Source organism: Electrona antarctica (assembly GCF_951216825.1).
Source record: "Electrona antarctica genome assembly, chromosome: 10".
In the NCBI taxonomy this organism is placed as follows: Eukaryota; Metazoa; Chordata; class Actinopteri; order Myctophiformes; family Myctophidae; genus Electrona; species Electrona antarctica.
The window spans coordinates 20284550-20405089 of record NC_136791.1 but is presented as its reverse complement, the minus strand read 5'-3'; the positions used below and the strand labels follow the sequence as shown (position 1 = coordinate 20405089).

The following is a 120540-nucleotide window of genomic DNA, read 5'->3' as shown; positions in this document are numbered from 1 at the left end:
TAACAGGTCTCTCCAGACTTCTACGAAAAGGCAATTACATCACAATGTTATATTGGGCCATTTCATGCTTTTCTTAAGAATTGACATCGTGTCAACGCCTTTTTCCGGTATGCCGTTTTTGTCGTATAGTGTGAGGGCATTTTGAAGTATAAATTAGCCTATTATAATAGCTATAGCGCTTCTCGGAGGTGTGTTCATCGCATGCTTTTCCCAGAAGCATTGTGTTGTGTGCTGCTCATAACAGATAGACATGGTTCATGTTTCCTTCATCGATTCCTCCTTTAAGCAGCAGCCAAAGCTACCACCCCAGAGGGATCACTGATGCTCATGTGATCTCCCCTCTCTGTCTGCGAGCGTTCAGCACGGCCTGAATAAGCACTAGTACTCCCCAGAGAGGAACAGTCATCAATGCCCAGTTGGATCTATTTGCAGGCAAATAGCAGGGTGTCTGGCTGACTGTGCAACATGAAGTGATCATCAATAGTGCCGTTTATATCTTCATTTGGGGTGAAAATGGCAAGAGCTAATTGTAGGCCATGCTGATGTGAAAAGGAAATTCAGTTGAGTGCGGCAGCAGCCTTGTATTGCTGTTAAAAATATAGGAAGTATATATTGGGGGATGTGACTTCAAATCGATGTCATGATTATTTCAAACTTCTGCCTCGATTACGATTAATGAACTGAATACCACAGACGAATAACAGTCTAAGTCCACACTATTGATCCATAATGTATAAATGATAGATAAGGGGTCAGGACAACGAGGCCTTTTCGTGGAGGGGTCAGTCTGGACACACAAGCTTGTAAATTGGCTACTTTAGCTATTTTTGTACAACAAAACACACAACACACAGAAAGCCAGACAAAAGCAAGCAGAACATGTCAAATGCTGTGTGTTCATTCATGACCAAATGTGTTCCGTTATTTGAATCCCATTCTGAATAAAAAAACATCACTCCTCACCCTTACACTTTTTCCTCACCAGGGGGCACACAGACCCTGGGGGATAACAGGAGAGGACAGACGGTGTGAGTTAATGTGTCCAGACGTGCCCATTCCCACAATCCCCACAATCCCAGAGTCAGCTGTGCGCGCAGGTGAAGAGGCTGGGACAGTTAACTCGTGACCCTGACCAGAGCCTGTCTGCTCTCATGCCTGTCACCCAGCCACTCACCTGGAAAGGAACACACTGTCCAGCCTGCCTCACAGGGACTGTTTAGTACCATGTTGTGTGTGTGCGCACACACACACACACACACACACACACACACACACACACACACACACACACACACTTCCCAATCACTTACACTCCAGGAGTATAGTAATTCCATAAAGTAGAGTGGCAGGAAGGACAAAGAGGATATTGTGGACAGTGTGAAGGCTATATTGCTAAACATTGATTGATTTTAGTGATGTGATGGATGGGGAGTCTGAAATGCATTTCTTCTTTAAAAAGGACAATGAGACTTATTTGTGCACAAGGCCATCACTAGGCCTAGTGCGAATAATATGACGTTTTGTCAACCGAGAGTCTTCAGTGCATGCAACAAAAACAAGCCCAAACATGTTTTTATTTTTTGTGGCTTTCGCCTTTATTTATTTTTTTATGGAGGGACAGACAGTAGGCTGACAGGAAATGGGGAGAGAGATGGGGGGAAGACATGCAGTAAAGGCCGTCGGGATCGGAAGTCGAACCCGCAGCACACTGCCAGACTGGATTACCAGCCAAGGTGCCTGGACCACTGAGCCATGGCCCAGGCCAAACACTGTTCTCTTAGGTGGTATACACACGAGGACGATTTCGGTGTTTCTCGGGCAAGTAATTAGCCGATCTGCCCTTTTTGTCACACGGAGACGGCGTTTTGGGGGACTTAAACGGCTAATTTTGAAACTACCTTCCAGAGTGGGAAAGTTTGGAGACGCGACTTTCACGTCTCCGTGTGTACAGCGAATGCCGCCTAATTTGCTAAACGGTGATGTCATAGTCCCCTCGCCCCCTCCAAACTAACTAGTGTTAATGGTTTATTTCACCATAACCACTTACATATAAGTATCACAGGTATTTTATATTTGCACATAATGTCTATAAATCTCTTCTCCAAAAATAGCCGATCTGCAGCCCGCATGCACAAGCTTGTAGAGGAGCTATTTTTGGAGAACAGATCGCCTATCGCAAAGAGGTTATACATAGATTAATATACCGTACGTAGACTTTTATGGAAATAATATTTTTTTTATCTTTTGAATTATTTGGAACGTTTTTGACGATGACATTCCCAAAATAGGGATGTTGAAAGTGGTTAAAATGTCAAAACATTACTACAGTATGCTCATTATCTGTGATAGCCCATAAGCTGTCACTTTTTCAATTGCAAATAAAACAGAATGTCATTTAAGTATAACCTTCAACAGCAGCAAGTTACTTTAACTAATGGCCACTACTGAATGAGTTACATTTTGAGTTACATTTCATTGGATAATATGTCTGCGATAATTGCCAACCTCAACTGTAATTATAGGTCTGAGAGGCGGTGTGAAGCAATCTTCTCAGGGACCTTTTTGCCTTGTCTTGTCATTCTAGAAGCTTCTAATGATCTGTCTTGGATTGTGATGGATGAAGCACTTAGCACAGAATCAAAACCCAAGCAGCAAATGTTAGCTGCTCGCTTGCTAAGGCTGTTTGCAAACCAACAGCTGCTGTAATTGTGCGATACAAGTCTATTACGGTGATTGTCCTTGATGTGGATTAATGACCTCCATGTCAATATTAGGAGTGATATACTAATGCAAATAAACAATCAGCTGACATGCCTCAATAGGCACTCGGAGGTCGGGGGGAGGGGCAGTATGACCCAATGGGAACCCGAGAGTCACTTTGTCTTTGTTCACATTATCGGCGTTTGATTAAATTGATGAAAGCTTATGCCTCTCGAGAGAAACAAGCAACAACCAGTTCTATGAAAACAAGGCCAGAAGAAGGGACTATAGTCCACATGAGCACTTGGACCCTACCGTATATACTTTGGGTATTTGAAAATAAATGGCTAGATCTACAAGCTCAAAACGGGTCGAGATGCAATGCTATTTTCAAAAAGATCTACCGTATTTGGAATAGTTTTGACAACACTAATCTTTATGGGGGTCCATCCATCCATCAACCACTTATCCGGAGACCAGAGTAAGGGCAATAGGTGTTCCCTACTCCCTGGCATAAAATGTTTTCAGATGGGGGCCAGGAGACAACTACATACATTAATTTGATGGTCCTTGACATGTTTGAGAACCGCTGGGTTAAAGAACACTAAGAAGCAAGCCCAAATAAGCAATAACACTTTAGAAACAAGCCCCCCAAAAATGCAACCTGGCTGAAATAGTGTGTTAGGAGCTGGCGTAGTGGGGTTCCAGTATTTCTACCATAACCATATCACATTAACAACTACAAGGTGTGCTGTGGCAGGTCAACGAGGAGAAGAGAATAATATGTGAATTAAACATTTCAACACGTTTCTGAGTGAGCATATGACTGTAATGTCACGGTCACATTTATAGTTTTTTGTTTTTTTTTAACCTTTATTTAACCAGTAAAATCACATTGAGACCATAGTCTCTTTTACAAGTGCGCACTGGCCAAGAGAAGAGGCAAATAAATGTTACACAGCTCTGCCAGTAACAACAAATACAGGACATGACAAGACAAACATATGACATCCGTAATACCAAAAACCTACTACCAGGGAGACTCAGAGAGAGTCTAAATAGCTAACCACTAAACCAGTACAGACTAAAAGAGACTAATAAGAACAATACATTAAGAAACTACTAAGCTAATATAAAACTAAGAACACCGCAAATTACTACTCATCAAAGCAGGAGCAATGGCTGGAGAGTATGCCAGAGGCAAGCATCTTAAAAGTCACTAGGGGGATCAAGGAAGCCAATTTTAATCTGGTCTGTAGATCGTTCCAAGCCCAGGGCCCAAAAAACGCAAGGTTTTTTTTCCCTGCCTCAGATTTGGTGTTGGGTACGACATAGCGCATCCAGGCCTTTGATCTGAGGATCTGAGTTGAGGAGGATCTGAGTTGAGTCAGTGATAGGATATTTGATAGTGTTGTTGTGGTGTTTTGGATAGATAGTGTGACCCTTCAATCAGGACCCTAGCTGCTACCAACTGTGTTGCAGTAGAGGTGCTCAGGACTTGTCACTGCATACCAGAGGATCCAGGTCAGGTGCGCACAGACAGGTATGGCACTGGGTTCCCCAGCACACACAGACACAGACAGGTGAGGTACTGGGTTCCCCAGCACACACAGACACAGACAGGTGAGGTACTGCCATGAGTTCTTTCACCATCACACAGACAGGTGCAGGTGGGGTGCAGGGTTCAAACTTTCTGCTTCACTCATCTTGGGAAACTGGTTGCAGCCGTAACTGTGTGGGTACAGACAAAATACTTTCCTTGAGGATTTCAAATGAGCTCCAACAAACATGGCAACAGAATGTGTACATTAGTACCAATAGTTTAATTAAAACCCAAATGTATTATATGTGATTTTGGTCCAGTGTGACAAATGTTAAAGGAATGATTCACATGTTTGTGGAATATAGCTTTACATTACATTTAATTTTTGTTCATGTTTGATAGTAATGTGATTCATGTGGTGAAAACAGGGTGGTGACGTGGTCACAAGAAGCATGCACACGCCATGCATTCCGTTAAGCCTCATGCAGAGCTGTCCAACCTCCACGCCACTGCTGTGGAGCCTAGCTCTCATGATGAGTCACACACACACCTACACACCGCTTGTTTCACCATCAATGGATAATATAAATTGGGAATAAGGGTGTGTGTGTGTGTGTGTGTGTGTGTGTGTGTGTGTGTGTGTGTGTGTGTGTGTGTGTGTGTGTGTGTGTGTGTGTGTGTGTGTGTGTGTGTGTGTGTGTGTGTGTGTGTGTGTGTGTGTGTGTGTGTGTGTGTGTGTGTGTGTGTGTGTGTGTGTGAGAACACGTGGCGGTTGTTGATCTGTAGCTGCATGGTTTAACTGCTTAAGGAAATCTGAGACTCCTTCCACCATGCCATTCTCTCATCTCTCCATCGCAGCTTATTGCTCTCAGGTCAGGAGAACATGCTGGCCAGCCTCCAGCAGAGTTGTGCCCAGTCCAGGAGTCAAGAAGACACCCACTCAAGGAGAACTTACAGTGTCTAACTGACAGCTCATTGTCTGATGTGACTTTACTGCTGAAATGAAAATGAATGTATGTTAATGTGCAATTTCTTCAATCTAAAATAGCCCAATAGATGGGGTCCAATTAGCGTCCTCTTGCTAATTGTATTGCCATAAACCTTGTAGAATTAAGATGAAGAGTGAAAACATTCCTAATAGTGAACCCTGACCATGGATGTACAGATTCAGTCATTCTGTCTGGGATAGTGTTGTGTGCTGTACATCTATTTAAAATATGTTTTGTTTTGTGTAGTTAAAGTAAACCATGGTCATTCATTTTCTGTTGACAATGTTTGATCATAGGGGGAGCTGTGGGAAAAAGCATGTTAGCAATAGTTCCAGGAAGTGAGGTACCAGGAACAGCTATAAAAGTACAGGAAGTGAGGCGGCCAGCCGTTCCATTTTAGGTATCAAAAGGAGTGTTTGGTGGTGGTTTGTCAAAGAGACTCTTTTAAGGCCAATACTAAACTATAATCAGAAATTGATAAACCACAGAGTAGAGGGGTCGGAAAACTTTGAGATCTGAAGAAGAAAAGTTTGGTCAAGGAACATTTAGAGGGTTTAGCTCTGAATCAATTCAGAGCTTTTGGACAAAGGGGAACCTGCTGTGGCCTGACTTGAAGGTTGGGTGAGGAATACCTTTATTTATTTATTTTCCATTTTGAGGAATTATGCATTGTGTTTTTATTTGATGACTTTACGAATTAGGCCTACTAGATTTTTGGAAAAATAGAAGATCTACAATTTCTGGTTTGATTACTGTTACTGTTACCTTTGGGATTATGGTTTTAGCTTTTAGGCGGTGCTCAAAACACGTCATATCGTGATGCATTTTGAGCCCTTAATTGAATCAGCTATTTTCACTACTTTTTTTTAATGTTTGAAAATATTAAACGATAATTATGATTATATCCCCTCAAATAAGTATTGTGATTATCTAAAATACTTAATTGTACTTACTGTATGTAATAATTGTGACTGGCCTAATTTTTCCTTGCTTGATGCTACAAACTGCCGTTTGTGTTGGATAGATGCTGCTTGTGGTGTATGCTATTTGTGTTGAATGCTGATTAATGGTCAAGTTAAGTCAATTTTATTTATAAAGCACATTTAAAAACAGCCGACCGCTGACCAAAGTGCTGTACACCAAGAGAAAACAAAATTCTACACATTGCACAATATATAAACTCGTTGTGCAAAAACATCACATACTGTATTACACAACACATCACGATTATAAAAAAACATCAGAAAACACAGAGTAGGGGCAGCAAGTACAGTAAAATAAAGGCATCAAATACAATACATTTTAAGGCATCGGGTAAAAAAGGCTTTTCACCAATTTCAAGGTGAGGATTTAAAAGGCCTAGCTGGGAGAATTAGATGTGTTTTCAGTCTGCTTTTAAAATGTCCAGGAGGGAGCAGACCTAATATTTAGGGGGTAGATTGTTCCACAGGTTTGGAGCGGCGACCGAAAAGGCTCGGTCACCTTTTGACTTAAGCTTGGTGTGTGGAACCTTGAGGATAGCCCCTGATCAGTTGACCTAATTAAGGCGCCCTTCACACCTGAGAGACAGCTGTCTCCCTCTGTCTCCTGTCTCTGCTGTGTGTCGCACGACTCGCACGGCTCGCAATGCATTTTCAATGGGAGTCACGTGGTATGACGAGACAAGCTTGCTCCCTGGCTGTCTTCTGCCCTCCTCCTCCCCCCATGGAACTCGTCAAACGTTGTCTCGTCAAACCACGTATAAGGTTATCTCGTCAAACCATGTGACTCCCATTGAAAATGCATTGCGAGCCGGAGCCGTGCGACACACAGAAGAGACGGGAAACACAGAGGAGACGGCTGTCTCTCAGGTGTGAACGGTGCCTAGGGTTGTGGTGTAGGCTATGCTGTTTGTGTTGGATGCTGCTTGTGGTGTACTGTATGCTGTGTGTGTTGGATGCTGCTTGTGGTGTATGCTGTTTGTGTTGGATGCTGCTTGTGGTGTACTGTATGCTGTTTGTGTTGGATGCTGCTTGTGGTGTACTGTATGCTGTGTGTGTTGGATGCTGCTTGTGGTGTATGCTGTTTGTGTTGGATGCTGCTTGTGGTGTACTGTATGCTGTTTGTGTTGGATGCTGCTTGTTGTGTACTGTATGCTGTTTGTGTTGGATGCTGCTTGTGCTGTACTGTATGCTGTTTGTGTTGGATGCTGCTTGTGGTGTATGCTGTTTGTGTTGGATGCTGCTTGTGGTGTATGCTGTTTGTGTTGGATGCTGCTTGTGGTGTACTGTATGCTGCTTGTGTTGGATGCTGTTTGTGTTGGATGCTGCTTGTGGTGTACTGTATGCTGCTTGTGTTGGATGCTGCTTGTGCTGTACTGTATGCTGTTTGTGTTGGATGCTGCTTGTGGTGTACTGTATGCTGTTTGTGTTGAATGCTGCTTGTGTTGGATGCTGCTTGTGTTGGATGCTGCTTGTGTTGGATGCTGCTATGCTATGTGTAGAAATGTGCATGCTCAAGTAAAATGTGACGCATGATTTCACGATGAATATTACATATATATGCGTACAGGTGTGCACCATCTGCACCAATGCTTAATTTACACTCATATGGTGCATACAATGAAGTATAAAGTAGGCTTTATAGTCTTTGGAGATTATATCAATATGCAGCTGATTCAAGAAGATGCCTTTATTCTCCCTTTTGCTAGATGAATCAGTTCGCTTCATGCTTCACAACAATGACATAGCTGGAGGCAATGTGGAGTTATTTGTTGAGGGTTTAGGTTGAAAATGCAAGTAGCCTACAGGGAGCGATGTGCAGTGTTGCAGGCAACAATGCCTAACATAAAAAACAGCCCCACGCAGGCCTTCTTAACACGCTGCTTGGTCGACAAATGAACAATGGGTACCATTGTAATGAGATCAGGGACCGACAACCTACACAGCTCCCCAAAATACACCTTGTATAGCGGCAGACACAAAAGGCTCCAGAATATTGGAACGATAATGATTAGCATGTTGGTGATGTGGTAGATAGATGGTGGTACATATTTTAAGGAGCCCGTAGCTCTTGGTGCATGATTATTTATTCATTCGTTTGTTGATTTATATTTAATTGCCGTTGGGTGCAGAGGGCATGTGTTTGATGTGTTCCCGTGGTGCTCTTTACAAAGGGGGGGAGGAAGCTGCTGCTGTTTGCAGGTCAAAGGGACGGGAAAAAGACTTGGCTATGTTTCATTTAACCTTGCAACAGAAAAGCTAGGCCTGATTAACCCAATTGTCAATGATAAAAAAGGATTAGGAGCAGGGGTCACCAACATGTCCGTACACGGACAAATGTGTCCGTGGCAAAGACGAGGCCTGGTCCGTGACAAATTTTACATTCTGTTTTACACACCATTATAATGTTCTAATTTTTATCATAACACCAACTTACTGAATGTCAATCTCCAGGTTTTCTCCACAAAGTATGGCAATGATTTACCACGGCACAATAGGAGTCCAACTAGTACTAGTGGTTCTCAAATGTTTTATTTGCAAAGACCCCTGTAACTCTTAGAGTGTTCAAATGGAACCAAACGGACCCTTACGGGTCTGCTTGGTTGTTCCATTTGAACACTCAGAGTTACAGACCTGTTATTCAGGGCTATCTATTTATGTGTTTCAGGTATTATTATTGTCCAGTCATTTTGTATGTCTGTGGCAAAAACATTATGTCGACAAAAATGTCCACCACAAGCCAACATGGCGATGACCCGTGATTAGGACAACAACAAAGTATGGTGTGTGTGTGTGTGTGTGTGTGTGTGTGTGTGTGTGTGTGTGTGTGTGTGTGTGTGTGTGTGTGTGTGTGTGTGTGTGTGTGTGTGTGTGTGTGTGTGTGTGTGTGTGTGTGTGTGTGTGTGTGTGTGTGTGTGTGTGTGTGTGTGTGTGTGTGTGTGTGTGTGTGTGTCTGTCTCACATGAACGTAGAAAACAAACAAACGAAACCAAAAAGATTCTGGCCTGCCATGCACGCTGTGCGGGCGAGATGATGTAACTGGGAGTGAGGGAACTTGACAGGTGGCCCAATGTGTGGGAGTGTGTGTTTTACCTTGTGTTGTGGCAGACCCATGAAAGTGTGTGTTTTACCTTGTGTTGTGGCAGACCCATGAAAGTGTGTGTTTTACCTTGTGTTGTGGCAGACCCATGAAAGTGTGTGTTTTACCTTGTGTTGTGGCAGACCCATGGAAGGAGTGTGTGTTTTACCTAGTGTTGTGGCAGACCCATGAAAGTGTGTGTTTTACCTTGTGTTGTGGCAGACCCATGAAAGTGTGTGTTTTACCTTGTGTTGTGGCAGACCCATGAAAGTGTGTGTTTTACCTTGTGTTGTGGCAGACCCATGAAAGTGTGTGTTTTACCTTGTGTTGTGGCAGACCCATGAAAGTGTGTGTTTTACCTTGTGTTGTGGCAGACCCATGAAAGTGTGTGTTTTACCTTGTGTTGTGGCAGACCCATGAAAGTGTGTGTTTTACCTTGTGTTGTGGCAGACCCATGAAAGTGTGTGTTTTACCTTGTGTTGTGGCAGACCCATGGAAGTGTGTGTTTTACCTTGTGTTGTGGCAGACCCATGGAAGTGTGTGTTTTACCTTGTGTTGTGGCAGACCCATGAAAGTGTGTGTTTTACCTTGTGTTGTGGCAGACCCATGGAAGTGTGTGTTTTACCTTGTGTTGTGGCAGACCCATGGAAGTGTGTGTTTTACCTTGTGTTGTGGCAGACCCATGGAAGTGTGTGTTTTACCTTAGTGTTGTGGCAGACCCATGAAAGTGTGTGTTTTACCTTGTGTTGTGGCAGACCCATGGAAGTGTGTGTTTTACCTTGTGTTGTGGCAGACCCATGGAAGTGTGTGTTTTACCTTGTGTTGTGGCAGACCCATGAAAGTGTGTGTTTTACCTTGTGTTGTGGCAGACCCATGGAAGTGTGTGTTTTACCTTGTGTTGTGGCAGACCCATGGAAGTGTGTGTTTTACCTTGTGTTGTGGCAGACCCATGAAAGTGTGTGTTTTACCTTGTGTTGTGGCAGACCCATGGAAGTGTGTGTTTTACCTTGTGTTGTGGCAGACCCATGAAAGTGTGTGTTTTACCTTGTGTTGTGGCAGACCCATGAAAGTGTGTGTTTTACCTTGTGTTGTGGCAGACCCATGAAAGTGTGTGTTTTACCTTGTGTTGTGGCAGACCCATGAAAGTGTGTGTTTTACCTTGTGTTGTGGCAGACCCATGGAAGTGTGTGTTTTACCTTGTGTTGTGGCAGACCCATGGAAGTGTGTGTTTTACCTTGTGTTGTGGCAGACCCATGAAAGTGTGTGTTTTACCTTGTGTTGTGGCAGACCCATGGAAGTGTGTGTTTTACCTTGTGTTGTGGCAGACCCATGGAAGTGTGTGTTTTACCTTGTGTTGTGGCAGACCCATGGAAGTGTGTGTTTTACCTTAGTGTTGTGGCAGACCCATGAAAGTGTGTGTTTTACCTTGTGTTGTGGCAGACCCATGGAAGTGTGTGTTTTACCTTGTGTTGTGGCAGACCCATGGAAGTGTGTGTTTTACCTTGTGTTGTGGCAGACCCATGAAAGTGTGTGTTTTACCTTGTGTTGTGGCAGACCCATGGAAGTGTGTGTTTTACCTTGTGTTGTGGCAGACCCATGGAAGTGTGTGTTTTACCTTGTGTTGTGGCAGACCCATGAAAGTGTGTGTTTTACCTTGTGTTGTGGCAGACCCATGGAAGTGTGTGTTTTACCTTGTGTTGTGGCAGACCCATGAAAGTGTGTGTTTTACCTTGTGTTGTGGCAGACCCATGAAAGTGTGTGTTTTACCTTGTGTTGTGGCAGACCCATGAAAGTGTGTGTTTTACCTTGTGTTGTGGCAGACGGTCAGACCCATGGAAGTGTAGGACTTTCACATGGTGTTTGGCTCCTCATGAGCCACTGATTGTTGCCCTCTTACCAGTCTGTGCTGGAGGAGACAGAATGTCAATAGAAGAAAAAGCAGCAACATTGGGCATGCACTATTCCACAGCAGCGCCTCTCTCAGCACAACCATTTACCACCAATTTTCTCTTCCTAACAACTAACAAGCTTGTTTACTTTAATATAGTCTGAACCTACACATTAAAAGACGCGTGCGCGCGTACACACACACACACACACACACACACACACACACACACACACACACACACACACACACACACACAAGCACAACCTTAAATGCTCAGAACCGTAAACAAGCCAATAACTCAGGTTTTCAGACTACTTGCCGTCACACCCCTGGCATAAAAGCATATAAACAATCCCTACAAACCCATCTGAGTGTTCGGGTTTGACCTCAGGAGACACAGGCCATGCCACTTCACACTTGTGCGGGTAGACAGACTTTATGCTTATTATTATTCAAGTTCCAGTCACTTCTCTCTCCCCTCCCACTTTCATCCCACAATCCTAGCCAGCAGCGCTTGTCTATTTAAATCACAAGTTGGCGGAACAGTGCCGGGAGGCATTTCACTCCAGAATATGAAATCTATTCTCCTCTGGGCGTATACAGTAACGCGCCCTGAGTCCCTGCTCTGATTCCTCCCATGCCAAACAACAACACTCGGGATGCATGGCAGACATCCTTGCATGTCACTGCTAACGTAGCTATAGCAGCCATGCAGCCTGCAGGGCCCACAGGAGCAAAGTATCACACATTGATATTTCCAACCGTGGCAGCTGAATTGGGCTTGGGGGAGCAGACTAAAGAATGAGCTAGGGTCCCTCTCTCTCTCACTCGGCTCTCCTGAAGTCTGTCTGTTTTGTTCGCCTCTCCCAATTGACTAGGAGCTCAGCTCAGCACCGAGCTTGTTAGGATCGCTCTTGTTCATTTATCATCTCCTGTTTCCCTTTTCTGTACTTTCTTTTTTTGTTTTATTATGGATGCTGTGCTGAGGTGTTACGGGGGGAAGTAGCCATTTTGATTCTAATCATTTGTCGATGTCATGGCTGATCATCGTCTCGCTTATTCAAGCGCATTGTGGCGCAGCGGAATGAATGAATACACATAGGCCATGTCCTCTTTTTTTTTTCCATAATTTCTTTCCGTAATGTAATTTTTGTTGCACTAATTAAGCGCGCTCCACCGGTGAGTCAGACACCTTGCTCTCGCTATGATTTGCTACAAAAGGAGCTCTGGCTTGTTGTTCCAGTTCCAGCTAGCGGAGTGGAGAGATATTCTTATGAAGATAAAGATAGATCAAAGGAATAGCAGAGACTTCAGAGGTTGTGATACCATCATTCAGCCCCCAGGCCCGCTGCGGACTCAACCGGCCGTTCGCCCCTTCTGGGCAGGATGTAGATCTGCTTACATACAAGTTAATGAGTCAAACAAATGCATATTATCCACTGCAGTGTTGGTTTTGACAGCAAATTTAGATTTTAGTTAGTCTCTTGAAGCTTGTAGATCTGCTATTTTCAGCATGCAACCAAGTGTAAAATGACTAATACTAATCATAGCTTAGTTTTAATTTAGTTTCCACTTAGTTTTCGTCAGTGAAAAAAGGTAGTCGACAACCATAGATGGTATAGTCATAGTATTAGTCGACGAAATCAACACTGATCCACCGTGGAGGATATTATTTCACTTTACGAGTAGATCTGCTCATGTAGCGCTACCAGCTGGTTTAACTTTCGGTATAGTGTGCACTGATTTTTCAAACAGCATGTAGTGACAGAAAATACGGCAGGAAGTAATGATAAACTGAGTGGTGGAGTGATGGTTGTACGCACGCACACACGCACACACACACGCACACGCACACGCACACGCACACGCACCCCCCCCCCCCCCCCCTGCTATGGTTTGAATTATGTTGTTATGCACCTAGTAGTGTATAAAACATCTCAACTGTAGCCACTTGAGGTACACAAATGAAATGCAAGAGAGCCATAAATGTGCAGACATGCGTGCCCAAGGTCAATGATGACATTAACCACGTACTGTAGATCAACGGAGAGAGAGACGTTCTGTAAGCAAAGATCATAAATTTCATTCTAACTTTCATGGGAAGAAGAAGAAGGAATCATGATCATAAAGCATCACGTTTGGCATGCTATCTAAAGAATCCTTACCCTCTGGAATGTACATGAAATAATTTACTATTTCTGTTATTAATCTCTGCGGGTCATTTAACTCAGCATGAATCAAGGTTTGCCTACCTGGATATACTTTACTTATTGATGTGCTGAATTTGATACAAATAAAAACAGTAGTCTATAATTGTGCTCTTGAAGCAAGCTGTCACTAACATCTGTGTACATTTGTTAAAATGTAGCCCCAATATCTCCCTCGCTGTTATACAATTGTATTAACTGTATAATTGTATAATTGTTGTATAATTATTGTATAACAGCAATGACAATGGATCTACAGTACCACCACATACAGTATATTATATTATGTATTGTATATGTAACCTTTTGTTCTGAGTTGGCTGATTCAGAAATGCTAGATTTCTTTCCTTTGTATTCTTGTGACACTTAACAGTTCCCGTGCGTGCGTGCGTGCGTGCGTGCGTGCGTGCGTGCGTGCGTGCGTGCGTGCGTGCGTGCGTGCGTAAATCGTCAGTGCTGATTTATCTATTTGCAACTTGGAGAGTGAGACAGAGAGAGCTCAGTGATGCATGGATATCCGTATTGCTGAGGGAGTGTGGGGGAGTTGTGTGGTCAACCTGCGCAGCATGACCTTGTAAAAACTCAATTAAAAAAGAAACAAAAGAACAAGAGGAAAACGATAGTTTCTTCCCACAGCTGGGTTTTTTTAGACAGACAATAGGCCTCAGTGAAATATATATGACATCATCATTATTAACAGGCCAACGCAGGCTGTTAAATTAAAAAGAAACCTCAGACCTTTCATGTTAAACTGAACATCATATCCAGTTGTCAGTTTATCATTTCGAATCACCACAGTCAATTCACAGTGAATGAAAGTTTAGATACCAAAAAGTAGTATGTATTATACTTTTCATACTTGGACTCACTCTAGTCCTCTGCTGCATTTAAACCTTCCAAATGTCTTTGGCCCGCTGTTTGTGACCCCCTGGCGCTGACATTCTGATAGAGCCAAGGGACGGCTGCCATCAACGGCTGCCTGGCTTGGCTGTAAATTGCCCGGGCTGTGGATATTGCCAGGATAGCGAGGGGTGGATTACGTGCCTCTATATGGGCGCAGAGGGGACTGGGGAAACCATTTTGTTTATCACGTACACCACTGATCCGATGATCCGTACGTGCCGTGCCGTGCCGTGCCCTATCGTCAGGGTTATAGCCTCTGAGCTAACTCTGTTTTGCTGCTTTGATGAGACTGGACAGTTAAGAGTCTGCCCATCTAATGCTGAGCCAGCTTCACAAGACCGCTGAGTGCTGTTAATTTAGCATGCCAAAACACCCCTTACTGTGGATGTCAGGCCTGCGGTCAGTCCACTCCATTGGCTAGGAAGTGGGTTATATGAAAGAAAGATTATATCAAAAATATTAAATTATTTAAAAAGAGGGGAAAAGAGAAAAACAAGGTTGTCCAATCCAGCTTTTTGAAAGTGACTGACAGTGAAAGTCATTAGAAACGTGGTATCTGTAAGCATTCTTAACCACTGACATCACAATTCCAGGCATAGTCTCAAGATATGCGGAGTACAGACGGACGGACACGCAGAGATTCCATCATAGAGGGATCATGTGAAAAGTATTCACAGGCAAGAGAAAGTGTTAAGTATTAAGAGAAAATATATTCTGGTGTTTACTTCCTTATGCCTACTGGCAACAGTCACAAGAAATTGACCCCGGATCATAGTCCAGTGGTTTGCAAACCGTGAGTAAAACATTGGAATTCGAATCTCATCAGGTTTGGAAGAGTCTCAGTCTAGAATAGATCAGTGCATCTCAAACACCCACTTGGAAATACTTTGTGCCAAGGACCCCATAAGATAAGATTTGTCAAGATATTTACATTTTCTGGGGGGCTTTTTAGGGCTTAAATTTGCTGGGGCCCCCCTGGAACCCCCCCGAAGGACCCCTGGGGGTCCCCAGAGCTCACTTTGAGAAGCAGTGATCTCTAGAGAGCGATGCTTTATGGTTCCGTGCACACGGTGTCACTAAGACTTCAGCAGCTATATTGCCTGGAAAAATGGAGTTTTGCTCAGGTGTGAGATTGCGCATCGTACAGTAGTTTGTGCCAATTCCAATCTTATACACCTCAGTGAAGACGGGTTGATAAACATGTCCCTCCTCCGAACAACTCACACCACCATCGCCCATGTGTTCCAACGCATACATGGCTGTGTGTGTTTCGCGTGTATGTTGGCATGCTTCCAATCGCATTATGGGGTGTGTGTGTGTGTGTGCGTGTTGCGTGCGTGCGTGTGCGCGTGCGTGCGTGTGCATATTTGTTTGTTGTGAATGTTCCTGGTGACAGTCCCAGTAACACCTGGCCACCCAGCAGGAACTGCTGTACCTAATAATGAGAGCGGGTGTCAGGGACACACAGGGGGCGTCCCGTCCCACAGTGGGGGGCATTAGGCATCACCGCCGTGGACTTAAGCATCACCGTGGTGGACTTAATTCATACGTATAAGTACTGTCTGCACCAACAACAGCCGATCTGCAAGCTCACGACACGACACGTCACGAGCGAGCGAACCATGCGACAGGTTGCGAGCTTGTCTGTGCGTCTGTCTGACTATACTGCTATTTTTGGCACGCCACAGCGAGAGCACAAATCAAGCTTTATACCTGCAGGGGCTGCTAACAAACTACACATAAATCCATGGTGGCTCGCGTCCCATATCTCCCTCCGTCGGCTGCCATAAACTACACAGTGGAAAGAGGGAGAGAGAGAGAGAGAGGGAGAGAGAGAGATATAATCATATTTCCTGTCAAAGTGTATGGTAGATGGAAGGTAGGGTGAAAAAAATAAAAAGACTCATGCAAATTATGCCTCTTTGTTTTTTTTTCCTCCGTCACCCTCGGCTGTCATTCCAGCTCAGCTTTCAGAGAGAAAATAATTCTGTCCTTTCTCTGGAAGCTATAATAGACGGAAAATCAAATGCTGGTCATTTGATTGACAGCTCATTACCCTCGCCTTAACACAGACAACAACCTTGGAAAGTGGAGGAGAGAGACCGCGCAAGGAATCGGGCACGCAGGCAGGCACGCAGGCGCACACGCACACACACACACACACACACACACACACACACACACACACACACACACACACACACACACACACACACACACACACACACAGAGACACAGAGACAGCATCCTCTGACCTACATCCTCTCTAAGCAACACAGAATGTATGGCTTCAAGGTGGAATACACGCCACGCCATGCACACAGCGGTGGGCTGTGTGCATGGGGGCGAGAGGTGGCGAACAACTAGTTGCAGAAACTCTAGTTACTGCTCCCAAAGAAGGCTTTTTACAGTTTGTCCTGAGCACTTGTCAAAGCCCCTGCATGCTTTCGCACAGCAGTTGGCAGTGCTGTATAATACTGTACCCCCATATCCGCCCTACCATAATAACAGTACTGTATATACTGTACCCCCCATATCCGCCCTACCATAACTCTGTCTATATACTCTCGTCAGTTTGGCTTAATATAGGAAGCATCATCAAACTCTGGGCGGATGGATGCATGACTGATGACCCAAATAAGTAATTCAGAATCTTTCATAACATTCATGAAATGTTAATTGGATTCAGTTCTCATAAACAAACTTTGATTTAGTAAATATTTCCATTTTAAGGAACTGCATTTCTGAACGAAACGTTGCAGCGCTCTCTCTCTCTCCGAGCGAGCGAGGTGGCACGGTGCTGAGTCATCGTGGCCTTACACGGCGGTCCGCTTTTGAGCGTATAGGTCGTCCTGACCTAGTACGTTTTAGGATTTGACCTTCATCGGTTGTTGCACGCTGCAATGTTCCATTAGCACAAATCTCCTTAAGGGCATGCAGTTTCTGGTTGGATGGGCATGTTAATGTATTTTTGGGGAGCGCATATTCAATAAAGGAACTTATTTTTTTAGACAGGTCGAGTGATTCATACCTTTGCATGTCTTCATATGGGTCCACGCACACACACACACACACACACGTTCACACACACACACAGGCCGACGCCATCCTCTGACCTTCATCCTCTGTGCAACACAGTATCAGTGGACTCTGAGAACTCCCTGTTCCCAGGAGAAGGTCCGGCAGCCGCCCACCTTATCTCTGTCCTCCCTTCGAGGTTCCCACCATGCACCAGGAGAAAAGGAAGGTCTTTCATTTGGCTTCTTATCATCACTGGGATGGAAGGGGAGTGTAGAGGCTTGGGGTGGGTGGGTGGGGGGGGGGGGGGGGGGGGGGGGGGTGAGAAGAACCCCCCCCCCGCCGCTGCACCTTCCCCTTCATCCTAGCCGTTTCCCATGTCTAGGTCTGATGATCTTGTCTGCCAGAGCGCACAGGGATCCCACCTCGCTCCGGGTGAGGGGAATCAAAGAGAGGTATGAGAGAGAAGAGAAAAGTAATGACTAGATAAATGTCAAAAAAACCAAAGAGAGAGACGGAGACGAGAAACGGCTCAATTATACCCTCAGCCCTGGCACAGCGAGTAGGGATAGAATCTCATGTATGTGTAATATGTATAGATGTATGCAAACCAGTGACAAATGAAAGATAAGACCAAAACAAAATGTCTTTCAAACCACAGCAGTTGCAACTCCTTAATTGGGACAAAGGCGTGCTTTGGGCTTTAGGCCATCAAAAGCTTCCAGAACCGCTTCAATGCTCTACGTCTCTGGAACTATAAAGGAACGCCATTCTAACAAAAATATATTCCACCTGTATTCCTACCAAAATCATTCTTTAAAGGATAAGATCAATATTTTTCTACTTTTTATATGGAATAAAACTAACCCACACATGAAAAAGCCTACGTCGAAGATGGGGAGGGGGTGCTTTTTACTCTTTTTACTGCTTTTTACTAATTTCTTACTGGATTACTACTTTTTCTAATAAAGACGGCCCAGTTTGGTCACATTTGGAGCTCCAGAACGACCTTCCCATCTCCCCTATTTCGCTGTTGACTGCCTCTTAATAATAATACCAATTTAGATCCCATTTTGGTCTCAAAACAAGCCAATATTTTTCTTCTGATAACATATATAATATAAACATCTCTTTATACCATCACAAATTGATCGAGCCTTTAAGTTTTGTCACAGAAACGGTCTTATTGACATTCCTGGTCTATTCACCAACGACAATTTTGTCACATTCAACGGCATGTGCAATAAGAATAACATCCTGATTCATAATCGCAATCAACTGGACCTGTTCCACATGTTTTATACTTGCATGGCACAGAGCATGACAGGCTAGTTAATTGCTTGTGTCATGTAGTTGTCCACCTGTATGGCAGATGCATTAGTTGTTTCTCCACTCAGTTATTCAGGTTAAATTTCTATTTGGAATGGAGCATTACAAGTTTTCGAGTGGGTGCTTGTTTGGATGTGCGTGCGTGTGTGTGTGCGTGCGTGTGCGTGTGCGCGCGCGCGTGCGTGTGCGCAGCGTGCGTGCGGGCGAGTGTTTGTATAAGGTAGAAGAGAAAGAGAGAGTAAACAAAGGGTGCACTAGGGGTGCACGATTATGAAATTATGACCGATATCCAATCTCCGATTATTTGCAGGGTCATATCTGCCGATACCGATTCTGACAGATTCCGATATTATACAGAGGACGACAATGTAAACAAGCCTAGTATAGGCCCTATAGGGGCTTGGCCCAAGTATTCAATCAATCAATAGGGACTTTAAGCAACGACTGTTTTCAGGAGGGCTCCGCCAGGCGGAAGTACGGCGGCTATGACGCAATCACCGTAGCTGTCAAAATCGTTAAGCAAACAGCCGTCGACGACGGAGACATTGGTTCCCATGGTGACGCGTCTATACAGCATGTGTCAAACACCTTTTTCTTATTTTTTTTAAAAAACACCCCGTCGCGCGTCAGCTAACTTGCCGATATTGCTTAATTCTTACATGCGCTGGACAAAGGTGCTGGAGCAATCTGTGTTATTCTAAAAACGTTTTAATAAACATGGTTAATATGACATGGTATTAGTGTTATTTCTTCATTCAGAGCATGCCAACACATACACAGCATAAGAGAGGTGATGGAGCAATCGGTGTAAATGTATGACAGCTATAATTTCAATAAACATGGTTATGACATGGCGTTGTAGACACTACGTGTAAGTGTAGGTTCTGCCGTAGTAGGAATGGCTGTGACGGCAAGCAGGTTTATATATCGAGCACTGATCCATTTCCGGTTGCCGGAGCCGACTGCCATAGCCGTCGTTTCTTAAAGTCCCTAATAAATAGCCGATACCGATATGCCCTTTTTATGACCGATATGGCCGATTCCGATTATGCTACTATAGCGTGCATCCCTACTAGCCACACTACAAATGCAGCACAGCTCAGTCATGGCATTCAGAAGCACAGCAGACTCAGAGATATAATTGTAATTGATGTAGAAACGTTGAATATTTCATTAACCACGGTTTGATCTTTAATTGGTGTATTACAGCGCCATTAGCCAAGATCAAACCTGCCTGTCCCATTCAAACATCAATGCATTGTGCACTCTGTGCAGGCATTTCAGAGACACTGTCACTCTCATCGTCTTCACTCTATCTCTTCTTCACGCTTTGCGGTCCGCTCTGCTAGCTGCACGGCTTAATACAACACTCCCTCAAACCATACTTTGAGAGGAGCTCGATTGTGAGAGAGAGAGATAGTCATCATTCTTTTTCACCACACGAAACAAAATGCACCGAATGGAGCAACGGCGCAGTCATTCATTTCTGTGACACCAAACTTCTCGCTACATCAGGACAGCCTACAGCACTGTCTGTCTGTCACAACTTCAAATGAGATACATTTTATATTGTGTCAGCTGAAGAGCATGTGAGGCCTCAGTGCCTTATAATGGCCAAGAGCGGCTCAGCGGGATAGAACGTATGATGATGTGTATACGCATCTGTGACACTGCAGGTGTTGAACCTGTGACCTCTAGCTCGGTGGTTCTCAAAGTGGGGTCCGGGGGCCCCCAGGGGTCCTTCAGAGAGTTCCAGGGGGGACCCCAGCTAAATGATAGATAGTTAAGATAGGAACCAATGGACCCTTATGGGTCTGTAACTCTGAGAGTGTACTGTACACATGGAAAGTTAAATTAATGAGCATTTGTGCCTGTCGTAGACATGCGCAGAGCAAGTTCAGTCAGGGAACCTCAGTGCAGTTGCTGCCGGCCGTTAATTGGGCCGCCTCAGCATCACGCTCTCATTCACATGATTCACTAAGCCAATCACACACTCACTCCATCTTCATACCGGCTACTTTAGCTGATTTACAATATAAATTGGGGGTCCCAGAGATAGAAATGCCATTAAATGAGAGTCCGAGGCCTAATGCATGTCACACTGGGGGCCCTTGAAATTAAAAAAAAAAGTGCCCTTCTGGGCACAGGTCTCCACCAGGAGGATAGGACTGTGTGAGATGTTTGGCAAAATGTTTAGGAGTAATATAAACATGTTTTTTTGTTTGTTAGTTTTTTGCAACAATTTTCTTCATTTTGTTGAGGAAATGCAGAGTGCCTGGTGGCACTATAATAGGCCAATGTGAAAAGGGTGCCATTTCTTCATACGCCTTTAATGGCAATTGGATGATTTGAGGCATTTTGTTCCAAAAATGTGTTTTGCAAAAATCAACCTGTTGGTGGCGCTATAACAGGCCAATGTGAAAAGGGTTCCTCAGCCTAGTAAGAAAACGCACACACGGACGGAGTGCAAAACATCTCTCCCCATGCCTTCGGCCTGGTGGAGACAATTATTATGATGGTCGGCTTGGCCATGTGTTGCCCTACTCACGGTGCGTATTGCGTGTATACGTAGCGACGGCACTGGGAGAGGTGAGCCGCAGCCGTGCCACGCTCGGGAATCTTTTCTAGTTGATCTATAACCGCCTAACATCAGCATCAAGGGTTTGATGCTGAGTGCCAAGCAGGGAGGCTTTGGGTCCCATTTTTACACAGTCTTTCGTATGACCCGACCAGGGATCGAACCCCCGACCTCCCGGTTTCAGGGCGGACACTCTAACCTCAAGGTCACTCAGGCCCGGTTCTTCCTACAGGCCGACGAAGCAACGGCTTCGAGCGCCAACTCTGTCCCAACTCTGTCTGCACCGTGTCCCCCCAGTGCCCCCCCAGTGCCTCCCCAGTGCCCCCCCAGTGCCTCCCCAGTGTCTCCCCAGTGCCAGTGTCCTGCCAGTGCCTCCACAGAGCCTCCCCAGTGTCCCCACAGTGCCTCCCCAATGGACCCCCAGTGCCTCCACAGTGTCCCCACTGTCCCCCCAGTGCCTCCACAGTGTCTCCTCAATTTTTGGGACAGAGACTGGGGGGGGGGGGGGGGGGGGGGCGCCGCGAAAAATCCTGCTTGGGGCGCCAGATTGCTCAGGACCGGCCCTGAGGTCACTGCATGAGCTGGTGATTTTGTACAAGGAAGGTCACACTGCATGCACAAAACATTTGTGTTGCAAACCAAATAGACCAGCTCATAATCATCAGTGTTCTGTCAACATCCAATAAGCTATTCTAGCAGTTCTTTCCCATTTCCTATGGTAAAAAAAAAAAAGAAGCTACGAGCATAATTCCGCCCGGCACAAATTAAGACGTTACGCTATTCATGCAGCATAATGAAGTGAGCTGTTGTTTAGTATGGAGGGACAAGCATGCTCAAGGGTACCTCATCAGCATTGCTGAACAGTAGATGGGGAGGTCTATAGTGTCCCTACAGTCCCTCTGGGATAAACCTGGGGACCCACACAGCCTTTGAAGTGGTAATTTGCCCGAGCACTAGGGAGGGCAGCTAAATTGAAATGTCTTTGATAACGACAGACAGCCGCTGTTGTCAACTGATTGAGCCATGCACAGGGGTGGGAGAGAGGAAGAGAGAGAGACCAAGAGATAGAAAGGTGGAACAGAAAGGTGTGTGTATGTGTGTGTGTGTGGGGGGCGGTTAGGTTATCCTTACATATTTTCTTGCGCAGAAGCAAGTGTATGCATTTATTTAATTATTTGTTTTCTTTTGCGGTGTATGTATTTAATTTATTTCTACGTTTTACATTTGATTGCAAAGCTGCAACCTCTGTTTACTAATTTCTTTATAATATTTGAAATGATGTGTATAGCCTGCGAGCTAGTTCAGGCACTCGAGAGGTTTCATGCATGGTTTCATTATACTAACTATGGGCTCTATTTTCGTCCATGCTAAACCCCTTATCCCTAAAGTACTTTGCCTTTTTTATATTTTGAAAAACTTTTTTCTTTTTGCCGAATCTACAACCTCACAACGTGTCGATGTAGATCGGCTAGTTGAACTATTCAAAAAATATTTTAAAAATAGTAAAAAAAAGGCAAAGAAGTTTAGGGATAAGGGGTTTAGCACTGACGAAAATGGGGCCCATAATACGCCATAGTGTCTGGTGCTGTCTACATCACAAGTACTTAGCCGATCTGCCCTTTCTGCCACACAGAGATGGCGTTTTGGGGGACTTAACCAGCTTTTTTTTAAACCGCCTCCCAGAGTGACAAACTTCGGAGATACTACTTTGTCGTCTCCGTGTGTACAGCGAATGCCGCCTATTTGCTGAAACGGTGACACCATATTCCCCTCGCCCCCTCCAAACTATAACCTCACGTCACCAGGCTTTCCACCTCCAAAACAACTGATGGCTGGCTTTTTATATGATAGCCTACGTTCCTTTTTACTTAAAATGATGCAGGTTTATGACAAGCCTTTCATAACCGCCTGCTTAATGGTTATTTATTAATGTGTATATTGTATGTGAATGAATGCGGTTAGCTGTAAAGGGATGCCTTGGCTTTAATATTGTTTGTGCATTTGTTCATGATGTGCTAATGGTTTATTTCACCATAACCACTTACATAAGTATCACAGCTATTTTATATTTGCACATAATGTCTATAAATCTCTTCTCCGAAAATAGCAGCCTGTGAGCTATTTTCGGAGAACAGATAAAAAATTATCGTCGGTTTAATAATAGTCGGTTTGCACCCACACACAAAATAAATGTAATAATAATGAACATGGGCCATGAGATATGTCTGCAGATTTTCACTATGTAGGCATGTCACGTCATCTTCGCGTGGAAGGGGTCTGGAAGGGGTCTGTCCCTGGACTGTTGGTATGTGTCTGCTTGCAACTGTACCACCGCCTCCCCAGCACCTCCAGGGGGATCTGCTGTAATAGGTCTGCTCCCCCATGCGGGTTGTTAGTTATACTGCTGTATAAGCTGTATACTTATAATGGTTAATGATGGTTGTCTTAGAATGTGCTGAGCAGGGACAAAACATTTAGCGGAGCCTGAACGCCAAGATAAAAATACAATATTCACTTGTACTACTTACATTTTATAAATACAATGTTGGTTTCAATCTGTTTATGAGTCATCGGACTGAAATAAATGCACGTACATTTAATTGTCTTTATTGGTTTTGTTTCTCACTTGCTACGTGTGATTCCCATGCCAATAAATGAAGAGAGAGAGAGAGAGAGAGAGAGAGAGGGGGGAAGAGAGAAGAGACCAAGGGGGCCATTGGAGAGAGACCGCTAAAATGGGGAAGTAACCAGGTGTGTCAAACTGGCGGCCCTTGGGCCACATACGGATGATTTGTTTGTTAGATAGAGGATAGAGAATGAGATGGGGGGGGGGGGGGGGGGTAAAGGAGGAAAGAGACAGAGGTAAGGCTCCCGTTTTTAGAGAGAGGGCTGTCTGCTCAACAGACGGAGGGAGACAGACAGAGTGGCTGAAAGAGTGAGAAGAGCGGGGGGGGGAACGGGAAAAACGTGTTTTATCTGCCACCAAACTGACTACAGTAGAGGAAATGGGATCATTGCTGCTGCAAACAACAGGTTTACTGGTCTAATCCTGTTATGCCCTTAAATCCCAGGGTCATATATTGTGATGACCTGAGGCACAATCAGTGAAGGTCTCCTCACGGATGGGAGCCCTAGGCTATATCTTTGAATGGTATGAATATTTCATGCCCTGTACTGTATTCAACAACCTTGAGCACAGGACCAAAATGCATATCAATAAAAGATTGAAGAAGGAAAAGGGAAAATGTTGGCAAGATGCTGCTTGTAATTTATCGGTTATCCAATAGCAAAGCATACACGTCTGCCCTTTGTTGTTACACGGTGTGAACTGCTTTAGTAATAAAATAAATAGTTGCATGCAGTATATGCTTAAACTCCAATAATGTGCATTAAAGAGACATTCTGAACATCGAACAGTGATATACGAGCACCTGGCTTGTGAGATAGCTATATGGTTTATATATACAGCGCTTGCTTTAAACTTCAACCTGCTTTGAGCTGCAAATAGAACACACCACAGGGCAAAGTGCAGATGAGGAGCATTTATGCACATCCGAGCAGCGAAATTAAATCTGCGGCATTCATTTGAATGCAAAATGAGGTTACTCGTGGTTCACTCCACGAGCCCTGGCTACATGGAAGTGGTGGTAATGCAACACATTGCCATGCAGCCATCACTTCACGTTGGCTCCATTTTATATCGCAGAAAGAGAACTTGAGGCAAGGAGTCAGAGAGTAATCTGGCCTGCCATAATCAGTGCTTTGTTCAACCATTTTCCTGCTTTTCATTCTCCACTTGCTCCTGTGATCTTAACACTCTGTCTGACTCTGTCTCACATACTCAGATTCTCATGCACACACGTTTGCACACACGCACGAAAGTGCACACACACACATGCACGCACACATGCAGGCACGTACAGTCACACCCAGAGTCCCAGACACATTATTTTCCTTCTTTTTTATGTCTGCTACAATGTATGGCAGAACAAAATAATTGTACTTTTATACTTGTACACAAGTCACAAGATGTAACAATAAAGAAACCTTGAACTCTAGGCTAGAACATACCGCAACCGCTTGTACAGCCTCAGTCACAGACAATTCCACCCACCCACGCAAGCACGCACGCACACACACACACACACATGCCTCTGTAGATGAACAGATGAACGGAAGCAGGCTCGCTGTGTAGGGCAAGGAGCACCTTTAACCTCTGCATGCTGCAGGTGGACTCGGAGACCTCCTGGAGGGAGCCAGGTGACTGACAGCTTGGTGGCTCAGCTCCTCGGAGGGGAGGGACCATGCTGTTACTTGAAGTGTGTGCATCATCACCCGCCCCAGTGTGGCCTTATTCTGTCCTGAAGCAGATGAGGCCTACGTGAGGGGCCCAGGGAGGCCCCGTCCCCATCTGTCCCACCACGTCTCACTGCATCGCAGGATGACATGCAGGCAGCACAACACAGACAGAAGCAAGGGGAATAGACCTGAGAACCTGATTCTACAATGTCATATAAATCATGACAGTTTTCAGAAAAACCTCTGTTTCTATGTCAGTGGTGCTCAACCTTTTTCATGTCAATGACCAAGAATTATCTGTATTTGGCCACCGACCCCCATCTGAAAATATGTTGTTCCAGGGACCCACCCCAGAAGCAAAGATTTGAGTTAAAAATGTTCACTCTGAAAGAATATATTCAAAGATTTGTACCATTTATGATTTTTCAAAAATAGCAGACCTACAAGCTCGTAGCGCGGCACTCAGAGCCGTGCTATGAGCTTGTAGATCTGATATTTCTCAATAGCTAAAGTATAACATAATGCTTAAAACACCAAAAGGGGTTCCCGCCCAGAATGGGTTAAAATGCACTAAATGCTGGTGGAGGAAGAGTAGACATTTTCTCTCGCACGCTACATTGAATGCTGCATGGCCAAATTCTGCTTGCAGAACATAGGTTGTAACCACATGAACCCTAGCGTCCCTATTATGTGGCGAATATCCATTGCAAATAGCAGATCTACAAGCTTTAGATTGGCTATTGTATGAAGAGATTTGGTGTAGATGGTCTACTCTAAAAGTCAGTCTCCAGTCAACTAAGTATAGTAGTACTTAAGTTGCCAGGCTTAATTGTTGCTTATTGGAGTTTAAGTATATATAAGAACAATAAATCTCTTGATGAAAGTTATGGCATGTTTCTGTTGTCTTGCAATCAGGAAATGTCACACCCTTGTTCTGTCACACTGTGGCCTCATAAAGCATTTTGCCAGTGAATCAGTGCCTTCTGCTCAGTGGCACTTCTGTTTAGATGAACAAGCAGCTTTTGTTGCCTAGTTCTGAGGTGGGGAGACATTTCTGCTTAACTCTGCAAATTCAGCTCAGTTCAAATATAAAACTCTGCAAAAAAATACAAAAAAATAAAACAAACAAGGGGGCATGTAAGAAGCTGCGTTTAAAAAAAGTGTGCCCAATTAAAAGCGTGTCTCTTGTGGGATGGAGGTAAAATTAGTCAGGGATTTTTATTGCTGCAACATCCTCAATCAGTCTGCAGGTGCAGCTGCAACTCTCCTCAACGTGGGGCGGTTGTGTTTGGGGTAGGTCGGGGGGGGGGGGGGGGGGGTGACTCGGAGGGAGAGAGACAGAGTATAGCCATATACTATACCAGTGACACGACAACACTACCGATACCGAGTGGAAAAGTGAGTTTAACGTTGTTTAATGCAATCAGATTTTCTGTTTGGATGTATGGGCTGTCAAGGCCAGAAAGTTTTTGCCACTCTGTAGGCGTTCCCGCATAACTTCCGGGTGTGATTATGATGTCACGTGCACACCAATTCAATATGAAATTGTATTTTAATGCTGTTGTGCTTCCAGTAAGTAAGCCTTGCCGAGGCATGACATGAGCCTAACTCCTGTTTCTCTAGTGTGAGACATGAATGGACATGATGTACAAGCACACCCCCCTGGACATGACACTAGTATGTCGCAGGGACTGACCCCCAATCCAACCATGCTGAGTGCCAAGCAGGGAGGCACTGGGTCTTTGGTATGACCCGGCCAGAGATCAAACTCCGACCTCACAGTTTCAGGGCGGACACTCTAACCACAAGGCCACCGAGCTGGTCTTCCTGTGCTATGATGATATCATATTATTGCTCCCCAATGCTCCACAGAGATTGGTCGAATTATTTTTAGGTATGTATACTGACTCTGCTTTGCTTGCCTGCAATCCCAGAGAGGTGTGGTTTACTAGCTCCGGGTAATTCAGGACAAGGTTTAACAGTCTCAGAAATGTTGAATAAAGAAAAAACAACAGTCAAAATATTACTTTCTTATATGATTACCCCCCCCCCCCCCCCCAATCTAATTAGTACGCAAATAGGTTAAAGCAAACACTATAGTAGAAGTAAAATACAAAACCTCACTCACTCAGGGTTATTCCTAGCCTGTGCTTGAAACTGCTGCCACCAAGTGGTCATTCAGACCTGTAATGAAAACATCCCATGAACATATAGAAAATGAATAAAATCCGCACATCCAGGCGAGTAAGAGTCTTTGTTTAATGATCAAAGTGCTCCGCAGCAGCAGTCATACCAGACAGACAAACGCGTTTCGGCGCGCAGGCCTTCGTCAGTGTCAAAATTGGCAAGCAACGGAAATGACATAGCTATAGCTATGTCTAAGCTATAGCTTTTTGTTCAATTAAAAGGGACTGTACAGCCGTGTCTCATTATTAAAGACATACATAGTAGTGAACATACATATTATTATAAGAAATCAATGTCTCATTTCAGAATCCACATTACAAAAAAAGTTATTCATAGAAAAGAATCACTGAACATAAAAGCAACATCAGGACAAAAGAAGAAAAGTCCCCCATAGCTAGACTTCAACAGCACTGGACATGACATGTGTACCCTGAGGTTTCAAGGCATTGAATATATCAACCCTTTAAAGAGAGGTTATTATTGCAACGTGAAGCATTTTGGATCCATTTCTTAAACACTGTATTTCCTAAAGGTCTAAATGAAGAATTGGTGTTAAACTGTTTTCTATGAATAACTTGTTTTGTAATGTGGATTCTGAAATGAGACATTGATTTCTTATATTAATATGTATGTTCACTACTATGTATGTCTTTAATAATGAGACACGGCTGTACAGTCCCTTTTAATTGAACAAAACATTCTATATAGCTATGTCATTTCTGTTGCTTGCCAATTTTGACACTGACGAAGGCCTGCGCGCCGAAACGCGTTTGTCTGTCTGGTATGACTGCTGCTGCGGAGCACTTTGATCATTAAACAAAGACTCTTACTCGACTGGATGTGCGGATTTTGTTCATTTTCTATATGTTCATTTTGAATCTGCACCCAGCACACGCCTGAAACTATATGAAACTGAGTAGAGCGGGCCTTTTCCCTTGAAAGAAACATCCCATGAACACAATACAGTAGCCTACAGTCAGTGCATTAATCAGAATTCTATAATAATTTCCCATATATATTTTTTTAAACAAATCTGCATATATACCGGTAGTTCCCTTTCACGACAAATGATAATAAAAATGATAACTTTTGTTTGGTCAGGATTCAGGAATAATATAGTGAAAAAAACACATGATACTGTAAATACCTACTGTGTAATTAAGTACCAAATACGCATGTTGCACATTTGAGGCAAGGCGCACACGCACACACACACACACACACCACTATTGTTGGGAGTTTTGCTTTAATCGTTTGTCTTTGTATAGCAAACTCCCAAACCATAACAGGCAACGATACCATATAGGATTTCATTGCAATGGTGGTGCGATGACCTCATCTAGGACAACATGCTCATCCCTGACAGGTCTTCCTATACCGGGCCTTATGATGATATATGACTGCTGCCCTTAGCGGTGCAAACTCAGAGGTTCCGAGAATCGAGCACAGTTTCATCTTTGGCTGGTTGCGTTGGCCTTGACATACCCATGCTCACTCCCTTGGTTACACGGTGCAGTGTGTGTGCGTTTGCGTGTGTGCGTGCGTGCATGTGCGTCTCTCACCCCGACCCGAGAGTCCTTGTCTGGAGACCTTGAGTGCAACAAAGTACAGGGCCTCTCTTGTGGGAGAGGAGGAGGAGGCGAAGACCCTGAGCAGATAAGAAAACGTTTTCAGCCCAACAGAGAACGAGGCGTCCCACATCTCTCCCTCCTTCCTCGCTCTCTCCGCTGTTGACGTCTGTGGGATAGATAGATAGATAGGAGATAATAACTTGTAGCGAGTTCACCACTGACTGGCCACAATGATTTAGACACAGCAGCCAATGAACCTTTACACACACACAGACAAAGACTCTTTACATATCTCTGGATAATTAAAAAGTGTCTGTCTGACAGGACCGGGGCCCCCGCAGGTGCCATGTGCTCCATCGCCCAAAAAAACGAGGGGGTGGGGGGGGGGCACATGCTGACGGAGCACACAGAAAACAGCTACTATGTCTTTCTCAAACATCTTCAAGGTCCCCGTGGAGGGATAAATGGCCGACTGGAGTTGGTGTGCCGAGGGAGAGAGCTCTGGAGCTTTACCGGGGTAAGTCAGTCCGCTCGCTTCCTGCCTCATTGGGTTTTATGTGGCCTTTGGGGGTCTATATGCCTAATCGTCTCTATTTCAGTACCATATGAGACTCTTCTAGACATTACTATTGAACCGTTTTATTTATTTATTTTACTTTGTGATTATAGGAATGTTTTTCTTTTAATTTGTTATATATATATATATATTTTTTAATTTTGTTTGTTTGTTTAAATTAGTTATGAAAAAATAAAGGGAGGCTCCACACACTAAAATCTGTGCACAGTCAATGTATTGCTGCAGTCTACTCTACTGCCGTTCTTCAGGCAGTAGACTGCAATTAATTGATTGTGCACAGATTTGAGTGTGTGGAGCTTCCCTTTTTTTTTAATAGCTACATTTGTGTGACTCCAGCACCAGCAAGTCTTTTTTTTTGTTTGCATTTTCGTTTCGTTTACATTCCTTCGTCTATATATGTCACTGTGTCTGTTGCATAGCCACTGATTGTCTCTCTTTTTTGGGGGGGGGTCTCTTCTACAGGTGCCAACACCGCAGAGAGAGCAGCATGGCTTCCAGGACCTCCAGGACTTTCGTTCACTCGCTGTTTCTTTTTCCTATGCATATACCTCTTTGAGATGTAACGTTAAAGAGGCATACGGCATGGGAAAATGGGGCTGCAGAGGTATTTCACCGTGAAAAGTTGGACGTTTCGTCGTCGTCTGCTGCCGAGTGCCGACCCTCCCGGCAGCTGACCCCTCGGTCGGCGACAGGTTGGCCCCCAAACTCGATCACCACCCTGCATGCATGCTGGGACACAGTACAGTACGGAAACTGGAGGAAGCGTGCAATCTGCAAAACAATGTTTGTATAATATAATTTAATGCTGTCAGTTACCATAATTCCTTTTTGAGTAAATCACCTGCTGTTTGTTCTTTCGTGAATATATATATAGGCCTGTAACATGTAGATAATTTACCAAAATTATCATATTTGACAAATCCTTCTGTTGGGATGACCATGCCGGTTTTTAAAGGTTATTTTATGAAATAAAGACATTCAACATCATAAACAAGTTATTTTTTTCACTACTAAATGTGAATTACTGAATTGAATTATATTATATATTAATGCTAAAAAAAATATTTAGGGTGGTGATACACTAGGCAATATCTTTGGGCATCTCAGATGGGCAACAGTGCCCAAGAAATTGCCTCCGTATTGCTGCTTTATAATCTCATAGCAATATTTTTGTCATCCATGTACTGTACACGGTAAAGTATTGTGTACATTTTACTTTGAGAGTGTGCTTAAATGTTTAACTTTTAAATGTTTGGACAAAACATACACTCTCAGAGTTAAATTACATTTACTGTGTATACTTTCTCTTCTCTCACTAATGGCATGGCAGTGTTGTCCAATTGCCTAAAAGGGCTCAGTGTTTCATCACACGGGCATTCTTTGCAGTTAGATAATAGTGTGGTTGGAGTAGATGGTTTTAAATGCACTTTTGTGCAAAATGGTATTGCAACGAAAAGCCCAGTAAAACTGTGCAGCAGGTTAATTATGAAAACATTTTCAGCCAACCTGGAAATGTTCCTTTATACCAGTGTGTGTAGGAGAGCCAGAGTGCTTTTTATTGTCCATAACGTTTGTACAAATTTTGACTTTATAGTTGCTACTTTAAGACATAATAATGCAATCAAAGGGGGTAAAAATAAATGCCTAGACGCTTTCTCTACTGGCTCCAGTCGGTCTAGCCAGCAACCATCTCACATACAGTAGCTTCTTAGCATAGCAAGGTAGGCCTACTTAGCGTCCTTACCTGAGCGATAGCCCACTCATCTGATCTGAATGAAATGGTTCAAGTATCAATGAAATGCAACTGGTCTCCGCCCTTACCTTTGTAAAGGCTTATCAATGTTGATGTGACCATTAGGCTCAGTCCCAGGTCATGAATTACAATTGGGCTCAGGGAAGTGTGCGACATGCAGTTTTACTGTTTTATAAGGACTGTGATGATAACAATAAGCCTAAATAAAAAAAATGTGTTGAAGGTGTGTAGTTATGCGTGAATTATATCCTTACCTTTCGATGATTAGGCCACTTGGTGGGAAACATGCAGACAAATATGTCTGCATGATTGAGTATAGCCTATAGCTGCAGCTTATAGGAACATGTCAAGCATACAAATTAGATTTGTTTTTGCATTGGGTGTTTGATTATCATCTGGGTTTAATATTATGTTGGCGTTTGAAAGAGTGCACTGCAGTCACTAGATAGGTATTGCCTTTAAAATGGATTTACAAATCCATCCGTGGAGGAGACTATAGTAGGCTTTATGACAGCCAGGAGTGACTCAATCAGCCACCTCTTTAACTGCTGCCAACTAATGACTTTAACGTGAGACAATATAGCCTACACATTTTGGCAGACTTGCGGGCGCCGTGTCTCGGAGTCTTTCAAGTAAGTGCGAAAAGTTCAATTTAGAGACAATGGGGCTCAATGGATCTAAATGATCTGGCAGTTACCTCGTGCTTTGATGTCCCTTTGAAGATGCAAATCTACCAAAAGATCACGACGTAATGACGGCTCTGAGACATGCATGCACGCCCACCGGTCATCAACCTGTAGCCTATCCAGACCAGAGGCTGCTGAGAGCAGTGTTACCATGTCCGCTTATTATAAGCGACTTTGGGCTACCTTTTTCCTGTACAGTTCAGTAGCTTGTAAACATTGGTGGTTGCACGTTGCGGTTTTTTGGCTTGTTCCTAAAGTGTGTATATAGTTGTTTATTTGTTTCCTAATGTCGTTTAAACCATGCAGTGATTCTCACATTTTCATGTGAAGGACCTCCAGATTAATGTAGACTATTTGTCCAACTAAGGACCCTATACATCTAAATAAATATTCTGTGCCACAGTGCCAGGAACCCCCATACAAGAAATGTTTCAAAGAATATTCAACATTTTGTTTTCATGATTGTTTTTAAAATGTTCAATAGTCAGGCTTCTTTTGGGCTTGTTTTCATAGACCTGGTTGCTTGTTTCTGTCACACAATCTGGCAACACTGGCCTGGCATAGACCGTAAAAAAAATGAAGGAGTCGACTCATTCATTCACATTCAGTTATAAACCCATATAATGCTGCACGAATGGATATTCCAGCCAAACCAGTAGACCTATAGGCCTCTAAGCACACTAGCACAGCAGGCATACTCTTTGAAAGTACCTGTACCAAGTAGACCGCTAGACTACTGCAAGACTAGGCTACTGCAACAGAGCTGCTCCCTTTAGTTTAAACACATCTTAAATCTGAGTTTTCACATAGCTCTGTTTACAAAATGCTGTACCCCCTCCAACAACTGTAGCCTATACACTTTTCCCATTTCAACTGTTTTTTTTGTCGTATTTGCCAATAAAGCTCCTTTACATTCAATTGAAATAGAAAGTATTGTCAGTTTATGCATGTTATGCTGAAGGCTTTCGTCTGTCTATACATGACCATGCATGACCATTATACAGCTTGTGACGCTTGTCTGTGCTCACCGGTGTTGACAAAATGTGAAACAATACGGAGAGGGTCACAGTATTGTGTCAAATTACCGGCCTATATGCTGGAACCTAAGCCTACACCATTTGTTTCTTTGCAGCTCCCACAGCACAGTCACAGCCAAAAACTGGTGTCAAACATGCACTGTCTATCATTATTTAACTATATACAGTGGTGGAAAGTAAATTTACTTAAGTTTTGTAGCCTACTTATGGGTATACAATTCTGAGGTATTTGTATTTTACTTGAGATAATTCCAATTTCCAATAGGCTATACTTTTACTTTCTACCCCACTACATCCCCATTCCCCAAGACAAATATTGTACTTTCACTCCATTACAATTATTTTAAAACTTTAGTTAGTTACTTTGTAGATTGTGATTATTATTACAAAACACATACATTAACCACATATACTACATTTCGGCCATTTGAAAATAGCAGATCTACAAGCTCACAATGCATCTGTTTTTGCATGTGATTGTAGATTTTCAATAGATGTTTTTGTATAGATTTTGAAAACGTGGGACCTTATAATTGATACTTTTACTTTGGGTACTTTAACTTGGGACCTTGATACTTTTACTTTGGGTACATTCTGAATTCTGGATTTTTCAGTCAGTATTTCAGGCAGTATTGATACTTTTCCCACCACTGGCTATACATACTAACAACATTAATTGTTATCTATCATTGAACTTCCTCATGCTGTTCATTTGGAAGGCCCTTTCACAAATCTAATACCCCCGAATAGTTTTCAGCAACCATTTCAAGCAAGAAATTCAAGATGCATTTGTTGAATAGAAACAATTTTATTTGTTGCACATGACATAAGCCATAATAAAAAATATGTGTCTGTATAAATATCTTATTTACATCTTTTAACATACAATACATATTGTATACATTTTTGAGTGCTTCACTGAATATAACATCTTAAACCCCCTCTTACAAAGAGAGGAAAGAGAAGGAGAAAAACAAACATCTAGATTCTAGATATTATGAAATTCATCCACGACGACGATTAATTAAACGTCAGTTCCACATGAGAAACATAATATAGCTTTTTGAATCTAGAAAACGATAAGCTTTAGTAGTAGTGAGGATGCAGCATCATTGGAGCGAGATGTTGTTGCTGGACTGTGAGGTGCTGCGTGGGGAACGCGGGCCTCTGGACCGGCGGCGGGCAGAAGGAGCTGTGGCTGTAAGCGGCTGCAGGGAGCTGTCCGGTAAACGGGTGGTGCTGGAACGACGGCGGCGCCGCGAACAGGAAAGGCGGCAGCAGACTTGACTGTGCGCCGTGGAAGAACTCGGGCCGCGAGTCTTGGACCTCTCGCTTCAGTTTCATCCTTCGGTTCTGGAACCAGGTTTTTATCTGAGTTTCAGAAAGGTTGAGTTTCTCGGAGATCTTCCTCCTCTGCGTAGCGCCGAGGTACTTGTGCTTGCCGAATGTGTTCTCTAGTTTGCTGATCTGCTCCGTGGTGAACTTGGTCCTCAGCCTGCGGTTCTGGGCCGATTCCCCCTCGCTGTCTTCTCCAATCTCACTCTCTGAGCCCGACGTGTATCCACAGCTGTTTGGTGAGCTCGGAGAAAGTCGGTTTCTTGGTTCCTTTGCAAGCTCCTCGATCTCAGTTTGTAGAAACAATCCGCTGTGTACTTTAGGTTGGAGCGAAGCAGTCTTGCATTGCGAGGTTTGGATGACAACATCCTCCTCACAGTCTTGCGTGGCATAATAACTTTTGGAAAGCCATTCCACGGAGAAGTTGGAGTAAGCCATAGTATTTGTGTTGATATTCCGAGTCGACGGCTGCAGTCTAGCTGTGACTGAAGGCTCAAGGTGTGTGTGTCGCACTGTCGTTGTCCACTGACCTGCTCTTGGCCCACTATATATAGGAGGGGCACACGTCTTTATTTGCATATGCAAAGGGATCTCAACGGAACGATAAAACCCTGATGGCCGTTGTAATTGAGGCTAATAGATACCGCAATTGTGTTCCTTTTCTCACGTTCAAGATTGGATGGCGTGTCCAGGCGCCTCCGAGTCTGAGTATCATGTAGATGGTAGGCCTATAGGGGGAGTGGATGAAATGCCAATAACTGATGTTAGCTAGCCATACATAATATAAAACAAAGCATGAATGTTTATATAGCTTTTAGTCATAGTCACATTTCACCAACATTTGACCTGATTAATGGGTTGGTTAATTGTGGCACTTTTTACGGCCTGAATTCCTCATCACTGACTTTACAATATAAAGACAGCACATTCCTATATAAAAGGTACACTTCTGAATATCTTGGGTTGGCATTGTTCCCCTTCATATATTAACTAACTAACTTATTTTAACAGCAAGTATACTTATCCAACTATATCTAATTACCAAGGGACAGGCCTGACCTTCAACACAGAACTGCAGACACAATTCAGAGGGCTTTGACCTCTTGCCACATAATCTGCACCTTGTTTCTGCTATATAAAGTGCCATACATGTACAGTACATCCACTGTACATCCTCATTTATGTATAGCCTATTACTATGTGATTGTATAACCTCATTGTATGTATTTGATAAATGTAATACGCAGAACAGACAGGGGAGTTTATTTGCACATAGTGTATAGTAGAATACCATTTAGCCTATAAGCACAATCTCGCCTTTGTTTTTAAATTGGTTTAATTACATCACGTATCAATGTCGCAGGGATGCACAAAGTAGTTAACAATGAAGTTATTATAATCTTCTGTTCTCTTGTTAGAGAGTCGGAGGAAAATGAAATAAAACGTGCAAGTTAACACTGTATTTAAATGCATTATGCATATTGTGACAGTCTTATTCTTGCAGATGACATTATTTGGCCCCATGCATGCATGGTGAATGATTGGAGGCGCAGACAGAAACAGAAGCGCCTGGCTGTCTGTCTGCTCCGCTGCGTTGTCAACAGCCTGTTGATGAGCTCTGTGTGAGCGTAGCGTCTGAGTGGGTGGCTGTGACGCCATCATAACAATGTATCGACAGAAAGTGAGAAAGGTCCCTTTGATCTTCGCCAACATGCTAATTTCAAATGACATTTGCTGCTGCTGTTGGTTGGACCTCGATCCTCGCTGCTGCGAACTCCCTTTGCAGCTATGCTGGTGGTGCTCTTGTCTCTATACACATTGAGTGACAGGATTATATATTAGCCTACTTGTCTTATAATGGCAATTATAATCAGAAGTTTTTTTTTACTATGTTTTTGTATTATTATTTTAAGCATGTATACGTGTGCAGCTATGCTGGTGGTGCTCTTGTCTCTATACTCATTGAGTGACAGGATTATATATTAGCCTACTTGTCTTATAATGGCAATTATAATCAGAAGTTGTTTTTTTTTACTATGTTTTTGTATTATTATTTTAAGCATGTATACGTGTATTCTCACATTTGACAAAGTGTGAGTAAATATAAAGTAATTCGTCAATAACTTGGGCTAGCGACATAGACTTTTCTCATTGCGCTTTTATTGATGTTCCCTTAATTTATTTACAGTTGTGTGCATAGACAAAGGTGTGCTATCATTATAGGGCCTTACAATCTCATCACTAGGCTATAGTCAGTCTATAATACCTCAGGCCCGACTTCAAACCCAGGGATCAGACTCAAAGGCACACAAAACCCCAGACTCTCTGGAGCCAGGGCCCTGGAGGGCTCCGGTGAGAAGTGTAAACTCATCAATGACCGGCTTAATCTGAACTAATTGTTGACCATGATCCCCCCGTTAGCATGGCGTTTGAAGTGCAGCGGTGGGGACAAACAGAGGTAGTTGACTCGCATTTGAAAGCGCAACGTGGGGTCTCACTGTCCCTCAACTGTCTCGGATGACAGGTGGGACTGCTGCATGGGAAGAGAAACCGGCTCCACCCTCTCTCGGAGTCGCCCATAAACAAATAAATATGGTTCATTTTTGTCGTTTACTTACCCCCCCCCCCCCCCCCCCTCTATATCTCTGAGTACGAAATGCTCATTGCATGCAGGCCACTCTGTGATTTAATTGTATGATTTGTTTTAGGCCAAGCGTCTGCAGCCATATCGCTGCTCGACAGTCACGAGGGGATCAAATCGAGGAAGCCATACAATGGACTGTGATAAGAAACTTCTGCTATAATGGACTGATCCCCAACCCAACCCCATGTCTTTGATTGAGCACTGCAAAGATAACATACCCATCTGTTGCCTGTATGCTTATTGAAACAAGACTTAATGGTCTATTCATGTTCAGCTAATCCTTCTGTCAACCATCTGAGAATATATATAGTTCCATATATAGAGCTTCACCCACTGAATATAATAGGCCCAATAATAATTCTACTATACTAATAATAATAGCTTAAAGAAACGAGTACAGAAACAAGTATTTCAATAAAAAATATATATATTTTATTCAATGATACATAGATATTTGTATTTCTGTACAGCTTTACATATAAAAAACATATAATATATGTAACATAACAAAAAACAGGAATTGCACTTTATAACTCTTGGAATTCTTAAGTGTTTGAGTCGCTAATATGCAGGATTACGCATGGGCCATGTCTTTAGTAGAAAAGGGGGCTATGCATCATAGCATGCGTGGGATGGTGATGATGTGAAACCATATGTTGTTGGTGCATTGGGAATTGGGGGACCATGGCAGGGTAGAACGCCTGGTATTGGAGTCGCTGTCCGCCGAGGCCGGGGTACTGAATCTGGGGCACGGCCTGGAAGTTCTGGAACATGGCGGGAGCAAGGAAGTCAGCTCGTAAATCCTGCACCTCCCGTTTCAGCTTCATCCTTCTGTTCTGGAACCACGTTCTGACCTGTGTTTCAGATAGCTTCAGCTTCTCTGCAGTCTTTATTCTTTCCCCGGCGTCCAGGTATTTGTGCTTGTTGAAGATCCTCTCTAGCCGGTTGATCTGCTCCGCGGAGAACTTTGTGCGCACACGCCGCTGGGCCGCATCGTCGTCTCTGTCCAGCTCCTCGGTGCCCTGTACCTCTTCCACGGAGGGACACTCCGAGCCCGAGGACGCCGCTTCGCTCTCGTAGCCGGACCCGGACGAGTAGCCGCTGCTGATTTCTGAAACTGATGGCGAGTTCATGTCAGATTCCCGATGATGACTGCTGCTATAGTGTCCTCGCGATGTTTTCGGCTTCAGCTGCAGGTAGCCCTTTTCGTAAGAAGTAGGGGGACTAGGCTGCACCATGCATGGGACGTGGGGTCTGCTGCTTTCGGGTTGGATGTTATCAATTGCTCCTGCTAGTTGGTCCTCTTTCTGCGTGCTGTTGTTGTTGTTGTTGTTGGAGTGGCTCTGCGCCATCCACTCGACGGAGAACATTTTCACCATTATTGCGGCTGTGATGACACTGATGAGTGCGTGTAGTGCTGCTGGTTGGTCGGTGACCTCTGTATCCAGTGAGTGTCAGAGAGTGAGTGTGATGCTACCCCTATCCCAGGGCCGCTTTTATATAGGCCTGGCCCTCTCTGAGATTTGCAATTGTAAAGAAGTGTTAAAACGTCTGATCGATTCCCCTGATTAGGGGGCTAATGGCTCGTTATTGCAGGATTTACATATCCTGTGATGTGTGTGTGAGAGAGACGGACCATGGCGCCACTCGGTCTGTGAGAATGTCTTGAGCTCATACATTTTGTCCGCCGCTTGAAACCGTATCGTGCACGGCTCCGACTTTCATGTATGACAGTATATCCTACACTTTCGCCGAAGGAAATGTGTATTAAACGCAAATGGTCTGACTATTAAGAGCTCCAATTTGTGTCAAATTCTAACGCACGGTTAAATGCCATCTGAGCTAACCTTTTTCACAAGTATAAAGAGCTGAGTTCTGAAGAATGAAGTCTGTGTCTGTGCATAAGTTGTTGGGTTGGGTGTAGCTCAGATGCTAAAAATGCCCCTCAACGCAGACGACATGGACACACCAATTAATATGAAATGGACGGTATAAAGGCATAGCTATACACGTTGGAGAAAGTTTGCACAATAAATCAATGATACCCAGACGTTTTTTTTCCAGGGCTACTTTGTGCATTCCCATATGCCTATACTTGTCTGCACGGTTATCTTTACATTTTGAGGAAATCGTTAATGAGATTGCATGTTTTTATAGTGTGGGTGACCGATCGCAGAGACAAACCTGGCAATACAAAATAATGAATTATTCTGATTCTAATCAAACCAAGTTTAACCCGAAACGCTGGCCTCCTTCAGAATGCGAAGATATAAGGACTAATTTATGCTCGGTCATAAAGTCTGAATCAGGCTTAACCGTCTCTTCCTAAACCAACACATTCTGTTTCCCATGCGACACTTGTGCAATCAAATGGAGAATAAAGTAGTAAGGGCACAATGTAGTTCCTGTTATTTAGTATTGACACGTCTTCAATGCCCCGGTGGGCACTGGCGCCAGTTACCCAACAAACATGCAGCCATCATTTGGAACAGTGAAAGATCAAAGGTAAATTACAGTAGCAGCAGCAACAACATTATAGGGTTGATTGTCGGCCAGTTCAAATGTAAATATATGCAAAGACAATGATAATTCGAAAACCTATGCGCACAATGGCGCATATGCGTCGCAGTTTTACGCACGGCTTCATAAAGTCTATAAGTAGGCCTATTCACATAATAAAAATGTTCCGTGGCCGCCCCTCTTAAAGAAACGAAAGCCACTGAAGATTAGATGACACCATAGCAAACTACAAGGGCTTGAGAGCCTTTGGTTAGCTGTGCACCCCGCAGCCCAGGGACAATGGGAGGACTAAACTGATGCTTAGCTATGACAATGTGGCGATAAGGCTGCGTTGAATCTCTCCCCTTTATCGCGGTGATCTGTTGTTGTTGTAAGAGAGGGCCCTTGGTCCTTTTGCGGCCTTTATCTCAGGGATGCTTTGAAGATGGGCTCTGATCCCGCGAGATAATAATAATATAATCGAGACGAGGAGAGGAGGACTCCAGGGAAGTCGCCTCCGCCTCCACGCAGCGCCAATTTCCTCACCTCTCCGTGCCTGCATGGATTGGTTTCTGTCTGCATGGAAGCAGGCAGACTGGAGAGAGGGGGCACACACACACACGCGCGCACGCACGCGCGCACACACACACACACACACACACACACACACACACACACACACACACACACACACACACACACACACACACACACACACACACACACACAGAGATAGACACAAACACACACACACGTGCACACACACACGTGCACACACACACGCACATATCTTTGAAGGTCAGGCCACCATTGAAACAAGAATGAACAGATAAACGCCGCTTGTACGAAATGTAATTTATTTTACTAAATCCAGAACACTTCCATTGATAGCATAAGGTATCACATGCCATGTTTCATGGGAGGAGGAGAGCTGTATATAGACTATAGAAGAAAAATAGACCAGAAATAGAAAAATAGACTTAACACAGTATACTGTACTTACTCAAATAACATTATGCACACTGATACCTCATGTTAAAGCAAAACCTCTGAAATGCTAGTATTTACACAATAGATATAAAGCTTGTCAAGCGTTTGCCCTTTGTGTCACTATTATCCACACAATAAATATATCTAACATCTTCTGTTAGTCGTGTTTAAACAGAATGCTAGCGTCTGCTTTAAAAATCTCTTCATATGGATGTATTGTTAACATAACTAAGAGTTGTGCGCAGAGTAAGAATAAGACGGAGAAGAGTTGTGTGCAGAGTAAGGATAAGACGGAGAAGGCGCACAAGCTATCTAGTGAATAAAGTCCTGAATTTGAATTTCCATGTTTCTGTCGGACATCAAAGCAACATCCAATAATACTTGTGCAAAGGTTTAAAAGTGAAAGCTTGTCTATATATATATTTAAGAATGCAGACAGGTTAAGCCCAGGTATCGCTATATGAAGATCTTATTTAGGATTTATTTGATCCACGTATATAAAGAAAATCACTGGGCCAGGCCACACATAATTATCACATTGTCAGAATGACAATTAGGTATGATGATCTCAAATGACCCCGCAAGCAGTGCCTTTTCCACGTAATTAAATGAACTAGAGAGGTGCCAATGGGGCCTCTACGGCGGTGCCCGTTGGGCACTGGCCTACTTATTGGAATGATGCAAATTGGAAATGGATGCCCCACCCAGATATTATGTCTGTGTCGTCAGAATGATGTCAGATTTCTGTATGTGTCTCTCTGAGTCCCTTTATTCCTATATATGGAGTTCTGTGTCAGCCATGCCCAAATATGGAGTGTTGGGATGTCAGAACAGGCCAGCTTATATGGAGTTCTGTGTCAGGCATGCCCAAATATGGAGTGTTGTGAGGTCAGAACAGGCCAGCTCCATATATGGACCCTGGGCAGGGGCCCTGTCCAGAGCCCGGGCAGAGGCCTTTTTGGGGGCGGTTTTGGACAACCGTGGGTCCGACCGACTCGACACCGGGCACTGTACTGTACTGCCTGTGGTGGTGTGGAACGCGTGTGTCGAATTTGAAGTCGGTGCGGGCTAATGGTTCTCCAGTTACGTGGATTACACTCGTACAAGACTTGGTGCATTTATAGTTAGATGAAATGTTTTAACCACTTGAGCCCTGTATTCAAAAGCTTTCCGCATTAGTCGATTTACAAGCTCACAAATCCCGACATGCGAGCCTTTGCCTTTTTCATTTGTAAATAAGACTTTGGGCAAAGATCACTTTGGGCATGTTTTCTAGGTGAAAAATGTCTAAACATTTCAAAAAGCTCACGTGTCGCATCGTGACACATTGTGAGCTTCTATAGATCTGCTATTTAAAGAACATGTTTTTCCTATTATATAATGATAGGGAAGCCAGGTTTAATGTAAAAAATACTTTTATACGTAAGTCAGTGGTTCCCAAACGTTTTAGTCTGTGACTCAAAATAAGAGATCTAGATTAGACTCTCTTTTTGTCCGGGGAAATAGCAGATCTACAAGCACACAACGCGTCGCTTCGCGCCACGTTGTGAGTTTGTAGATCAGCTATTTTCACTACTTCTTAAACTTTTGGTTTCTAATTTATGGAATTTCTTAGATTTTTCTTTGATTTTAGTTTAGTTTTAAACTTAACCTACATTTTTGCTTTTGAAAATGTTTCGAAATAATATTAAAACCAAAATGCATAGGAAACCAAAATTAAAGGGACCCAAAAATGTGTCCGCGACTCACAGATGTATCACGACCCAGTGTGTGGGTACCACTGCTGTACACCAGGGGTGCCTGCACTTTTTTGACTTGAGATCTACTTTCAAACTGACCACCTCAACAAGATCTATACCCACCCAAAAAATATGATCCCATTGCTGAAAATAGTTGACCTGAAAGGGCTTTGGAATAGCGGCGCTGGCGTTACATAATAAGACCTAACGCACTCGGAATGGGAAATAGGAAGGAAAGGAATTGGTATACTGTTTTGTTTTGTAGAACTTTGAAATGCAACTGACGTTTGTGAACAGCCACACTTGCATTGTGGGTTTGAGCTGACTGGCCCTATTTAATCAATGAATTCCTATTGTTAATGTAATTCCACAGAGGAGGCGTGAACGATGATCCCCTCATCAACTATACACTGACTGAAGGTGAACACAGGTCGTCCATGTTTATGCAAAGCAGCCACAGACAATAGATGCTACAGTCAGTGGTTCCCAAACGTTTTAGTCTGTGACTCAAAATAAGAGATCTAGATTAGACTCTCTTTTTGCCCGGGGAAATAGCAGATCTACAAGCACACAACGCGTCGCTTCGCGCCACGTTGTGAGTTTGTAGATCAGCTATTTTCACTACTTCTTAAACTTTTGGTTTCTAATTTATGGAATTTCTTAGATTTTTCTTTGATTTTAGTTTAGTTTTAAACTTAACCTACATTTTTGCTTTTGAAAATGTTTCGAAAATGTTTCGAAATAATATTGAAGTCAATGAAGTCACCTTAATTCAAGTGGCCTTTTTTCCTTTAAAAAAATATTAGGGCCATGTCATGTGATCTACCTGAACAGCCTTTGTGATCTACTGGTATATCACAATCTACCTTTTGGGCACCCCTGCCTGTAGACTGTAATAAGGGTCTTTGCCTGCATGGCTTTGGAGCTCCAAACGACTGCCTGGGAGGGGAGGGTTCATGGCTCACTGGAAGGTAGCCTTGACCCTCCTCAATGTGTCCTGGATCCTCCGCGCGTGCCTTTCCGTGGTGGACTGCTGGAAGTTGGCATCGTTGTCCGCTGCCAGGAGGTGAACGTCGCGGGCGCTGAGGCTGGCGATGCGGTGCCGTAGGTAGGCCTGCAGCTCGCCGTCAGGGCTGTAGGGGTACGCGGCGACCTGGAACGCGTGCACTTGACTCACCACCTTCGCTATGCTCCTTGAACACACAGGGACGAATGACACGAGAGATAGCGATTAACAAAGAGGCGTGCAGGGCACGCAGACGCAAACGAAGAAGAGAAGAGGGAGAGAAACAAAAGGAGAATTTGTTGTTTTAAGTCTCGTTGCTATGATGTCGAGAAGGCAAAATCATCAAATACTTTTACTCCTGCATTTATGTAACAAATAGATTCTCGAATCTTCCGTGTTAATGTATTCATGCATCATAACTGAGTGTGCAAAAAATACCGAGTCCGACCCAAAGCGGACCCACGTACTGTACATACACGGATCCATGCCAAGAGCTTCACTAGGTACCTTGACCACTAGGACTATTAGGTTCAGGTTCACACATTCAGAGAACGTGCAAATGAATACCGAGTATTGTGTCAGAAAGAGAAGCCATGATAAAACACAGAACAAGGGATGAAGCAAAACTCCCGTCTGATATCACTTCAGTGTCACCCCCCCCCCCCCTCCCCCCCCCCCCTCTTCCTCCTCCACCCCCCCACACACGTAGGAGTGTGCCATCCAACGCGGGCTTTAGCAATAACCAGCTGTGTCTCTGTGCCCCCGCTACCAGCTATGTCCCCTGACCCTGGCATCTGGAGAAAACTATATGCCTCGCAGCATCTGGCCTTGCAATCTCTTTTTACCAATCCCACCCCCATCATCACGAGCGAACGCCATCTGGAGCCGCGCTGGACGCCACTATCCCATTACCACACCGCCGCCACGTGCCACGACCCTCAGCATCTGGTCAGACATATTGGAGTGAGCGAGAAGGACACAGTGGAGCATGTCCTCGCGGCTACTTGGCCTGACTTTGTTTCAGTTGGACGTGCGTGTGTGTGTGTGTGTCTGTGCATGTGTGTGTGTGTGTGTGTGTGTAAGGAGAAAGTTGATCTTCAGTTTATGTCATCTTGAGTTATTACTGGATTGACATTTTGTGTCAGTACTAGGACGCAGGGCATGTTTATCAGCACACATGAACTGATATGACTATCCTTTTATACTGTTTAAACTGGGGAGAGTGCATAGAACACTAGCAGCTTTCAACGGTTTCAATGATGGTTCATGGATGATTCCACCAGTATCGTTATTGCAAGGACGTTGTTACAATATTACTTTCTGTGCTAAGTACGGACAGACAGACAGACAATCAGATAGACATAACATTACATGGCAGAGGCTAGGCTGAATGGCACAATAAGATTACAATGCCATGTCATGTTGACACACAAAAACCTCAGAGGCAGCAGCACCCTCTATTGGTGCAGGGAATATTACTGCCAAAAATGTAATTGAAGTACCACTGTAATGGTAGACAGTGGTGCAGTGGGGATTTTAATGTGTATGTGCATGCATTTGCACATAGCCGCTCAGGTTAGTATCACTGTTTTTGAGGTTTTATAAATGATGTAATCATATTTATATTCAGTTAGTTTTGCATTGTTCATTTGAGTTAATGAAATGATTTCTTCCCTTTCTGTTTTTGTCTTAGTTAAAGCTGCACTGTGTAACCTTCCTGTTCGACCCCAGATATCCTAAAGTACTGACAATTGTATTGCCGTGTGGGCTGAGAACTTGAGTTTTTTGACCTTCAGAAATAGGATCATGTCAAAGTTCAAAGTAGTTGATGCAGGGATCATCAGGAAGGGATCATCGTTCCTTCATCCCTCCTCGGTGGAATAAATTACATGAACAATGGAACTGCCCTTTGTTCCTGTGATTGGCAGGAGATAATCCGCCATTCATCTGTCTCCTTCAGTCTGCTGTTTGTGTTTGGAATCATGTTGAGTCACAATTATTGGTTCACAATTTTAATTTTAACCTTCGGAAATAGGATGTGTAGGACACGACCTTTGACATGATCCTATTTCCGAAGGTTAAAACAATACAAAAATAAATCTAGGTTGGCTAGACACATAATGCAAAATGTCTCAATAGAAGAGCAGGGACACCAAATTCAACCAGCCCTATTATATTACTGTAGTTAGTTGTATTGTATTTTGTATTTAAAAAAATAAATAATCTGACAACTTTGTGTTTACTTGAACAATTGTATTTTAAAAAAGCTACTGGTGTTGTGGGTGTTTATAAAGTCATTTGGTGTATCATACAGGAGGATGGCTTCATTAGCGTATCATAGCTTAATTTAGCACATCATACATGAGGGCTAAATCTAACAAAAGAGAGTGACTCCAAATTGATTCCAAACACAAACAGCAGACAAGAGACACGTTCTGTGCAAAAAGAACTGACCTGGAAACTAAGGATTATCTGCCCTCAATCAGAGCACAAAGGGGCCAGTCGTTTACCTTCCTATTGTTAATGTAATTCCACAGAGGAGGCGTGAACGATGATCCCCTCATCAACTATACACTGACTGAAGGTGAACACAGGTCGTCCATGTTTATGCAAAGCAGCCACAGTTCAAACGACAGTAGATGCTACTGTCGTTTGAACGCAATTCTCGCTGTCATGCGCGTCATTCTGCTCAAACAGCTGTGTGGGGCAGACAAACTGCATTGTCATTAGTGCGCATGAAAATAATATTTTAACTGTAATAATTGTGAAAATGGAAAATGGAAGTTTTTGAATTAACTGATTTCAAAGCGCTCTATGATGGCAACACCGGGGCACTCTGAAATCTGGATAAGATTCCAGCATAATGTACGAATGCACCCGCATATTACATGTGTATGGCGCCACTCTATTGCGTTACCATTGGTATGTTTTGTTTATTAATATTTAAGCAGAGGAATGTAAGAAGACACTGTAATGATATTTAATGATATGAGGAGAGGAGACAAAAATGGTAATTCATGCTATTTCGACGCATGATGACGCACGCACACACTGCGGATCTAAAATAGACGTGGCTTTCCACTCACCTGAGCTTGGTCCACTTGTATGCTCCAGTGGTGAGGGTGTACGCTCCTATCTCCAACTGCTGGATGTGCATGGCCAAGATATGTGCCGAGGGCAGCGTGGGTCTTCTCCTCGCCTGCTCTCCTCCCATCAGACACAGGTCATCGCTCTTCAGAAACACCTAAAGAGAGCAAGGATTGTATTAGCCGGTTACGTTTTGGATCAAATTTTCAGTCTACAATTAGTGCTGAATTGGATGAATTAACGCTGAGGATTTTAATGTGTACAGAGCACAATTTGGATCTTAAAAGAGTCATTTGTACACACTTGAGTTATGAGGAAGGAGGAGAGACCCGCACACTGCCACTTGCTGGTTCAAGAACTTTATTTTAAAGAGTCATATAGCAACGTTTCGGCCTTTCGGCCTTCTTCAGGCATGAATCGCACCTGCTATAAAACTGAACCAGGTGTGCGGAAGTCATCCCTCAAATATACACACTTGAGTTACAAAGGGATAAATTAACACAAAAATACCTGGATTGGTTAAGCGCAGTCTCTTTTCTCTCCCCTCTCACTTCTACAACTCCCGTCAGCATGTGATGCTGTAATATGTTTGTTTATTCAACTGTTTGTTGACTCATGGCAAATAGTTGCACAAAAAATGTGGGGTGCAAGTGTGGTAAAATCAACAAACTGGCAGTGAAATGCAATATTTGCATCAAGTTCCTCTCAACAAAGCAATCTCAACAAAGCAAACACCATGTTTAAACATGTAGTTTCGCAAGCATCAAATAAAAGCATCAAATAAAAGCATCAACTTGAAGTCGAGAGGATCGTTCTTTTAACCTGCCAGTGTGTGAGTGCAGCTGAAGATACTCGGGTTGTGTCTTTCAATTCATATTATTCCTAATTGGAAAGTATGTAATCCACGTTGTAAAGTGCTTTGGGTAAATGTACCTTATCGCTTGCCTCATACATACTATGCTCTGCCTGAGATCCCATCTTGAAGTTTGTATTTACATGTTTTGTGCAAGCTTTGGGACTGGGAGCTGCAGCATAGACAAAGTTTCATTACATTTTGAACAGTGTTTGTATTATGGACATGCTTAGCATTGCAGAGTGCAGACAAATTGATATAAGGTGATTACAACATTAGCTTGGGGAGGGAGCTATGGGAGGGTAGAGATAGAAGAAGTGTTAAGGTGGTTGCACACTGGATGCGTTTTTCGTAAAACCAATAAAAATCGCTAAAGATCTGAAAAACACGCTCAGTGTGCAGGGACCTTTAATGTAACTATTAATTTTTAAATGCAATTTTATTGTGTAACACAGTAATTATAGAAAATCTAATTTAAAACACTGTTTTGGGCCATTTATGGTTATAGCATATTAGGGCTTAGATAGCATTTTATGTAGACATTGCACTATATAGTATATAATGCATAGTTTCATTATATACAGTAGATGCCACTGTTAAGTTCTTAGCTTGCGTATGATTCATGATGACTATTTTTTATGTATCACCACGTTTTTGTTTTTGCTTACTGCTCTGGATTCAGAGAGTCTGCTAAATGCCTAAATTGTAAATTGTAGGGCAAGACAGAAAAACAAATGGACAGAGAAGTAATGGCCTGAATATTGACGTTCCAGGCAGCTCAAATGTGATGTGGGTAATCATGCCATTTTGGAAGGGCAAGTCGATCTCGATGGGCTATTGAGTTGGTCTCAGAGAGAACTCATACAAAAACAAGTTTGCCGTCCATTCACACATGCTTGCTGATTTTAATGTGAACCCTAGAGAATCATATGAAGGGAGCAGCGCACAAGCTACATTAGCATAGGAATGTCCCTTTCAGCATATCAATGGTTCGGGTGTGCTATGATTAGTACTTTTGAGTTCCTGAAGAGATGTCAAGGGACAGAAGAAATATTTCCCATGTAGAACTATCTGACAAATTACAAATCCTTTTCCAGCCGACAGTGAGCTGAGAAAGAGAAACATGAAGAATTTGAAATCTCAGGCATTGGTAGTGAGAGATGGAGTCCAGAGAGCAGACTGTTTTCACAAAGCCAACTGGTCAAATCAACCCTACTGCAACCTCCTATCGTGTTTGTCACATTTACGCCAAACATAAGGAATCATTTCAGGATGCTGCGATATTCAAGGAGACGTTGCTTTCAGGGACTGGTTTAGCTTTGGGTCTGTACTCTGTAGCACAGTGAGAACACTCATAGCTGTTTTTGATTTGATTGTCTGCCCTCCAGCTCAGCGGAACAGTATGTGCCAAGTCCAGCCTATCTAGAGAAAAACACAAGCAAGTGTGCACACACGCACGTACGCTCACACACACACACACACACACACACACACACACACACACACACACACACACACACACACACACACACACACACACACACACACAGTCACACACACACACACACACACACACACACACACACACACACACACACACACACACACACACACACACACACACACACACACAGACCTGCACAGCTCGCAGCTCCTCCAGGATCTCACACACTTTGCTAGGCAGATGTTTCCAAGCCTGCAAGGGAGACAGAAGGAAGTTTAATTTAGTAATTTCATTTAGCCACAAAATGGAAACTAATTATGAATATAAGCAGCCTTCAGATAGAAATATGGAAATGTCCCTTATTCGGTTTAGATGGTTGTCTTTTCATTGTAGGTTATTTGATATTATACCCTTCTTTACAGGACACAAACCTACAAGCTCAGAGGAATACCAGACGACTCGCCCCTTTACCAACTCACCCCGGGCGTACAGCCGGCGGAACTGGTATTCCTAAAGTAACCAAAGAAAATTATGCTTAAACGGTTAAACCTAACCCTATTCCTAACATTAACCTCAGTGAAACTATGCCTAAGCCTAACCTTATACCTAAACTTAACCCCAGTAAAACTATGCTGACCCTAAACTTATTCCTAAACTTATTCCCATTAAAACAAAATAAAGAATACAAGAACCGAGCGGTCGGCCGAAAAAAATCGAGGGGCGAGATGGTTTAGAGGTGACCGCACCTGAGACCACTCGGAGTCTGTGCCCATGCATGTTCTACATAACCTGACTTCGCCAGATTGCGGCAGTATTGAGTTCACAAGTTCCCTCCTCCTGCCTGCATCTGGGCGCTCTCAAGCAGAAACGATGAACAGGAAGCAGCGGGACAAAAATCTGATATCTCCATAATAATTTTGAGTTGTAGTCTTGTTAGGTTGTGTTTACATTTGCGCTGTGGCACAGCTTCGATATGTCACCAGTCTCGCGTTTCGGAGTACATCGTCTCTGCCCGAGAGACACAAGACTCTCCCTTCTGGCAGAATTACATTTTTGTCCAGCAGGGGGAGTGGTTTCACCAGGCTATGTTCTACATCAGGAGTGTCCAAATCATTTTAGGCTGGCCGGACCGTGTAAAATGTGACTTCATTCGAGCGGGACCATTGTGCACACGTGAGAACTCATATGCATGTTGCCTTATTATTAATTTTTTTAACGTTTTTTTGTGGCTTTCGCCTTTTATTTTATATGTTTTTATAGAGGGACAGACAGTAGGCTGACAGGAAATGGGGGAGAGAGATGGGGGGGGGGGTGACATGCAGTAAAGACCGTTGGGATCGGGAGTCAAACCCGCGGCACACTGCCAGACTGGATTACCAGCCAAGGTGTCGGGACCGCTGAGCCACGGCCCAGGCCATCATTTATTTTTTATTTTTTTACCTGTTTGCATGTTTCCCCTCCAACATATTTCACTTTACGCAATATAGTTTCTTATGAAGAAACATTTCTACATGACTCTTATGATCGGTATTAACTTGCAACTTATATATCGGAGACAAATAACAAAACATTTTTTTAAATGCAAGGCGACACAATATAGCATTTCATTCTTTACAAAGCTAAAGAGCAGATGAGTAACAAAACGGACCACTAGCACCCACAGATCCATCACCTTCCATTTGTGTTTAATTTATATCATGATAGATTGAAAGGCATGCATTTTGTCAGAGTATTCTGTAACAAGTTTCTTACGGCCTTGCATGTTGACATTAACATTATGTAAACCTCATCAAGGCCCTGCGCAGACTGAAGCTTGATGAATAACATGCAACAAGCACAGTGTCAAGAGAGCAACTGCCATACAGCTAAAGACAGATATGACATGGGAGACTGCGCATGCGTCGGCGTCGGCTGCGTTGAATTTCCAGTGGCCAGTATTACCGTCAGTTTTAACTCATTTTAAACGTTTATAGGCCTTAGTTTTACTTTTTACTCTGGGCCACGACAGTTTTATTTGTCTTTTGTAAAATCAGAAGAAGCGAATTCACTGGGCTGCACCTGGCCTGCAGGCAAGGGTGTCTGCTGTCCGGCCCGTGAACACCCGTGCTGAATCAGCGCTTGTTATTAATGTTAATATGGATCTCATTTGAGGAGGACATTAACAGTACACCTTGAGGGCCCAGGACGGAGGTCTCCGCCTTATTAATTAATTACGTCGGATGCCCAGGACAGAGATTAATCAAAAGACGGATCATTAATCATTCCATAACCAAGCGCACCGCTCCACAGGCTGGGAGCGCCTATTGAGCAACATTCGATGTCATTTCCGGTTGGGACGTCATCCAAAGTGGTCCCCCTCCATTTGAATGGATGGGAGGAAAAATCTTAAAACGTGAATAACTCTTGATCTAAATCAATGCTTCCAATTCTAATCAAAGATTATGTGATAGACGGCCCATCGTGGTTCCGCCGCTAGTCGCGTTAGAAGTATTCATACCTCCCGTTGTTGTCGATCCCCTCAGGGTGTTTTGGCTACATCTAGCTACTTCAGCTACATCCAAGATGGCGCCTTGTGCACCTTGAAATGGGCTCCGAAGCTGCAAATCGCTGGGCACGCTGATTTACTGGTTCCAACTACATCCAGGCATTCAAGGTGTTTAAATATGGTCTCATCATCACATACAAATTCAACAGGTAGCTTGAGGGCACCGAATTCATGACGTGATGTGCAGTTAAGTTATTCCAGAATGTTTCGTGAGAAAGCATTCTATTATCTGCAGCCTTACTGGTAACTGCCTGACAATCACATTCTCCAGGCCTCCGAGGATCTGCATGGCCGTGGCGAAGTTCCTCCACTCATAGCAGTGTTTGCCAATCAACAGAAACTTGCTCAGCAACGCCACTTGTGTCTGAAAAAAACAAAACAGAGGACACATGACCAAAGACAGCATATAGAACCTTGCAGTGTTGTTTTTGGCAGCAAATTTAGATTTACATTTTAGTCATAGTCTCTTCAATAGTTTTCATTTAGTTTCAGTCACATTTTATTCACCTGGAATGTATTACTGTTAGTTAGCTAGTTTTAGTCGACTAAATAGCATACGATTTTAGTCGACTAAATCAACTGTAGATTAAAATGTATTTTGGCGGGCCTTGATGCCGTCGTAATGACTGATTTTACACTTTACGCTGAAAATAGCCGATCTACAAGTTCACAACGCGTCACAGCGTGACCCGTTGTGAACTTGTAGATATGCTATTTTCAGCATGCAACCAAGTGTAAAATGACTTATAATGGATCTCTTGTTCACTAGTCCCTTCCTAACATTTTAGTCTAGTTTTTATTTGTTGACGAAAATTGTCAGTATATTTAGTCTTAGTTTTAGTTATCATAGCTTAGTTTTCATTTAGTTTCCATTTAGTTTTCCATCAGTGAAAAAAGGTAGTCGACGAACATTTTTCGTCTTACTTTTAGTCGACGAAAACAACACTGGAACCTTGTGCGTACTATACACAGTATAATGCCCAGAATCCCATTCTGATGTGAAGAGACCAGGCATATTGTGTGGCAACCTTACCCTGGCTATGAATTGTGTGTAGTGATGATATCAAGCACATCACACGTTGCAGGGAATGTAATTTCCCATTTGTATCTCTGCGATTGTGCAAATGTAACCAAATAAGACCCGCAAACAAGGGTCCTGTTTTGGTTACATTTGTACAATCTCCGAATACAAATGAAAACCGAAGATTGTATTGTATTGTGTGTGTGACCATTACCACCAGACACAGCATTGCTTGTGGACCCGTGCAGCTCTGAGCTCTCATCTGGCAGAGAGATTTGATCTCACCTTGAGCGTGTCACAGATGACTATCTCTGCAGAGATCCAGTTGGTGACACTGTCTGCATATGTGAGCAGCCGCTGGAGGTGGCTGTCCCCTCTCTGTGTCCCCTCGCACACCAGCAGATTGTTTCCCTCTGCTGGTGAGACGTGCTGCTGAGACACATTCCTGATGGTGGTGGGAATGAAGCCAGGATGCAATATACTGTAGTTTAGCCACTTAAACTCTCGTGCAATATACAGTTTATACCCACTTAAACTCTCAATATTTACTTATTTAGTCAAACTTGACCATATATAAATAGGCTCTGTACTTGGCCTGCTCTTTTTCCCCCTCTACACCAAACATTTTTGTCAAAGATTTGAGGCGAAGTGATTAAGTCAGTGGTTCTCCAAAATGTTCATGTCAAAAAATTGGAAGTGGAATTGAAACAGTGTACTGGTACCGTTCGCATCGCTCTAGAGCCTTGGAGCGCTTGTTGCCCATTCCGATGACGTGTCAAAAAGTGACACGTCATCGAAAATGTCCCCTGCCTGTTAAGCTGACGAAAACGAAAATCTTAAAACAATCATAACTCCCGATCTAAATCATCCCGTCTAATTCTGAAAAAAGATCCTGTGTTTGACGGCCTTCCGCAGTCCAGTCGCTAGTCGCGATAGATTTATTATTACCTCCCGTTGTTGTCGATCGACTCTAGAGTGGTGTGGCACACCAGCTTCCGGTGCGCCGGTAAAAGTGGTCCGTGCGCTATAAATTATGGGCACATGGATGAAATGGATTAAATAGTTCCGGGCCTCCAAGGTGTTAAACAACTAGTCGACTAGTTGACTTAACTTGACTAGTAAACTAGGCAACTAGTCAACTAGTAAAAAAAGCCCTAGTGTGTGTGTGTGTGTGTGTGGGGGGGGGATCGGTTTGGGAGGCCCCCAATTGTGCGCTCGATCTGCTCCCCGCCCCGGCCTGGTATTGACTTGTCACCTGGTATTGACTTGCCACTGCCACACTTTGAGAACCATTGGTTTAATCTTTCGTCATGAAGGCGGCGACACCCAGACCCAGGTCATAAACGTGAGTTCATTTTGATACACATAATCGGAATCAATTTAATAACCAAATACAATAACATGCAGGACCTTGACAGACAAGCTTAACAGAATCTCCCACATTGTTAAAACTAGGGTGTGTGTGTGTGTGTGTGTGTGTGTGTGTGTGTGTGTGTGTGTGTGTGTGTGTGTGTGTGTGTCTGTACTCACTTGTTTATACTCAAAACCTTTTCGTTGACTCCTTGAGTTCTGGAGTTGAGGAAGTGAACTGGGTGACAGCCATGGAAAACGTCCTGTTAGACATAATTATTTTAGTAGTAACGTCACGCCGTGTCATTCAAGTGCACAGGAGAGCAACATGCCAGTTATTAATGGTCACTCACTTCAATGATAATTTACTTCTTCATAGAGGTATGTCTCCCTCCAGTGCTGAACACAAGCAACAGCACTTTAACCCATTTAGACCTAAGGCCGATTCTAAAAAAAAAAGTTTTCTAAATGATAACAGTTTTCTGAAAAATCTATGTTTCTATGTCAGTGGTGCTCAACCCTTTTCATGTCATGGACCCCCAGAATTATCTGTATTTGGCCAACCGACCCCAATCTGAAAATATGTTGTTCCAAGGACCCCACAGAAGCAAAGATATGAGTTAAAAACGTTCGCTCTGAAAGAATATATATTCAAAGATTTGCGCCACATTTTCACGATTTTTTCAAAAAATAGCAGATCTACAATCTATGAGCTTGTAGATCTGCTAGTTTTCAATGGCTAAAGTATAACATAATCCTTAAAACACCAAAAGGGGTTCCCGTCCTGAATGGGTAAAATGTGAGTATGAGAAAGGGGATTTGCGTGAATATATCCCATCGTAACGCATGTTCGTCTCATTGTATGTGTATGTGTAAGCATGTGGGTCCTTATGTGGCCTGCATACCAGCATGTGTATTATTGTCTCTACGATGAATTGAAAATAATCATTTCCAGTTTCCACAATTAATAAAACACAAAACACACTGAACCATTCCATTGAATCTATAATACTTGCAGTATAGTTGGAAATATGGAAATTAACATGTGGATCAGGATTAACTGTGACCATTGTGCAATAAACTGGATTATCAGTTTAGTTGTAATTGAAACATATAACATCCTGGTCTGGCCTATGTTTGTGCAAGATACAAGTAGGGGGGAGTAGGCTAAATATTAATTTCTTAGCAATTACTCTATTGATGGCATTTGTTTTTTAATTAATCAAATCGGGAACCGAAATAATCATGTAACCATTTAAACATTATGTTATACTTTATCGCGCAACAGTGTAGTGCGAAAATCCGACAAGTTGTGGAGCTTCATCAGCTATTTTCAATATCTTCGCTAATACTTTAAAGGACAACTTTAGTTTTTTTCAACCACGGTTCATGTTTTAGGTTATAGCGATTTATTTTTTTATTATTTACTATAGTCCTACTAGACCCCAGGAAATTACATCTGGCCACAAAATATCACAGGATCTACTGAATGTGAAGGTAGCCTACTGGGGGGATGCCATACTGTGTGTAGTAGGCTCAATATGTCAGTTTGACACATTCAGTAGATCCTGTGATCTTTTGTGGCCAGATGTAATTTCTTGGGGTCTAGTAGGACTATAGTAAATAATAAAAAAAGAAATCGCTATAAAATGTTGTGAAAAAATACATATTTAGCCCCATGTTCAAATGCCCCCCACCCCCTGTCAAAAACAGCTAAAATCCCTAAAACGAAAGAAAGCAGCAAATGAAAAACAAAAATGAACACTCATCTTTTACTTTCTCCAATAACAACCTAAAACATGAACCTTGGTTTTAAAAAACTAAATTTGTCCTTTAACATTTTCGCTTGTAGTAATAATAACATGCTCACAATAGGGATATAAGTATTAATCCATGACTTTATGCCAGTGGTTTTCAACCAGTGGTCCTTGAGAGGGTTCCAGGTGGTCCCCAGATGGAGCTGGTAACTAAATGGACCCTTATATCTGTAACTTTTAGAGTGTAAAATGTAACCAAATGGACCCGTACACTCTCAAAAGTTACATTATTGTTAAACATCTGCATTGCTTAATTTACAAGAAGTCTACATAATTAGAGAATGTAGAATTGTTATTTTGATCAACATTTGCCAGTTATCTCTCCTAATGGGGATATTCTAGGTTTTGGGTCTGAGAGGCAAAATGTCATCAAATAGTGGTCCGTGGCTCAAATGCCCAATAAATAATGGGCCTTGATATGAAAAAGGGTTGAAAACCTTTATACAATGATTTGAAGAAAAAAAAGATCAATTCAAGGGATGGATGAAGTGTTGTATTAACCTGCTGCAACAGTGTGAGCTGCTGTGCCGTCCGCTGTGCGCTGTATTCACTCTGGCCAAAGGGGCGGCGCTCATCGGCACGGTGGCGCCATCCGCTGGTCAGGTGGTCGTCCGCCAGGGAGCCGTAGGCAGGCACGGGCAGAATCGCGGCGATGGAGAAGGCCTTCTCTTTGGGCTCCACCACCCGAGAGATCTTCCACTGAAACGTCTACAAAGATACATGACAATTAGTGTGAAGAAGGCTAATGTGTTCTTGTTTTTTTTCTTGTTTTCTTTTAAAGGAAATGTCTGAATATACTTTAAGTGGAGTCTGATATGGGAGAGAAGGCCTCGCATTTCTGATTTAACAGGATAAGTGCCATACCCGTAAAGACGAGTTTACCGTAACTTTGTCCAGGTTGCCATAGCCGTAAATGCGAGCTTTGTTTAATCCACGTTAATCAGCGATTCATTAGCATCGGGTTAGCATGTTTGTGGCATTTTTAGCTAGCTACAGACCCGGACGATGTAAAAACGGCCAAAATTCCCGCGTGCAAACCCGTGAACGCACGCAAGCCGTGCGTTCGCCCTATTACACTGGTCTGAGATCAGAGTAATGATGAGTTCCGGTTCAAACTGGTGTAAACATCCGCTACTTTTTGGGACAGGTTATACAAAAAACATCTGGCACCCAGCACCACCCCATCTAGTGTCCACCCAGCAGAACATCATTTAAGGTTAAAAAAGGCTGCATGATGTAAAAGGAAAAAAAAAAAATGTCAGCCACAAGAGATCTTACAATAAGGTCGTCAACAGCAATGAGAAAAAAGGATAGACCACTGATCACTGATTACTGGTATCTTATATACAGAATACAACTATAAAAAGAATAACTAACTAACTAAAGAACATTTCACAATAAACAACTATATATATATACTTTTCAATAGATCTGGGCTTTTGGTCAAACGGATGGATATATTGGTTCAGGCTGTAGTTTTCATATATTACGGACCATTATATTACACTGACTTTTCTTCCCGGGTCCTCGACGGACGATTTGCCGCATAGCAGCTGGACAGACAGGGAGTCATCGGCCTCATCTGGGCTGATCAGGCTTTCACCTCCATGATGGCTCCTCCACGTCTTACTGGGAGAGCTGTGGAGGCTGGTGAGAAGGACCCCTCCTCGGCTGTCTAGCGGAGCCACCTGTACAGGGCAGTGTTGTTTTTGGCAGCAAATTTAGATTTTAGTTTGTCATTAGTCTCTTGAATAGTTTGCATTTAGTTTTAGTCGCATTTTAGTCAACTGGAATGTTTAATGTTAGTCTAGTTCTAGTCGACTAAATGTCATAAGATTTTAGTCTACTAAATCTACAGTTAATTTAGTCGACTAAAATGTATTTTTGCAAATGCCCAACAAGCAAGTTTACATACAAAGTTGTATGTCAACGAGTATAAAATAAACATAGGCGTTTGGCTGTTTCTGAGAATTTTCAATCCATAATGAATGATCGATGTGCCCAAAATAGGAATGCCAGGGTCAATGTGGCCAATGTTCTGCTCCTATGTGTGGTTACCTGAGTGATGAGAACGTTCTGCTCCTATGTGTGGTTACCTGAGTGATGAGAACGTTCTGCTCCTATGTGTGGTTACCTGAGTGATGAGAACGTTCTGCTCCTATGTGTGGTTACCTGACTGATGAGGAAGTTCTGCTCTTATGTGTGGTTACCTGAGTGATGAGGAAGTTCTGCTCCTATGTGTGGTTACCTGACTGATGAGGAAGTTCTGCTCCTATGTGTGGTTACCTGAGTGATGAGGAAGTTCTGCTCCTATGTGTGGTTACCTGAGTGACGAGAACGTTCTGTTCCTATGTGTGGTTACCTGAGTGATGAGAACGTTCTGTTCCTATGTGTGGTTACCTGAGTGATGAGGAAGTTCTGCTCCTATGTGTGGTTACCTGACTGATGAGGAAGTTCTGCTCCTATGTGTGGTTACCTGACTGATGAGGAAGTTCTGTTCCTATGTGTGGTTACCTGAGTGATGAGGAAGTTCTCCAGTGTTGTCAGAAGGCCAGACGGCTGTGTGAAGTCCACCAGCCTGCAGTCCATCACCCAGGCCTCCAGCAGAGCCAAGCTGCGATGGAACACCTTTGCATCGTCTCCTGACAGCTCTGGACCAGCTCTGGCACAGAAGAATGATTGCATTGAGGTTAAGCCTGATGCATACTTCATTCTCCCCTAGAGATAGGGTGAGAAGTTCAGTCACAGCGAGAGACTCGAAGTAGAGTCGCTGCTTCTTTGCTTGGAAAGGAGCCAGCTAAGGTGGTTCGGGCATCTGGTTAGGATGCCTCTCAATTGAGCGTCTCACTAGGGAGGTCCTCGATGCACGTCCCGCTGGAAGAAGACCCCAGGGCAAACCAAGGATGAGTTGGAAGGCTTATATCTCCAAATCTGCCGGAAACGCCTTGGGATCCCCCAGAATGAAGTTACTAATTTTGCTGTCGAGAGGGATGTCTGGAGCTCTCTGGTGGAGCTGTTGCCTCCGCGACCCGACTGATAAGCAGTTGAAGATGGATGGATGGATGCATCCTAAACTCACAATATATCGCGGATGATGGCTTTACAAAACTTAACGGATACACAATTTAAGCAAACACAAACCACACACCAGAAGTAGAGTGCTCAGCCAGAGGTAGGAGCAACACTAATATGGCATTCAATAAAAATGGGGTGTTTTCATGAGAGATATACAGTATATATATACCTTGAGGAACTGATGAATCTGTCCATTAGGAATTGAAGAAGCTCCTCTGGAGTACAGAAGTGGCGATACGTGTACAGGAAGTGTTGGACGTAACCTTCCAGAGCTGCATTTCTACAACAAGATGGAACATTATAATATCAACACACTTGAGAACATTGTGATATCAAATTCATGTCAGGAGTCACTGAAATGTATTAAATAAGATTGTCTTGCTAAAATGTTATGAGATCCTTCAGAATATTCAGGAATATAGAAGCTTATGATATTGTAATATACTGTATGGCCAACAGGGAATCGGGTCATAATCATATTGCGCCTAGTTGTGAGTTTGTAGATTGGCTACATTTGCGGAACGTTCACCTTAGTATGATTAAGGATAGATTTTACGTATGTCGCACTCATATGTTTGAAGCTATTTGCTTTTAACTGGAGTGGAGTTCACTCGCATAATCTTTGTATTTAGTAGTGGAGTGGGATGTATGGAGCTCTCTGCTGGAACTGTTTCCCCTGCGACTCGACTACGGATAAGCGGTTGAAGATGGATGGACACTGTTCCCATCTGAATCTATAATTGATCTAATTTATCATGTCTCATTCTCTCCATCTCTGCTACAGTAGGTAGGTACACAAGTACACATATTTAGGGGAATTTCAATGATGGTGTATTGGTAGGAGGGATCTGGCCGATTGTAATGGTCTGGTCTGGGCCAAAAATCTGGTTATCTACCTAGGTTTGTCTGTCTGTCTGTCATCACGAACGTAGACTGATCATAGCTCACGTCACTTTGTGCATGAGTTCTCCAAGCCAATGACCAAACCAGAGTCCTGTTGACAAACAGATTACTCAGATTTCGGGAGGTGTATAGTTCCAGACTGCTATATAGAGCGTCGCAGTCCTGCCTCCTACCCTGGACCAGGAAATGAAACCCAATGCATTATTCTCATAGACATTTCTTAAAGTATTTATTTAAAGACGGTTACGCCGCGGACAAAGCCAACTCGAGTCGTGACAACTCATGACAACACAAACAATATTTTGGACCAAACAAATAATTAGAAAGAAGAAAAAAACGGCAGGTTACAACACTTTTTTTGTTGTTTTTCTTCTTTGTAATTATTTGTTTGGTCCAAAATATTGTTTGTGTTGTCATGAGTTGTCACGACTCGAGTTGGCTTTGTCCGCGGCGTAACCGTCTTTAAATAAATACTTTAAGAAATGTCTATGAGAATAATGCATTGGGTTTCATTTCCTGGTCCAGGGTAGGAGGCGGGACTGCGACGCTCTATAGCATTCGGAGATTGTGGAATAGTTGTCTGGCTATACGCGAGACTAGTTTCCTACAATGCGTTTCCAGTCAAAGTGTATAATGAGTAATACCTAGCATAGAGGTACGCCATGAGACCCAGCGGAGACCCGGCCTGCAGTGTCCTCTTCCCTTTGTGGGTTCCAAAGCTCAGCACGGCAGGGTCTTCAGAGGATCGCAGTTCCAGAGAACCAGGACCACACGCTGCCAAGGACGACAGCTGGGACACGTCTAAACCCCACTGTTCCACCGTCAACATCTGGACATAAACACACCAGTCACGTCAGATCAATTGTTAGGAAGTGCGTGAACTGAAGCAGCCCATTCAGGTGGATGAACTAGTTTGTTAGTGGATTCGAATGTTATCAACCAGTAGGTTACTCATCAAGACCATGCAATGGAGCCAGTAGGCTCTATGGGAGTGGAGACGTTGTCGGTCGCATTGTCCGACTGCTAACCCAATTACTAAACCTAACTATAACCCTAACCTGCAGTCTTTACCGGCCACGTAAGTAAACATAAAGCAAAGTTGTTGTATAGCGTCAGGTTCACGATGTTTTCGCTTCGGCAGCAGTAATTTCACTCAGTCCCTATGCGCATTCTGTAGCTCCGAGATGAGGTCCCACTGTCTTAGCCTTGAAACCACGTTTCAGTGTGTAGTGTAATGCTTAATTGGGTCGTCCACTCACAGTTAACAGCCTTTGTATTGAGTTTGTGCTTGAAATGTACTGTAATTCTGCAAACTGTTAATAAATATTTCAATCAATCAATCAATCAGAACCGGCACGTGGTTTCAACTAGGAACATTTCTCACCCTTTTCTGCACATCGTATCCAAATAATAAAGGTCCGATAATGAGCTAAACTAATTTGACTTTATTCCCGGACAAGAAAATCCAAGTTTAAACGAGTGTTTAAATGACTTATTTAGCCATGTTTTGCAAGGAGGAGAGACAGCATTATAGCGCCTCCCCTGGTCGAATGTCGAGTGAACTAAAGTCAGTTGGAAAATCTAATTGCGACATTCGAGGTGGTGGGTGAAATCAACCCTCAACGGCTTCTGACAGACATATGGGAGGGGATGGGGGAGGGAAGCCGCAGGGGCGCTAATGCTGCCTCTCCGGCTGCAACTTCCTTGCAAAACATGGCAAAATAAGCGATTTAAACGCTCGTTTCAACCAGTAACTTGGATTTTCTTGTCCGGGAATAAAGTAAAATGAGTTTTATTTAGCTCATTATCGGACCTTTACTTTTTGGATACGATGTGCATTGTGCAGAAAAGTTTAAGAAATGTTCCTAGTTGAAACCACGTGCCGGTTCTGAAACGCGGTAGAAGGCTAAAACAGTGGGAGCTAATCTCGGAGCTCCAGAATGAGCGTAGGGACTGAGGGACCATATGGGGCTAGAGCTTGATGGTGAATATGGGTTGGTAACATTGGAAGCGGGTGGGTTTGTGTTGCACCTCAAGGTATTTCTTCACAGACTCCAGGAAGTCCACTCTGGATATCAGCTCTTCCAGTTGGGCCTTGAGCTTGGACGACATCAGTTTGCTCTCACAACCTTTTGGGATTAATAACATTATGTTAACGTTATTTGTTTTCGTAAATACTTTGCCATGCTGCAACTGAATGTTAACATTTCATTTTAATTTAAGCCATCATGTAGCACCATGCAATAGTCACCTTTGTTTTTTCTGTCTTGTTGGATCAGCTTCTGGTAGAAGTTTCTAGTCTTCCTCAGATTCCTCGTCTCAATGGTCAGTTGCTGTTGTAGCTCCTGTGTAGAAGAGGTGAATTCAAACTCAAGCAATTAACCAAAATCTTGTGAATTTGTTGTCATTGAAAGGAGCCACATGCTGTACACCTGTACCAGTGTGTTGATTTCTTTGACTAAAACTATGACGAAAAAATGTTTGTCGACTACCTTTTTTTCACTCAATCAAAACTAAATATACGTTACCATACTGTACCGTACTGTACGTTACGTACTGTGCTGTACTGTACCGTAGCATACTGTGCTGTACCGTATTGCTGCGCCATGTGTGTGCGTGTGTGTGTGTGTGTGCGCGCATGCGTGCGTGTATGTAGTGAAAAGGGCAATTTGGCAATTTCACATTGCCAAATGTAGGGAACAAGGTATCCTGACAAATTATACTCTGGGAAAATATTCTTGTTTGACAGTGCTGGCGGGCTGTGTTTAATTAGGAATGATGAAGCCGTGGGCCGTATAAAATGTGTCCTCGCGCCGCATTTGGCCCGCGGGCTGAACTTTGGACACCCCTGGTCAGTAAAGGGTCAGGGTTGACGTCATTCCTGGCCCTCTCCAGTGTGACGGGCTGTGGTGGAGCTCATAACAACAGCCCTATCCAAGTGTGCGCACAGTCGCGCATACACACACACACAGACTTCATTAATATTCTATTATAAATCATAACAACCTCTGCTGCCACAGGCTAAGTTCAACACATTACCATTCAATCAAGTTGAGGGAAAATAATGTGCAAATTACCTTAAATCCCCTCAAACCCACATCTCTCGTTCCTATTTACCCCAAAGCCTGACCATGGCCTACTTTATACCAGATTTGAATATCATTCTTGTAAAGGGTAAAAATAAACTAAGAAGTGGACTTAATTTGAATATCTAATTGTTCCTCCTGTAGTAAATAACATTGTGATAATAAAGAAAATATGCCAAATTCCCAACAACTGCATATTTCCAACCAGCCATGGGGAATTCAAGTAACTTCAAAATGACAACAACAATAATAGTGTTGCTTCAATTATCAGTTACGTTGAATAGCTGTAGAAACAAAACTTATGTGTATTGCTTGTTACCAAATTGACCTGTATCTGTCCATTTGGTTTCATTCTACGTGTTTAAAATAAATAAATGTTAATTATTTAGTTAAATTATTGTTAAACATCTCATTACTTAATTTACAAAAAGTCTACACAATTAGATAATGTAAAAGAATTGTTATTTTTGATCGTTTGCCTGTTATCTCCTACGGTAACAATTAAAGGACAACTTTAGTTTTTTTCAAACAAGGTTCATGTTCTAGGTTGTTATTAAAAGATGAGTGTTAATTGTTTTTCATTTGCTGCTTTCTTTAGTTTTTATTGAAAAATACATATTTAGCCCATGTTCGAATGCCCCCGCCCCCTGTCAAAAACAGCTAAAATCCCTAAAACGAAAGAAAGCATCAAATGAAAAACAAACTAGAAAAAGTGCCCTTCTGGGCACAGGTCTCCACCAGGAGGATGTTGTGTGTGTGTGTGTGTGTGTGTGTGTGTGTGTGTGTGTGTGTGTGTGTGTGTGTGTGTGTGTGTGTGTGTGTGTGTGTGTGTGTGTGTGTGTGTGTGTGTGTGTGTGTGTGTGTGTGTGTGTGTGTGTGTGTGTGTGTGTGAGACGCGGCTTGGCCTGTTGTAGCGCCACCATGAGGCTGATTTGAAAACTGTCAAGTGGCATTTCTTCCTCAGCCTAGTGGGAATATGCATGCACAGTTTCACCGCAATCGGACGCTGCGTTGAGTAATTGTGGCAATTTGTACAAAACGGGTACAAAGCGGGCTACTCCTGAAAGGTTTAGAAGCCAATCGTAGGCAATGAAGGTGGATTATGAGAAATCAAACAAACGCGTCTTGATCACATGACTATGGAGAGCATGTGTACCGATTTGCGTGAAATTTGGATATAATCTGAAGTAATATCTGAAGTAATATTAGAAAATGTGTTTTACATATGTCGGCCTCCTGGTGGCGCTATAAAGAGCAGATGTGAAAAATTCCAGGCAAAGGTTTTCCCTTGGCCTCTAGGGAGTTGGCATACAAAGTTATCCACAGATCCGTGCAGTTAGAGGTAAAAACACTTTTCGGCGAGTTATAGCGCCACCATGAGGGTGAGTTGAAAATGTTCACGTGGCATTTCTTCCTCGCCCTAGTGGGAATGTGCGTGCACAATTTCACAGAAAGCACACGATGTGTCCATGATTTGCAGCATTTTGTTGAAACTGAGCACTCCTGCAAACTTTGGAAGCCAATCTTAGCCAATCAGGATGGAGTCTGAGAAATCTGAAAGACCTGTTTTGTTGAATGGCTCTAGAGAGACTGTGTACTAATTTGCGTGATGTTTGGACAAAATCTGTAGGTGTACTGTCCAAAAACTTGTTTTGCACAAAGCGGCCTCCTGGTGGCGCTATAACAGGCCGTTCTGGAAATTCTGGGGCAGAGGTTCATCGTTGGCATCCAGGGAGTATGTGTGCAAAATTTGACATCGACCGGGTTAACGGTGCCGGAGATTAGCTGTTCACAGACGGACGGACGGACACACACACGGACACACACACGGACGGAGTGCAAAACATACTCTCTCCCCATGCCTTCGGCCTGGTGGAGACAATAACACTCATCTTTTACTTTCTCTAATAACAAACCTAAAACATGAACCTTGGTTGGAAAAAACTAAAGTTGTCCTTTAACATCAAATACAGCATGGAATTGCTGTAGGCCAAAATATTAACAACATATTCTATAAGTCTTCCAGGCTAAATCAATCTTATCAAACGGTGGTTCCGTGGCTCAAATGCCGAATGAATAATGGACCTCGACATAAAAAGGGTTGAAAACCACTGACCCTACCTGCATCTTCAGGTCCAGGCAGGGCGTTTCCGAGTGCTGGCCCAGATTCAGAGCGTACTGAATCACCTCCGCACTGAAGCAGTCTTCTCCATAGAAGGCCAGGGTCCATGAACGCGGGCTGCCGCCGCCGAAGCCCATGGCGGATTCTCCCGGTGATCGGGATCCGGGGGATGTTAGGAGTCTCTCTGAGACCAAAGAGTCGCTATCCTCCATGTCCTCCGAGCGGTCAGAAGAGCTCATCTGACCCTCGTTGTGGCTCCCCCTCCTCGGGCCTCCCCTCCTCCTCTCTGTTCCCAACAGCGAGTCATCGGCTTCAGAGGGGCTTTCATCGTCGACCCCCGCAGGGCGATCCATGATGACCCCGCCACTACCTGAGAGCTCACCACTGGCAGCCCGCCTCACCCCTAGAGACCACAGGACAGGGAGAGCAACGGAGAGAGAATTAATGAGAGAGAGAGAGAGAGAGAGAGAGACTGAAGTGGGTGCATGAGGAAAAGCAAATATTGCTGAGGAGGGAGAGACGGAGGGAGGGAGGCAGAGCGTTGGGAGTTGACTCTGTGAAGGCTGGATCATTTTGTAGATTTTACATTATGTCTATTAGCAGTAGTTGCTAACCTTGTTACTAGGCATGGGCAAAATAAATCGATTCACTCAAATATCGCGATTTTAAATGCCACGTTTTTTTGTTTTTTTCCATGACAGTAAGACTGACTGACGTTATCTGGCTGCATTGAAGTGTATGAGTCGACTTTTCATGGTCTATATTGTTTATAATTGTTTTAGCGTGTTCTAGTAAAAAAAAAGTAAAGTAACTTGGGGGCAAAATCGCGATATTGAATTGAATCGCAATATAATTAATAATCACAATCTAAATGGAATCGGCACCCTATAGGTATGGATATCGCATCGAATCGGTAGGTAAGTAAGTGAATCGTCCCACCCCTACTTGTTACCTTAACCCGCGAACAGATGAACCCTAGCGTTGCTATTTTGGGTCACAATTGAGGAACGTTCTGCAAAAATAGTCGGCCCAAATAGGTAAACATTTGGCAAAACCAGCAGATGTACAAGCTCACATTGCGTCACTATAGAAGTATAGGGTTTAAGTCGTTAAGTGAGACTCAAAACCCAACACAGAATGGTCTACTCTACTCTGTCTGGGATGGAGACGCATTCTGTGCGTGCGTGCGTGCGTGCGTGCGTGCGTGCGTGTGCACGCAAGCCTTTGGACGGAAGTTAATTCCTGTTTCCACGACAACGCCCGTCTTACAAGAGGATCTTTGCAGCCTCAACAGCAGGACTTGGACGTTCCTGAATGTGCTGCGATCTTAAGAAGCGTATCCAACAGTCAATCAAGGCCATACCAACCCTCCAACCCACGGCCAAACTATAGTGGAACACGTTGAAACTTCACAGCTGCATGTTTCGCTTACACCGTCCAAGCAGTCTGCACACTGCCACTCATAACATCAACAGTTATACAGTTATTAGTATGGTATTAAGACCTGAGGCCAGATTCTACAACATGTCTCCTAAATCCTGACAGTTTTCTGATTCTATATCAGTGGTTCTCACATTTTTTCATGTCAAGAACACCTAAAATTATATGTATTTGGCCACCGACCTCCATCTCAGAATATTTTATTCCGGGTGATCCCCCAGAAGCAAAGATTTGAGTGCTACAAGCTTGTAATTTGTACTTTTTCATCAGCTAATGTTTTGGGCGGGAAACCCTTTTGGTGTTTTAAGCATTATATTATATACTTTAGCTATTGAAAAATAGCAGATCTACAAGCTCATAGCGCGGCACCGAGTGCCGCGCTACGAGTTTGTAGGTCTGCTATTTTTCAGAAAACTGTCAGGATTTAGAAGGCCTTTGTAGAATCGTCCTCAGGTCTAAATGGAACAACAGTGATGGTGTTAGACAGTCTGTCTTTCACCTGGGCAGACATGGTTCTGATTCTCTTCTGATCTCTCTTCACCGTTTCTGCACCGATAAGGCTCAGATTTCCCATTAAGACCACCAGGCTTCTGGCCCTCTGTCCTTCTTTCCCGTGCTCGTTCAGCAGCAGTGGGTCGACCAGGAACAACAACGTGGACGTTTCCATTCAGGTCCAGCAGACGCCTGTGCAGGTGCACCTTGTTGCCCCCCGTCCAGATAGTGGCTGTCGAGTGTGCAGTGGTGGTGGTGGCGGCGGCGGCTGCCCTTTGGAGACCCTTTGATGGAGGCTTCTCATTAGAGCCCCTGCATGGGGGGCAGATCACACACACATTTTAACCATTTATTTATGTCCACACAAAGGAGATACAAGGACACAAATAGCTGCAGTGAGTATGCCAGTATGGCCATACTGGCCCCATTCAAAGGTGCTGATAATGGATGATTTCGCCGATTCAATGCAGAGAGAACGGTCAAATCCACTGAATAGTAAAGGTGCAGTAGAGTTACACTTACAAAATCATGGCATGTGTTTTCATGGTACAAAAGGCATGTCACTCAGCATCTATCTATAGGTATAAGCAGCAGCGTCTCCGCCATATGTGGCGGCTGCCAATTATAGCAGAGACACTAAAGTACTTTACCAGCCTTTTTGCCTCGTTTTTGAGCATCCCAAGTTGTTGGAACTCTCTAACAACCAGTCTGTGGGTATGCCCTAGGCTGCCGAATATAAACACAAATAGTCTGCACCTATAGCCCAGCTCTGAGATGGTATTTAGAAGTGGTTGGTATTTAATGACCTTGGTCATAAAGGCTTCCTCTAGGACGGACACACACACACACACACACACACACACACACACACACACACACACACACACACACACACACACACACACACACACACACACACACACACACACACACACACACACACACACACACACACACACACACACACACACACACACACACACGGTTTTTGCAAAGTATAAAATATGTCTTACTGGACATAGTTAACAACCAAACATGAGAGATAAAAAGAGACAGACAGCCCAGTGAGATACAGCATAATATACACAATTGAATGACATCTCTCTCTGGTCCAAAGTGAAAAACCACAACAGAAACAAACAGCCTGGGGGGGGAATCATTATGAAAGTCAAACTTTGCACGCCAAAGACAACACTTCAGACATCTTGTAAGTCAATGGAGAATAAATTGAGTCACGACTCTCTCCCTCACTAACCACACACACACACACAACGATCCTTAAATTATTCATCACTGGCTTTGGAGTATCCCCCACAAGAGAGAGTCCTTTGCTGCGCAGCAGTGGTACAAAGCTAGTCCAACTCTGACTAAAGGGATTACCCCCCCCCCCAAGCTCTCATCTGGAGCTGTGAAGGAGGAGGGAAAAAAACAACTACAACTCAAGAGTCTATGGTGTATATATCCATCTCTCCAAACCTCTGACGTCTCCACTAATACTACAACCACAGCAGATTGAGAGTTCCCTTCTTCATGAGTAGACCTGTGGGGTGAAGAAGAGAGTGCAGGCAGATGTCTGTCTGTCTGGGGTACCGTATAACCACGTCACTGTCCCTCAGCCACTCCCCGCCTTCCATATGGATGACGTGCAAATGGCCAGATTGTTCATTCATACACTTAAGGCTCCTCGAGGCTAATTGGGAGTGTGTCTTCGCTGTCGGACAGAAACCTTGTATCTCCATATTTCAACGTATTATTGTTGTGTGAATGTGGGAAGTGAGGATGCTGGTGTCGACTGTTCACCGCTTCACCTCCCAATGTATGAATGAATGAATCATTGTAAAGCGATTTGAGCACTTGAAAAAGCGCTATATGGTGTCCGTTGGCCTAGTGGTCCAGGCGCATGACAGCGAATCGCGTGTTCGAGTCCCGTTCTTGACAACCTTTGCTGCATGTCTCTCCCCGTCTCTCTCTCTCCCTCTTTCCTGTCTTCACTTGTAACTATCAATAAAGGCAGAAAAGCCAAAAAACTAATCTTTAAAAAAAAGAAAAAGCGCTATAAAAGGAGACAATAACTATATTGGATCCATTTGGAACACTGGCTCCTCTTTCCATTTCCTGAACAGTAGGGCTTTTTAATGTACAAGGTTTCCCTGCGACAGTGAAGACGGGGCTTTGAATGTCTCTTCAGCGGTGCTTTGGCCGATCCCCTCAGCACCAACGAAAGCACACTTCACAGGCAAGGTTGCCATAGGGACCATTCTAGCTTGCGAGTGAAGTTTTGCATGTGCAGCGTGAACGCTATTTTGAGGTGCATGTTAGTATGTGTAGGAGGATAGGTCATTTACCAGTGTGACTGAAGCACCAGAAGTGTCATTTACTAAGAATACGTGCCTTCCTCCTCCTTTGATATAAATAAAGGAATAGGATATCCGATATTGTCTGTTCAAAGTAGGGTAATTATTCGGACACTGCACCAGGACACTCACGGTAGATTTGTATTCATATCATAATCATTCTTTCCACCTTTTCTTTTTCCACCGTTTTTGTGAATTTGGTAGTTCAATTTTGCTTCAAAACATTGACCACACATGAATCATTTCAGCTTCATTTATATCACTACACAAGAGTGGACATGCATTTTCTATGCTTTATTTCTTAGAAAGGAGAGATATGCAAGTGTGAGAGCAGTGTGTTGACGGTGTTGCATTTGCAGCAAATGATTGAAACCTTTATTTCAGGGGAATCCAATTGAGACCAGGGTCTCTTTTTCAATGGCGCCCTGTATACAAACAGCAATGATTTTACATACATGACATGGACACACAGTACAAAAGATATAATACACAAACACATACACACAGAAACAAAACCTTATAACCAAATATTACAAAAAGAAAATAGTAAATGAAACAAGGACATTCAACTTCAATTTGTTTTGACAATTAGGAAGAGTGACAGTTGTAGGAAGAGTTACTCACAGCGTGGATGGGCTGTAGTTGACCAGGCAGTGCAGTACACCCAGCAGGTCGTCTTCCCAGTACAGACCATTGAACCTCTCCTTGACAACGCTGGCAAACATCTGGTACTGCAGGTCCTTCAAAGAGAAGATGTACTCCCCTCGGAACAGAGAAACACAAAGGCCCGTTTGTATACAGTATAGCTATGAAAAGCACTACTGCGTTGCCAGGCGTAGATTTGTCTTCATGAATGGCCAAATGCTAAAAATACAGGTCAATTCTTGCACTCAATAATTAAGAATTAAGGAAGTCAGGATTTTGCAGTGTATCAAATCAAATCAACAAAAGGAATGATGTTATAAGACGGTTATAGTGTACAACAGGCTTTTCCAAACTGTGGTGCGCGCACCACTTTAGGTGCGTGAACGATCTCTGGGGGGTGCGCGACTTGAAAAGGGTAGTTGAGGACAGTTTATGGTGTTATTTAGCACAAATAGCAAAATCGGTAAAACACCGTTTTACGGAGATGTATAGAGCCGCAGCCGCTCCGTGTCTCATACTCTCCGTGTCTGAGAGAGAGAGTGCAGTCAACATTCCAGCTCCCCGCTCCTCCCCCTCCCCTCACACATGCACAGATTATTTAGTTTTAACTCAAGACAAGACCACTCACTTGTTTGTAAAGATACAACTGCCTTGCTGTTGTATCTTTAGTTAACCAAACTAAAATCCAGTAATCCACATGTGTCAGAAGGCTATGTTAACCAGGAACTGTGTGTGTGTGTGTGTGTGTGTGTGTGTGTGTGTGTGTGTGTGTGTGTGTGTGTGTGTGTGTGTGTGTGTGTGTGTGTGTGTGTGTGTGTGTGTGTGTGTGTGTGTGTGTGTGTGTGTGTGTGTGTGTGTGTGTGTGTGTGTGTGTCTCACTCTCCCTGAAAAACTGAAAGGATGTGCAGGACTAATATTATTACTGCATTTTGGCTGTGTAATAATAATGCACAATATATATATATTTATATATACACACACACACACCGGTATATATATAATTTTATTTATTTTCCGGTCAAATAGAACATTGGGGGGTGCGTCAGCTTAACCTGACTCCGCCAGATGGGGCAGCAGAGAGTACACTGGGTTCCCTCCTCCTGCTCCCATCGGGGAACTCTCAGGCAGACTTGATGCCCGGCCACAAAACGGCCTGGCCAATCAGCGGCAGCTAGAGGCGGGATCAAGGCAGCACTGTGTATGTCAGGGGGAAATAGGGGGTGCACGAACAAAAATGTTTGGGAACCGCTGGTTAGGAACTAAATGTCCAAATGGAAACAAATGGACCCGTATGAGTCAATTTGGTTCCATTTGTACACTCTCCGAGTTAAATGAACACGGAGGATTATAGACTGTGTAGATTGTGGTCACAGAGATAAACATTCAATCATTGGACTAATCCATGTGAGACTGGGGGAATCATTGTTGGTGATGGTATACATACCCATAGCCAGGTCCTCTGTTCCATCCTCCAAATAACCATCAAAGGCAAACTCTCCCCTGAGCAGGTCAATCACCTCTTGTAGGGCTGGATGGACATCATTGGATCTGTGGAGTTCTGAAGGGGATGCGTCCTTACCTCCCCCATTGTGGGTGAGGTGCACGGCATGCTCTGGCTTTCTGCTGTGTGTGATAGAGCTACCGTTGGCAAAATAGAGAGGCGATCTCAAAAGCTGCTGTGTGGTGGGACTCAAAGAAACAGTCACGCAATCAACCGACAGGCCATTGTTGCCCCCTGTGTGCGTGGCACAACAACCCTGGACAGAGCTTGTGATCAGGGGCAGAGTCAGCTCTAACCCGGGGATGGATTCTGGCGTGGCGATCTGGACTGGCACCAGGGTAAGGTGTCCAGTCGCGGGGTCCTGGCGTAGCAGGTAATTGTTGACAAGACTGCAGCCGTTGAGAGGGGCGGATGACAGCGGAGGATGCGAAACTCTGGGGCCCTGCTTGGCTTCGTCGGGGGACGTGAGAGGAGAGTTGACCAGTGTCCTGTCGCTAGAGGCTGTGGATGTGAGAGGAGAGTTGACCAGTGTCCTGTCGCTAGAGGCTGTGGGTGTGAGAGGAGAGTTGACCAGTGTCCTGTCGCTAGAGGCTGTGGATGTGAGAGGAGAGTTGACCAGTGTCCTGTCGCTAGAGGCTGTGGGTGTGAGAGGAGAGTTGACCAGTGTCCTGTCGCTAGAGGCTGTGGATGTGAGAGGAGAGTTGACCAGTGTCCTGTCGCTAGAGGCTGTGGATGTGCTGGTGGTGCTCACTGCCCCGTGATGATGATGAGAGGGGAGGTCCGGCCGAACTGCGCGTGAATCTGTGTCAGGTTGTGTGAGCGTCGTTGGGTCCTCAAAGTGTGCTGCTGTGAAATCCAGGCCCGTTACCTGCATGTGTTTATTGTGTTGGCTGCCTCTGCTTCTTGCAAATTCATGCACAGCCCTAGAAACACAATTGATTTGTTGACTGATAACACTTAACCCACGGGGGGACATTCAGGGTGTCACAGCAGATATATAAGAACACACAAATCTCAATAATATAAATTTTCTTCAGCCCTCATTCTGTCTTTAGATTTACTCTATAAGTGCACTTTAGTTTGACTGGGCCGCATTCTCAGCCTATGGTTTTTTGATTTCATGTGTCATCTTTTACAAAAGCACTCTTTTAGTTAAGATCAATTATTATTATATTAACCACTTACACCCTATTGTTAGTTGACCAGATTACCAAGGGCTCTAGATACTAGGACACTTCCTGTTGGGTTGGGTTTAGAAAGTAACTAGCTATTTTTTGGCGAATAAATTGCTCCTACAATAGCGATGTTTAAGGTTCACCCCTTTTGGTGTTTTAAGCATTATGTTATACTTTAGCTATTGAAAAATAGCAGATCTACAAGGTCTGCTATTTTTGAAAAATCGTGAAAATTGCGCACAAAACGCTTTTAACTCAAATCTTTGCTTCTGAGGGGTTCCTGAAATTACATATTTTTGGGGGTCCGCGGCCAAATGCATATAATTTTTGGGGGCCTTGGCATGAAATATTGAGCACCACTGATACAGAAACATGAAGGTATTTCAGAAAACTGTCAGGATTTTTTATTTCGACGTCAGGCCACAAGCTTAAAGTGAACAGCACATACCCCTCAGTGGCAGCCTCGGATAGTGGGGTCTCCTCCCCCGAGTCCTCCTCATTGGTCAGGATGATGGGGGTGAAGTGTGTGGCGATGGAAGTGAAGGCCTCTGGGAGTGTGAGTCCTTCTCTGACTGCATAGCTGTGGGGAATAGGGCCAGGCATAGGAGCCAGACGGCTCTCAGTGGCCATCGGCATAAAGCCTAATACACACAGTCACAACAATGGCAGTTACAATATCGGTGATATTGTCTCATGCAATGCACACTGGAAAATGTCACTGAAATAAAGGTAGTCAATTATTGCACTTCAGTAAATCCAAAACGAGGTTAAAATGGAAAAAAAGGTTGAAGAACCTTTTTCACCACATTAACCCTAGTGTCCTTATTTTGGGCAAATGTTCACCTTTTAGTTTTTTCCCGTAGTTACTTTTTTCTTTTTGTTTAAAAAGAAATAGCGTAAATCTTCAAACTCACAACACGTTGCGATGCGCCATGTTGGGAGTTTGCAGATCAGCTATTTTCTCTATTTGTCGTACATTTCAATATATATGGCTTAATTGCCCCGGGAAAATTTGTTGTAAACGTCATATTAAACTTTTCTTTTTTCATTTTTTTTTTCACTTTCAGTATTGCATGAGGGTCATCTTTATGAAAGTTGATGCTTCTTACCACCGTTGATATGTTCCGATTCCCCCAATGGCCTCCGCTCAGTGTCCAGTCCATCCTCCTCACCTACATCAGTCCATCTGGACAGTGGCCTCGGCTCAGTGTCCAGTCCATTCTCCTCACCTACATCAGTCCATCTGGACAGTGGCCTCGGCTCAGTGTCCAGTCCATTCTCCTCACCTACATCAGTCCATCTGGACAGTGGCTAAAAGCAAAGGCAGATCAGCTAGCTATAGGTCTGTCTTCAACAGTCCCTCCAGGCAGGATACCATTACAAGACTGCATTAAATCAACTCAACCTTAAAGTAGCTATAAGCAATAATATGTCAACATTTTAATGACCTTTTCTCTTTTTGGTATTCAGACAGCCAGACAAAAAAATTTAGTCTCTGTGACACATCTAGGGGCCGCAATCTGCATTCAAAGATTTTACTAGAAGCTTTGTCATTGGTCGATTTGCCAATGGATTTTTACCAATGACAAAGCTTCTAGGAAAATCTTTGAATGCAGATCGCGGCCCCTAGATGTGTCATATATAGACTCATTTTCTGGGAGCGTTTTACTCATTGCTGGCTGTCTGACAATTTTTTTTATAAATAAGGTCATTAAAATGTTGACATATTTATTGCTTAGAGCTACTTTAATATTATCATTAGTAGTAACAGTCGTAGCAACAGTGGGTATAGCACATTTTGAGGAGGCTTACCTGGTGAACCTTATTGATGAGTTTGGACCACACAGCTTCAGCGTTGGTCCCTTGACGTGACAAGTAATCACCACAGATCTAAGACACAAAGACAGCAAAACACCATGTACACTTCACAGTTCACACAGGATCAGTTGATCACACACACACACACGCACACGCACACGCACACGCACACGCACACAGAGAGAGAGACACCTCTCCTTTCACGTTTAATTTCATACCCACATACGGATTTTGTTCCACAATGAGAGACACAGTTTGTAATAATTTAGGATACTTAAGATGTAGCCAGCATTACCAATGATTTATTTATTTGTGATGTGACGTTGCCAACGTTGTAGAATGTAGCAATAAGCCACAAGAGGGGTGAGGTTACCGTGTATTTTATAATGGCTGAGAAGCGTGGTGAGAGGAGGGACGTGCAGCGGAGGGTTGGAGACTCTCCATTATAAAATACACGGTACCCTCGGACCTCGCATGGCTTATTGCTTTTCTGAAACGGTTACCAACATAAAGCAATTAATAACGTCATAAAACTGTTCCTAATTCACTAAAGTAGTTACACTTTCCGCCCACCAGAGCGAGCCCCACTTCCTTGTTTACTCGGCCATGCAGTCCAGCCAGCCGGGAATAGGAGGCGCTTGCTGTCTAGTTACAATGCCACCCATGTAACCCCTAGTTACCCATTCCCCCATTCAGTCATATGTGTGCGGGCGGTGCTTAGACACCCGCACGGCCAGGGTGTGTAAGGAAATCAAGCGCTTCCCTTCCCTAGTTCAGCTACAGAGATGTGGAATCAATGTAACGCACCTGGGAATGATATAAAGTGATTGACGGTGTAGATTATCGTGATATTTACTACATGGTCTAATCAGAAACCAGCCAATCAGAATCAAGTATTGGGACTACCCGTTTTAGAATAACAAATGTTGCTGTTGTTATCATTATACAGGAGAACATGCACACGCCTGTGAAGTGTAAAAGACTAGTGTAAAGTTTAATTTCATGTTAAGACTGGCTTACAGAACAGATGCTATACCTTCTTCGCCATAACAAAGGACGGCCTCTCGATGGGTGTTCTCTTGGCCATCTCAAGCAGTAGTCTCTTCAGTTTACGAGGCATGGCCAGCTTCTGATGAGGTGATAAACTGAACTTGGCTGTGGCCCAGAGAATAGCAGCCACTGCGTACACACAAGCCTGGGCCAACGCAGAAAAACACAAAGAGAAACAAGCTCTCATAAAAATACAAAAAACTAATTATTGAAATGACCTTTTTTTTTTTTTTAAAGCCAGGGTTCAGTCAGAGTTGAGATTGATAAACCTTTTCTGTTAGGATTCCATGTTCTTGATATTCAGGAGCAAGATAAAATGCATCACGGGAGCCTGCAATAAATACAATAAAGTATTTAAGAATTGAAGAACGACTTTGAATCTTCCGTTACAATAACTAGAATGCTTTTGCCGAACTCTAGCCTGTCATTGCTGCTGAGCACTGAAGAATAGAAAGATTTGTTGTACTTCAATGTTGTAATGTAAAGGAAGACCTCAGACGGTGGTAAATTATAAAAGTACATAATATTATACAAGAAAGACTTTACCTATATTTTTGGGTTTCAGGAAAAGCACTTCTCCTTCGCAACCAACATACACTGTGTCGAGGCAAATATAGGCTGTTAGAAAAGAGAGAAGATGGTGTTAAAGCAAACATGAACTCTCCCTCCAAAGTTACTAAAAGGTAACTCTGGTATAGGAACTGTATGTGTAGTCTTTGATCTGAAATAGGAAATTATGTAACAACATTGGTTTCACTCAGCGGCAGATTTGTTGTTTTTGGCAACAAAATTTGATTTTAGTTTTAGTCATAGTCTTTTGAATAGTTTTAGTCACATTTTAGTCACCTGGAGTGCCCTAGTTTTAGTCGACTAAATGTCATGTGATTTTAGTCGACTAAATCTACAGTTGATTTAGTCGACTAAAATGTGTTTTGGTGGGCCTTGATGCTGTCGTAATGACACTTGCTGAAAATAGCCGATCTACAAGTTCACAATGTGTCGCAGCGCAACCAAGTGTAAAATTACTTATACTGGATCTTTTGTCCACTAGTCCCTTCCTAACATTTTAGTCTAGTTTTTATTTGTTGACGAAATTGTCATTATATTTAGTCTTTAATCTTAGTCATCATAGGTTAGTTTTCATGTAGTTTCCATTTAGTTTTCGTCAGTGAAAAAAAGGTAGTCGACGAACATTTTTTGTCTTAGTTTTAGTCGACGAAAACAACACTGCTCAGCAGGACGCACTCTACTCACTTGGGAAGTCGATATAGGTCTGCAGCGAGGCGAGGCAAGTGGAACACAACGCCCAGAGCTCGTTGACCGTCAGCCTGCGTCCAGACAGCACCAGCAGCTCTCTGAGAGAGATCCACTGGATTCAGACATATAGACCACGAGGAATAGAACAGAGAGAGGTCAATCTGTGCACTCAATTGCTCCACTATTTTTGTAAGCTTAGCCCATTTTGGGAAATGAAAATGAGAAACATGGGTTTTTCAGAAAACTGTCAGGATTTAGAAGGCATTTGTAGAATCGTCCTCGGGGCATAACATTAAGTTCTTATCATTATATAATGTTTTGTTTCTGGTTTCTTCTGTTAAGAAGTTCTTAGAAGTTCTGTTAAGAAGTTGTTATCTGAAGTTCAAAAGACATTTCCAGTTTGTTTATATGCTTTGTTTGGTCCATTGTTGCACTATGGGAGCTCAGAACATGTTTTCAACACTCATGACAGAAATAAACTCCCTCATTATAGCTCAATATTTTCGAAAATATCAAAACATTTTCATAACATTATTTTCAGAATTTTCAAAAAATGTGAAAAATAGCAGATCTACAAGCACACTCAATGTGAGCTTAATGTAGATGGACAATTTTTTTGCTATTCGCCGTATGATGTAAGTATATATAGTATACACCGGTTAAAATAACCTGTCTGATGTGTACATCTGCTTCAATGGAAACTACAGCAATATCAAACAAATGAATAAAGCCAGTGGAGCACTGAACCTCGTCCTGAGACTCTTCGTTGAGGCACAGCATGCTTTTGGTCATGTGGTTGTTGAGGCTGCAGAGGCTGCTGCTCAACGAACCCTCCTGGTCATCATTGTCGGCACAGTCGTGGTCCACTCCCCGCTCTCGACAGGACGTGCAGGGGGACTCCGAGGCAGATCGCTCTTCACTTTCGCTACACGTCCGAGTCTCTGATTCTCTCCGACATTCTCCCGAGTCCTCACTACACGGCCGAGTCTCTGATTCTCCTGGACATCCTCCAGAGTCCTCGCTACACGACAGAGTCTCTGGTCCTCTGGCTCTATATCCAGAGTCCTCGCTACACGGCCAAGTCTCTGCTCCTCTGGCTCTATATCCAGAGTCCTCGCCACACGGCCGAGTTCCGGGGTCCAGTAGAACACTCAGGCCGCCGCCGGTCCTGCCGCTGTCGTCGTAAGAATCACAGGACACGCCCCGGGTGAATCGACGGAGACTTTCGCCCCACACGGCGACGGCAGACTTGCCGGCGGCGGCGGCGGCAGAGCGTTCGTCCGCCCCTATCTCCGTGAGGTCAGTCACATGCACGCTGATGTCGGGGCAGAGCGTCGGCGGGGGATTGTTGGAGTCGGGCATGGAGCAGGAGCGATTCAAGACGCCCCTCGCCCCGGCCAACCTCTGCTGGGCGCGTCTCCTCACCGGGGAGCTGCTCTGGGATCGGTAGTCCAACTCGTCGTCTCCGAGAGCCATGACGACGTCTCCTCCTCCTTCGCCGCTTTCCTCCGCGTCGTCCTCGGTCCATAGGGAGGAGTCCCAGGCCCCACACATGTGCTGCCGGGAGAGGCCGTTTGCGGTGTTGTTGGTGCCCGGGTCGGTGCCGTCCGCTGGCGAGCTTGTTCGGTTGAGCGGGCATCTGGTTTTGGGATGCTGCCATCTCGCCTCCCACGAGGCTTCCTTTCCATCTGTGCTCAAACACGGAGAATAATTAGCGCCACGAGACATCACAGCAAGAGGCTGAGCAGTGCCATGTTTTAACCACACAGAGATGTATCATCGCTGTTGGGAAGAAACCACTTAACTCCATTTTTGTTTTTGTTTTGTTTTTTCTCTCTCCATAAATCAATGCTATTTGAACACACCTTTACGTCTGTGTGTTGGTTATAACAAATTGTAACCAATGAAGAGTATTTAAAAGTGCTTCAGACAAAACCTCTTAACGCCATTGGACCCTCAAACTGCCACCACCTCTCCCCCTCTCATGCAAGTAATTGACAATATATAAAGTCACAACACCAACTTTGATTAGGCTGTATTGCTTTGTTTTAAAAATATACGGTTTTCTTCATTTCTAGAAAATAAAAATAAAAAAATAAATATTCCAGAAAAACTAGCATTTTGCAGTTGGTTAGTTATGAGCCGACCTTGACAAGCTGCGACGGACTCTAGTGAGAGCACCCGTCGTCCGAGAGAGGAGAGTTTGCGGCACACGGATACGGAGGAAGTGTGAGACAGCCTTGCTTCTGCCAGAGAGAGGACGTCCTGTGGGGATATTAAAATGTTACAATTAGGCAGTGGTTTTCAACCAGTGGTCTCCGGGGGACCACCAGTGGTCTCCGGGGGACCACCAGTGGTCTCCGGGGGACCACCAGTGGTCTCCGGGGGACCACCGGTGGTCTCCGGGGGACCACTGGTGGTCTCCGGGGGACCACCAGTGGTCCCGGAGGGGCTTCCAGGTGGTCCCCAGCTAAATGATGGAGAGTTGGTAACCAAATGGACCCTTATTAGATCTTGACTTAAAGTCAAGAGTTAAATTATTGTTAGACATCTGCATTACTTAATTTACAAGAAGTCAACACAATTAGAGAAAGTAGAACGTTTTTATCGCCGTTTGCCTGTGTGTGTGCGTGTGTGCGTGCGTGCGCATCCATGTGTCATGGATATACATCAACTTACTGAGCAAGACAGATGATAAAAAGGGTTAGTCAACTGCTCCTAAGGACCAATAGCATTGCACTGACATTTAATGTCCACTTGGTGGTGCTCCAGAGCGCCTCATGGAAACAGCTGAGCGGTAACTTAATAAAAAGCCAATTAACTTTCATCTAATGGTCAGGAGGGAACAATAGCATTTTATTACTACACCAAATATCATTACTGGAACGAACCATCACTCTGCAACATTAGAGTGTGTGTGTGTGTGTGTGTGTGTGTGTGTGTGTGTGTGTGTGTGTGTGTGTGTGTGTGTGTGTGTGTGTGTGTGTGTGTGTGTGTGTGTGTGTGTGTGTGTGTGTGTGTGTGTGCGCACGTGCGACTGTGTGTGTGCGTGCATGTACCGTGTACATTCTTGTTGTATCATGAAAACATGTGGCATAAGTTTGTGAATGCAATCCAACTGCACCTGAAATGTTTGTGTCCTTTGTGTATTTACTAATCGTGTGGACATAGAACAGACAGACAGACAGACAGACAGACAGACAGACAGACAGACAGACACTCAAACGCACGCAAGGATATACCATAGCCATGGAATATTGCTACAGCTGCAAGTGTGCTCAAAATGCATGCAGACACAACAAAGTGTGGGACTGTGCGCAGTCTGCGCACGCACACTCTTGTGCGTCACTTGTCTCATTCAAACACCAGCTGTCAGCTGCCAGATTTTCTCTGAATCAAAACAAAACGTATATGACGTAACCAATATCGTATGCACTTCTTCTTTAAGGTTTTCTAGGTTTGCTCATTCTCTAACTATTTCATATGAATGTGTTTGAAAGGAAATGTATTTCCTGTCCTGGCATGAGTATTGAAAGAAAATGAAACATCACATACTGGGTGATAACAAGGGGATATATTGGTTCAAATATGGTTGAATATTTAACCCTGAAATGTAGTGTATGGAAAATATGTTTTGTTTTGTGTAGTAGACACAAAACAAAACGTATTTTGTGTAGAACGCAGCTGTACATACGCTCCGTTCAGGCCGATCTGCGCTCCGCTTGAGTGTCGGTGAGATGTTTCAAAGACGCATAAAACTGCTATAGGAGACAACGGAAACGTAGGAGACATTTAATTTGGCGCAGATGCTGTTAAGTAGCAGAGAAGCGCCAGCAAAGACATCAACGTCTTATGCTACCCCGCCCACCTCCAACACTTCCGTGCCCAGACTGCCCCCGGCTCTTCCACTCACACCTTGGACTCCACAGTCACCAGCAGGCACACAGACGGAGAGTCCAGCTAGGTCAGCTAGTCCAGAAGGAGAAGTGAATGGCTGAGGAGAACGGATCCTCGTTTTACGAGGCTGCCATGATGATGATTGACTTCCCATTGTACCGCCTCCCGCATCGAGACTGGCTAGCTGCGACAAAGCAGATCAGAGGCAGGAACTTGGGACGCGCAGCTAGCCAGTCTCGGTGGGGGAGGCGGTACAATGGGAAGTCAATAAGGAAGTCAAGGAAGGAAGGAAGGAAGTAAGAGAGAATTTCAGAGCAGCCAAAACTGGAAAAAAAAACGTAATGGCATCTGCGCCAAATGAAATTTCTCCCACATTTCCGTTGTCTCCTATAGCAGTTTTATGCATCTTTGAAACATCTCACCGACACTCAAGCGGAGTGCAGATCGGCCTGAACGGAGCGTATGTACAGCTGCGTTCTATTGAGTGCTTACGAACTGCAGAGGGACCCTACGGGCCGGGGAAGCGATGAAAATAGCTTAACCGAGGGGGTCCCGAGAGGGGCTAGGTGAACCCCATAGGATGGCCCTTGAAGAGAGCTTGTTTCATTGAACGCTGTGTGGGTGCACGCAGGTAAAACACCCAAAAGAAGACGGCGACGCCCCGTCACACACACAGCTTTCAATCATGCGTTTAATAAAACAAGCTCTCTCCTACACGACTTGTTATGAGGTTGATCGCAAACTTAGTAAACATGGCCGCTCGGAATTATGCTATGAATATTTTTGACAAAGTAGCTCATAACATGTCTATGGTGGATTTTTATGAAACAAAAGCTTTGCAGTTTGAAAGAGGATAATTCTTTCTTGGCCTACAGCCGCAATGTTGGTGAGTTTAACGTTGTTTAATACAAGCAGATCACAAAAGCAATTTGGATGAATGGGGAGTCAATGGATAGTATTGCAACTCTAGATTCATAATATCATCTTGTAAAAAAATCTATTGTTGCAAATTGCAGCTAAGGATGGCCCTACTGATTTTGGGGACCCTTTCCTCTAATACCACCCTAAGGTCACACCACACTTTTATTCTACCTATGAGGGTGGATTCTGCCAATGCATTTCAATGGGAATGGAGCATTGTTACTTTTTGCAGAAATCTGCAAATGGCAGCAAACTATTCGATTGAAATGCATTGGCAGAATCTGCTCTCACAGGTAGAATAAATCTGCGGCGTAACTGTGCCCTAAGGAAAATTGCAATTCTTAGCTCTTATTAGCTTACCCATATACCCACCTAATACTGCCAGTCTGCCACTAATCCACCTTACATCTTCCCTTTCTATGTATCGTTGTCGGGTGGAAACCCTGCGTGTCAAATAGTTTCTTCTTTCTCATAATCATTTTAAAAACATTTTTAAAATAGTGACAATAGCAGATCTACAAGATTGCAGATCTCATTTTTCACTACTTTTGTCTGACGCTCTTGAGGAAGGCATTCATTTACCAAAAGCCAAAAAAGTCACAATATGCAGATACAAGGTTTCAATATATTATTATGAGAGCGCAGGGGCACCAAGCATGGCAATGCCAGTAGGTTTTCAGCATCTATGGCCCGGTATGGTGTAGCTTAGCTAGCCAGGCTTTTAGAAAGGCTTTCCTCACATTTTTTAATTTTTAAAGACGTGCACGTTGGAACGCATACGTGTCCTCAATTCATGAGCCAAGTTAGATTGTAACCCCAAATGGGTACTTTGCATAACAAGTGAATGAAATGCATCCTCACACCTCGCATACACGGAAAGCAACACAGCGTTTTGGCTTCAGTGCCAGTATCCTATTTGCACACAACAATGCCTCAGGCACCATCGAAGCAGAAGTACTCGACTCGTTCAAAGCAAACTTTTGCTTTCAGCTCCTATAATTCAAGGCATTCCTTGAGAAGATTTACAAAGATTAAAAACATAGATAAAAACTAGTAATTTCCTATACAAACATGTTTCCTACTACTATTTCTATTCATACGTCCGTAAACCTAAGTAAATGTAATAATAATTAAGGTCATTGTTGCACTATTTAGAATAACTCTCATACTATATCGGCTGTTCTGTGTGCATGATTGAGCACGCAGGCACGCATGCATGTGACGTCATTAAAAAAACAAATCACCACTTGACGACACTGTTGTATGACAAAATAGAAATTCAGAACTCTACTGTGCAACAATACACCTTTTAGTTAGCAACCTGCAGTGCCAGTGGGCAGTGCATGCTTGGGTACCTGTGGCAGAGGCCTCTCCTGGGGTTTCTCCCGTTGCATCTGCTCCAGCAGCCTCATGGCCTCTTCTCCCAGCTCCGGCTGCAGCTCTGGCTCAATGACAAACTCTAACGCGGCTGAGAGGGTGCAGCCAAGAGAGTACATGTGGCCCTGAAGTACAGCACAGCGCAGGACAGAGAGAGAAAAACACACACACGTACATAAGCGACCTCAGGCGAACCCAGAGCATCAAAGGTGGAGATAATCTAGAGACACCGCTGTCGAACAGGGTTTGTTTGTGTTGACATAAGATCCTTCTTTGATGTAAAATATAACATGCGTGGATTTGAGGGGAGCCAAAGCACTAACTAAGCTTAACCAGCAACTATTCTGTAGCCATATAGTAGTACATACACCCAGTTATTTTTCAGAAAGGCAGGAAGTTAATGGTCATTGCTTGTTGACTTATGTAGACAGATAGTAGATGGTATTTAGATAGATGGTAGGCATGTTATTTAAATAGATGCTAGGTATCTAATTTACATAGAAGGTAGCTATGTTATTTAGATAGATGCTAGGTATCTAATTTACATAGAAGTTAGCTATGTTATTTAGATAGATTCCACGTGTGTTTACTTGTACTGTAGGTAGATGCTACAGTGTGATATTTAGATAGATGGTATGTCTACTTGCTACTTGCACATACTGTACATACATCTTAGCGGTGTAATTCCTAAACCATTTATCATGGGACTCACTCATTGCACTTTGAAAGTTGCCAATGGATAAGAGCACTCTAAATGTCTCTAAATGGTACATTGTTATTAAAATGGGACCACAAACAGCTCACTTTACGGCATCAACGTTGCCAAATTTCATTTAGGAAAGTATGTTAATGTTCTTGCTCATTTCTCGGTTTCAATTGAGTGCATTGCATTGACTTTTCATTTGGTACTTAAATGGGAACAAAGCATTGATACTTTAGGGATGTGTTTTATGTTTTAATCTATCCATGCAGTCGGTACCCTAAACTGGTATGAATTAAATCAAAGGCATGATTCACGCATCCATCATCCATCAGAAAGTCACTTAACATACAGTGCAGCATGGGGGCTCCTTTTCTTCCATGTTGACATCTATCAGAACTACTCTTCTCACATTCTGCAGCCCTGTCAGAACTACTCTTCTCACATCCTGCAGCAGTCTACCAAACCAAGAACTATCCTTCCTTCTACCTGACCACGTGATCTGACTACCAGGAGCCCAAGGTTGCAAAATAGAACTACGGTGACAGGAGAATGGAACTCTGTGAAAGATTATAGGGAAAAAAACTGGGTAACAGGATACAGCCAGTGGGCTATAATTGTCACAGCTTGCACACACATGACAAGGCTTTTGTTTTGCTTTGCTTGCACTCACAGTAGATATTATGGCTAACTTTCTGGTAACTGCAGAGCTGAAACAGGTGTTTTTGAGTTCAGATCCTAGACATGGTGATTGTTGCAAGTGAAGTGGAACTATGGACCATACTTATGTGGTATAAACACATGTGCAAGGCGGATCCCAATGTGGGAGACCAAAATAGTTGATGGGCTGCCCTCCTTCATAAACTCTTATTTTTGCCCAAGCTTTGTTGGTTATTTTTCTATTTATTTATTCATCTTCTATCCTTTATTTAACCAGGGTAGGTCACATTGAGATTTATTTTCTCCATATGGGGCCCCTGGGGACATTTTTTGCAACATCCTGCTTGACACAATTACATGCATTCACACCTGGGAGCTGCCCAGAACAACCACAGTCCTATTGGCCGGACAGTACGATTCAAAAATGTTTATACAGAAACATCAACACAACATATAATTTTATACAGAAACAGATGTAATAGTTTTCAAATAATATAGTCTAATGAACAAAGCAGGAGAGGCAACGTTGATTAATTTTAACCTAAAAAGAAGAAGAAAATAAATAAAGTTGAATATAGTGCTGATATTTACTCCCCTGTGGTCCCTGCATACAAACAAACTTCCGCACTCGACAGTACAACAACAAGTGTTGGTGCCATGCTTTTCTCAAGGGCACCTCACAGCACACCAAGATCCCTGCAAGTAGCACAGTAACACTGATGTTTTTGGCAGCAAATCTTGATTTTAGTTTTAGTCGTAGTCTCTTGAATAGTTTTCATTTAGTTTTAGTCACATTTTAGTCACCTGGAATGTTTTAGTGTTAGTCTAGTTTTAGTCAACGAAATATCATAAGATTTTAGTCGACTAAATCTAGTTGATTTAGTCGAACAAATTTCATTTTGGTGGGCCTTGATGTTGTCGTAATGTCATAATTCTTTGTGGGCTTGTAGATCGGCTATTTTCAGCATGCAACCAAGTGTAAAAGGACTTATACTGGATCTCTTGTCCACTAGTCCCTAACATTTTAGTCTAGTTATTATTTGTTGACGAAATCGTCAGTATATTTAGTCCATCATAGCTTAGTTTTCATTTAGTTTCCATTTAGTTTTCGTCAGTGGAAAAAGGTAGTCGACGAACAATTTTCGTCTTAGTTTTAGTCGACGAAATCAACACTGCTTCACATTAGGAAAAACACTATGCTGGTGCAATGGTGCATGGACCTAATTGATCTGTAGGCGCAGAATGTTCCCTCACCTCGAATGTACTTCCGGTCATGTCAAACTCAGGAGGCACAAAGGAGCCCTCAGGATCATCTGTGGAACAATCAGGCATAAAAAGTAATCATGTTAACAGTTTAATGGCCCCAGATGGAGGTCTCCATCCTGTTAATTAGAACAGTCTGATGCCCTAGACGGAGAGTATTGATATCAAAACAAATCGCATCGCTCCACAGGCTGGGAGCGCCTGTTGCGCAACATTCAATGTTCCCCCCCCTGTTTAGCCGACGAGGCTGAAAATCTTAAAACGTTAATAACTCTTGATCTATATCATTCCGTCCAATTCGGCCCACCAGTCGCTAGTAGCGGTAGATTTAATCATACCTCCCGTTGTTGTCGATCGCCTCTAGAGTGTTTTGGCTACATTTATTGCTGGGCGACTGATTTAATGGATTAAATGACCCCGGGCAATCAAGGTGTTAATTCACAGTGACCTCCAACACTGATTATTATTCATCATGCATATTATTATTCACTCATCAAAGTAAAGCAGGCTGCACGTTTTGTCCCTTTTTATTATCAAACACTTTGATATACAGCTGTAGTTGATCAGCAAGCACATACCGCCATAATCAGATGCAAATCGGGGATTCGGGGGGGGAAATGTGTACATGTACTGCAGCAATGTGTATGTAGCAGTTTGCAGCACCCCTCATCTGCATACGTCGTGTCGGAGATAATCTCTGACAAACAAGCGGGGAAGGTATATCTGCAGGCTGAGGGGGGAGATCCACATCACTAGTGTATATCTTCCTTGATCTTAAATAGGCCACTGTTTCTACTGGGTGCACACGCACACGCACACACACGAAAGGGGGAGATAGAGTGAGGCGGGCGGGGGGGGCATTGTACTCAGCCCAGTTAAAGAGAGATAGAGGAGGTGAGTGAAATAAAGTGGGTCAGGACAGATTTGGGTTTTGTCTACTAGAGTTATGATGTTCTATGAGGTGTGGTGAGGCCACTGGCTCCTCTCCTCTCCTGCACGCTTTTCCTTTACTCTCTTCCTCTCCCCATCCCATATCTTTATCCCATATTTCTCGTCTCCTCTTGTCCTGGAGTACTTCCTCTCTACCCCTCTCTCACACACACACACACACACACAGAAGAAAGGGAGAGTTGAACACAGCAATGAGGTTGTGAGGTCAGTCAGACAGAAATAAGAAAGTGAAGATCAGAAGGGAGGGAACGAGATGGTGAGCCATGACCCTGATAACGACTGCATTCTGCAACCCTGAGATACTGCAGTACAGTACAATGTTGGTGACTCATGTTTGCCTGTAGCCACACACACACCAAATACTTTTGAGCGGTAGCACACCGCATCTCCAATGAATAGCTTTGTGTGTCCGTTTGTGAGTTTGGAGTAGGACCTTTGACCCTGCTTTTAGAGTGTATGGGTGTTTGGAGTAGGACCAATTTGACCCCTGCATGCAGCATGGTGATTGGGGTCAGGAAGGGTCACTACAACCCTCCACCACTCGGTTCAGACAGGTCTGATTTTAACCACTTCCTACCTGGAACAAAACATTTCAAGAAAACAAATAGGGAAAAGAGCAGGTCTACAAGCTGGATCGGCTAATTTTGCTCTTAAAAACCCATTTTTTCTTTTTTTACTGTATGTTGTTCCAAAATAAGTCACAAATTCATCACAGATACAGTTACTATGCTGAATCGTCTGGTAACCAAGGAACCTTCTGGCTTCCTCACATTTCCCAATCTCCTTAAAAAAATCACTTGATGTTGATGTTGTCATTTGAAAGCAGGACATAAGAATACAGTGGAGGAAAGTACATGTACTCCAGTACTTTTTAGATACTTTTACTTTAAAAAGATTTTTAGACATTTTGAAAACTTGTGAAATGGGACTTTTACTTTTGGCACATTTGAGTATGTTTTGAATCGCAAATATACTACTTTTGTACTCGAGTAGAAGTACATTTTGCACGCCAGACTTTTACTGGTAACGCAGTATTTCCACATTGTTTGATGTGGATACTTTTTACATTACATGCGAGTACTTTGCATGAACAATGTATACACTGGTTTACCAGGTGATCTCTCTCTACAAACCGCCATAATTAATGTTCTGAAATGTCTGTGTGCACTTAGCAAGTGTCTGGAGAGAATTACACTGCGTCATGGATGCTCAATACCCATCATTCCCACAGTAGCTGGTATCCACGTTAGATCTCTGACTGCATCAATATTACAGCCTGCAAGGTCACTCAATCGTACACTCTCACAAGAGGAACATACTCTGTGTGTGTGCGTGCGTGCGTGCGTGCGTGCGTGTGTAGACATAGTGCTTGTGTGAGTGTCAGCATGCGTGCAATCTCATCACAATTTCACAAAGAGGTCAATTAAACACGATCAATAGCTAAGCAGGCAAGGTAGAGAGGGCAGCGTTATGATTAATGACATAGATACACATAGTTCACCGTGCACGGTACACACTGTGTGCACGCTATTTGTTTTATCTACACTCTACAGAATTAATCATATTCCAAGTAAAGTACACAGTCCAGTAAAGCTGGATAACAAGTTATGTGAAAAGATATTTTAAGTGCAATTCAGTTGGATTGGTCAAATTTATTTTATTTTGAACTGCATTTATGTCTGAAAGGTGCTCTATAAATAAAGATTGTGTGTGCGTGTGCGTGCGTGCGTGCGTATTTCACGTTTGCATGGAGACGCCAGGCGTCCACTCTGGAAGGGGGCTCCACTTTGTCGCGTCTCCAACCCCCGATAACGGCGTTTATATCTGAATGATATTTTAGTTTGCCGTTTTCCATACACACTGTCGCTGCATAAACGTGGCCTAATGCTGCGTTCACACGAGGCAGATGCAAAGATGCAAAGTCTCTTTGTATATCTGTCATACTCACACGGTCGTTGACGTCCGTGTAGTGACGCGTGTCATTGCAGCTATAGTTGTAGCTTTGCATCTGGAAGTTGGAACCCGGCTCAGCTTAAATGGTAAATGGTGCATTTATATAGCGCCTTTATCCAAGGCGCTTTACATAGATTGTGCATTACATTCACCCATTCACACACACATTCATACACCGATTGCGGCGGAAGCCATGCAAGGTACCAACCAGCACATCGGGAGCAATTTGAGGTTCAGTGTCTTTCCCAAGGACACTTCGACATGTAGCCAGGAGGAGCCGGGATTCGAACCGCCGACCCATGGATCATTGGACGACCTGCTCTACCTCTTGAGCAACAGTCGCTTCAATTTGTAGCTTTTGCAGCAGCTACAAATGTCGGATGCATCTTTGTATCTTCACTTCGATACGGCTTCCATTGACAATGAATGGCAAAGACATTTGTAGAATCTGGATTCAGGTCTAAACGGGTTAAATCAGCATTGTGGCTGTTGCAGAACAGAAGACTCACCGCTCAACTGCTCCATGAAGCAGACGTTTCCGTGGGCGTTGAAGGCCAGGGTGTCGGGCGTTATGCACAGGGTGTGGAAGAGGTGGGACGCTCCGATGCTTCTGACGGCGCGCACGCACTCCGCAAACACCGCCCACACCTCCTCCTCCGTCAGGCAGGTGTCTCGCAGCGAGAGGATGTCCGCCAGGGACACGTTCTCCTGTTGGACAAATGGACAGACAGACAGACCCACGGATGTTTGAATTGTCACTGACCATATTCACTTAATAGTCATTTTGCTATTACTTCCAAGTTCATACTCGATGGGTCTTATAGCTCATACTCATTGAGCTATAAATGATGGAGACCGAACCGGAGCGTTAGCCCCCCCCCCCCCCCCCCCCCCACCCGCTATTCATTTCAGTGGAAGTTGCTCAGTGGCGTTTTGAAGCACCCGGAAGACTACCGGAAGTATAATTATAACTCAATGGCTCGAGCGAGCGGAAGTTTAGCCTAGCCCCGGACCTCAATGTTGAGGTCCGGGCTGACGCACGTGACGTCATGAACGTCCGTCCACCTCCATGAAAGTGCTGCAATTCCACATTTCGCCAGTAGGTAGTGGCATCTTCAATGTTGGATAGCCTTACTGGGGGCTTGGTTTTTACTACTGACTCTGAGGAACCCTCACTTCCTGCTCCCGAGTATGTACAGTACAGTACAGTACAGTACAGTACAGTACAGTACAGTACAGTACAGTACAGTACAGTACAGTACAGTACAGTACAGTACAGTACAGTACAGTACAGTACAGTACAGTACAGTAAAAAGGGCCATGCAGCGTGAGGACCAGTCATAAGTTGGTACAAGCAGCAAAATGTCATCGCTTAGGAAGATACAGTACAAGTCGCCATCATTCTACTGCTGTGAGCACATATGGCGCGTGCGCCGTCTGCGCACACGCAGCGGCACACACACACACACACACACACACACACACACACACACACACACACACGCATGCACACGCGCGCGTGCACACATGCACGCACACACACGACACGTGAATTATTACACCCACATACACCCAGAGCCAGATAAGTGACCCATCATGACCATATGGCTGCATTCAAAAACAGGAGTGATCTCAGAAAATTCCATCATGGAATCTTTGTAATGCTGTCCGATGAAGATAGGACCTTCTTGTTAGGACGGAAAGCGAGCACAAAAGCGTGCTTTAGCACAAAATAGAACATGCGGGGGGTGGGGTGGGGCACAAAGTGGCTATTGTGAACAGACGCAGCCAGTACACGGAGCGGGATTCCATTGCTTTGCATGTATTTTACATTACATGATGCTGTTTTTAGTTCTGTGCAATTACTGATACTAGCACAACATTGTGCCCACTGAGGAAACCTGGATGAAAGGAGATAGGTTTGATGTCAACGAGCACACACTCAGACCAAGGGTCTGTGTTTTAACCACTGGTGGTGGCCCTATTTCGGGCACGTATAGGCAAAACTCCACAAACATTTTCAGAAATACCAGATCTACAAGCTCACAATGCGTCAAGAATCACGATGTGATGCAGTGTGACTGTGTGAGACTGGCTATAGTTTTATAATATAATTATTTTTTTTAAATATATGGTTTTAATAACAAGAGAGGCCCAAAAGGTTTTCGTGACGTTATTCTCTCCCATGCAGTGAGTGGAACGAACTCTTGGTCAACTGTCACAATGCTCCTTCTCTTATGTTCACTATAGCCGGGGCATAGCTCTGCTAATGTAAGAACTCCATCTCCAATTCAAGTAGATCTGCAAACGAATAGAGCAGCTGCATTATTTAAGTGTGCCAATCTGTTTTGCCTGTGTGCTCAGAGATCATTCCCTTGATGTTGCAGTTTGGCTGCAGCAGCTGAACAAAGCCAATCTACAGTACATGAGCCTTTGGGGTACTGCTGCACAATTACAGGGCAGAAAACTGCCACTTTAAGCAGCAGCAGCAACAGCACCACCGTCCCCATAAATAGACAGTTTCCCTTGAGAACAGTACGTGCAGAGCAAACCTAGAAGTCTCTCCATCTCTACCCAAGTTAAATATGCCGTCCTACATAAGTTTCCCTCAGCCCAGAGGTTCTACTGCGACTCGGCCTCAGACCATTGGGACAACCCTCCCTTCAGGGGTCATCGCCATGATGGGTTGTGGTGGACATTTTTTTGTCAAAATTCAGACATACAGAAATGAGTGGGCAAAAATACACATGAAGAGATAGCCCTGAATGACTAACAGGTCTGTAACTCTGAGTGTACAAATGTACTTGTACCCTTATGGTTCCAGTACACTCTCACAGTACGTTTTAACAGCGGGCGACAGCCAGACGAATTTTCTGGTAGTGCGTTATTTGTCTACCCGGCGACTGAAAATATCTTTTCGGGCGATAACGGGCGATTGGGCGACGTGTCGGCCGATGCTCGCCTGCTGTTAACACGTACTGTCAGAGTTAAGAGGGTTCTTGTAAATGAAACATTTGAGAACCACTAGTACTCGCTGGAATCCTAATGTGCCATAGTGTCGTAGTAAATCAGTGTCATACATATTCCGAAGAAAACCTGGAGACTTGACATTCACTAATTGGGTCTAATTGGCACTGAGGAAACCTGGATGAAAGGAGATATAGGTTTGATGTCAACGAGCACACACTCACACCAAGGGTCTGTGTTTTAACCACATTTATGCCACTGGTGGTGGCCCTATTTCGGGCACGTATAGGCAAAACTCCACAAATGACCTTATGCTCCAAAGGCAAGAGCTCTACTGACTGAGCTATCCGGACACATTCAATGTTTTTGGTAACAAGTATGTGTCCTCATTTTGGGCATGTCATTATCTATTTCTACAGTGTATGTGCTGTTCATGTGTTCACGTACAAACTTCTCTTCAACTGGAATTTCAGTTAATGGTCCATAGATTGTGTGTAGAACGTTTCACGCAAGTTTCTCAAAAATCAGGGCAGAAAATCGTTGTTCAGCATGAGGAGACACATATGTGTATCAAAGTGTCATTGCCAACGGTCAAACGGTTCATGAGATATGCACGTTCAAAGTTTGCATTTTCAATTGAGTGCTATAGCGCCACCCTTTGGCCAATGGTCAGGGGCTTCGCATAGTCACCGTCTGGCATGGACCTCTACCAGATTCCCGCGTTTCGCGGAAACCAACTGCACGGTTCAATCAGAACTGCTATTTTTGGCAGAAGGAGAAGAAGGAAAAAAAACACAAACACAAAAACAATAAGTGACCAAAGTCACTTCGTGACTTCTTGGTCCCTTAATGTCCTGTCAGAATCATTTGAGAAACAAAATAAAGCAATTTTGTCCAACCTGAGAGGATTTTTTTACTTTAATTACTGGACTATAAAAGGAAAAAGAAAATAACCTTTCTTCCCCGTTTTTGCCTCTGGGGACAGCGCCTCCTTTTTTGTTTACAACGGGAAGTTGGCTTTGGCTCCTCCCCTTACTTAGTCCACTTCCTCCTGGTTGCTTTTGTTTATTCCTACTAACAACAACATTACATATTTTATGGCAGTAGTGCTGACAGATTCTGCTATTTTATCAGAATCTTTCTTGAGAGATTATCTCTTCAGTAAAGTAGGAAAGTGATTATTTATTTTTCCCCATTATTAGATTTTAATTTTTTAACTTCAACTCATGGCATTTATGTGATATGTGGATATGTGGATCTAAGGGATTGTACTATCTAGTCCTATAAGCTCAACCAACTATGATCATTGTCATTATAAGTGATCAGTTCTCAGTTGATGAGTTCCAAAAGTACTTAAAACTTAACTAGGCTACCACAGAAGGGCTCAACCCATTCAATCCGGGAAAGCATCTGTGCATGTCATTTTATACTTTGGCTATTCAAAAGATATTATTTTGTGCAAATCTTTGAATACATAAATTTTTTAAAGCGAACATTTTTAACTCAAATCTTTGCTTCTGGGGGTCCCTGGAACAAAATGTTTTTGAGATGGGGGTCGGTGGCCAAATACGTAATTTTTTGGGGATCCTTCAACATACGTTTTTTCTGTTTTTTAGAATCGGTTTCAAGCGCCACAGACCATGTCAAGCGCCGCTTGTGACGTTCTGGACGACCTGTCAGACAGAATTCCCAGAGCTTACAGTAAAAGCAAAGTGTTTGTTTTTTTGTTTTGTTTTGACCTTTTGCAACTACTATAATTGTGTGCGTGGGGTTTTCCACAATGACATATCCTGACTCTGCAACTCAAGACGAATCATAATCTTAACTCATATCGCCACCTGACACAGCACTTTAGTCGCCAGGTTGGTTCTTAGTCGGGATGGTGGTCCCTGGCTCACAATCAGTTGGAAAAACTCAAAAGTATCGTCATGAAGTGTGGGTCATGACCGAAAGGACCCAAGGATCAGATGGAGGGATTGTATCTCTAAACTGGCCCTGGAACGCCTCGGGATCCCCCAGGAAGGAGGAAGTTACTAATGTTGCTCTGGAGATGGAAGTCTGGAGCTCTCTGGTGGAGCTGTTGCCACCATAGATATTATAAGAAATAGATGCCTCATTTGCCGCTGCAGTTCATTGGAGCGACGTGTATCCCAATGAAGGCGGAAGTGCAGTGCTGAAGGCCTTTTTTTTTTTAACAAATCTTTATAACAGTCATGACAATATACATTACAATACAAAACAATACAACATCAGAGCCAGGGGGATTAGATTACTAACAGAAAACATTAAAGAGTGAACACAAAGCAACAGTTCTCCGCAGCTTTCTTATTTAGAAGTGCTGAAGGCATTTGCTGAAGGCGACTGCGTCGCTGCCCAAGTGACGTCACTCATGCGGCGACTCCATGTCTCTCGCTGTCACTCAAATGACTACTGGCCAATCACAGCGCGTCTTTTCCGGGACTTATGTTACGCACGCGGAAGCTTGACAAGCTTCCGCCTTGCTTCCGCTAATGCTTCCGCCTTCAATTGGTGACACGCGCCTCAGAGCCGGAAAGGGCGTCTACGTATATATGTCTATGGTTGCCACGACCCGACTACGGATAAGCGGTTGAAGATGGATGGATGAACGGACAATGGGAGAGAGCAGCAGAGATTAGGGAGCTGGTACTTGTTGCCCTGGTACTCTGGCCCAGTCTAACTAGATTCAGACTTTTGTGTTCTCTCACATACACAGCCACTCCGGGTCGTGTGTCTAGATAAGTTCAGGGTTGCAGGGGTATTTTATGAAAGAGGCTCGAGAACAGACTGAGGTGGTTAATACTGACAGTGTGTTTGGTGTAGTGTGTTTACATTTGTTTCATTTCACTGTTCAGTTACAGAATCACTTTAGATACAATTCACTTAATCTAGAAGGTGGAAACCACACACACACACACACACACACACACACACACACACACACACACACACACACACTGTTGATTCAATATGTTTAGCTTTCTGAGGGCTGCCTCTCAGTAAATAGTCATTCCACAGACCTAGCACACACAGCAAAGTCCTGAGAGTTATGGGTCATTTTTTTTAAATACTTTTTGAGTTGGATTTTATTGTGCATACAGTGAATGCCATGAAAATGTAAAACTAAATGTCTTGTCCCCCGGGCCCTAACTTATCTCATAAACATATATCTGCAAATGTCTCCTTGACTCATCTTAATTTACACTATCCATACAAACACAATAAGACCAGCAAGAGAGTAATTGGGTATACTATAGGCCCATTATGCTAAAAGAGCAAAAATCTGGACATATGATAAATCTATAATTGATTATATTGAAAATTCCAAGTCACTTTTGTGAGGTAGTCTACGTATATAGCCTAGTAATAGCCTACAATGAACTATAGCCCCAAAGTTGATTAATTAAAATGCAAAGATATCCTGTAGTATAGGAAATGTTTCTGACCCTAAATTCATTCATTGCCTTTATTTAAAAGAATAATCAATAACCAATATAACTTATAACAAAATAGAAACAGGTGGGAGACTGGGAGGAAATGACAGTGAATTTTAAAGTAGTCTACGACTTTTAGGGGACTTCGTTATATAGGCTACTATAGTTAAAATGTGTGCATATGATATTAAGGTGCCTAAGTGCCTTCCTTTCATAAATGTGTTTACCTCATCCTCAAGCAGTGTAGGCAGATGCTCTGGTTCATAACATCGATCCTCCGTGGTTTCATCCTCTTTCCCAAGCTGCAGGTATGTGAATGTGACTGCAGCATCACCACCAGTGCCGCGTGTCCCCATTGTGTCGAGTTAAAACGATCACGATTTTGAACGTCTTATAATTGTAGTAGCGAATTATAGTGTGTCTGTGCCAGATATGATGCTCCGAACTGGCGCTGTACACGACACTATCAGCCTCTTCCTTTTACCGTGTCCTGGCAACGGTGTGTCGAGGAGACTAGTCGATACATGCCGGCTGAGAACAAGCTGGTTTAATTAAGTTAATAAACGAGGTCGGTTCGGTACGTCGACTGGTACTTTTGACATTGTTCTCACTCTCTGTCCGAATCTGTCCAAACAATAACATGATGCTGCAGCATTCCCAGGTCAGACCAAGTCCAGACCCACAGTCCACGCCACGGCAGGGAGACGAGACCTCGATCGATCAGTCCAGAGACCAGAACAGGTGAAACAGCTGCGACGCGACGACGTGCCTTGAGTTCGTGACGTGTCGTCACTCGTCAGTCGCTATAGTAGGCCTACTCACTACAACAACTATAGGGACTTTATTGTAGCTGTCATGGCAACGAGTCAACGACTAAAAGAAACATGAGGATATTAAACTGCAGTTCCCGTCGTTCTAATCTAATCTACACCCCGGCGAAGCAAGAAATGCAATGTGGCTGCATGAATGCTGAGGCTGCTGTCTGAATCAATGCTGTACGCCTCCGATCTCTGTGCCGTTTTGGAACAGGCGTCCATGCAGTGACTCATGTATTGTAATATAGTGCAGCCTCCAGCCCACTTCGTGCTCTTCTTTCTTGCATTCCTAGAAGTTTGCTTTGATGTAGCCTAGTTATGTCATATGCTGATATGATTGTTCCAACTTCTGCAAGTTGCTATAGCTAGTATGCCTTATAAATCACAGAATATGATTTACAGCAGGTAACCTTAAAGGTCCACTTCACCACTTTTCAACCTATCTTCATATAATTGGTCCTCACTAATAATCATTATAAAATGGCACCATTTTTTTCCTACTCGGTCTGTGTCTCATAGGAGGGCTGTGGGCAGTTTACAAACCCGTCCACCAGTGACATCATCAATGGGGAATCCAAGCTAATATAATAGAAACTGCAGGCTTTCTTTCTAGTCCTGAAAAGTTGCAATGCGAAAAAGGAAGCCATCGTTCTCACGATAATAAAATCTAAACATTTTTGTAAAAAACATCTTGTTTAAAAAAAATCTGCCTAACGATGATGTCACTGGTGGGTGGACAGGTTTCCGACCTGCCCACAGCCCTCCCATGAGACACAGACTGAGTAGAAAAGAATGGTGGTATTTTATCATGATTATTAGTGAGGACCTATTATATAGAAAAGTCAACTCATATTTAAAAAGCTTGATAAACTAACTTTGTGAGTGGTGCAACCACTCCTATAGACTATGTGTGTCCCATGGTCCCTGGGTCTGTCCCACTCCCTGGCTGGGTGGCTGGGTCTGTCCAAGCACGAAAATAGCTTTTGGTTGGTTTTCACAACCAAGTGTCACTGTTGCGCAGCCTAACACACACACACACACACACACACACACACACACACACACACACACACACACACACACACACACACACACACACACACACACACACACACACACACATTAACTATGATGATTTGGGGTGTTACAGTAAAGTGACAGTACAGTAGAGGGACCCCCACACGGTAACTATTTTCTCGACCGTTTCGGACGCGAGGCAGCTCGCCGGAACCGGGCCGGCACCCTGCCGCGTTCCGGGGACCCAAACACGGAGTTGCACCACTCACTTCACACGGGTGTGATTATTTTTTAACTCCTTTGCTGCCCCTAGTGTTAGCTGCCCCAGGGGCCGCCTGTCCAGGCCCACTCTATGGAGCTTCTTGTCCTTCCGGGTTAAACAGGAGGGTGGGGGCTTCCGGAAGTGGAACGACACCACACAACACAGCCAACAGCCTTTAGCTAGCAGAACAACCAGCTACATTTTCTCAGCGATGCGATACAAAATCACAAATGATTTACGATCGTCGGGTGCACGCCGGCTCACCATGGACAGAACTCTAACCTTTGGAGATACGGCGCTTTGAAAATCGGGTTATAATGGAGGCTCAACGGTGCTGGATTTAGAAATCGCATCGCTGGTGGTGACGGAGGAGGGCTATTCTACTGGAGCAATGCTAAAAGGTAAACAAACGGTTGGCGGCTTCATATATGGAATTAACGGTTGTCTACGCTTATAAGCGTAGCAGGCATAGATAGGTCCCAATAGCCTAGTTACGTATATAAGCGTAGATGGCAAGAAAATAATTAATGGTGACTCAGTCAAAATGTGTTGACCCTTGTGATACAGTAGGGCCTACATATATTTGTCATTCCGTTCAAAATTCTTCAAATGTTGTCTTTTAATTTAATAATGCCCAGTAGCTTTTTTAGCTTATATCACCCTGTCTGTATGTCAGTGAGTCTGCCTCAAACAATAAAGTCCTGCTTTACACGGAGCAAACAAAGGCAAGCCCTTTTTTTACAGCACTGAGTACTCAAGGCCTAGATATGGGTCAGGGCTTGGACGGCATTTCCTCGTGCCAGGCAACCACTTTGGCGTTGGTACGGCGACCTAGTTCACTGGCAAACACTTCTGTTGATTATAGTGTTCTTGTCACTCCTGGCTGGTACCATAGTACCAACAGGTATCAGAGAGAGCGCATACGGTAACCTAACCGGAAAGGGTCGAAAGGCTGTTAAGCTCCAAAAAACACGCTCGCCCACTTCTTTTTTGCGAATAGTTAAATTTGTAAAGACTCAAAACTGCTCTCAAAGGGCACTTACGGATGGCTGCAATTCGAAACTGGCCCCGTAAAATCTGAATCCCCCACCCACCCCTTTTCCCCCTCACTGTATATGTTTCTTTTCCCTTTTTACCTCTATGATGATTTCCTGTTTTGACTATATATTTGTACGTCTCTAAATGTTTTGATGAATTGAAAATGGTGGGCCCTATTGTAAACAAGTGTAATTTTTTTATGGTGTCGTCCACTCACAGTTAACAGTTTTTTTTGTATTGAGTTGTACTTGAAATGTACTGTAATTCTGCAATACATTGATGCAATAAATTAATCAATCAAAGGACAAGGACTGATAACATTTGCTTGCAATAACTTTTTTATGTGTTTATATAGGACTGTTTTGGGGTTCCGAAATTAACAGAGGACTTGATGTTTTTCACCCAACCAGTCACACACAGTGTGCATTCTCCTTTCTCTCCAGATCAATACCATTTTGTATACACATCCAGGATAGACCACTTTAATTGTGTACTCTATCTGAATATGGTCCTGATCTGGCTTTAGGCCTGCATGGCGATGATGTAAAGCTTGTCTGGGTGCCAGATGAGCTCAGGGTGGCAGGGAATGAGATAGCTATTATGTTGGCAGTGCCCTGTGACTGCTGAGCAGCAATATAGACGACTCACTGTCCTGGCGGGGGTGGAAAGACTTATTAGATTTGTTGACCACTCAGCGCCCTGGCATGTTGAGATAATGGGGAAATACATTTATATTAAGCTGCCAGACTTTTAATAGGATGAAACATATCCTGCATATCTCCACAATGACTTTGACGTGGCACCAACCAACGCAGACCATTTGATCCCACTTGGCACTGCTCCACACCAAACTAATATAGTCACATTCAGCATTCAGGGAGTGTTCCATCTTCATGAGGATTAGCTAGTTATGTCAGAAGTGGTATTCAGCATGATTTACAAAGAAATACCATATGGAGCCATCAGATACAGAAGTACAGAGAAAGTGATTTTCTGACATTTCGGTTTCGAGGTCACGAGTCAAGAATACTGTCTCTCTCCTTCTCTCTTAAAACCCTGTAAGACCCGGATATATTTCTACTTGCAAAAAAGAGATTTCAACCTTACTACTACTTTGTACTACTAGGACTTATGTTAAAAAAATATGTAAAAAAAAAAAAAAAAAAGTTTAATGAAAATGTTATGCACATTTATAATAATTATACATAATAATAATTAATTTACATTCGGTGGATATCTTTCACAATAATACATGATACATGTTCTAGACATTCTAATGATCACACAAATATATGTATTACATGCATTTTAGTTACTTTTATCAGGGTCCAGAGATTTTGAAGTTGTGTAAATTTGTGCCTCTGTGGGGGGTATTTATATGCAAATATCATGACCAATGGCATTGCAAGACTAAACAATGAACATCAATGATGATGTTTAGGTGAAAAAAGAATAGAAAAAAAATAATAATAATTAAGTAATTAATTAAAATAAAAATGTTACCGAGAAGCATCGTTGGGTCTTACCGGGTTTTAAGCCTGATATTGTTGTGCGCCGGTGTCATGCACCAGAAATGGCAGACATATACAATTAGCTTGCGTATTTCAGCGTGACGAAAAGAGGGTGCATACCCTTTAGAAGTCTACCAAATAATACTGGGTAAATCTACTAAATCTAGAAGCCAACAGATACACAAGCTGTGAGATTGACTCACCGTTTGACTTTGTTTAACAGTTTGTTAAAAGTGCTATTCATATACACAGAAAAATGTGTGAAAATGTAAAAATGAAGCTGGGTCCATTCTTTTACACTTTAAGAGTTAAAGATGATGCTGTGATATTTGTACTTTTTCGGTTTTGTACTGTACTGTATGTGTCTACTGTATATGGAATAACATTACTCTAAGTCTAATAGACCCCCAGGTGTAGTTAGAATATTCAAATATGTCTTCCCTGGGTTTTCAGGGATTTCTTCCTGAAAGCTGAAAGCCTTTGAGTCAAAAGGCCCAATCGAAAATACACCATTTTCATCATAAACCTAACCCCTCTCCCATTGTGGGCGAGGCTTAAGTTCAGGTGGGTGGTGCTACGGTGAAAACCAGGTATACTTAATGAACGGGTGGGTGTGACCACATAAAAACATAATTTTAACACTTTCTGTAAAAATGTTTTTTTGGGGAAAACTCAAATGTTTAAATTTGCACTCTAGCTCAAGAACGCCTCTCTTCTTTCCCTGGGCAAGACACTGAACCCTACATTGCCTCCAATGAGTCAGTGTGAGCTTGCCACCATTTGTGTGTGAATGTGGGGACGAAGTGAGGACGCTGGCGTTGACTGTTCGCCACTTCACCTCCCAATTGTATGAAGGAATGAACCATTGTAAAGTGCTTTGAGCACTTGGAAAAGTGCTATATAAATGCAATTAATTCATTATTATTAGAGAAAGAGTGCACCACAATTGGTTCCATGTGTGCCAACCTGGTTTACCTGTGTCATCTGGACAGCATTGTTAGTTACACAATAAGTCTGTGATGCCACCGTGAGGTCCGTGATGTGCCACAGCGAAGAGAGAGGTGTCAAAGGTTCCTGGCAGTGTGGGCGATCGAAGCACGGTGCTGTAAAGCTGTCGAGATTGTGTTGGTTTAACACTAATGACTACACTGAGGCCCTTATAGTCTACACTGTAGACTATACTACAGCATGCTCTGGTCTGGTCTCTTCCTGTAGACTCTACAGGAAGAGACCAGACCAGAGCATGCTGTTCTTCCTGAAGAAAAAAGAAAAGACAATGTTTTGATGCTCCAAATATTGCTTCAATGTTTGTGCAACAGTCTGCTGCAGATGGAGCCTGTATCAGCCAGTGTCCTCTACTTTGCTGTGATATATTGCACGCACGCACGCACGCACGCACGCACGCACGCACGCACGCACGCACGCACGCACCAACACAAGAAATGGCAACAAAGAGAAAAAGCTGGTGAGGAAAGCTGCTCTATAGTTAGCGTTAAACTGGGCAATCTGAAGGTGGTGGTTTGCAGAGAGAAGGATGAGGAGGAAGCTGGACGTTATCCTAATAAACCCCTACCCTCCCTATGAGGTGCTTATTGTCACAATGATCTATCTATCTATAAATGCACCAAGTCTGTGTGTACATACCGTACGTACGTGTGTACGTACGTCTGTAATCCATGTAACTCGAGAACTGTTCGCCCGAACGACTTCAAATTTGACACACGCGTTCCACACCCCCACAGGGAGTGCAGTGCCCGGTGTCAAGTCCGTCGGACCCACAGTTGTCCAGAACCAGCACAATAGCCTCTGCCAGGGCTCTGGACCTGATCACCCGTAGGTCCTGTATATCTCCATATATGGAGCATGGCCTGTTCTGATTATTTTACATTGTATTTCAGACTTTTATATTTTATACATGAATGTTGAGTACTGGTGTTGTTGTTTTGTCCTGTATCTGTTCTGTAATTGTCATGTATCTGTTTCTATCTGTCTCATGTGCGATAATCTTCAATAAAAATACTTGAATAATCACAACGATGTCCATGCTGAGCAGTTCCGCCGGCTGTACGCCTGGGGTGACTGTGTTTTGAGGCAAGCCTTTCCAGTATTCTTCCCTCCTTTCCCCAAATGAAGCTTTCAACAGCGGCTCATCGTCAACTTAAAAGTGTAATCGTGACAGCCCTAATGAGGAGCACATTCAACCACACAGACTCATCCCAACTCGGCACACACACCACACCACAAAGCTAGTTGGACAGTCCTTTGTGCCAGCCAGCCATCAGGCTCCACAACAAAGCCTGAACCCCATATGAGAGCTTATATAAGACCTCCTACACCGTCTGTTCTCTTCACTGTGGATTACTGACTCCTGCTTTGATTTCGGCACTGTCTGCTCATTTGGATTATTACTGACTCTGGCTTTAACTCTGGCACACTTATACCTGTACATGGACTCCTCCTACTACTACTAACAACTACTTACTACTACTACTACTACTACAAGTAGGCTAATACTGATTATTATAATATAATAATTAAAATTGCAATAATTATGTGTGGTTGTCACAAAATCCCAAGGCACACCTGGGACATGTCTCCCGGCTGAGTGTGCCTCTCAACACACCGTTTGGGAACCAGTATCTATCACTGCTCTGGAGTGTTGGATGCTATAGCATGTAGCTGCATTGGCTGGATTTGTGATGGTTGGTGAGCAATGTCTTGAGCTTGGAGCTTTAGCAACGACCCCCCCCCCACCCCCCCACCACCACCCCCACACACACACCATGCAGGCTCATCGCTGCGTCCTCACACAGCACTGAGACATGTTGTTATCTGCACGCCTTGGAAATATATGTGCTGAGGTGCAGAGTAGAGCTCTGCAAAGCGCGTGCGCACACAGGCTGCCTGTTATGGGCTACACTGTAGCCCAAAGCTTCCTATATTGTATATTTCAGATCAAATTAAACACATTCAGAAATTAACAAATGCTGCATCACGTGAAAACTATTACCGGAGAAAACACAGAATGATTCAAATTGAACAAATGACTGAAAGCTATTGCAATTGTGTCCAATATTGTAATTTTCCAATATTATCTGCATAGAGTTGAAGGATTTTCAGTAATCACATTTCTGAACTGTCTGCAACCACCTGACTCTAGCATCCATATTCTGGGGGGAACATTAGCCAAAAATATCTGATCTATACAACGTCACAAAGCGACATGGTGTGAGCTTGGTCAAAGCAAAACTCAGGTGTGTGTGTGTGTGTGTGTGTGTGTGTGTGTGTGTGTGTGTGTGTGTGTGTGTGTGTGTGTGTGTGTGTGTGTGTGTGTGTGTGTGTGTGTGTGTGTGTGTGTGTGTGTGTGTGTGTGTGTGTGTGTGTGTGTGTGTGTGTGTGTGAGAGAGAGAGAGGGAGCGACAGAGAGTTATAGCTACCTGTCTGCCTGCAAGACTTGTTACTTGACTTGAGGAGACTTGTTACAGGGGAGAGAACATGCTGGTTTATGGATTTACCAAAGTGGGTTAACTCTGTGTGGTACTAGAAATCATATGCCTCTAGGCATTGCAGACTTCCGCCGTGCCCGTGTCATAGTTTAGGAGGCAGCCAATCATGACTAGGTCGCTACTACGCGATTGGCTGGTGGCGTTTAGGTGGCTCCCATTGGCTTAGTCGGTGTTTAGGCGGCTCCCATTGGCTTATAGATGGCATGGGGGTGACTCCCATTGATGACTATAATGTAGGTCGCTTACATTTCATGAGCTTTCATTAGTCAGGTTTCACCTGACAAATGTTACTCGCCATACAAATACGGGAATCAATACTGATTGAACTACGTTACACAAATGTATTTTGGGGTGTTACAGTTGTGTTACCCTTTTTTTATACATTTGTTTTTGGGCTTCAATGCCTTTATTTATAGGACAGTAGACTGACACGCAGCAAAGGCCGTCGGGATCGGCATTCGAACTTGCGACACGCTGTCAGGCCGTCGGGATCGGCATCACCCTGGGCAAGACCTAAGCTGAAAAGACTATCAGCGGAAGTGTTGCGTGTAAGATAACTACGTCACGCGGTGCGGCTGTGTTTACTAGTCCCCACCCAATGATCATTTCAGCGGGAATACATTTTTGGGAACACAACGCGGCGATTGGTCAAAAAACGTTAACTTCCGGGGGGGGGGTTACACGGCGGAAGTCCTGCCTTAGATAGCTTATTTGTCCTAGGTTGTGACCAGGCTCTTCTTTTTCGCAGTTAAGTGAGCCTGGGACCGAGGCTAGATCGGCATTCGAACTTGCGACACGCTGTCAGGCTTGCCCAGCGGCCCAGACTACAGTTGTCTTTCTTGATAAAGGTCGTACAACCATACAAAATATTATGGATTAGAGAGCTGAATTATGTCTGCAGAAAGCTTTTGACTGTGGTTTATTATGGACTTATTATATCAACTTCCAACCCATTTAATGTACCTGTATTGTAATGTATAGTAAGTGACTCACCGCGCACCCAAACACATCTCCCTGCTTTTACTAGCTATCACCTTATAACCTAGAACTGGGGGGGAGAGAGAGAGAGAGAGAGAGAGAGACACACACACACACACACACACACACACACACACACACACACACACACACACACACACACACACACACACACACACAGAGAGAGCAGGTCCAACATTTTTCTCTTCCTTCCGAACACTTAATTACTCCAGCCGGCTAATCTTTCACTTAATAAAAATCTATTAAATAGACCTGTCTGCTCATAAGCAGGTAGTAATTTAGAGAGCCTGGAGCAAGACCAGTGTTTCCGCGCTATGTGCTTGGCACAGTGCTGAACCAAATGAACCCTTATAGTTTTAACTCGTCTTAATTAATCTGCATTAATGTACAAGTCAACACAATTAGATAATATAGAATTGTTATTTTTGATCGTTTGCTATCTCTCTATGGTACTAAATACAGCATGGAAATTGTTCAAAAATGTAAATTGTTGTAAAATGTGTGGAATTGTGGATCTTATTCAAATACAACAAAATATACTAAGACAAGTTTGGGGTCTGAGAGGCTAAATGTCATTAAATGGTGGTCCGTGGCTTAAATGCAGAATAAATAATGGACCTTGTCCTTGATATGAAAAGGGTTGAAGTTGAACAAAAGTAGACACTCCCTGAGCACTGAGCAGGCTTCAAGCGCGCGCGCTTTAAAATCCTCCGGTAGCCACGCCCCCTCCCCCCTCCACACACACCTGCTGCAAACAGACACTACCTTGCTTATGTGTTTGTTAAGCAATAATACAACGAGTGAAATAAACAACTTACAACTTATAATGGAACTTTACACCTCATGGAAGTTGAGTGGAGTAGGCTGGGTTGTTAGGAAGTGAAAAAACGGAGTCTCACTCACAAACTGTGACAGTTTGAAAGAGCAGAAGAATTCATCTTCATAACATAGGCTCTGCAGGTATGTTGGCTACCCTACCTAATGCTAAGCATTAACGTGTGTGTGTGTGTGTGTGTGTGTGTGTGTGTGTGTGTGTGTGTGTGTGTGTGTGTGTGTGTGTGTGTGTGTGTGTGCGCACGCACACTGAATCCTTGTATGAAACTTCATTCTTAACTGTTTACCAATGATGGTTTAATTGAAAGTGATATCAAATATCAAGTGTTACAACCTGAATTGCAACATCTAGAGTGAGGAGGAAACCCAACAAACCTCAGTGAGGCCTTTAGGAGGGCCATTATAATCCACCACTCCTGAATGAAGTGCTGGGAGTCTGGTGCAACGCACAGGTCCTGGGCCTGGTGAGAGCAGGAGTGGACCTGGTGAGACATAGGAGGGGCCCGGACAGGAGTCAACACACAGAGCCTAGTCCTTCCACGTGCCAGAATCTGGTTCTCCCAGTCCCGGCAGAGTAGTTCCGGAGCAACGGATTGTGTGGCCTTGCTCATTCCCTGATTGACTGATCGAGGGTAGCTACTAGCTACTGGGACGTAAATCGGGATTTGATCAACCCCGGCTGGGTCGCCTGAGTGAGGGGTATGTTGGTAGACCCGAAACCCTGTTGACCTCAGTCAGGATACATCACTGAGGATACGTCCCAGGTGTATCCATGCAATATTTTTAGTTATAGATTTCTATCTCTCAATTTATATCAAGGCACTGCATAATATAGTCCAAGCATGTCCAAAGTCCCCATAGCTTCCTTCAATTATTTATCCCATTATAAAACAAATATATACTAGGCTGTGTTGTGACAGGATATAATAGGCTATATGTATACTACTTTGTATATGTTACTTTTAACCAGTACTGTAGGAGGCAGTATACATATACAGGGTGTGTATGTTTGTCTGCTGTTGCTAGTGAGTTGTGACAGGGTACAGTGTACAGTATGTGGCTCTTGGTCAGCTTTCTTTCTATCATACTTAATTATAGTCAAAGCTTATGGTGTCTCTCTCAACCTACTCCACAGGTACATGAGCCAGGGTGATGACCTCAGACCCCCAAGCTCAGCTTCTTCTCAACCCTGCAGTCCATTCTCCTGTGACATGCTGTGAATGCTGGACCTTAGAGCCTGCCCTAAATCCCTGACCACTGCACTACACCAGGATGCTATGTGCAGTACTAAACATCCAAGGCTGAGTGAGAAGATGGCAGCCAGGAGAATGAGGCTGGTCGGTGCCGTTTATACTGGGAGGAAAGTACTGGCCAGCTAGCCAGATGTATGGATGATCATGGAGATGACTAGCCCCTTTCGGGACCCTCGGTTACCTTTTCTGAATTTCAGAGAAGGCAAAACTTAAAAGAAACAAACAAAAAAAACGTAACGGCAACTCCGATTAGCGCCTTTTCGCACACGTTTCTGCGGTCTCCTAAAGCTGTTGTATGCATCTTTGAAACATCTCACCAACACTCAAGCGACGAGCAGGTCTCCGTGAACAGACAGTAGGTAAATCTGCGTCCTATGGAGGGTGGAAAAACCTACGAGGGACCCTAGGGTACCGCCGTCCAAAATTCAGAAAAGGTATAACCGAGGTTCCCAAAAGGGGCTAGGAGATGACTGGAGATGCCGCTGTTGGGCTGATCATGCAGAGAGCCAGAGGCTCTATCTCTTCATCCATGGGTTCCACAGTTTGATCCTGGTCAAGGTAGGAAGTTCTAGGAACATTGTTTGTTTCTTCTTTGCTAAATTGCAGCTGCTTGTGTTGTTGTATGCTGTCTCATAAAGTGTCTAGTCTAGTGTGATTCAAGCTGGTGTACTATTACAGTCATTGTGGGTCCCAATGACTGGGTGGCAACTGGCAAGTAACTGTTTCTGGCTCTGGAATGCTGATGTGAATCTACCAGTTTAGTATGTTGTGTTGTATCTTCTGCCGTTGAAGGTATGTGAGTTGTAACAGGGAACAGTAGGTGTATGAATGAATGAATGAATGAATGAATGAATGGATGGATGCTTATTTTCGTGCCTGGCTCCTTTCGGAGCCCATCCCTTATGGGATTATTCAGACAGACACAATTTACAATACATTATATTTCCTGTGCCAACACGCTGACACCAAAATAGTAAACAAAGATACATAAATGTATACAACTCTGATCGAGAGTAGGCTACATTCAAGTAGTCCATTTTGTCAAGCTAGAGACTAGCTTGTATGTGGCTCTTGATCACTTCTATAATCCTATGAGTGAATTTGCTATTTCCTTGTTTTGGGCTTTGATGTAACAGCCAACAATTAATGTTTGTTTAGGGTACTAATGACTTTTATGTGCTACTCTTGATTCTTGTGAAATAATATTTTGAGAGAGGACTTGGGGTGTCCCGTTTGGTCCAGGGAAAAATACTTAAATAGTTAATACGTTTTGTCAATGTTTTTGTCCAGCTCATGAATGTAGCCTGTGATAGTGTGATTAGTGAGTAACAAGGAAGAAAGGAAAAAATAAAATAAAAATCACACCTGTGTGAAGTGAGGGGCGCTAATATATTAAAGTCTAAATTAAGGTCATTACACACTGGCGAATTAAGTTAACTCATGTTGATTAGGTGATGTAATGGTGATGTAAAACAAACGGTGCCAACACAAACATTAAATGCCATTAACAATAAAGAGACAATAATGAGGACATTATGATGTACATTTTCCCTTCATTGTCAATGGCGTTTACAAAACAAACATTGAAAATGGTAAATGGTGCATTTATATAGTGCCTTTATCCAAGGCGCTTTACATAGATGTGCATTACATTCACCCATTCACACACACATTCATACACCGATGGCGGCGGAAACCATGCAAGGCACCAACCAGCACATCAGATCAGGAGCAATTTGGGGTTCAGTGTCTTGCTCAAGGACACTTCGACACTGGCAACCTTGTGGTTAGTTTACCATCCTGCCACTCTACCCCTGAGCCACCGCTGCCGCCTAAAGACAAACATTAAACCTGTATATAGGAGGAGCTAGCGCCCCTCAAAAATAAACAAATCTTAACCCATGGAACGGTGCATGAACCCCCACCCCCACTATTGTGTCAGGTGGGTCTATGATGGACCCAATGACATAGACAATATTGTCCATAAACTGGAACCCTGGCCACATATTGCCTTTATTTTTCCAAACACACTGCCATTAAAGGATAATTCCATGTTAGAAGGCTTTCTTACCTTTATTTGTAGTTGTTACGTCCCCACCAAAGAGTTCCAGGTGTTATTTTGTGCAAAAGCGCATTATTGGCTATTTCCCCTACCAAGCATAAGCCCTCAATGAATTTATTTTTTCTTTGTATATATCCTCTCTTCATAATGTAAATAGTATCCCAAGCGGCACACTTTACTACTTATTTCGATGGAAATAAGCGAATTAGCACAAAAACCCAACCCCCATTGAGGGCTTATATTAGGGGAATTAGCCAATACTGCATTTTTGCACAAAATAACACCCGGACCTTTTTGGTGGGGACGTAACAACTACAAATAAAGGTAAGAAAGCCTTCTAGCATGGAATTCTCCTTTAATGACACGCCTGAAAGAGTGCTCTGGTTTCAACACTCTTTCAAACACACCAACTGAGTGACTCTTTATAACCACCAGATGGCAGCACTGTATAGCAAGCAGAACATTTTGGTCACCAGGCAGACCTGGTGTAAAAATGTTTAAATCTGTTTGATTTCTCTCGGCAGGCTTTGTTACATCATGTTTAATAATCAGTGTCTGTTTATTTACCATACTGTCTGAGAAGGAGGAGAAGTGTTGTATTTGTAGGCCTAGTACTGGTTCTCAACCAGTGGTCCGGGGACCACCAGTGGTCCTTGAGGGGGTTCCAGGTGTTCCCCAGCTAAATGATAGAAGAGTTGGTAACCATTACCAAATGTACCCTTATAGATCTTTAACTCTTGAGAGCGTAAAATGAAACCAAATGGACCCCGCGCATCCATTTGGTTTCCTTTTATGCTCTCAAGAGTTCAATTATTGTTAAACATCTGCATTACTTAATTTACAAGAAGTCTACACAATTCAATGTTTGCCTGTTATCTCTCCTATGATACCAACATCGATACAGCATGGAATTGTGGACAAAATCTTGTCCAACGACGACAAAATATTCTATGGTTTGATGTCGGAGAGGAATGTCATCAAATGGTGGTCCGTGGCTCAAATGGCAATGGGCCTAGATATGAAAAGGGTTGGAAACCACTGGCCTAGTATACTGTATGCATAGTTATTCATCTTACTATAGGCCTAGGCCTATACTAGGCCATTTAACTGAAATTGTCTTTATTTCAGGATTTCACATGTGGCAAGCCCTTAAACATTCCAGTAGTAGTATTTGTGAAATATGTCTTTTCCCATAAAACCTACACTAAGATTTTAATCTGTGTTCGACTGGTCGTGTCACCAACTAGGCGAGTATAGGCCTAATCATTTGGTTGTGACTGAGTCATGTATTTAATTTTATCTTAAATTAATGCTCACGTTGTTCAGGCATGTCATCCAGAGGTTCAGGGCCTCTGTCTACAGATGACATCACTATAGTGGTCATTTCCACAGTCTAAAAAAACAATTGATTGCCAATAATGCTTGGGTAGACTGTTTAAATAAGGACCAGGTTGTTTTGTTCCCGTCTGTGACAAAGAAAGTACAGCCAGGGTGATAAATAGTACATTGTTCTTTGCCAACCTTTCCATTTTATTTCTGTACGAGTTATTAGTGCATATATTTAATGGGGGGTGGGAAGAGAATGCAAAATGACTAAAGGACAAACTGCCAAATGGGATCGCAGGGTTGAAATAGTTCAAATGTATTAAATACATATTTCTATTTTGGTAAATGTTTGAAAATGTGTGCCTGTAATAACATGCCAAAATTGGGGAGCCATGTTGAAAGTGGTTAACCTGTAAAACGTGTGTGCGTGCGACTGGGTGTGCGTGCACGCACATTTGTCTGGGTGAATGTCAATGTGAATAAGACACAGATGGACAGCACAAGAAACAGTATATAATTCACCCTTTGTCAGACTGCTGATTGGTCCCTGACTGACTAACCAGCAGGCTCTTTCTGACTTGACATGTTATGCCCAGTCACCATGCTGCGCCTTTTTACTGACACAAAGTTTAAAATAAGAATTGAACTCACAGAATATCAATACGAAGCAACTGAAAAACACGTTATTTCAATGGTAGTGGATGGAGAGAATGGATTTTTGTCCAACCACGAAACAGCAACCAATGGGTGCGAAGAGGGGCACAACCATGGGCGGGACTTGACAAAGGGTCTGCTCTGATAATGTTAAATACAGAAGACACCTACTAGTTGCAGGCAAACGCCTCATGGAAAAACTGTGTGAGCCTGAGCACAGTGATAAACTATACTGCCATAATCTCCCAGCTGACCCACCCCCCCATCCCCCAACTCCCTCCATCATCTGCTTGCTCCCCTGTTTCCCTCCCTCCTCCTAGCCCCTGTGTGGCCGTTCGCCCGCCATGTCGTCCCCAGCTGTCCTGCAGCTCTCTGCAGTGAGGCAAGCATTGTGGGACGCATAGCCAGGGAGGATAGGAAAAGGAGCCGGGGAAGGTGGGAGAGATCGGTGTGAGGTGGAAGATCAGTAGCATTCCTTTTTGGGTTTCTGATCCGGTCAGGAGCGGATGGTAACTTATATGCCATGTTGTAGTCACAGATTTGTAGTCATCGGGCAGGAAACCACAAACCGGAATCAGAACTAACCAAGTTCGTGATCAAGGCCATTGTAGTTTTAGGGCCTATACCCAATGAAAGTCTTGATTGCCTCATATGAATCCCACACGTTTCTTCAAGTACGTCTTGGAATAATTTTTTTGGTATATCCATAATTTATTCCAACTCATAGACTAAAAACAAACGGGGGAGGGGGGGGGGACACAAAACAAAACAATGCGGAAAAAGCCGGAAACTACAAACGGGAATAAGAGGTTTTTTTTGTTGTCTTCTATTTTTAGATTTTATCATCCAGTCTATACCGGATCACACAGCGATTTTAGAAATGCAGACCATGCTTTCCTTTCCGAGGTGGAAAGCCTTGTGACGCGAGGTTAGAAGTCCAGCAGCACTGCTGAGGGGGATGTGGGGGGGAGGGGTTCTCCCATCCTCAGAGCTGTCTGGCTCCTCCATCTCCCTCGGGGCCCTGCTGTTATACAGACAACAGCAGCAGCCTCTCTCTCTCTCTCACGGCCGGCATAATCCACTGGATTGTTGTATTAAACGCAGCACACCAATTGTCTGCTCCCTTGCAGTTGCACTGTGCATTGCATCACCACGGACAAAAGCTATAAATAACAAAAATAACAAAATGGATGGGGGAGAAGAGGAATATAGGGGGGTGGTTGTCAAACAGATTGGCAGCCATTCGGCTGGCTCCGCCAAAGCCTGCTCACATGCAGGTGCTCGCAGTCACGACTTGGCGATGCAGAGCAGAGCAATGTTCTTCTCGCTCTCATACGTACCCGTGTACGCGATGCAGTCTTTGGCACACATGGCAGAGTGAACAGTGGATTTGATAGGCGTAGCTAAAGGAATTCAACAGCACAGCATGTCTGTTCTACCTTGTCACTCACTGAGATATCAAACTTGTGCTCTGAAATGAGTACCCTGTCACGTGGGAGACATCTTCAGTTGTGGTTAAAAAGGCTGATTATTTTTATTTGGATCTCTTTTAGCCTTTCGGCTAATCTTCCAAGAGTCCAGATGATGATGATACGCATCTGAGAACCGGTGGAATAGAGCTGAGTTTTGTTCATTACCTCCACATGCACAAAGGGAGTCCACCAGTGGTGTAAAGTAACTATAGGCCTACATTTACTCAAGTACAGTCTCTACTTGCGTGCAATTTTGAGGTATTTTACTTGAGTATTCATAATCTCCAATACTTTTTATTCTACTCAGCTACATCACAGATCCAAATATTGTACTTTTACTCCACTACATTTATGTGAAAACTTTAGCTACTAGTTACTTTGTACTGTATATTTTGATATGCGACGCATTGTGAACTTGTAGATCGTCTATTTTCAAAAGATTATTATATACATTTTGATAACTTAAAATGGGACGTTCTGCACAATGAGTATTGAGTACTTTTACTTTCGGTACATTAAGTGCATTTGGATGCCAATACTTTTACCCAATCATACATTTTGAACTCTACATTTCTACGTGTAATGGAGTATTTTGTGGGCAGCGGTGGCCTAAGGGTTAGAGGAGCACCCTTGTTGCCGAAAGGTTGCCGGTTCGATTCCCCAGACGGCAGGAAGAATCTGGGTCGGGATGTGATTGTCATCACTCACCCAACACCGCTGAAGTGCCCTTGAGCGAGGCACTGAACCCCCAACTGCTCCAGTGGAGCTGCCTATAGTGGCCAAGACTGTGGTTGTAGCAGCTGGTTGTAGCAGCTCCCAGGTTTTAATGTGTGTGTCTCTATGTGCAGGGCATGCTGAAAATGAGCACTTGTGCTCAGCTACTACCCTGGGTAAAAAAAAAATCTATGTTGCAGTATTGATACTTTTACAGAAAGATATAGGATTTGGCTTGAAGGCAACTGCAGAGTGAGACTACAGTGTACATGACTATCATCATCACACACTACAGTGGAGTGAAGACACGGCAATGACAACCAAATAAACCAACACAGCCGTTCATATTCTCCCATGATGTCTGGAGCCCCAGCAGTGTGTTACATTAGCATACACCCCCCTCCATGCCCTGCAGGCAAACTACTATACAAGAACAACTCAGTGCAAGAAAAAGGGCCCAATTCACCCAAGTCAAATGAAGCCACCACTGTGTAATGTCGGGTGACAGAGCAACATCATGCTTCATGCACATAGCCATTACAGTCACTTACACTGTAACCGAATCATTCTTGCCATTGCCGTTATCAGCGACTCCAAAGCCAGTTAACATACACTAGATAGATGTGCACTAATGGTGCACGTGCAGTTGGCGTTGCAGGCACCCAATCAAGTGAAACTCAGACACGCATGTACACACACACATGCACAACATGTGACCATGCACACACGCGGCACAGACAGACATGCAGTACTTGATGGCATGCCAAGTGAAGATTGTCTATAGTCTATACCAGTGGTTTTCTACCCTTTTCACATCAAGGACCATTATTTATTTGGCATTTCAGCCACGGACCACCATTTTGATGACATTTAGCCTCTCACACCCCAAACTTTGAATATTTTATCGTTGGATAAGATTTTGCACACAACTCCATTCTGTATTGATGTGGTACCATTAGGAGAGGCAACAGGCAAACGTAGATCAAAATAATGCTTCTACATTCTCTAATGGTGTAGACTTCTTGTAGATGTTTAACAATAATTTAACTCTTGAGAGCTTAAATTGAAACCACCTGTTTATACGGGTCCATTTGATCTTAGATCTACAGGGGTTAATTTGGTTACCAACTCTCCATCATTTAGCTGGGGACCACCTGGAACCCTCCCTCAAGGACCACCGGACCACTGGTTGAAAACCACTGATACAGTGTTGTTTTAGTCTTTTGAATAGTTTCCATTTGGTTTTAGTCACATTTTAGTCACACGTCTAGTTTTAGTCGATTAAACCTCATACGATTTTAGTCGACTAAATCTACGGTTGATTTAGTCGACTAAAATGTATTTTGGCGGGCCTTGATGCCGTCGTAATGACTGATTTTACACTTAAAAAAATAGCTGATCTACAAGCTCACAACGCGTCGTGCTGCGACGCGTTGTGAGCTTGTAGATCAGTTATTTTCAGCATGCAACCAAGTGTAAAATGACTTATACTGGATCTCTTGTCCACTAGTCCCTTCCTAAAATTTTAGTCTAGTTTTTATTTGTTGACGAAATTGTGAATATATTTAGTCTTATAGTTTTAGTCATCATAGCTTAGTTTTCATTTAGTTTTTGTCAGTGAAAAAAGGTAGTCTGGGTCTATAGTATACTATAGCGCTGCATAGGAGGACAGCATTGTCCTTCGTTCAGCTTCTATTCACTAGATATGGAGGTCTACGTTCCTGCTCCTGTCATATCCCACTTCTTCTTATTTGATCTTGATATATGTATGGCTTTCTCTCTTTCTCTTCTCTCAAAACCCCTTACTATACTAGTACTATTCTTCATCTGTATTCCATCTCTCTCTCTCTCTCTCTCTCTCTCTCTCTACTTTTGCCACCCTGTCTCGTTCTTTCTCTCTCTCTCTCTCTCTCTCTACACCATCTCCCCTTGAGTCTTGGGTTGTTTTATTTAAGTCAAGGACGACATTAGCATGGCGATCACAGCCTTTCTATCAGCAGTACTGTGTTCACTGCCAAGGCTGCATGCAGGCGGAGCGGGCCTTGTTATCAGAGACGAGAAAAAAAGAGAGAGAACATGGCCAGGGAGAATAAAACACACACACACACACACACACACACACACACACACACACACACACACACACACACACACACACACACACACACACACACACACACAGTCACACACACACACACACACCGACAGACATACGAAGAGACAGAGAGAGAGGAAGATAAAGGGCTGGTGAAATGATGTTCTGTAACATCTGTAGATCCCAGGACAGTTGAGTGATTACATAAGACAAAACATACTATGTACTAGTAGTACTACTATGCAGTGCTGGAAAAAAACATACTCAATTGTTTCACTTATTAGGGATGCACAATAATCGGCCCGATAATTATTATTGGCCCGATATCAGGAATTATGACCTCATAATTATCGGCCTGATAACATTAATAGCTCCGATAATATTATTGTATATTTATTTTATGTATTATTTTCATATGCTTGCAGTTCTGCTAAATGATTATTTGTTGAATCTGCTGACAAAGCACCCAGCGTGTCATAGGTATGATATAATGTATTTACTTAGGTCAAAGCTATATGTTAAATGTACCGTTACTCACTAGTAGGCCTACAGTATGTCTTTTTTATGTATGTGTCTATATATTTTCATTAGCGGTTATTCCTATCGGTATCGGTCTTGCGAAGCATGAAGTTATCGGTATCGGTTTAAAAAAATCTATTATCGTGCATCCCTAGTTTTACTTAAATAAAAGTATCATACTGCAACGTAGAACTACACCCGTTACAAGTAAAAGTCCGGAATTCAAAATGTACAAAAATGTATTGGCATACAAATGTAGTTAAAGTACCAAAAGTCAAAGTACTCATTGTGCAGAATGTCTCGTTTCAAGTTTTCGAAATGTATTGAAAACATTTGAAAATAGCCGATCTATAAACCATCTGAAATGGCTGAAATGTACATGGGGCTGCTGAAGTGGCTAATGTATGTTTTGTAAATCTACTAGTTAGTTACTGCGAGAGTGAGGTCTAGCCAACACCAACTCGGGATTCCTGGATCGCTGCCCTCCACAAATTCCTATCCAACATCAGGTTCTTGAGCTCTGCAGTGTTGTTAGCCAAGCTGTCGCGCCGCAGCACGTCTACATAGGTGGTACGCTTCTTTCCCCTCCTGGCTTTGCCCTGGGTTGGCTCCCATAGAGTCAATTTACTTGCCTCAAGTTCTGGGTGCCTGACGCAGTGCCCTGCCAGCCTCATCCTTCTCTCTCTGACTTTGTAGGTCCCCATAGAGGTCCACATTTCTGATGCGGTCCGTCCATGACACCTAGTGCCATTCGTAGCATTCTTGTGTAGACTCCATCCAGGGCTTTTTCCTGTTGTACTGTGAGGGTCCATGTCTCGGTCCCATACAGCAGTACTGACTCCACAGTAGCTATGAACAGCTCTCCTCATCCCGTGCAAGGCTTTCCAGGCAAGTGCTCTCCGAACCTTCAGATCCTGTTCAGTTGAGGCAGTCCAGGCCCGAGGTACTTAAAGTCCTCGACTCGCTCAAGCACCGTCCCGTCTGCAGTGGCAATGGTTTTGTCCTCGGTGTTGACTGTCATAACCTTTGTTTTCTTGGCATTGAGCTTGAGACCGATCTTCCTGCACTCCTTTTCTACTGTAGTAGCTCCCTTCCTTTCTCGACTGTATCCGAGATTAGGGTGATGTTGTCTGCATAGTCGAGGTCAGTGACCATGATGGGGTGTACTCGCCTTGACTTCCTCGGGACCAGAGTGAACCCCAGTGCCTCCTCTCTGCCATTGATTGCAAGTCTCAGTGCATGATCCATCACTACAATGTCAATGAACAGGAAGGGGGCAAGAGTGTCACCCTGTAAGACGCCTGCTAGAATCGTGTCACCGTCGCAGGTTTGGACCTTGGCTCGAGTCTGGCTGTAGCTTGACTCTATCATCTGGACCAACTTTTCTGGAACTCGGTAGGCACGTAGAATACTCATGAGTTTTCCCTGGTGGATGGTGTCGAAAGCCTTTTGGAAGTCAATGAATGTGATCACCGCTGACAGGTTGTGCTCCCTTACCCCTTCCAATATCCTCCTCAGTGCCAGTATCTGCCCAACTGTTGTTCGTTCCGGGCGGAAGCCGTGAGTTTCTCAGTAGAGGGTCTAAGATTGGTCTAAGACGATTGAGGATCATCCTGTTAGCGGTCTTGGCAACCTGTGAGCTCAGGCTGATGCCACGGTAGTTGTCCGTCTTGGTGAGGTCACCTGACTTTGGTACTGGAACGATGTTCATTGTGCGCCATAGCTCCGGCTGCTCACCAGACATGTGTGCTTTGTTGATGAAATCTAGCACCACCTAGTCTATGGGCACGTATTTCAGAATCTCTGGTGTCAATCCATCCTCCCCACAGCTCTTGCCGCACTTGATCGTAGCCTTGGCCTTCTGGTACTCATCCATGGTGAATGGTCCATCTGGAATGGGAAGGTCATGGAAGACAGGGGATATCGGCTCATCCTCATCCTTGGTTACAGGCGAGTTACCTAGGAGTGTTTTGAAGTGCTGGTACCATGCTTCAACCCGTTCCTCTGCATTTTCTCCCTGGATCTTGGAAGTCTGAGAGGAGTTTCTGTCAGAGATGTCATTGATGACATCATTTACGTCCTGGGCATGACGTTAAACTGTTCCGTTCGAGAGGACTGGCGACCCTCGAATGTAAACAGCCACGAAAGGAAACTATGGATCTATGTAAATCTACTAAGTGACTAGTATAACTAATGCTTTCCAATAATTGTAGTGGAGTAAAAGTACAATATTTAGATCCTATTCCTAGATGTAGTGGAGTCGAAGTAAAAGTATTGGAAATTGGAAATACTCAAGTAAAGTACAAATAAATCAAAATTGTACTTAAGTACAGTACTTAAGTAAATCAACTTAGTTACTTTCCACTAGTGATGCACAATATAATCGGTAGCATATTGAAATATGGCCATATCGGCTATGAAAATGCCATATCGGTCAGATATTGATGACGCAATAATAATGTGACCGTCAATGGCTCTGTCGCTTTTGTTTTGTGTATTTCTAACGTTTGAAGGCAGCATAATCTGTGTAATATCGGAATCGGTCAGAATCGGTATCGGCAGAAATCGGATATCGGTCATAATTTCATAATCGTGCACCTCTACTTTCCACCACTGACTTCATGGCTGTAATCCCCTTGCATGCCATAATGTTGGTTGCGTTGTGTTGTGGGGAAGATGTCTACTTCCTTTCCTGGACAAATTCATTGTCATAAGTGTCAGGAATCAGGATATCTTACTAGACGGAAGAAACTCAAAATCTTGCCCCAATAAACCGATGTTCAAGGAGAACCAGTTCAAATTGTGCCTTTTTTTTAAATGCATTACAGCTAAAAAAAACATTGCATGGATGCACCTGGGACGTTTCCTCAGTGATGTATCCCAAGGTCATCGGGGTTTCGGGTCTGTTGATACCCCTCACTCAGGCGACCCAGTCGGGGTCCCGACTTGTGTCCCGATCAGTCCCATTAGGGAATGAGCAAGGCCACACAATCCGTTGGAACTACTCCAGAACTACTCTGCCAGGGCTGGGAGGTACGCTTCTGGCACATGGAAGGACTATAGGGTCTGTGGGTTGACTCCTGTCCGGGCCCCTCCTACGTCTCACCAGGTCCACTCCTGCTCTCACCAGGCCCAGGACCTGTGCATTGCACCAGAGTCCTATCCCCAGACACTTCATTCAGGAGTGGTGGATTCCTAAATCGCAATGGTTCCACAGACTCCACCTGAGCAGCAAGGTGGTGCTGCAGGCTCCGCTTGCGGCTTGAGTGGCCCTCCTAAAGGCCACACAGAGGGCTAATTTAATACTGCAACTTCTAACGCAAACAATTGGTGCATACGGTACATGGATATAAAACACTATTCACGGTGCACCCTCACAAACGTGCCCATGCATACTCATGCGTGTTCACTGTTTACCAAGGCATTTGTAGTAGCATGAAATTAAAAACGCGGATAATTGTATCGTAAACACACAGCTGTGTCGCTAAACCCAGATCCATTTTTAATGAAACAGATGCCATATCCTGGGCAATTTTATGTTCTTCGGCGAACACGTCGCCGCGCCCATCTTTTGTTGGCCTTCTTCCATCCTCCAAACACGCACAATAAAAGTCTCAGTGCTAATTTATCCATTTCTAACTCGGAGAGTACAAAGATTTAACCAAATGGTCCTTTCGGGTTACATGTGCACGCTCTCTGAGTTAAAATGACTCTCAACAGGGAACACGCTCCTTGCCTCAGAAACACCCCGCATAATTAAAACACATTAGCCCTCATACTCATTATCACTATTCACTAATCACTATTACAACTCATTGGCACCATTTAATTTTTTTTGGCGGGGTGGGGGGGAGGGGGTTGGTGCCATGTAACCTTGTAAAAAAAATAAACAAATAAATAAATATGTACAAATAATCTCCAGCTGAGTATTAAATGTGCTCATGCATTTCACGGCCTGTCAGGCCCTGGGTCTGATTTGTGATGCACACAATGACACTGTGTCTCATTTCCAGGGACATGCATGCTCAGCACGAACGCACAGTGTACCAATGAACACACACACACACACACACACACACACGCACACGTACACGTACACGCACACGCACACGCACACGCACACGCACACGCACACGCACACGCACACACACGCGCGCGCGCGCGCGCGCACGACCGCCAGTCAAGTCGAGCCTGCTATCATTTGAGAACCTTCCCTTGGGAGATTATTTTTTTCTCCCAAGGAGAACATCTCAATCTCCATCACCACTGTCAGAAGGAATGTATATACAGTTGCAAGAGAGACACGCGAGTCAGGAATTCATACATTCCTCCATCTCTTTTTCATTCTCCCACTAACGCTCTCTTGGGTCGCTCGCACGCACGCACGCACGCACGTTTAGGCATACACACGGAAACAAGAGCAAAATATGTTATTTTTTTCATTGCATGGTGAAAAAATACATTTATTGGAATTCGTGTTGATGTAGAAAAAAGTGAAAAGTGACTTTGTTTGGGTCTTGTCACAGTACCACAGCTGAGAACTGTATGGTGGCAGCAGTGGCCATGGGTGAGACATTGCTGACTCGGCAAGCTCCTTTTTGGACAGAATGTCTGCTACAGTCAGATGGCAACAGAGATGAGATTAGAGACCTGCAGTACCGAATACACAGTGAAACCACCACCAGCGTTCATTTTAACACCTGGAGTGTAGATAATCAAATCGACAAGATGGGTCTATTTGGTTACAATGGCACACTCCCCTAAGTTACAAATGGATAAATTAACCCACTTGAAATTAACCCACTTGGACCCCAGCATCTATAATTCGGGGAGGGGGTAGCTGGCTCTTTTTTTCTGAGATTTGGTGTACAGTTAAACAGTGTATAGTTGCAACTCGGGTCTGTTTCACTAAGACCAGAGGGTTTAAGTGGTCAACACCTAAGGTCTTTATTGTATAGGTCTAATAACAAATAATAGGACAAATAAAAGCTCAGGCTGCTCCGAAGACAGACACAGCACCAGCAAATATACAGTAGTGGCAATTAGCCTTGAAGCGCCCATCTGTCCCTTTCATCGAGTGTGAATTGTGTGTTTTCTTTGTTTCGTTTTTGTTTGTTTTAGCTGAAGACACAAATTATTTTTTTTTTAAATTGTGATACTGTCACAAAGACCATTCCCAGTGATTTTCAACCAAGAGGGACCAGCTGCACAAACAACTCTTATTAGAAGAATATTGTGTGATTTAATATATGTCGGCTCGTGGCTTGGCTTCATGGTGGACACAGAAAACAGCACGGCCAGCGTTAGAACTGGTTGAGAAATGAGAACACCTGTTAAAAGTCATGGTGGCCACAAGTCTGTCAGCAAGCGTCCAAGATGGCTCAAAGGAGCCCTCATACACTGTGATCACTTTATTGGAATGGACAGTTCCTCAACCATCATTATGTTCGGGCACATTTTCAAACATTTCCAAAATGTTTTAAACACAAAAATAGTGAAAATAGCCACTTTGACCAGAAGCTCACAATGTGTTGGGCTGTTTTTGTAGATTAGCCGTTTTCACTATTTGTCATACGACAAAGTATACAGAGCTTAACCACTTAAACATTTTATAATTCAGTTGACCAGCGTCCAACAAGAGTCTTGCATGGCCTCCTTTTTTTTTTCCCAATACACAACTCTTTTGCAGAAAATATCCGATCTATATGCTCACAACAACGTGACACATTGTGGGCTTGTAGTACATA

The 120540-nt window shown here is 43.6% G+C and overlaps 2 protein-coding genes and 1 long non-coding RNA gene across 3 annotated transcripts; 1 reads left to right on the top strand and 2 right to left on the bottom strand.

Annotated features, from left to right (window-relative positions):
- Nucleotides 1-29669: 29669 nt before the first annotated feature.
- Nucleotides 29670-30845, top strand: LOC306931707. Its single transcript, XR_013791041.1, has 2 exons — nucleotides 29670-29791; nucleotides 30314-30845. It is a non-coding gene; the product is annotated as an uncharacterized lncRNA (long non-coding RNA).
- Nucleotides 30846-37899: 7054 nt separating this feature from the next.
- On the bottom strand, nucleotides 37900-38685 carry LOC306930757 (homeobox protein vent1-like; the record flags this gene model as incomplete). The annotated part of the gene is made up of 1 exon (XM_079511852.1): nucleotides 37900-38685. One exon carries the CDS (start codon nucleotides 38683-38685, stop codon nucleotides 37900-37902), a length of 786 nt encoding a protein of 261 aa, XP_079367978.1.
- Nucleotides 38686-40651: 1966 nt separating this feature from the next.
- kndc1 (kinase non-catalytic C-lobe domain containing 1) lies at nucleotides 40652-95428 on the bottom strand. The gene is made up of 30 exons (XM_079511851.1): nucleotides 94944-95428; nucleotides 88807-89005; nucleotides 85385-85443; nucleotides 82749-82895; nucleotides 78723-78840; nucleotides 77323-78263; nucleotides 76573-76687; nucleotides 75865-75936; nucleotides 75588-75649; nucleotides 75305-75463; nucleotides 74263-74340; nucleotides 73560-73761; nucleotides 72899-73091; nucleotides 71219-72198; nucleotides 69754-69892; nucleotides 66783-67087; nucleotides 64843-65246; nucleotides 61887-61980; nucleotides 61667-61764; nucleotides 60280-60464; nucleotides 58902-59012; nucleotides 58172-58319; nucleotides 57169-57345; nucleotides 56159-56365; nucleotides 54021-54103; nucleotides 52776-52935; nucleotides 51711-51833; nucleotides 49117-49176; nucleotides 46627-46784; nucleotides 40652-43727 (listed from the first exon to the last, which is right to left on the bottom strand). The coding sequence occupies exons 1-30, from the start codon at nucleotides 95070-95072 to the stop codon at nucleotides 43496-43498; spliced, it is 6138 nt and encodes a 2045-aa protein (XP_079367977.1). The 5' UTR covers nucleotides 95073-95428; the 3' UTR covers nucleotides 40652-43495.
- Between the last annotated feature and the right edge of the window lie 25112 nt (nucleotides 95429-120540).

What these genes read in the sequence shown, in the direction of transcription:
- kndc1 (XM_079511851.1), bottom strand. Translation starts at nt 95,072, where the DNA reads ATGGGGACACGCGGCACTGGTGGTGATGCTGCAGTCACATTCACATAC. An exon ending in ATGGAATCCTAACAGAAAAG is followed by an intron (nt 75,464 to 75,587) that starts GTTTATCAATCT and finishes GCGTTGGCCCAG; the next exon opens with GCTTGTGTGTACGCAGTGGC. An exon ending in AGAACTTCCTCATCACTCAG is followed by an intron (nt 57,346 to 58,171) that starts GTAACCACACAT and finishes TGCCCTGTACAG; the next exon opens with GTGGCTCCGCTAGACAGCCG.